Source organism: Acinonyx jubatus, chromosome B4, assembly GCF_027475565.1.
Source record: "Acinonyx jubatus isolate Ajub_Pintada_27869175 chromosome B4, VMU_Ajub_asm_v1.0, whole genome shotgun sequence".
Taxonomy (NCBI): Eukaryota; Metazoa; Chordata; class Mammalia; order Carnivora; family Felidae; genus Acinonyx; species Acinonyx jubatus.
The window spans coordinates 72,336,629-72,480,807 of record NC_069387.1 but is presented as its reverse complement, the minus strand read 5'-3'; the positions used below and the strand labels follow the sequence as shown (position 1 = coordinate 72,480,807).

Below are 144,179 nucleotides of genomic sequence, written 5' to 3'. Positions count from 1 at the left end.
TTTTTTAAAAGCAATATGCCTGTGCTTATTTTATGTACAGTAACAGAATAGGGAGGGAGAAGACAAAAGAATAGAGAAACTATACTATAGTCATCAGGAGGTAGTGGAACCAAATTGCAGTTTCTAATTGAGGATGTATTCTTGGTCTGTAAAAACAGTCCTGGAGTAAAGAAACAGGTTTCCTACTTAGGAGATGCCTCCTGTCTGCTGCTAGAACAAGTCAATGGTGTCTTCAGCCTCCATTTCCATCTGGACAAACGTCTCTGTTTCATTGATTGGCTACCATCAATTCAGAATCTAATACGTGTCGTCGAGAAACTGTCATTCAAAATTGGCTTTCGGTAGTTTATTGAGTTTACTAAGTGGTGTTTACCTCTTAACCCCAAATTGTACCACAGAACCATCCTGCCCCATCACCTTCAAATTAACATGAAGACAATCGAGAAGCCTAACCACAGGCATTCATGGAGCTTCCTTCCCCTTCCTTGGGTTCATAGCAAGACTCTAGGATTATAAATAGTGTCCAAATATGTATAAATGAAAGGGGAACATGGGGAGAGGACATCTTTCTCTTCCAGTGATTGTTACTTGTCCCTACCTTACCACTGAGATGACAACTATCTTTGTCCCCATGGTCCATACAGGGACAATGGCCCTCTCTCTGTGGCTTCCATAACCACAGCATTTGATTGTAAAGCAAATTATGACTCCATATTGCCCTGTAGCCCAGAAGATGCAAATCTGGTTCACAAATATTTTGGTGGCAAGCAAAGCTTTTATGGAAGAACAAACACAATAACAACAAATCCAAAAACAGAAGACAGTTTTGCATACCTTACTGTTATGCACATGCAACTCACTGTTGTGCATGTGCTTCCCCCCTCATTGCCCCTGAAGACATCTGACTTCCAGTCCTTGCTCTGAGGCTTTATCCCTGTCAGCTGTCCTGCTGATTCTCTGGGAGTCACCTCCAGGAATCAGAGCTTGGTCTCCTCTTCCCCTGGAAAGTGCAGACCTCTCTTATCTCCTTTTACAGCTAGGGAAACCCTCTTACTCTCAAGGAAGCTTCCTTTTTCTAGTCACTCCAGTTCTTCCTACATTCCATCCCCATTCTTCCACCTCATCCCAGAGACCACCATCACCGACCACCTCTGCATTTCTGTACATTGTTTTCCCCCTCTGTCTTCCATCCTGTCACATTTACTTCCCAAGGCAGTGGGATTTAATGCTGTCTTTCTCTTTGAATGAGAGGGAAAGAAAACAGTCATAAAGACCAGGAGAAAAACTTAATACTCCAAAATATGATTCCACTATGGCGCATAATTATTCCAGGTTCCTATACTGTAAGGTAACAAAGTAATTATTTCAGTCTCCTAGCTGAACTCAAATTATATCTAATAAGTTAAATGTACAAGCAATTTAAAAAGATAGAATACCTTGAAAATACACTTAAAATTCAGTCAGCCTTTCCTATTTGCCCACATCCATTTTTTTTTAACCTTCAGCAGATAAGACTCAGATTCTGCAGACCATAAATTTAAAAGGATGACCTTGGTTTAACATAAACTGAAACTCTCATAAGTCTCTCTGTATTCCCATCACCCCAAGTTTCCCCAAATGCTTCACCAGTATTTTATTTCCTAAATCAGTCTTCCCTTCCAAGGAAAAGTTCCATATCATTTTCAACTCCTCAAAGCACATTTCTTGACTTAACCTACCCTCCACCATTTATACAACTCGTAAATTACACCTTGGACATTCTTCTCAATGAACACTTTCTTCTGATTAATGAGATTAGTCACCGTTCCCATCCTGACCTCACTCCACCTAGACGTGCTGCTCCCCCCATTTGGAACACCCTTTAATGAATCTTCTGTTTTATTGTTAGTATTTATTTGCATTTTCAGCGCACCTGGGTGGCTCAGTTGGTTATGCATCTGACTCTTGCTTTCGGCTCAGGTCATGATCTCACAGTTTGTGAGATTGAGCCCTGCATCAGGTTCTGTGCCAACAGCATGGAGCTTGCTTGGAATTCTCTCTCTCCTTCTCTCTCTACCCCTCCCCCACTCTCTCTCTGTCTCAAAATAAGTAAACATTTGGGAAAAAAAGAGATTTATTTACATTCTCTGTAACTCTATCCACCCTAACATCGTGTCTCAGGAAGTGGAGGAGGGCACAGACCTAGGTTTAGTTTTCTGTGATCCTAGGCACTGGGACAGGCGGATGTAGCCCCAACAAAGGTTTCACATCTTGGCTACCCACTGTCTTCTGCACTAAGATAGCCTGGTTTTAAACAAAGATTGGGTTTTTAACAAAGAGTGAATCTTCCCAATAGTTGGGATGTCTTCATGGTTCCAGAAAGGATAACAAAATACCACATGACAACTTACATATGCAGATAAGATTCATTCAAAGAGTGACACCTGGGTGGCTCAGTGGGTTGAGCATGCTACTCTGGCTCTGGGTCTCTGGGTCCATGGGTTTGAGCCCCACATTGGGCTCTGTGCTGATGTCTCAGAGCCTGCTTGGGATTCTCTGTCTCCCCCTCTCTTTGCCCCTCCCCTGCTCATGTCCTGTCTCTCTGTCAAGAATAAATAAACATAAAAAAAAAAAAAGATTAATTCAAACAAAGTTGACCAGTTTTACCACAACGCACACCTTCATATTAGGCTCAGTCCCTCATTTCCTCTTTGCTTTAACTAAGATCTCTGCCTTGTCAGTCTCCATTACCAAGTTTAAATCATTTGCACTTTGGTCTGCTCAGCTAAAGCTTGTTTCTCTAGCTTGTCTCATGAGCAGGTGTGGCTAATTTGCTTCTAGCTGTTACTAAGTTCTTGAAAGTCATATCTTGACAAGAAGATTCCTTGCCATCACTCATTTTACAGCTAATTGGAAGCCTTTCATTCATGGCCAATTATAACAGTTAATTAAGCTTCAGTAAATTGATTTAAATTTTTTTAATGTTTATTTTTGAGAGAGAGAGAGAGAGAGAGAGAGAGTACAAGTGGGGAGGGGCAGAGAGAGGGGGACACAGAATCCAAAGCAGGCTACAGGCTCTGAGCTGTCAGCACTGAGCCCAACACGGGCATTGAACCCACAAACACGAGATCATGACCTGAGCCAAAGTCAGATGCTTAACCTATTGAGCCACCCAGGTGCCCCCAGTAAATTGACTTTTAAAAATCTTTTTCATAAGATGAAAAAGAATTATATTTAGTAAAAGACACAATTTTTCTTTCTCTTTTATTTTTTTGAGGTTGCAATTTTATTTTATTTTTTTAGTTTTTACTTAAATTTCAGTTAATTAACATACAGTGTAATATTACTCTCAGTTGTACAATATACTGATTCAACACTTACATACTGATGGCCAGCAGACACATGAAAAGATGTTCAACATTATTGATCATCAGGGAAATGCAAATCAATACTGCAATTAGCTATCAACTCAGAATGGCTAAAATCAACAATACAAGAAACGACAGGTGTTGGTGAGGATGTGGAGAAAGGGAAACCCTCTTGCACTATTAATGGGAATACAAACTGTGCAGATACTTTGGAAAAACAGTATGGAGTTTCCTCAAAAATTAAAAATATATTATCCTACTGGCAACAATTGCACTACTAGGTTATTTACCCAAAGAATACAAAAATACTAATTCAAAGGGGTATATGCACCCCAGTGTTCATAGGAGCATTATCTATAATAGCCAGATTATGAAAACAGCCCAAGTGTCCTTCGACCAATGAATGGATAAAGAAGATGTGGTATATACATATATAATGAAGTATAATTCAGCCATAAAAGAATAAAATCTTGCCATTCGCAATGATGTGGATGGAGCTCAGGAGTATTATGCTAAGCAAAATAAGTCAGTCAGAGAAAGACAAATACCATATGATTTCAATCATATATGGAATTTAAGGAACAAAACAAATGAGCAAAAGGGGGGAAAAAGAGAGAAGAGAGACAAACCAAGAAACAGTCTCTTCACTATGGAAAACAAACTGATGGCAGCCAGAGTGGAGGTGGGGGGCAAGGGGATGGGTGAAATAGAGGATGAGGATTATAGAAGTCTTTCTCTTTTTCAATAGTTTCATTTTATAAGTTGCTGTGATAAAGCAAAGTTACTCATTTTCTGAAATTGCAAAGAGCAATACTTTAAGTGATTCCATTTTGACCCTTCTCAGATGACTTATTCATTTAAATTCCACAAATGTTCACTGAAAACTAGCATGGAACCTGACCAAATATAAAAGATGTAGGTCCTAAACTCGATTGTTGATAACTCTGTAGGGCAGAAGATCACATACACAATTATAATCAAAGATGGAATCTACTAAAGAGTAGGGGAAAAAAAGAGCCCATGCTGCCGAGGTGGGACACTGGAGGAAAAGGTTCAGTCCAGCTGGGGAGGGGCTGATGGGTTAGGGAAGAAGGAGACAAAGGCAGAAGGAAGGGACAGAGAAGGCATTTCAGGTGGACAGAACGAAGTAGGCAAAAGAATGGGGGCCGGTGAGTAGACCTGCTCAGGGAGAGCTTGGGTGAGCTCAACCTTGGAAGAAGAGGAAGAATAGGGCTGGGAATGCAGCATGGGCCTCGGTCATGGATGGTGTGGTGCTCATGTCAATCAGTTTATACTGCGCTGCATCGTCTATATGGAGACAGTGGGAGTTTTTGAAAAAGAATATGATCAGGTCTGTGCTCAGAGAAGCTTGCTTTGATGATATAATTTTACGAAGTGGGAGTTTTAGCAGGGTTGGGCAAGCTATAGCCCGTGGGCCAAATCGAGCTTATTATATGTAAGAATGGCTTTTACATTTTTAAATGGTTGGAAAAAAGTCAAAGAAGAGCATTTTGTGATACCTGAAAATTATATGAAATTCAGGTTTCAACATCCATAAGTAAAGTGTCATAAGAACACAGCAACACTCACTCATTTTTGGATTATCCAGGATACTTTTCACCACAATGGCAGAATTGAGTCATTGCAACAGAGACCATCTGGTTCACAAAGCCCAAAATATTTACTATTTGGCTCTTTACAGAAAATATTTTCTCATTCCCTTGTCTAGAGCTCTAGTTTAAAGAAATCCAACTTTGGACAACCAGAAACTGCAGGGGGGAAATGTAAAACACACAGAACCCACACTAGTTTAGGCTTGATACCTAAATTTTGCTCTCCATTAAGACAGGACAAAGTATTTTCTTCTTTATCCTTCATTCATTCATTTATCGACTCACCCCACGCTAGCCAATTAGTAACAATTTGACTCTCCCAACTCCAAACACTGCTGTGGGAAAGAAGCAAATGAAAAATGCACGTTCAGGGTTGAAGAGGCACAGGCGAAGAAAGCCCTGCATTCCCTTACCCTTTGCCAAATAGAACTAAGTCCCAACTCTAGAGCTGGCTGTGTCCCCTTGGGAAAGCTACATAATTTCCCTTTATTCATTTCTCATCTCTAAATTGGGCTCATATAATCTCCACTTCCTGCCTCACAGAGAATGAGATAATACAGAGGATAGTATTCTGTACGTTTCACTCAACTAATATCGATCACCTACTATGTGCCAGGCAGTATTCCAGGCTCTGAGGCACGTGGGTAACAAAACAAAGATGCCTACTCATGGGGCCTGTCTTCAGTCTAATGAAAATGTTAGTCTCACCATCCTTTTTCCCCATCTATCCCTGTCCCTCTCCATTGGCAATTCCTATGCTATGGAAAATTGTTATAATTATACTTCATTGTAACAATTTTCTATTGAAGTTGCTATATGCTAAAGCCAATGGGCCGTTCTCTGACACAATAGCTTTTCCCCAGTTACCAGCTCTAAGGTGGGAATGAAACGGCTATAAATTACTGTTGACATGCAGAGCGGGGGAAGGAACTAGGCAGCCTTCTTATTCCTGGTAAGGATCAATCTAATTTGTCCAGATTTGTCCAAAGAGTTTAGTCATGGTGAATATAAATATTCTTTTCTAAACACAATTTTAAATTCTCTTGGCCAATATCAAATAGCTATGGAATGCTTTATAAAAATGGAGATGGATTCTCTGGGAATGATCCCAAAAGACATTTTCTGAGATTACAACACAAAAATAAGGCACCTAAACAGTCATATAGAAAGCATTTGAATGAAATTTACACACAAAAGATCACTTCTGTCAAAGTCTGCCTTTAGATGTATTCCAAATTCTCTATTTGAAGACTAGATTTATTTACTTCCTCGACTTACTTAAATATGAAAGTTTATCTTTTTTTTTTAAATGAGCCTAACTCATACCAGGTAGAAATTCATTTCAAAAATATCTTATGCCTTTGTCCAGTAAAGGTCTAGAGTAGCACCGTCCAGTAGAGTTTTCTGTGATGATTAAAACACAGTGAGGGGCGCCTGGGTGGCGCAGTCGGTTAAGCGTCCGACTTCAGCCAGGTCACGATCTCGCGGTCCGTGAGTTCGAGCCCAGCGTCAGGCTCTGGGCTGATGGCTCAGAGCCTGGAGCCTGTTTCCGATTCTGTGTCTCCCTCTCTCTCTGCCCCTCCCCCGTTCATGCTCTGTCTCTCTCTGTCCCAAATAAATAAATAAACGTTGAAAAAAAAAATTTTTTTTAAATACAGTGAAACCTTGGATTGTGAGTAACTTGTTCTGTGAGTGTTCTGCAAGACAAGCAAACATTTCTACTAAATTATAACTTGATAAACGAGCGATGTCTTGCAATATGAGTAGTATGTGATGCCAAACATCACATGATCACAACTGAGCCAATGGTTCTTGAAATTTGCTTCGATATACAAGTGCTTTGGATTACAAGGGTGTTTCAGGAACAAATTATGCTGGCAAACGAAGTGTTTACTGTATTCTAACTCTGTGCCACTAGCCACATGTATCTAATAAGCACTTAATATGGGTCTAGTATGACAGAAAAACTGAGTTTTAAATTCTATTTAATTTTAATTAATTTAATTGTAAAATTACATAACAACCTGTGGTCAGTGCTTGCCGTTTTGGGCACTGCAGATAGAAGGGCTTCTAGACTGTAAGAGCCACAGATTCTAATCCTCCCTGTTTAAATGTTAAGTGAGAGTCCACATTGCTACCACAGTGCTCACTGCCTCTTGAGAAAAGCAGAACCATCGAAAGACACGCAGAGGAATCTTCCTCTTCACTTTTGCACAGGGCAGAGGTTGAGAAGAGAGATGGAAATTCTGTGCTCATATTTTGCTCTATAGGGCCAAAGGGAAAAAGTGTTATAGATATCTATCCCCAAACCACCATTTTCCCATGAATCCTAGTATGTACTCTGTGAAATACAGAAAGAATGAAAAGATTCTCTCTGATGTGCTACAGATATAAACAATTTCTCATTTTGCCCAGATAGGAGAATTTCCTCCCAAATCCTTTTCTTACTCAAGTTGGAGTTTTATTCATTCATTGAACAGACATCAGTTAAGCACATTGACTGTGCTGCTGTATAGGTAATCAAGTTATTAAATGCTGCAATCACCTATACAAATCTAACGTTTACTGAGTTAGCCAGTAGGGCACAGAGATTGTTTTTGCCCCAAGGACGCTTCAAACCCTCTCTTGCCTGTTTTTCCTATCCCTGGTGCAAATATGGAACATATTCCACAACTTTTCGAGTCCCCTGCGGTCACAAGAGCAACGGCATTCAGTAGTTTTGAAAAGTGTCTTCCACTTTAACCTTGAAATGTCCATCTTTTATCCAATTTAAAGCCTCTGCCTCTCCCATCAAGGTCGGTCTGTGGCTGGGAAATCTGAGGGGTTAGGAGACACAGGTGGGCTTCTTCCTTACTCCTTCTAGCCTCCTACCTCCTCACCCATGCACTGGCTGCTGCTATGGGCCCCTCCAGGGTTGGAGCATATGGGAAAAGAGAGAAGTAATAGTGGGAATCTATTCTAACTATACTAGTAGACAGTCATAATCGGGTCTTAGTGCCCTGTGGGTATGTCAGATGCGTAATTGTGGACTCTTGTGAAGCAACCTTGCCTCTATCCAGTACCCCCACATCATCCCAAGTGGTCTCTTGCTTATAGCTCTTTCCTTTGGATAAAGATGCCTCCTTGGTGAACCACTGCCATTCTACCCTCAGCCCTCTGGTCCCCAGGATGTCGGGTCACGTTGGCCTCCAGACCATCCTCTTAGCCAGAATCCTTCTCAAGATGATCCAATAAGCCTCCTTTGGAAGGATTCACTCAGGCCCATGGTAATACTTCTGCACCTTTGCCCTTTCAAAAACAACTATCTCTTTGCTTCTAGGCAATTTCAGCCACAGTCTCTTCCCTCAGAACTTAAATATGTGAGGCTCTATGTCCTTCAGACTCTATGGGGCTCACATCAGTTTCTCCAAGTGGTTCTCTTAAAACCTCTCCTTTGACTCGAGGTAGGAGAGTGACACTTCACCCCTGAAGGGGGGTGACCTACACCCACAGCCCCTCCAAGGAAATGCAAACTCCCAGATTTCCAACCTCCCGATCACTTCTTAACATTCTATTATAAACTGTCAATAGATATCTTGTAGCAACTGGGTTGTAGCCACTTGGCATCGATCGATACTTTTCCAAATGAATTATTAAGTGACAAACAATGACCAGCAGTTTTTGATTCAACATGTGTATCGGCAAGGACGCTTTTAGTGGTAACCGGTGATGTGCTAGAAAATGTTTATCAACCACATTTCCAGGGGAGGAGAGAATAACCCTAATTTGCACCATTTGTCAATTCCTGAGTTTTAAATAGTCCCGTCGTGGCCAACACGATGTCACCGAATACAGAGTTGGGAAGAGATACACACTATCAGCTCTAGTGAGCCCACAGGAGCTGGTCCTAGCACTTGCTGTCCCTCCAGTAGAAGTAGCAAATCGAACTGGTTCACGCTATAAGGGATATATTGGCTTACACTACAGGAAATCTGAAGGATCGTGTAAGCGTTAGAGCCTGCTTATCTATGGGTTCATGGAACTCATGAAAGACCCAAGTTCTCTCTGGCTGTCTGTGCCTGCCAACAAAAAATGTTGGCTTGATTCTGAATCCTTGCTTTTGACTCTAGAACAGCCAACTCACTCTGAATCTTTTCTTGGTCGGAGCTTTGAAACTTCAACTTGGCATCAAAGACATTCTGAGTAGATGATTTTTCTTTAGACTTTAATGTCTCTCTTCTCTTCTTATTCTCAATATACAATTTTCAGGTGAAAGAAAAAGTTGTTTCAGATGATCTGTAAGGTCCTATCACCTTTTAAAGAGTTACAACTTGCTCCTATAACTTGTTTCCATCTATCCTGTTTCTTTGTACTCTTTTCCATGATGATCTCATCTTCTCACATGGCTTCACTGAATGTCATGTGTATGGTAGATAACTTGCAAATATGTCGCTCTAGCTCCGAAATCTCTTCATAATTCCAGTCTTTACATTTAAAAATGCCCAATCAACATCCTTTACAAGGGTATCCCAATGACTTCCAATTCAACCTATCTAATCTAAATAGATCAACTTTTCTTGTTCTTTCCAAGGAAACAAACAAAATAACCCAATACTTTTCCTGAAACTGTCAGTCACTGTTATAGGCACCACTCCAAGGTACATAAGTTGACTCATCTTTTGAGAATCAGGGATGATGCCCAGGTCAAAATCTGATTTAAGAACCCAGATGGCTGGTATTTTAATTCACTGAGAGAGGGAAGAGAGTGATGGTAAGGCAGGTGGAAAAGGAGTGGTGCACATGTGATGGGATTCGTTTGGGGTATACTACATTTAAAGGGTGATTGCGATGTTCAGGAGAGGGTGTCCGGGAAACAATTATACTTGCTGGTCTAGTACTGAGACGAGGGATCTGGGCTGGAGAGAAAGATGGACTTGGTGACACTGACGTGTTTGAGCACACTCAGGGGAGCAGGCAGGAGGAGGAAAGAAGAAAAACTAGGCTGGACGCTTGAGTGTGGCACTGAAGGGAAGGCAGGGAGAAAAAAAATCCTGAAAGATCAACTGAAAAGAAGCAGAGAAGTCTGAAGAAAGCCAGGAAGATGAAGTGTTATTGCAGTCAGAGAGAAGAATGTTCAAGGAAAAGTTGTCTAGAGAGTCTAGAGAGGGTCTAGAGAGTCAGACCCTGCTGAAATCCAACACAGGGTGAGAACTGAGAAGCATCTCTGGATCAGCAACAAAGAGCCTGTAGGAGCTTCCACACAGTGTTTTCAGGGGTGCGTTGGATGCAGCAGCCAGAACGTGGTGAGTGGGAAGTGAGGACGTGAATGACTATTTGAGAAAGGGTGTCAAAAAAAGTGACAACCTTTTGGGAGGCAGAATCAACAAATGCTCACTCATCATCTATTATATTATTACATGGCCAGACTGTGAAATAAAAACAAACGCGAAATAAATTCCAGTGCTTGCCGGCAGGGAAAATGTGAGAGAAGGCTGCATCTGAAATGCAGCCTGAAGTTCACTGGCATTCTCAGGGGTAGACGTGTGAAGGGAGTATCTAAAATACCAGAATGAACATGAGTAGGGGCATAACCACAGCAGATTAGGGTAGGCGTGAGGAGCTGGAGGGGATAGTCCAGTGTGCTTGGAGCTGAATTTTAGAAAAATGAGCTGAGATCAACCACAGCAGAGCAAAAAGAGGGAGACCAGGAAGTAGAACACTGGTTAGGACGATCCCTTCCACTGGAGCTTTTCATCGCCATTGCAACATCTTTAAGCCCATCTTCTTTGAAAAGCAATCACCACCACCATCACCATTACCATAACAACCCCTGCCTGCCACTGCACATTGTTCTCTCCCTGTCCCCTTCTTCTCTTTGCAAGAAAACAATTTAAAACACTTTCTACCCATGCATACTGACCTCCTTGGAGTCCCTTTGAGCCAGAATGTCAAGGTCCTACTATTCACTCCAAGCTACCTTTTAAGGGTTATCTCCAGGTTCTTTTCCAAGGAGGAAGGGAGAAAGGAAGGGGTGTGTGTGTGTGTGTGTGTGTGTGTGTGTGTAAGGTAGGCCTTTGTGTTGCTAACAAGCAGAACAATTCTCTTCATTCTCCTTGGCTTCTGCCCCTCCCTGCCACAGCCTTCCTCCCTCTGAGTCACTGGTCTTCCATCCTCTGTCAATCTTCCAGATATATTTTGGAACTTTGTTCAATGCTTGCCTACTTTCTGTTTTCTTTGCTGTTATAAATATGTATTCCTTTACAATGGGGTCTTGGAAGGACTCAATTTTATTTTTGAAAATAGTCTAAGAGAACAGATAGATAAAAAGAAGAAAAAGAAATTATTCTGCCAGATTCTTATTGACCCAGCTTAAACGAAGCTTAATTCCAAAGAGAAAATCCATCAAGTGATGGGTTACAGCATGCTAAGGTGTCCCTTCCTTAAGGCCTTTGCCTCACCCTCCCCTCTAATTGAATGCTCTAACCTTGCCTTGTTCCTTCTTCTCCTTCAGGACTCTGCTCTATGTCACATCCTCAGAGAGCCCTTTCTTAATGATCAGTCTACCCCTGCCCAGTCACTCTCCCATCACCTGTGTTTGTTGTCTTCAAAGCAATTACCACTGGTTGAAATGATCTTGCAGAGATCTTGCCTCTTGTTCATGGTGAAATCCCAAGAGCCTTAGAACAGTGCTTGACCCTCAGTAAATACATAAGAAATATTACCTCCATAATTTCTTTATTTGATGAGGTACATTCAGAACGCTTGTAGCTTTTATATCCAAAAGAAGCAATATCCTTTCCTTCTTTTCTGAAAAAATAGCAAAAAATGCGGCTTAAGTGGTTAATTCTAGGTCCTAATTATGGTATTGAAGTCTTGGAAAGATTCTATCATCATGCCACACTTCAATTCAAGGAATTTTTAGGAAACACCTAGTGAGGGTAAGTGTGGTAGAAGACACAGAGAGGTAAGTGACAGTCACTGAGTCCGGCTGAGCCACCTAACAGGGTTCCTTATGCCACATAGCATCTGGGTAAAATGTTCTAATCATCTCCAAGAGCCGCCACCCTCCTCTCCATCGCTTGACCACATAGCACTATTCAGTCAAGCTCATATATTAACCATTTATGTGTCTCTGTTGATTCCATACAGAGTACTCTCTTTCTCCATAATCACCTCCCAGCTGTCCTTTAAGCCCCAGCTCCAAATTCCTTTTTCCATGGGCCTTTCCCCAAATTCCACGTCTCCATTGTTATTCATCACCTTCAAACACGCAGAGTGTACAATCTGTTACAGAGCTTCAGCTCTGTATTGTTCACTTTTTCCTGTTGTAAATCCCGACTCCCCAGTGGATTATAAACTCCAAGAGGAGCTTATGGTGGGTGCTCCTTGAATGCTGATGGTCTGAGCACTACCTGAGTCTCCTGAAACAGATTTAAAGTTCAGAATCATGTTCATGCGGTAGAATGGAAAGAGATCCTGAAAACTCTTCCGACCCCTCAGTGTGTTCTCTGTATTTAAGAATCTCTTACAATTTGCCTCCCTCTCTCTTTTTATCTTATCTTTCCTTCCCTTCCCCTATGTTTATCTGGTTTGTTTCTTAAATTCCACATAGGAGTGAAATCATATATTTGTCTTTCTCTGACTGACTTATTTCACTTACCATAATATACTCTAGTTCCACCCACATTGTTGCAAATGGCAAGATTTCATTTTTTAAATCATTGAGTAGTAGTCCATTGTGTATATATATGTGTGTGTATATATATATGTGTATATACATGTATATATACACATATACGTATGTATGTATACACACACACACACACACACACCACATCTTCTTTATCTTCTTTATCCATTAATCAATCAATGGACATTTGGGCTCTTTCCATAATTTGGCTATTGTTGATACTACTGCTATAAACATTGAGGTGCATGTGCCCTTTCGAATCAGCATTTTTGTATCCTTTGGATAAATACCTAATAGTGCAATTTCCAGGTTGTAGGGTAGTTCTGTTTTTAACTTTTTGAGGAAGCTCCATAGTGTTTTCCAGAGTGGCTGCACCAGTTTGCAGCGTGGTTCCCCTTTCTCCGCATCCCCACCAACATCTGTTGTTTTCTGAGTTGTTAATGTTAGCCATTCTGACAGGTGTGAGGTGGCATCTCATTGTGATTTTGATTTGTATATCTCTGATGATGAGGTGATGTTGAGCATCTTTTCATGGGTCTGTTAGCCATCTGGATGTCTTCTTTGGAAAAGAGTCTATTCATGTCTTCTGCCCATTTCTTCACTGGATTATTTGTTTTTTGAGTGTTGAGTTTTATGAGTTCTTTATAGATTTGGGATACTAATCCTTTATCTGATAAAGGGTTGCTGAGGGGAGGTGGGTGGGGGATGGGCTAAATGGCTGATGGGCATTAAGGAGGGCACTTATTGGGAATGAGCACTGGGTGTTATATGTAAGTGATGAATCACTGGCTTCTACTCCTGAAGCCAAAACTACACTGTATGTTAACTAACTTGAATTTAAATACATAAATTTCAACAACAAAAAAAGAAAATCCTATTCTATTCTCCACCCAAGCTAACACATGCTTGCTGCCGTAGACACAAACACCTCTTACACTATTATAGACAAACATGTTATATTTGGGATGATGTGGTGTCTCCTTGTATTCTCCAACTCTTTCCTCTTCCCACCCTCCAACATCCTGGTCCATAACACCAGGATGATAGAATCCTTAGAAGGATTAAAGTGACAAGGTGGAGGGAGGGTGAGGAGGAAATGGGAGAGTTGGATATTTTTTTATTTAGAGAAATGTGGAAGGGTATTAATTTATCCATTCTTTGCTTGACTTCTGAAAAAAGATTTCAGTGGGAAAAGAAATGGGATTGCAATACCTCTTGTCTTTCACACTTTAAGCACTGAATCATGTGTGTATATGTGTGTGTGTATGTGTGTTTAGCAGTAGAAAAGAAAGGATTCCAAAGCCATTGGTGTCATGATGCCAAAATATCCAGATGAAGAATTCAATCAATTGTGCAGATGTTATAAATACATAATGCCAAGTATCCCAATCTGTGGAAACATCGACTGATTTTTTTTTTCATTAAAAAAAAAATATTTCAGCAGGGAACAGTTGCCGCCTGATTTGCCAAGCTCTTAAGAGCCAAAATGACAACACTTTCTATCCAAAGTTATCAGGTTGATGCTCTGGAAAGAGGTTTTGGTGTCTCAAAGATTTATCTTCTCTTCTTTTAGGGTACTCTTCAAGCAGGATTTTTTCTTTTTTACTTTTATTACATATTTAATTTAAGCAGAAGGGGAACACAAAAGATAGACAAAATGGACAAATCCTCAGAAATTGCTACAGAAAGAAACATTGTATTTTTTAAGCGGTATACATCAGAACAAAAAAACATTTTTTGGACGAGATTTAAACAGTCCTAAGGAAAACAACGTACGGAATACCATGAAGCGAGTTTTGTTGTGTTGACATATTAAGACTTCATAACGCAGCCTCTGTAAACTCTAGTCTAGTTCAGGAATGCTCTAAATTGGCCCAAACTATCCAGGTCCTCGAATACCTGACACCAGAGTACCATTTGGAATTTCGCACCAGGTAGATCCCACCTAGCTCCACACCCCTGCCAGGCTGGGTCACTGCCCAAACTGCAAGCCCTGTGGTCACGGTCTTCTTCCTTACTCCACCTCAAACTGCTCTTAGTTTCTTCTCTCCCTACCCAACCTCCCCACAGTCTCCTCCTATCCAAATCCTTGATTACTGGAGAAGAGGGGAGGCAAAGAACAAAGGCCCTTCACCCTCACTTTTGAAAAAGCTAAGGTCCTCTTCAGTCGTGTTACCATCCATGTTTATTTTCAGAAAATATTTTATTGTCACCATGATTAAATAGACAATCAAGTGTCGTTACTGTCATCCATAACTATCTTAACCAAGTTACCAGTTCACTCTGAAATTTTTTTTATTTTTGTCTTCCAAAAATTGAATCCTAAATATTTTTTAAAACCCCAGATTCTCAAGCTACTTTTCATACCTAAAACTATCTTTGAGATCACCCAGACAGCCCCCGAGAAATTATAAATATTGATTCTTTCACCGTATGAAAAGAGAGATGCTGGAAATAACTAGGTTTGTTTGACGAGTTCCACGGGGAGGGTTGTCAGACCAGGAGAGATATTCTTTCCCAGGTTAACTTTGTAGAAGGAAAATTTTATTAATATAAATTTATGAGAAATGGCCTGCTTTCTGGGAAATCCATGGTGATTTTTCAATATCTTCGCTGTCCACAACATATTTTAACCTTCATGGACAACATTGATCAAAACTCTAAGAAATAGTTGTGTTGGGTTTTCCTGTGTTTATCAGTCCGAGTATTGCTCTGCCTGATGACCTGATGAAGCCAGGCAACTACGGTGTTATCAGTCCTAATATCAGTTATTGTTTCAAATCTACTTGGCTGTAACCTTGTTCCTTTAATTTGGAGGTAGCACCTTTTAGGCCAGTTGCTCTCAACTGGGAACCTGCATCAGACTTAGGTATGGAGTGTTATAACAATACAACTGTTTACTCCTGAATCTCTCTCTTTTTTTTTTTTAATTTTTTTAAGTGTTTATTTATTTTTGAGAATGAGAGACAGAGCGTGATAGGGAGAGGGGCAGAGAGAGAGGGAGATAAAGAATCCGAAGCAGGCTCCAGGCTCCGAGCTATCAGCACATAGTCCAATGCAGAGCTTGAACTCACAAAGCCACAAGATCACAACCTGAGCCAGAGTCAGATGCTTAACCAACTGAACCACCCAGGCATCCCTAACTCAACCGCTTTACTTAGTATTCTTGGCACATGATAGCTCAGGATTATTATATATTATATCTTGAGGTTTTTTCCCCTCTATAAATATTATGTTTGTTTGTATAAATCGGATGTGATATTTATTGACTTCAGTAAAGATAGGCTTAGTTATTATACTTAGATATTTTATGTGAAAAAATGTTAATAACTTGATTGCCTTGGCGATATAACTTAGCCTAATCACAGAAGTGAGCTCCACCTTTCTCACTGGTCCTGGGGTCCTGGCCTCTCACTCAAGGGGAGGGGACTGTATAAAGCATGGAATCTTAGGGGCCAGCTTAGAATCCTGCCCTATTCCATTCATCAGTCCATCCTCATCAATATTTAAAGTAGCAGAAATCCTTCTTTTGTAATCTTTAATTTGCAGCCCAACTGGGAGTTTTAATTTTATTTATTTGGTATTTATTTGTTTTGGTAACTTCTTGTCATTGGAAGTTGGGAGAGGACTACAAGTGACATCAGGCTTGTCCCCTTTGTCTCCTAGACTTCTCTCTGCTTCTTGCTCTCTCTGCTGCTTCATCTCAGGCTCATTCACTGGCTCTTCTCTCTGTCTTATAAGGTGGATGTTCTCTGGGCTTCCATCCTCCTCCCTACTGTCTTCTCCCTGGATTTACTTTAATGGAATGGTTGCATCTGTTCCCAATTGCTTCAATCCCCATCCACATGCCAACACTGCTCACAATTTATATCTCCAGCCCAGTTATTTCTCCCTGTTTTAACCATAATTATTCTCAATTTCCTTGATTTAAATCAACTTGGTTACCATGTTTACATATCAGAGACAATAATCTGTACTTTTCATGACATTTATAAACCTTGATTTCCTTTAAACCCATTTTATGGTACTATTGATTTTCTTGATGAAACTTGACAGGGTTTTAATATATGTTAGCTCAGAAACTGGCAAGTGGGACAATTAGTACCTAAAAGCTGTATTGCAGATTCAAGGAGATCTTCATCATATTTAAAGTATTTTTGTAAATGGCAGTCAGGAAAGTCCGAATGGTTAGGATAGCTAAGTGACATTTGCAGAGGAAATATTTTATTCCAGGGAGCCTTTGTATTATCCCCTTTGAAAAAAGATTTAAAAGAATGTCTTTACTTTATTATTTTTTGGAGAGAAGGAGTGTGTGAGCCAGTGTAAGCAGAGGAGGGGCAGGGGGCGGGGGGAGAGAGAATCTTAAGCAGGCACCACACTCAGCACGGAGCCCCACTCCGGGCTTGATTCCACGACCCTGGGATCACGACCTGAGCTGAAATCAAGAGTCAGACGCTCAACCAACTGAGCCACCCAGGCCCCGGTCTCATTCTCAATATGGTATAGCAGGTGTTACCTGCCATATCATCAATCAAAAAGCCTGAAATAGGAGGTATTTTACAGGAACTTACTATCAACATCATCACTGTAACTACATTGTACATGGGTGCAATACATAAGAAAACATTTCTTCTGTTTTGAGAGAAGCGATAGATGTGGGGGAAGGAGGAACAGGTCAGAATGGAGGTAAAGAAGTAGAGAGGTAAGTGAAAATACCAAGCTGAGAGCATTGAAGGTGTCAAAGGAAAGGGGACGGGGGGTTCCTTCCTGCTGAAACCCTGTGCCTCACGCTTTAGGCACACTAGCACCCCTTCATTACTCGGCTGGACATGGGCACTGAAAGTCAGGAGGGACTTTAGCAGGCAGCCAGAAAATGCAGTGTCCGTAGCATTGGAATTTTCAAACTGTTTGGAAATAATTAGCAAATTGAGGAGAGGGAGGTAGGAAGAGACAGAGAGGCAGAGACGGAGAGAAATCAAGAGGGAGACATACTCAGAAAGAGGATCAGAGAACACTTTCCAGGCAAAGCCCCTAATAGAGTTACACAAGACAGGAATCTGGTTCGACGTTATGATTCCCGGAATTAGAAAACCACGGCCAATAAGGCCTTGTCATAATGAGTCAGTATAAAATGAACCAGAGGGAAAAAAAAAATCTGTCGATCTTCCCAGTGTGCATTAAGGGCAAGATTTTTGTCACCACATTTTGCCCAACATATTGAAAAAATGTTTAATAAAAAACTTTAGACGCTAAAAGCAATATTTCTGTCACATGTAAAACCGTTCAAAGCAGATAGACGAGACAGCGACATGATGCCATTTCCGAAACCCAAAGCATCCTTCAGACCCTAAGACCACCTTCACCAATGGAAGCTTCCACAAAGTTTGCTCTATGCAAGTCCCTCTAAGCTGGTCTGTAGTTTTGAAAATATGCTTGTTAGATCTAATGTGAACTGCTGCATCAGAAACATAGGAAATGAGTTATTATTCACACAAAAAAGTCCATGTTCGAGTGACATTCTTAAGAAACTTTGAATTATTCTTTTGAAACTGGAAGCATTCTGCTTTTCTCCCTTAAAACATATGCCAGTCGCTAAGTTGGTCAGCACTGGCCTTTTTTGCACAAAATAATGACAATAATGATAACAGCCATCATCTACTGAGCACTGATTTTGCGGCACGTATCGCTCTAACCGAAACTCTCGTATGAGATACGCTCTGTCGTTCACATGTGCAGGGCAGTTAATTCTCACAAAAGGCAATATGTTTGCTTTAGTGATTATCGATGATTCCATAGAGACATGGAAAGCAAGAGACAGAGAGGCTGAATGAGTTGCCTCGAGTTCCACAGTTGCCGGCGTCTGCTCAAGCTGCAACGTGCCTGCAATGCTCTCTTTCCGCGTCTCTGCCCACCAGCGTCCCACACCCCACCCTTACTCCCGTGCCCAGGAGAATGAATGAGCCCCTCTTCTGCCACCTTTCATCCCTGCAGCACAACTCTCTTTGTACTTCTGGTTTCCTCTAAGATAGCATCTAGTACCGCGCACAGCAGATGCTGTCCAGATGCTGCCTACAATTACTGAATAAACTCTGTACCTCCCACTAGATAGAACTTATTTCTCCTCAAACCTTCTACAACATTTAGCACGTCCCTTATACAGCTTCACTTTAACGTTTTTCATGCCAGTTTACTCTCTCATCTTGGTCCAGTCCCTTTCCACAATTTAGAAATTCCTGCACGTTAGGGGCCTTATGTGAGGTATAACACACAAAATCTGTGTACCAGGACGGCCCTGGGAAAATAGGTGCTGAAGTGAATGCCTGGAAACCACATCTACTCTTATCAGAGCATTCATATCCCTAAAGAGGTGTCTCTCTCAAAATCCATTCCTTAATTATATCCCCCAAGTCGGATTCTTAACAGCCCTGTGCTCTGCTTAGCTGGATAATTACATGAATGTGATAATTCTGGCCCTCTCCACCTTACACAAGAGCCACGCTATCAGATTCTATGAACAGAAGCATTTTGATAACTATGAATTATGTAGTAAACAGCTCATCGCAAGGAGGAAAACTGGGAGCCCCAGAAAGTACAGAGTGAGAACCTGGTCTGAGAAACTCACTCTTCTGATAACAAGAGGGTAATAAATGCATGAGACTAAGAATGGAGTAAGCCTGGACAAGATTGGACCCTGACAGGGGTAGGTAGATAGGGGTCGTCAAAGAGTGCGGCATCCAGGGGACTAAGGATCAGGAACAACTAGCTCCCCTCCTAGTCGGGAGCTGTGGGAAAACCCACAGTTGGCAATTCGGCCAAGGCAGAATGCACTTAGTATCTTCCAATTCTAGAGCTGCGGAACTGGGCAACAGGGCCTGCCCCAGCCAGGCAGGCGGGTGAGCTCACATGAATGCCTCTACTCTGCTAAGCTAGATACGCTCTGTCCCACAGAATTCCTTATGCTGTAGCTGAGTTGATCGTTTACTCTGTCCGTGTGCTGGGATGCAGGGTGAAAGCACAGGTTGAAAGGATAGAACATGATTGTTAATCTAAGGTGGTCTCAAAGGTTTGGCTTAATATGTTTTTTTTTTAATTTTTTTTAACGTTTTATTTATTTTTGAGACAGGGAGAGACAGAGCATGAACAGGGGAGGGTCAGAGAGAGGGAGACACAGAATCTGAAACAGGCTCCAGGCTCTGAGCGGTCAGCACAGAGCCCAACATGGGGCTCGAGCTCATGGTCTGCGAGATCATGACCTGAGCCGAAGTCGGCCACTTAACCGACTGAGCCACCCAGGCGCCCCTGGCTTAATATGTTTTTTAATGTTTCTTTATTTTTGAGAGAGAGGCTCAGAGTATGAGCGGGAAAGGGGCAGAGAGAGAGGGAGACACAGAATCCAAAACAGGCTCCAGGCTCTGAGCTGTCAGCACAGAGCCCGACACGGGGCTCGAACTCACGAACCGTGAGATCGTGACCTGAGCCGAAGTCGGACCCTTAACTGACTGGCCACACAGGCACCCCTCAGAGGTTTGGTTTAAAGAGGAGAATTCTACTGTCCTGTGGATCTTGGACTTGCAAGGTTCAGAGGAGATGAATGAGGTCAGCGTGGGTCCTGAGGCGTGGTTATCTTTAAAACAGCCCCTGGCAACACTGCTGAGCCAATTCCCCAGAACTGCCCTACAATACTCTCACTCTGTCTTACTTAACTTTTCCACCTGGCAGCTCCAGGCTTTGAGATGAGCCCACGAACTTTGTCCTCCTTTCTTTTTTCTTGGCTTCCTTCCAAAAGGCACCAGCTATTTATGGGGAGCGTTTTCCTGGTCATAAAACATATTGGCAGAATCGGCTTGGGGACAATTCTTATTTCTCTTGGGATATCTTTCTTGTAAGGTAGAACTACTGTCGTTGGATGATAAGGAAGTCTGTGAAAGGTCTAGATATATTGTGAGTAAGGAGCATTTCCAAGAGAGTTCCAAGTTAAAACTTAGCCTATATGGCAGTTTGGATTTCAGTTTAAGGTGGTCTTCAAAAGAAAAGAACGTGCCTTTACTCTGTAAAAAAATTTTTTAATGATTAGTTTTGAGAGAGAGAGAGAGACAGAGTGCAAATGGGGGAGAGACAGAGAGAGGAGACACAGGATCTGAAGCAGCTTCCGGCTCTGAGCTGTCAGCACAGAGCCCAATGCGGGACTCAAACCCATGAATTGCTAGATCATGACTTGAGCCGATGTCAGATGCTTAACTGACTGAGCCACCCGGGCACCCCTACTGTGTAAGATTTCTGACAGCCTGTGTCTATACGTCACATTGCTTTTGCAGCACTGTCAGTAAAAAACTGGATTAAAAGTAGTTTATTCCAATTAATACATACACGTGGTCTTAAAAACAAAGCTGTATCAAAACATCTCTAGTAAAAGTCAGCAGTTGGTTAACCCACCTCTCTTCATAACTACAACCCCCCAAATAACTTTCAATTTAACTGTTTCTTCTGGGTTTTCCCTTTGTGAGACAGAGAGTGAGTGAGGGAGGGGCACAGAGCGAGGGAGAGACAGAATCCCAAACAGGCTCCATACTGTCAGCGCAGAGCCCGACACAGGCTCAGGAACCGTGAGCTCACGAACTCATGAACCTTGAGATCATGACCGAAGCTGAAACCAAGAGTCAAATGCTTAACTGATTGAGCCACCCAGGTCCCCTTCTCTAGTACATTCCTAAGGATGCATAGGGTGGTTCTTTTTCTTAGTCCAAGCATATGTGAAAATGTCTTGCTCTCATACATGATTGATAGTTGGGCTGAGTATAGAACTTTTGACCTAAAGTCTTTTTTTTCCCCCTCAGATTTTGAAGACATTTATTCATGTAGATGTTCAAGGTGTTTAAACCTTCTCTAAGAATTGTATATAAAATAAAATATATATTTTATATACATAGTATATATATTCTGGGGTTCTTAAATTTCAAGATGGTTGGAAATGAATTTTTAAAAAATCCATTATTGAGAGTGGTCTGTGGGGTTTTCTAATCTGGAAACTCATGTCGCTCTCCCTCTCGCTCTCCCTCTTGCTCTCTTCCTCTCGAGGCTCCTCCTTCTAGCCATAGGAGTTTTTCCTGCTTTCCATACCCTCTGCTCTTTTTTTCTAGAAATCTTATTGTTGACAGCTTTGAGTTGCTCTCTTTGTTATCTTATTGGGTTACAACTCTTCATCTTTTATCTTACTTTCTGGGATAGTTTCTTTGATTTGGTTGTAATCATATTTGTATTTTCAAGCCTCTTTCTTTATTTCTCTATAGCAGTTTGGTCTGCTATGAAAATAATGGCCTGCAATATTTTCTCTTCTCTCTGAGGATACTAATAAAAAATGTTTTCTATATAATTTTTTTAAGTTGATTTCTTTTTTGAAAGAGAGAGAGAGAGAGAGAGAGAGAGAGAGGCAGGGGGCAGGGGAGAGAAGGAGAGAGAAAATCCCAAGCAGACTTTGTGGGGACAGCACAGAACCCAATGCAGGTCACGAACCATGAGATCATGACTTGAGCCAAAATCAAGAGTCAGTTGCTTAACCAACTGAACCACCCAGGGGCCCCCAAAATATTTTACCTTTTCTTTTATTGCTTGTATCTTTGCCATCCAAGTTCATTTTTTGTTTGTTTCATCAGTGTCTCTCAGGTTGGAGGCCCATAGGTGTTTGGTAATCTGTGGCTGTCCATTCACATTACTGTAACAGCTTTATTGAGAGATAATTTACACACCTCACAACTCACCCATTTAAAGTGAACACAGCAATGGTTTGCAGGTATAGTTTTGCAACTATCACCACCTAAACTTTAAATTTTTTTTTTTTAATGTTCATTTATTTTTGAGATAGAGAGAGACAGAGCATGAACGGGGGAGGGTCAGAGAGAGAGGGAGACACAGAATCTGAAACAGGCTCCAGGCTCTGAGCCATCAGCACAGAGCCTGATGCGGGGCTTGAACTCACAAACCGCGAGATCATGACCTGAGCCGAAGTCAGACGCTTAACCGACTGAGACACCCAGGCGCCCCAACCACCACCTAAACTTTAGAACATTTTCATCACCCCAAAAGGAAACCCCATACCCGTTAGTAGTCATTTCCCATTTCTCCTCAGTTGATCTTCTCTCCCCTGCTTCTTCTGACTCAGCTCTAGGAAACCACTCATTACTTTCCATTTCTACATATTTGCCCATTCTGGCCATTTCATAATGGGGACTGAACCATACAGTCTCTTGTGACTGACTTCTTTCACTTAAAATGTTTTCCAGGTTCCTCCATGTTGCAGCATGTATTCGTATTTCACTTTTTTAAATTGCCAAAAAATATTCCATTGTATGGATATGCCATATTTTGGTTATCCATTCATCCATTTATGGACATTTTCCCCACTTTCTGACCACGATGAATAAGGCTGGCGTGAACATTCATGTGCAAGTATTTATGTGGACACATGTTTTCATTTCTCTCGGGTTTACACCTAGGAGCGGAACTGCTGGATCATATAACTCTAAGTGAGAATTTTTAAGAAACTGCCCGAAACATTGCTGAAGTGCTTCACCATTTTACATTCCCACCAGCAGTGTATACAGGTGTCCATTTCCCTACATCCTCGCCAATAGTTGTGATTATCCATCCTTTTTATTATTGCCATGCTAGTGGGTATGGAGTGATGTCTTGGGGTTTTGATTTGCATTTCTCTAATAGCTAATGACATTGAACATCTATTCATGTACATATGGGCTATGTGTATATTTTCTTGGAAAAAATATGTCTCCTCAGATCCTTTGTCCATTTTTAATTGTGTTGTTGTTGTTGTTGTTGTTGTTGTCAGTGTGTTTTATACATCCCGGACACAAGTCCCTTATCAGATATATGATTTGCAAGTTTTTTCTCCCATTCTGTGGGCTATCTTTGCATTTTCTTGATAGTATCCTTTGAAGCACAGAAGGTTTTAATTTTAATGAAGTCCAATATATTTATTTTTTTTTCTTTTGTGTCTCGTGATTTTGGTGTCATCTCTAAGAAGGCATGGTCACAAAGATTTAATCCTATATTTTCTTCTATGGGTTTTACAGTTTTGGTCTTATATTTAGGTCTGTGATGCATTTTGAGGTGTTTGTTTGTTTTTTGGGTTTTTTTTTTTTTTTGTATATGGTGTTTAGAAGAAGTCAAGTTTCATCCTCTTGTGTGTGAGGATTCAATTGTCCCCACACTGTTTGCTGAAAAGACTTGTTTACCCATCTTTAAGAGTGAAACATTGGACGACTAATTGGAAATGCTATGAGGATGTGAGTAAGTTGCATGAGAGGGGCTAAGCACCTGGAAGGCTCTCCTCTAGGGTTACTGGGCAGTGAGCTGGCCTCTTCCTGGAGTTCCCTAAAAAGGTAGGATTCAAAGATGTGTCACTCTGTCCTCAACCCTGTACCTTCCCCCACTGCACCTGCTGCTTTGGTCCAGAACATCTCTTGCTTAATTTCTACAAAAAATTAGCCTGTGGTCACTTGGAAGTAGGTGATGGATGGGTGGGTAGGAGAAGGTTGACACCTGTCCAGTGTACGTTGGTGGAGATCCACCAGGGTTTAGTCACATCAAATGCAGATTTCCCTGGATTTTAACCTTTTGCTATTATCCACACCTTGGTGCCTGCAAGTCTTGAGACTTTTTATGAGTTTCAGTGGAGGAAATTGACTCATTCCTCATCAGTGGACCTTTCAGCAGGTATGTGAGTTTTGGCTTCATCCACTCTGCCAAGTCACTTGCCATGCCTCTTTTTAATTGTACCCTCTGAAAATCTATTGAAAGACTTCGCCTGCTGATGACTCATCTCCCTTTCTTGTTTTGGTCATTTATCATTTTAATGATGCTCTGGAGCAAAAGAAGATAACCAGGTGATAAATATGCCACGTTTAACAGGAAATTTCTCTTCACTTCTGACTGTGCACGGCTTTAAAAAGAACTGCATTTCAAATCAGAATATAGCTAATTTCAGTAGGAGAATCTGATTTTATAAATGTGAATTTACAGTTAAAAAGAGAGAGAGAGAGAATAATCTTTCTAAATTCAAGTCTATGGTCCATATTAGAGGCCATCCCATTGACAAATTTAAACTCCCTTGATGGCGGGCACCTTGTCTCGGTCTCCCCCAGGAAATTCTCCAAGCCAACCACAGAGTTTAATACATGGGGAACTTTCAATAAATCTTTTATAAAGGAATGGAAGAATTAATGAGCAGTCATATGATACTGATCAAAGTTGCCAATGACCATGAGTAGCCTCCTGGCAAATGGTAATATTTTTCTGCACTGACAGCGCTGATTTTGACTGATTTTTGCATCCTGACATGTGGGAAGTAGATGAAGTACATTAATTTCTCAACTGTAAGGTCCAAAGCTAAGCTGTATTTTACTCATATGCAAGTCAACACAGACTGATGAGGTAGAAAAATTTACTCCTAGTTCAACGAAATCTGACTTCAAAGCAAGTTAAACTTACTCTTAAATCAATCTTCCCACATTCTTCCCACCAACTCCAGAAGATGAAATGTCATTGCTCACCGATAGGACTTAAATTGAATTAATTAAATCCATCCATTTTGGTGATTATAAAATATAATCAAATTTATAACAGAATATTAGTATATTATCTTGCTGTTTCACAATTATCTTGAGATATAGGAGATGAAATGACTGTCTTTGGGGTGAGCTTTTGTTTCATTTTATTCTGAAAATTCTAAGATATGTAGATTCACACCACCTAGAAGTATTTGTTCTGAATTTAATATTTTTATTGTACAAGGTCACCAAGACACATGATAGTTATAAAGAAAGTAAGTTATTTGGAGTTGAGGAAGCAAAATATAGACAAACCATAATATATATGGTTATAACTTTATATGGTTTTACTCATCATATTTCACTCTACTTCAAGTTAATCTATTAGTAAACTCTGGAAATAGAAAATGCAAAATAGGAGATGTTGGTGATTTGACTTCTCAAAATGCTTAGCTTGCTGAGAAAGTTTCAGATAACTTTTAGGAATAGCACATCTAAATTAAGTTGGTTTCAACCCATTGCCTATGTCTTGGATTGTTGCCCAGCACTTTCTCTAGGGTTTCTGGAAGATGTTGTTTCTTGCCTTTTTAAAATAGTTGAGATATGATCAAGAAGAGTAGGTTTCCATTATTCTGAAAAAAATGTAGAAGCAAAGTGTTTTCCTCCCCAAAGTAGGGGGGAAAGTTGTTTGATCTCAGTCGTTCTACTTGATAATTACTATCTATTTTGTTCTCGGGTGTTTTTCCTTCTTTGTTTTGGCTTAAATCTCTTCATAACTAGTGACACTTACTGGTTTCCTTCATTATCATTCATTAGATAGTTTAAAAATTACATGAACAGGGGTGCCTGGTGTCTCAATTGGCTGAGCATCCCATTTAAACTCAGGTCATGATCTCACAGTCTGTGAGTTCAAGACCTGCATCTGGCTCTGTGCTAACAGCTCAGAGCCTGGAACCTGCTTCAGATTCTGGGTCTCCCTCTCTCTCTGCCCCATCTCCCACTCATGCTCTGTCTCTGCCTCTCAAAAATGAATAAGTGTTTAAAAAAATTAGAATAAATTACACGAACATCATTTTTTAAATCTCAAATAACAATTTGAAATGTCATTTACATTACTTAAACTATGGTTATATCAATATTTTACTGGTAGAATTAGATACTCAGCTTGGAGTTACAGAGAAGTAAATATGTTATTGTCATTTATATTTTTCTAAAGAGACTCTTTCACAGGCGCAAGCTTAATGAGTTCACTTTTAATTTTGTTCTGGAATCTTTCTGCATTCATAGGCAACTGCTGATGTTTCTTGTATTTCAAGTCCTCCTGTTTCTTAGAACCATTTTTACTATAAATTGAATGTTTTTATCCTCCCCAAATTCATATGTTTTAAACCTAATCCCCAATGTGATGGTATTTGGAGTTGGGGCCTTTGGGAGGTGGTTTTGTCATGAGGGCAGAGCCCTCATGCCTGGGATTAGTGCCCTTCTAAAGGGATCTCAGAGAGTTCCCTCACCAATTCTGTCACATGAGGTTCCAGGAAGAAGCTGTCAAGACCCAGGAAGCCTGTTCTCACTAGACACTGAGTGTGCCAGCACCTTGATCTTAGACTTCTCAGCCTACAGAGCTGTGAGAAATGAGTGTCTGTAATTTATAAGCCACCCAGTCTATGGAATTCTGTGACAGTAACCCCAACTGACGAAGACATATTTTATATTTTCTTGGTCTGTCTGTTTGAATAGCAATGAATGCTATCCTTTCTTAATTCTCGTATGTTCAATAATGCCTTGATTTTGCCTGTCCACTTAATTAATATTTGTCTGGGTGCAGAATTCTAAATCCAAACCTTCAGAATTTAGAAACCATTATTCCATTGCAACATGTGTAACATCTTTTGTTAACCTGATTCAAGTACTCTGTAGCTAGTAACTTTTGTCTGGAAGGCTTTTAAGTTTCTCTCTTTGTCCTGGAGTTCTAACATTTCACAAGTATGTATCTAAATACATTAATTGTTAATTATTCTCGACACTTAGTAGGGTCTTTCAAATCTTTCTTCAGCTCAGTACCTTTTTCTACTTTTGTTTCTCAATTATTTATTTCCTTTTATTCATCCTGTTTTCTCCTTTTGGAATTTTGATTAGGTGGCTATTGGACGTCCTAACAATCTGCTGTATCTCTTAACTTCTCTCCTACTTTTAAAATAGGCAATAGAGAATATTAGTTTAAGAGCAAAGTCTCCGGGGTCAGATTCCCTAGATTTTAATTTCAGCTCTGCTGCCCCAGTAGCTGTGTGACTGGGCATGTTACTTAACTTCTCTGTAAATAATAATAGTTCTCAGCTCAGAGAGTTGTTATAAAAATTAAATATGTGGGGCGACTGGGTGGCTCAGTCAGTTAAGCATCTGACTTCAGCTCAGGTCACGATCTCGCGGTCTGTGAGTTTGAGTCCTGCGTTGGGCTCTGGGCTGATGGCTCAGAGCCTGGAGCCTGCTTCCGATTCTGTGTCTCCCTCTCTCTCTGCCCCTTCCCCGTTCATGCTCTGTCTCTCTCTGTCTCAAAAATAAATAAAACTTAAAAAAAAAAAACAAATTAAATATGTAACAACTAAAGCACTTAGAACAGTCTGGCACATATTAAGTACTACTATTATTTCCCTCTTCATTGGCTCTTTGTCTGTATATTCTCAGAGTTCCTTGAATTTACCTTCTGTATTATCAACTTTTCTAGGTGTCCCTTTCATTATTCAGACCATTTATTTTTTTCATTCGAGCAACTGTATTTTTTCAAGTATTTATTTATTTTGAGAAGGGAGCATGCACACTTGTGAGCCAGTGGGGGAGGGGCAGAGAGAGAGGGAGAGAGAGAATCCCAAGCAGGCCCTGTGCTGTCAGTGTTGAACCTGACCTGGGACTTGATCCCATGAGCCTTGAGATCGCGACCTGAGCCGAAATCAAGAGTCAGATGCTTGACTGACTGAGCCACCCAGGTGCCCCCCTGGCCCTGAGCTGTTGTATTTTTAGGTGCAATAATATCTGTCCCGTTTTCTGATTGTTCCATTTTCATAGCAGCTTGTTCTCATTTTTGGTAGCAAAAACTTTAAGTTTTTATTTAAATTCCAGTTAGTTAATACGCAGTGTTATAATAGTTTCAGCTGTAAAATATAGTGATTCAACACCATAGAACACCCAGTGCTCAACACAAGTGCACTCCTTAATCGCCATCACCTGTCCCTCCCCAACCCCGCCTACATCCCCCAAACTCAATTTTAATATTAACTGTTTTTTGAAGTATAAGTTCTTTTTTGTTCATCAAGTTATCTCCTCTTTTCTAGAGTTAGTATTTCTTCTGTTCATCTTGGTCTTTCTCTTCTATGGTGTGGATTTTTTTTAAATGCCTGGTGACCCTTGATTTCCTTTTATTGTGTTTGGATGTTGGTAGACACACATACTGAGCTTGGGTTTCCTTTGTAGTTGTGTTTGATCTGGCTCTACCTCAGTCAGAGTCCAAACAGGAAAACAAAAGCACATTAAACATGGTAAACATTCACATAGATCAAAGTTAATACAGACATTTTTTACAAGAATTTTGGAAAGTCTGGAGGAGCAAAAGACAGTAGAGTCAAGTTACTTGAAGATTAATAACTATAGGAAACTGTGACCATCTCTGTTTTGAGGAGGCAAAACTTTACCCAAAGCTAGCTCAGATGTGCTGCTAAGGGTCCTGCTGTTGAAGCCCAGCTGTCTGAGCAGGAACCCGGTAATCTGATCTAAATATCCCCCCTGGGACTGGGGTCGGCAAATTTAAATGCCTACAGGGTTTGGTAAGCCTTGAAATATATGAAGCAGGTGGGCTGGTGGGCCTGAAACAGCGAGGGTGGTAGGAAATGCACACCCAGCCAAAAGGCATTTGCATTAAATTTTGCAAAATATTACGGCTATCTAATAAAACTGATTTTCGGCTAGATTCTATATCTGCCGGTTTCCACTCTCCCAACATATTTTAAATATTTACTTTACAGGACAACTTATTTTCAGGTTTACCAAAGGCCTAATAACGTACACCACAGAGAGTGAGTTTTACTATCATCTGTAGAGCTGGATATTAGCAATTGGTGTCCTATTACATTATTTTGTTAGATTCATATATCATAGTATGATTTGGGTCATATTGGTGAAAACATTCAGTTGGTTTTTTTGTTCAGCTCTTTTGAGGGTATAGGAAAACAATCCTGTTCCTTTTAATATTTTATAGTCTGCTTTTTGTAGCTCTGTCTGACAAACATGAGCTGGAGTATCATTACGTTTTGGATGCCTCCCAGATATGAATATCACTTTTCAGACCATAAAAGGAGTGACAGGATCCTTGGCAAATGGACTAGGGAGGACTGAACCTCAAAAGAACGGACTTTATGCTGACTGAAACAGTGGAGAAAAGGAAACAAGGAAAAGAAAAGTGGACCTGTCATACGGCCACCTGAATTTTCCCAGATATTATTAAGTTTATGGGGGAAAGACTCACACCAAGACCAAGCAATTACCTTCAACTCTAGGAGAAAGGAACCAAGGTGTTTTTGTGCCTTAATGCATGCCAGGCTCTGTACATTGTCATTTTGTTTTTGTCAAGTCAACCACACCTTTGAGCCCATGTTATGGACGGAAGCTTGAGGCTCAGAGAATTTAAGCACTTGACCAGTTAAACAACTATTAAGTGCCAGCTCTGCTATTTAAACATAAATCTGTTTGATTTCAACCCTTAGGTTCTTTCCTCTACACCATACTGTTTCTTTATGAAGTCAGAAGTTAGTAAGAGATTTCAGAAGACCGTGGGGAAACTCTCCACAAAGGAGCATTTTTGAGAGCTGTTTTCCCTTGACAATGTATTTTTTTTAATATTTTTTAATGTTTATTTTTGAGACAGAGGGACACAGAGCATGAACGGGGAGGGTCAGAGAGAGGGAGACACAGAATCTGAGGCAGGCTCCAGGCTCAGACCTGTCGGCACAGTGCCTGACGCGGGGCTCGAACTCACAGACGGTGAGATCACGACCTGAGCCGAAATCAGACGCTTAACCGACGGAGCCACCCAGGCGCCCCTTCCCTTGACAATGTATTGAGAAAGTGTTATAAATTTTAGACATTTTACTGGTTACTTTGCAAGCAGAGCAATAAATGAGTAAAATTATTCCAACTTCATATCTACTTAGATAGCTGTTGAGCCAACCAAGTCAGACGTTGGCGATGACCCGGCCATCTTTGCCCTGTTCCACAAATAGAGCAGTGATGACTCATGTGCACAGAGTTGGTAATAAACTCACTTGCTCACGCATGCACCCTGAGCTGTGGTCCCCAGTGACTTAACGGGTCTCTGAATGTTGACAGCCAGCCACATCTAAAATCGCAGCTAGGAATAGAAGGGAACTGAGAAATCAGATACTGTGCTCTACTTCCAGAACCCTCACCGCACATAATGGAAAAACCAGCACAGGCCTTCAATAGGTAGCTGAAAGACTGAATTCTGGGCTGGTGGAATTAACCAACCTGAAAGGTGATTGTTCAAGGGCCAACTGATCCTGTGACTTGAAGTAAGAGGCCCTGGAAAGCCTGGCAGTTCATGAACACTGTCTGGTCGTATTCCCTCTTAAAATCAACATGTTGATATGTTTCTGAGCATATAATGGGCACTGCCTAATACCCCTAATTGCCACTTAGTGTCAATCTTGGGCTTATTCTTTCTGTGTGCTTTATGATCCCTTAATTGGTTGATTAGACCAGCGCTGGCTGTGAAGGAGGTAAGTTAGTGTTGCCTTCTGTCTACTCTTGAGACTAGACGTCAATATCCACTACCCTGCGGAGGCCACACCTTGATTTTTCCTTTGCTGTATCTTGTTTTGAAATCAGACACACCTGGAAAGCCCTTTATGCTTGTTAATATTAACTCAGAAGGTCCTAAATAGCTTCCCAACGTCCTCTCTTGCCTCTAATCCAGGGGTCCTCAAACTTTGGCATGCACAGAATGCACCTGCTAGACTTGTTAAAACACAGACTGTAGTACCCCACCCCAGTCCCCAAATCTAGGTGGAAGCCCCAAAATATGCATTTCTAGCATGTTCCTAGGTTATGTTAATGCTACCAACCAGGGGGCCATTCTTTGCGCACCAACCAGGTACTTCAACTCTGCTCTGGAACACAAAGACCTAGCCTTGCAGAAACCCATCAGGAGACTCAAGGCTTTGTGAAAAGCAACGCTGAGGAAAAGCCAAACTCTGTTTCTCCCCCTAAGTGGGGGAAAGCCACAACGACCCTCTAATTCCGTGGTTCTCAAAGTGCAGCTCCCCAACCGGAAGTATTAGTGTCACCCAGGGACTTGCTAGGAATGCAAATTCTCAGGCCCCACCCCAGACCACTTGTGTCAGAAATTCTGGAGGTGCAGCCCCGCAATCTCTTTTAGGAGCTCCCCAGAGCTTGTCGTCTACAAGGCAGAGTGGCTTTTAATTGAATTTTTATTGTGGTAATTGTTTAAACAAACATGCAGTTGTAAGAAATATTGTGGGGAGATTTCTTGTACACTTTGCCCAGCTCCCCTGAAAAGTAACATTTTGCAAAATGATAGAATAGTGTCATAACGGAGGTTTTAACGTTGATACAATGCACCTCTTTTATTTGGAATTCAGCAGCTTTCCTTGTAGTAATGTGTGTGTGGTGGGCAGACACGAATGTGCATATTAAGTTCTATACGGTTTCATTACCTGTGTTTATTGGTGCATCAACCACCACAAACGAGTTCCAACACCATAAAGACCCTTCGGTTCGTCCTTTTTTTTTTTTAATTTTTTTTTTAATGTTTATTGATTTTTGAGACAGAGGATGAAAGGGGGAGGGTCAGAGAAAGAGGGAGACACAGAATCTGAAACAGGCCCCAGGCTCTGAGCCGTCAGCACAGGGCCCGACACGGGGCCCGAACTCACGGAACGCAAGATCATGACCTGAGCCGAAGTCGGCCGCTTAACCGACTTGAGCCACCCAGGTGCCCCTGTCCTTCTTTTTAAACTGTTCCCTCTAGCACAGCCTGCACCTTCCTGGTTCCTAACCCTTGGCAGTCTCTCTTCTGTTTTCCATTCCTAATGTTTGTCATTTCAAAAATGTTATATAAATGAAATCATACAGTATGTAACTTTTTAAGATTGGCTTTGTTTCACTCAGTATAATTAGCTGGAGGCTCATCCAAGTTGGGTGTATCAATAGTTCCTTTTTATTGCTGAGGAGTTTTTAGGGGGAGTACGTAAGACAGTTTGTTTAAACATTCCTGTTGAAGGACATCTAGACTGATTCCAATTTTTTGGCTATTACAAAGAAAATGGCTATGAACATCCACAGAGAGGTTTTTGTGTGAGCATAGGTTTTCATTTATTTGGGGATAAATATCGAAAAATATAATTGCTAGGTGGTATGTAGTTACATGTTTGGTTTTACGAGAAACTCCCAAACTACTTTTCAGAGTGGCTATACCAATTACATTTTTGCAGCAAAGTGTGAATGATCCAGTTTCTCCACATCCTCACCAGCATTTGGTGTTCTCACTATTTTTTGTTTTAGCCATTCTGATAGATGTGTAGTAATACCTCACCAGGGTTTGAACATACATTTCCCTAATGGCTAATGATCTTGAACCTCTTTCCATGTGCTTGTTTGCTATCTGGATATCCTCCCCAGTAGCATGACTGCTCACGTCTTTTGTCTATTTCTAACTGCATTATTTTTTGTTGTTGCTGTTTCTGCTGTCAAGTTTTAAGAATTCTTTACATATTCTAGATACAAATCCTGTGTTGGTTGTGTGGTTTGCAAAACTTTTTCCTCCAGTCTATAATTTCTCTCTTCTCCTCTTCACATACATTTTCGCAGAGCAAAAGGTTTTAATTTCAGTAAAGTCCGTTATCTCCTTTCATAGAAAAATTGTCCATAGTGAGGTTTTTTTTTTAAAGTTTTTTTTTAATGTTTATTTTTGGGAGAGAGGCGGGGGGCAGGGGCAGAGAGAGAGGGAGACACACAATCCAAAGCAGGCTTCAGGCTCCAAGCTGTTAGCACAGATCCCGACGTGGGGCTTGAACCCACAAACCGTGAGATCGTGACCTGAGCTGAAGCCACTTAACTGACTGAGCCACCCAGGCACCCCCTGGTGAGGTTTTTTTTTTTTTATATTGTGGTAAGATACACATAACATAGTGACCTTTCAAAACACCTTTCTACAGTGACCCTTTAAAACACAGATCAGATTATGTCGCTTCCCTGTTTAATACCTTTTAATGGTTACCTATTGTCCTTAGGATAAAGTTAAAGTCCCTAATTTGGAGTAAAGCCTTCAAGAGTGAGGCCACTCTTCTTTGCACCTCAGCCAAACAGAACTGCTTTTAGTTCCTCTAAGATATCTGGCTTTCTCTTTCTTTACTCCTCTGGGACCATATTCTCCTATCTTCTTCCCTTTACAAATTCAGGTTTTAGCTGCTATACTGTATATTTTACAGCACAAGCATCAATACTCTCAAAGCACTTCTCACATGGAGTAGTAAATGCACATTTTTCTACTTTCCCCATTTGCTAAGCTCCTTGAAGGCAAGAGCTATTTAGTCATTGCTGTCTTTCCTTTGCTTGTTGAAATGCCTGCCACACTATACGGCTAGACCTAAGTCACTAACCCCGGTGAAATACAGCCCTCCTCACAGGACCACCCCTCAGGAAAAGAAAACAAAATCTAACCCAAACATTAGCCCCAAACTCAACATCACCCTCATCCTATCTGATCAACTTTCAAGACGTTCTGAAGTTACAAAGCAGCTTTTATTATTGAGTGCTTGTGTGTGGCATGGTATTTTTTTTGGCAAAGTGTTTTATAATTAGCTTGTTGATTGTTTCTCAAAACCCTGAAGGAGAAATGTTCCCTTTCTGTCAGAGATCAGGGAACTGCGCCCAGAAAGATCAGAAAACTGCATCTAAAATCGTATGGCAAATCATTAGCCCTCACCACAAACTGGTTTTGTCTACTTGGCTTTGACCCTGATGTGTATTGGGGAAATCCATGGAAACCCAGGGAACACCCAGAGGGGGGTTATCCAATATAACTTTCTTTTTCAGGCCGTTGACAAAAATTGAATGATTATTTTAAATGTCTGTTGAGTGTACGAATCGAACAAACACGGACCTACTTTGTTATGTGAAATGAGTATTCCTGTTTAAAGAGGTAGGCTTATTATGAGTCCTGCTCCTCACTACCTTACTGAGTATTTTCTAGTTTATGGACTAGGTCCCGCAAATTAGTATAACCCTATACGATAGCTTCTATAATTAGTATTAGTATAACCCTAACCCTGTAGCTTCTATGACATTGGAAGCAGAGAAAAATCTTCACAATTGGCAGTAGTTAAGTCTCCTTATTTCGCACAATTTAATCTGGATGTCTTCTCTACTAGCTGAGTGGATTTAAAGATGGACTGGAGCCCTCCATAGCAAGCCCTCACAAAAGGAAGAAGAGCCCTCCTCAAACAGAGTGGTAATTCAGGAAGAAAATTCAGAAAGAAGGCTGACTAGCCCATCCCCCACACGATACCTTCTAGTATCTTCTAGAAGTTCTAAGCTAATATAGTTTGAAAGTCTACGTCTACACAGTCTCCCTTGGAGTGACTGTGTTTGGGCTGACTGCAGTAGTAGGCCTCCTTGTTAGACCAAGTCTTGATTGTTGTTGGATCACCATCCTTGTTGGACCACCATCCTTGCGTTCTTGCCAGAGGGACAAGATCTAAAGAACAGATCTGTCTCAAAGTATCACCCAAACCAGTGAGCCAAGTATAACAGCAGCCCCAGCCTGCCATGGGCTCAGGTCTTGGCCTGCATCTATCTCTCCGGGCAGGACCTGCTCATCTCTGGTTGATCTGCCCCAGGACTATTGCATCAGCAGCAGAAATTTACATCCAAAAGACATATTTTCTCCCCGATCCACTCAGAAATATTATAGGCTCAACGATTTTATCTTGATCATGAAGACAACGTTTAGCTGATCCTGAGATTCAAAACATTTTTGTAGTCTGGATTTAGTGACCAATATAAAACTGTTGTTCACTTATTTATTCAATATATACTTACTGAGTACTTCTTCTGCTCCAGGTGCTGTGTTTAGCACTGAGGCTAGAGCGGTCAAAGCTTACAGTCTTGCAGGGGCAGAGCCTAATATTAAACAGTCATACGAGAGCACACATACATCCTTTAAAGCCAGCCTATGTATGCAGCACTTATTCGTTATAATACCATTTATATCTAAACAAGTTTCCTTAAAGTACACACACAGCACATTATATAGTAAACACTCTATTGCAGTGCACTGCGGGTGCGTGTATTTCCCCCACGCTCAATGAGAGGCAGCTCAGCCGTTGGAGCATCAGCCACCAGACTGCAAAGACCCTCAGCCTGTCTGTTTCTCAGCAGAAACACCGGGCTGCCTACATCCACACAGAGCTGAACTCTGCCAACAACTCGCATGAGCTTGAAGTGGGTTCCTCCCCGGAGCTTCCAACACCTTTGACTTTATACTGGATCAGAAAACCAGTCAAACCTACAGGATTGCCACAGAACTGTGGGATAGTAATTAGTGTTGCTTTGAGATGCTGAGTTTATGATAATTTGTTACAGCAACATAAAACTAATAAAGGAGTAAGGGCGTGGACACGAATCAAGAAATGATTCCAGAATTGTAACTAGGTGTTGGTGGAATGGACCACACAACAGTATGAGAGAGACAAGAAATGGTCAGAGTCTATATATTTTGAAAGTAGAGCCCGAACGATCTACTGATGTGGTACATAATTGGGAGTGGTCGAGGGTGACTCCGGGCTTTTTGCCTGAGCAGTTGGAAGGATGAAGTCACCTGTAAATGGAGCAGTGTGCAAAGATAAATTTAGAGAGGTGGGGAGGCACTGCATTATGCACAACTTTCCTAGTTACGTTAAGAATTTTGAAAGAGAGTAGAGCCAAAAGTTCTCATCGCAAGGGGAAAATTTTCTTTGTTAACTGTTTGAGTTGATGGTAACTTACTACGGTAATCATTTTGCAATATGTGCACGTGAAGTCATTATGCTGTATGTTTAAACTTATCCGGCGTTGTATGTCAATTAGATCTCAAAAAAACTAAAAAAAAAGAACTTTTGGTGTTATCTTAAAAATAAAGGAAAGTTATTGAATACTTTTAAGGAGACAAAGATTACAATCAGATCTGCATTTTAAAAAGAGCACTCAGGAGCCCTACAGTGGAGAAACAGATGCAGTCAGGTACACCCACCCAATGTGAGTAGGTAACTTACACAGTTAGGAACAGCAGCAAAGCCAGGGTCCTCCAAGGTGAGAGCAAGGAGAGCCTCCCAGCTCATTGGAACAGAATTTCTCACACGTAAGTAAGAAGATGAGAGACTATTTCAAAAGGAAAAATCCTCAGAGGCAACCAAGATTTATTAAAACTATTTTAACTACAACATTCCTTAAATATGTAATAAAACTAGGCACAAACAATGCATAATCATAATTCTTATACCACTATAAAAGCAAATAAATCTACAAATTAAACACTGAGAAACATACCACTCAAACTTAGAACGTTAATACGCTATTGCAGAAGAAACTGCTTCGCAGAAACTCAACTGTCAGAGCTTGACTTAATAGTTGAAAGATGCAGTCTGTCTTTTTTTTTTTTTTTTTTTTTAGGCATCAACAATACAAAGGCAAACACCTGCTCTCAAGTGTGTTGTAAGAAATGATGTTACTAACATCAAAATTTTGCTTGCTAGTTCGAGAAAATCAGATGTCATAGCAGTCAACATTTTGCCACTGGACCACCTTCAAATGGCGTTTTTAATGAGGCACCACTTGATAGCTCTGTAAAGCTTACTTACTGGCGTCAAGATGAGATAGCATTGTAATATCTGTAACATTTTAGAAATTTTCATTAATATGACATTTAATAGTCTTGTTGAGCATTCACCATCATGTTTACCCCTCCACTCACTAACAATGAACTATTGAGAAGAAATACATATATAGAAGTGGAATTTGTGTAACACATCTGTTTACAACACCACACAGTTCCTTCCAATTTAGCCATGCCTATACGCAAAGAAAGGAAAACTACAAGGACTAGAAAGGAAGAAACAAATTATTTGCAAGTGAGGTGATTTTGTACAGAAACACCGCAAAAGATGCTTCAGAAAATTAGAAACAGCCAGAGAGATGGGGGGCCTGGGTGGCTCATTCGGTTGAGCGTCTGACTTCGGCTCAGGTCATGATCTCACGGTTTGTGAGTTCAAGGCCCACGTCGGGCTCTGTGCTGGCAGCTCAGAGCCTGGAGCCCGTTTCAGATTCTGTGTCTCCTCTCTCTGCCCCTCCCCCACTCACTCTCCGTTTTTCTCTCTCCTTCAAAAATAAATAAACATTCAAAAAAAAATTTTTAAGTGAAATAACCAGAGAGCTTTTATAGCAAAGTTGCTGCCAATAAATGTTGGCATGCATTTCACATGCCAGCAGCAGTTGAAAAATAAAATTAAACAGATACTTTTTAAAATAATATAGTTTTGGGTGCAATTGTAAATGGGATCGATTCCTTGATATCTCTTTCTGCTGCTTCATGATTGGTGTATAGAAGTGAACCGATTTCTGTACATTGATTTTATATCCGGTGACTTTGCTGAATTCAAGTATCGGTGCAAGCAGTTTTTTGGAGTCTTTTGGGTTTTCCATGTAGTATCATGTCATCTGCAAAGAGTGAAAGTTTGACTTCTTCCTTGACAATTTTTGTTGCCTGATGGCTGAGGCCAGAACTTCCAACACTATGGTAAACAACAGTGGTGAGAGTGGACATCCCTGTCGTGTTCCTGATCTTAGGGGGAAGCTCTCAGTTTTTCCCCATTGAGGATGATATTAGCTGTGGGCCTTTCATTTCGGCTTTATGATGTTAAGAAATGTTCCTTCTATCCCTACTTTCCTGAGGGTTTTTATCAAGAAAGGATGCTGTATTTTGTCAAATGCTTTTTTTGCATCTATTGAAAGAATCATATTGTTCTTATCCTCCTTTTATTAATGTGGTGTATCACATTGATTGATTTGTGAATATTGAACAAGTCCTACAGCCCAGGAATAAGTCCCACTTGATCATGGTAATTCTTTTAATGTACTGTTCAATTCTACTTGGAGGCATCACAGTTCCAGACTTTAAGCTGTATTACAAAGCTGTAATCATCAAGACAGTATGGTACTGGCATAAAAACAGACACAAAGATCAGTGAAACAGAACAGAGAATCCAGAAATGGACTCACAAATACATGGCCAACTAATCTTCAACAAAGCAGGAAAGAGTATCCAATGGAAAAAAGACAATCTCTTCAGCAAATGGTGTTGGGACAGGAATGCAGGACAGTGACATGCAGAAGAATAAAACCACTGTCTTATACCATACACAAAAATAATTTCAAAATGGATAAAAGGCCTAAACATGAGACAGGAAACCATCAAAGTCCTACAGAAGAAAACAGGCAGCAACCTCTTTGATCTCAGCCACAGGAACTTTTTTTTTAATTTTTTTTTAACGTTTATTTATTTTTGAGACAGAGAGAGACAGACCATGAACAGGGGAGGAGCAGAGAGAGAGGGAGACACAAAATCCGAAACAGGCTCCAGGCTCCGAGCTGTCAGCACAGAGCCCGACGCGGGGCTTGAACTCACGGACCGTGGGATCATGACCTGAGCCGAAGTCGGACGATTAACCGACCAAGCCACCCAGGCGCCCCAGGAACTTCTTACTAAACATGTCTCCAGAGGTAAGGGAAATAAAAGCAAAAATGAACTATTAGGACCTCATCAAGATAAAAAGCTTCTGTACAGCAAAGGAAGCAATCGACTAGCCAACATATGGAATAGAAGATATTTGCAAATGACATATCAGATAAAGGTTAGTATCCAAGATCTATAAAGAACTTACCAAACTCCTAGCACCCCCAAAACAAATAATCCAGTGAAGAAATGGGCAGAAGACATGAATAGACACTTTTCCAAGGAAGACATCCAGATGGCTAACAGACACATGAAAAGATGCTCAACATCACTCATCATCAGGGAAATATAAATCAAAACCACAATGAGGTACCACCTCACACGTGTCAGAATGGTTAAAATTAACAACTCAGGAAACAACAGATGTTGGTGAGGGTGTGGAGAAAGGGGAACCCTTTTGCACCTCTAGTGGGAATACAAACTGGTGCAGCCACTCTGGAAAACAGTATGGAGGTTTCTCAAAAAATTAACATAGACTACCCTACGACTAGCAACTGAACTATCCAAAGGATACAAAAATGCTGATTCTAGGGGCACATGAACCCCAATATTTATAGCACTATGAACAATAGCCAGGTTATGGAGGGATCCAAAATGTCCATCATCTGATGAATGGATAAAGAAGATGTGAAAAGCATCTTGTATTCCTGCCATTTGCAACAATGTGGATGCAACTAGAGGGTATTAAGCTAAGCCAAATTAGTCAGTCAGAGAAAGAGCTATCATATGATTTCACTTGTATGTGGAATTTGAGAAACAAAACAGACGAACATAGGGGAAGCGAAGGCAGAGGGAAGCAAACTGTAAGAAACTCTTAAACACAGAGAACAAACTGAGGGTTGCTGGAGGGGCGGTGGAGGGAAATGAGTTAAATGGGTGATGGGCATTAAGGAGGACACTTTTCAGGATGAGCACAGGGTGTCATATGTAAGAGATGACTCACTAGGTTCTACTCCTGAAGCCATGACGACACTCTGTGTTAACTAACTTGAATTTAAATAAAACACATAAAGAAGTATCTAATATCAAAAATGACATAACATAGGCCAGAACTTTCTGGATAAATGCATAAAATTTTACCGAATAATGTTTAAAGAGGCCTAAGAAAATGGAAAGATAAACGATGTTCATTGAGTGGAAAGTGCAATATTTAAAAAAGGTCAATTCTCTAAATTGATTCAGTGAAATACTAACCATATATCCACCATGTTTTTCTTTTTTGAAAATTAATAAGCTAATTATAAATTCTGCATAATGCAGAGAGCTGAGAATAACTAAGATACGTTTGAAGAAAAAAAAAGGTGAGATGACAGGTAGACATCGTTTACATAAGGTATTATCAAATTAAAGTACATAAGCACATAAAGTGTTGGTGCAGGCAGAGAAAAATAGACCAATAATACAAATTAGACTTCCCAAACAGATACATTAATATACAGGCTGTTGAAATAAGATTGGGGTAGTACTGCAGGTCAACAGGGAAATGATGATTTTTTTTTTCAATAAATCATCCTGGGAAATTGACGATCCTTTTAAAGAAAAACAAAATTGAGTGCATTTCTCACAACATAAATAAAAAATAATCAGGTAGATTAAAAATCTAAATGAGAAAGCCAAAATTATTAGGCTTTATAAATATAATAAAACAGACTATCTTTATGACTTCAAGGTCATAAATTCTAATATTAGTCATAAGTAAATAAAGGTCAACTGCAAACTGTAAATAAAAGTCGCCTTGTAAATATTGTATGAAGTGCATAAACCATGTAAGATGGTAAGATCGATGGACTTAATTACACAAAAGTTAAGAGCTTGTGTTCATCAAAAGACAGTGCACAGAGTAAAATGACAATCCACACACTGGGAGAGGATATTAACAAGCCATCAACAAGATGGGAGAGACTAGTGTTTTCTCTCGAGAAGGACCTACATAAAAGGAGATGTGATCATTACCAGCTCCAGGTCTTTGGGGAGGTAAGGTGTGAGCACTTCAGGAGATGCCTGTTTTGGATAACTGTGGCAACACTTGTCCATGCCAACTTCTGTTAATACAGAAAGGACTCTGGTGAGCACAAAAAGAAGCAGCCCCCAGGTTGCAAGGGAAATGATGTCACCTGGGGCTTATTTCAGCGAAGTGAAGGAGGTAGAGCAACTGTCCAGGAAAGAAGTTGAAGGTAAGAAAGATTGAGGCTTATGGTGCAGGACTTCTAGAGGTCCCAGGGGTGAGTGGAAGGGTAGGGAGAGGCTCAGGTTTCGGTTAACCGATAGGATATAGAAAACAGTATGGAAAGGAGGCCTCAGAAGATGGTAGGTGACCAGAAGATGTCTGCCTGCATTCACCTGGCCCCATAAACTCAATTAGGAGGTTTAACGGAGGAGGTAAGCGCCAAGATTTAGTAGGATTTGGCTGTGTCCTTGAAGTAAGCCCAGTGAGTATAGTGGGAGCCGGGTGCGATCTCACTGGCAGTGGCTGCTCCTGTGACCGTAGACCGGTTGGAAAAGATGCCCAGCCAGTGTGAAGCTGTAATCTGTCAGTGGAAGATGGAGTGGGGCCACCGGAGCCCCAGTGTATTCTCCCCAGGAATGGGTGTTGTCTTATGTATACTTTAAGGGTTCCCTCAGGTGCAAGCTGATAATTACTGTCTTCCTTTTCCTCTTTCCCACGATGAGATAAGCTTAACTTTTAAAATATCTCATTTAGGCTTTGGCAGCTGAGCCATTTAATCTTGAAGGTGGACATTTAAAAGTGTAAGTAAGCTAATGATTTACTTTGGGTCAGGAGACCGAGGCTTTAGATTAAATAGCAAATGTTGGCTAGTTCTGTTATTTGGGGAGGATATTATAAGAGGTCCTATGGTAACGCCAGATAATATAACAGAATGACTTAAAAAGAATTTTAGGGGTTCGTGGGTGGCTCAATTGGTTAAGCATTGGACTCTTAACTTCGGCTCAGGTCATGATCTCACGATTTGTGATATTGAGCCCTGCGACCGGCCCTGTGCTGACAGTACGGAGCCTGCTTAGAATTCTCTCCCTCTCTCTCCCTCTTTGCTCTCCCTCCCCTGCTCTTTCTCTCTCAAAAATAAAATTATATTAAAAGAATTCTATATTTTAAGAGGTGCATAATACTATGAAAAGGCTTATGGGTATAACTGGACACGTGGGTAGCCTTATTATACCAGCAAGGGTTTGTAGCTGTAAACAGGGCAATCCTTGAAGAATTCTGACAGAACAGAAACCCATGAAAAGGAGCACAGATCACTGGGGACCAACTGAAGGGATGAGGCAGAGCCCTGCACTTGCCAGCAGGGGGCAGCTTTTTCTTCTCCATGGAAAGGAATCCAGGAGCTCCCTGAGGCCTTGGGTGGGGAATCTGGTGCAGGGTGACAGAGCTAGAAAATGCCCCTGTTCCACGGGAGGGCTGGTCTCAGTGAGCCGTCACTGCCCCTTCTCCAAGCACTGCGGCCTGTGGGGGACAAGGCGAGCGTGGGCTCTGTCCACGCCACTGGCTCTCCTGCAGCTGCTGCAGCCAGAGAGGCGTCCCCCAAGTCTCTGTGGTCCCTGGATGGGGGCGTGTTGGAGACCCACGCATTCCTTCTGGCCCTCGCTCCAAAGGAGGTGAGGAAAGCAAGTGGCTGACCTACTCAGCTTTTGTAACAATCAGTGTCTGAGCCACCCGACCAAGACTCAAAGGTGAGGAACCTCTCAAACGCAGGAGAGGGGTTCCGACACTGGGCAACTGGCCACAACACTAACTTGTGACTGTTTCCTGTCCTTGTTGGCTTTTTAAACCTTTATTTGGATTTCACCCTGGCCTTCTACAGCACAGGTGACACGGAGCCTAAATGCAATAGGAGGCTCTGGAAATCAGTACGAAGTTAAGAGGATCGGCCCACGGATGAGTGGGGCCCTTCACTGGAAGGAGAAAGTATTTTGCAGGAAGTAGCGGTGCTTCAGGTCACTGATATGCCTTCTATTCACACGGAAGGAGGATGACAGTGTGACAGGAGGGGCTGGGAAACTGAGGTGTTAGTTTAAAATGAAATAAATAAATAATAATAATGAAAATTAAAAAAAATTTTTTAAATGAAAGAAATACAGGGGCGCCTGGGTGACACAGCCTGTTAAGTGGATTAAACATCAACTCTTCATTTTGGCTGAGGTCATGATCTCACGGTTGTGAGTCGAATCCCCTCATGGGGCTCTGTGCAGTCAGCAGATTGGGATTCAGTCCATCTCCTCTCTCTCTGCCCCTCCTCCCCTTTCTCTCAAAATAAATAAATAAACTTTAAAAAAAAATGAAAGAAATAGATATGATGAAGTTGAACTCGATATCCTATTTAAAAAAATTTTTTTATGGGGCACCTGGGTGGTTCAGTTGGTTAAGCGGCCGACTTCGGCTCAGGTCATGATTTCGCGGTCTATGAGTTCGAGCCCCGCGTCAGGCTCTGTGCTGACAGCTCAGAGCCTGGAGCCTGTTTCAGATTCTGTGTCTCCCTCTCTCTGACCCTCCTCTGTTCATGCTCTGTCTCTCTCTGTCTCAAAAATAAATAAACATTAAAAAAAATTTTTTTTTAATTTTTTTTTATGTTTATTTATTTTTGAGAGAGAGACAGAGACAGACAGAGCACGAGCAGGGGAGAGGCAGAGAGAAGGAGACAGAATCTGAAGCAGGCTCCAGGCTCTGAGCTGTCAGCACAGAGCCCAAGGCGGAGCTTGAACCCACGTACTGTGAGATCATGACTTGAGCCATGAGATCATGACCTCAGCCGAAGTTGGAGGCTTAACAGACTAAGCCATCCAGGCACCCCCCAATTTCTTACTTATTAACATTTGACCCTGTAATGTTATTATTGCTGCACACACATGTGGAGACTGCTACACATATACACATAGGTGTAGGAGCATATATACATATAAACGTATGTAACAGTATACCTAATGTAGATATGTACTAATATCCATCTTTGTAATTGTTTGCTCTTCACTTTGCTTTTGTTTTCTCACTTTGTTTCATATTGTGCCTCCTTCCTTTCTCTTTCCTCCCCGAGTACTATTGATCCGACCGGATACCATAAGCAACCGAATTTCAGCTGTAAGCCACATGCCTTGATCCTGGTTCAATTCAATTCAATGTAATAAACATGTATTATTTGCCTATTAGGTGAAACACATACAGATATTTTTTAAAATTCAGTGACATATCTTGTCTCTCCTTGTCTCCCTCCTTACAGCTCATAATAGATTGTTTTTACAGGAGATATCTATCCGGGGCAGCACAAAAAAATGAATGGAGGGAGGCAGGCAAGGTACATACAAAACAAATGAACCAGTTATCTAGAAACTATTAGTGAGATACTTCTCTTTGTCATACTCTGTTTTGTTATCCCTTAATATCTGAAGACACCCTGATTTTTGTACACCACTCACTAGCAAATTCGAAATACATTTGGAAATCACTACATAGAAGATAAAGCCTGTGGGTAAATTAAATAAAGCACTGCTTCCAGCAAGAGAAAAACCTAGGAGATGCCGGTTTTATTGCTAACTCTCTTCTTTAATATTCGGAAAATATATTCTTATAAAATAGTGAATGATACGAAGAAAGGTGCACAATAGATGAAAAATATGTTGTGGGGCCCTATAATTTGCAAGAATATAATTAAGCTGTTATTGTTTAAATATGCTAGGTAAAGCTGGAGTCAATTTATTGGTAATATACTTTTGAGGCTTAAGCAGGTGCCAATGCCCTGGGAAGCCAACGGTTCCGAGTTTGCCAAAGCCCAGTGGGGAGAGATGAAGGACTCTCGAGAATCTAATGAGGACACAGTTGTGTTGTTTTTAATCTAAAAATCTATCCTGTCACTTAGCGGTCCTGCAGACCCGGATTGGCTATTAGTACGGTCACTGTGAAGAGAAGATATTTCTGCAAAAGGAGATCGTTGCTGGCCATGTTAAAAAGAGAACGATGACTAACAGAGTCTAAAGAAAAGGGATTTGCTTTTTGAAAGCAAGTATGTGACACACATGGCCAGCTTAAAATCAAGTTCTGGCACTTGAATCTGGAAACCTTCAAAGCAAAAAGTATGCACAGTTCTGCTCTTGTTAACACGTTCCCCCCCACCCCTTTCCTGCAACACTTCTTCCTAATCTTCAGCAGGCTTTCCAGCCCCCTACCCAGCTCCGTCTCCTTTCTGAGCAAATGACCTTGGCTCCTACCCTTCAGTGAAAGCAGTAGCACTCAGGGCCCAACCCTCCCAGAGTCCCAACTTTTGCACTGACGTAAATAGGTGAGTAATTATTTGCTTAATGTCTGCACATCTCCCCTGCCCAGTGGCAAGCATCCTGAGATCAGGGATGGAGCCTGTTCACCAGTGTGGCCAGCACATGGTCCGCCTGGGGCTCAAAAGGTATCTGTTGAATGAATGCATGAGTGAATGAATGAATGAACACACTTCCTTCCCCCTCATTTATCAGTTTTTGTTTTAAAAACAAAAGTTGTGCTTTTTCCATAATACATCCTCGTGGTAAAAACCAAACCAAACCAAAACAAAACAAAACACGCCAGAATGGTACAGAATCAGACTGAAGAGAAGGCTGAAGTCACCCTCCTGGGGAAATTCCTCTGGCTCCCTCCCCACCTCCCCGCCAGCCTCAAAGCTCACCTTCCCCTGCACCCAGATTTCATCCTCTTGATGTGAGCTCCCCCAGGAAACCCTTCTCCTCCACGTGGACGTGGACGAGTCAGGGAGGGGGGCTTGGCAGGGCCTTTCCTCAGGGTGGCCAAGAGTTGCAACAGCTGAGGGTGAAGGCAAGTAGTGCGGCCAAGGGGAACAGTGGCCGGGCGCCAGGGAAGCTAAATCAGTCATCAGATCTTAAGGGTGAGAGCAGGCTAAAGAAAATAAGAGGCAAAGCAAAAGGTCAGGGCAATGCAGCAGGAGGTCAAGAATGTAAGTGCAAGTGGAGGCCAAGGGAGAGGGTCCAGGGCCATACAGATGAATGGAGGAGGGAGACCAAGAATGCATTTTCTTTTATTTTGGGGTGTACCACGGGGTTGAAGACGGCAGGCCTGGCATTCTGATGCCTCTTTAGAACTGCAACCTATTCATTATCCTCTCTTTCTCCAGGCCACTGTTTCCAATTCCTTTCTCAGGCTGTAATGATGCCACGCCTCCTCACCTAAAAACAAAATAAACAAAAAAACCCCTCTCTCAACCCTGCCTCCCCTTCAAACTGCCCCACCCGGTCTCTCCTCTGCCAATTCGGGACACATTTCTTGAAAGAATCTCCCTGCCTGTATTCCTCTCCGCCCACTCACCGCCCAGCTCAGTTGTTTCTGCCTCCTGCACCCCCGCTTTGCTGAAAACTGGGCTTTGCCAAAGTCATCCTTGACCTTCGTATGGCTATCATTAGATACAGAGAATGTGGTTTTGTTGCCATCCGAACTGCTCTTTGGAGCTCTGACCACCGCCTCCTCATTTGGCCTCTCTGACCTACCCCAGCCTCCCTGCCCCACCTCCCCACCCTACTCTCCTGGTTCCGCTTCTCTGTCTCTAGCTCATCCTTTCCTTTGTGAGGCTCTCCACTCATTTTTGTCTATAGCTGCCTATGGACATCAGGTAACACTGCGTAATAGACAGCCGGCTGTGGGTGTCGGCCCATCCTAGATCGGTTAACACGGTGAAGCTGCTCAAGCACCCGGCCTGGAAACGAAACCTCTTCTGCATTATTGTCCAGGATTGATTGCCCTCCACCAATTTTCAATCCTTTATTCCCACATCGGCTCGCCACCTCCTTTTTCTTACAAGAAAGCATTCTTTCCAGTCATTTTGTCATCTTATTATGGTTACCATTCACTGAGCATTTGCTATTAGGGTGTTTCACTCTCACTAATTGATGCATTAAGTTGTTTCTTTAGTCTGCAAATATTTACCTACTCTTACTATGGTACAGGCGCTGTGGATGTATCGTTTCTAGTGATTACAACTCACTTAGAAGATAGCATATTGTCGCTTGAGAGGCTGACACTGAGGCTAGCATTTGTCACTCCTGGCTGACGCCCCAAGAACACTCAAGAGGTACAACAGGAATTTGGATTCACAGCTCTTTACATTTCGCTAAGATACCAAAAATTAATAGTCTATCTCTCATCAAGCATCTTATGCCAGGAGCTTTTCTCTCCTTTATCTTATTATACAAGTGGTATCATTAGCTTATGGCCTGATGTTATTTTTGAAACACCTCATTTATTTTTTTTTAATTTTTAATGTTTATTTATATTTGACAAAGAGACAGACAGGGTGCAAGTGGGGGAGGGACAAAGAGGGAGAGTGGGAGACACAGAATCCGACCCAGGCTCCAGGCTCCAAGCTGTCAGCACAGAGCCTGACGCAGGGCTCGAACTCACGGACTTCAGATCATGACCTGAGACTAAGTCGGACGCGTAACCCACTGAGCCACCCGGGTGCCCCTTGATGTAATTTTTGAAACAGAGGAAGGAGAGATCATAGCAATGGACACCCTGACTGCCACAACATTATTATCGGCATTATCATGCTTGTTTCCGCATGGTCCCAATGAGGCTACCTATAAATCACATAGCTTGAGATTCACTTATTTATTCACGTCCTCACAGATCTTACAATATATTTGTAGGGGATGGAGAGGTGAGAAGATCAATTTTAATCAAATAAACAAGAGAGCATATTATTATAGCTAAGAAAAGTCCCAGGAGGAAAAGATACAAACAGATATTAAAGAAACTTGACTCGGATTGGGGGGGGTGGGGTCAGGGAAGTTTCCTAAGGACATAACATGTGAGTTGAGATCTAAGTGATAAACAGAAGTTAACCCCATAAATTGGTGAGTACTTCATAAGGAGGGAACAACAGCACCTGCAGAGGCTGTGGGTAGAAGAATAGGCATATTGCTCTCTCTCTCTTTTTTATGTTTATTTATTTCTGAGAGCTTGCGTGCTAGCAGGGGAGGGGGCAGAGAGAGTGGGGGGATGGGGATCCAAAGTGGCCTCTGTCCTGACAGCAGAGCCCATTGCCGGGATGGAACTCATGAGCTGTGAGATCATGACCTGAGCCAAAGTGGACACTTGACCAACTGAGCCACCCGGATGCCCCTAGGCATATTGCTTTCATGGCCTAGTTGCTGGGGCATAGAGTGAGGGTCACAGAAGAGGCTGAGAGGAGTAGCCTGGGCCGGACTACCCTGACCACGCAGCATTCTTTTTCATCTTAAGAATCAAAGTCCAGCAGGATGGGGTCTTACCAGATTTGTGTTCTGAAAATCTTCCTCTGGCTGCTGTGTGGAGAACCTGCTGGAGGCCCCAGGAAAGACAGAGGATAGTTGGGAAGCTATTGCTACAGTGAGAGCAGGAGATGACACCTTAGACTAGCATGGTGGTCACAGAGGAAGAGAGAAGTCCGTAAGTGTGATACCTATATTTGAGGAGGCAGAATCAGTAGGACGTGCTGACAGAGTTAGAGAAGTAACGAAGAATAAAGCGCCACAGTTATGTAGGTGTCCAAGATGCCTAATCGCATGAATGATGGTGCCATCCACTGAGATGGGGAAGAGCAGATGGAGGACATCACGGGTTTGCTGGGTTATGTTAAGATGGAAGGGTCTGTGGCACAACAAGGTGACCTCTGGATGTACAAGTCTGGAATTCCAAAGAGAGACCTGGGTTGAAGATAGGAAGTAAGGAGTCATCGGTGGAGGAATCAAGCCACGGTGTGCAGGAGACAGGCAGGAGGGGCTGCGGGATGAGAAAAGGTTAGGATGGAAACAGCCAGAATCCACCATCCAAAGGACTCACTTTCCCGTCATTTAAAAGAAAAACCTTCTCTGAAGAAACTTAGCTACTTCTTAAAATAAAATTTCTCTTAACCAAATTTTAAAACACTAACATAAGTAAGAAAGTTACAAAAAAGAAAGGAAGCCCTGCACCTATCTGGTCCCAAATGAATCCGTAATGTTTTATTTATTTAAAAAAAAAACCCCAAAGCATGCAAGATGTTGACATTTGTTTAAGTCGAACAATGGTTGCTTGTTATATGTCTCCATAATTTTCATATGAATGAAATATTCCATAATGAAACAAAAACTGTAACAGTGAAATTGTTCCAGGAAATAAAGCCGAAGCCAATAAAAATTCAGGCCAGAAATTAAATACAAGAAGGAGGTAAGGGAAAATAAAGGATTAGAGATATGGCCAAGAAGCCCCTTGGCCTCAGTAGGAAAGGTGTTGGCCTAACCCAAGAAGATGTGCCCTGAAAGATTCTGCTGATACGTGTGTAGGAATTTCCAACATTATAGAGACCATAACACATAAAATCTTGGTTCTGTTTACATTTCAGGATAATGGGAAGCAAGAAGTTGGCCAATACTATTTGTTTGGGCTGCACGTAAAAGTCATTAGTGTGTTTCATGAATAGATGGTACTTTTGTGAGCCCTGTGTATGCAAGAATATACTTAAAATTTGGAAGCGAACTACGTCTGAAATAAGACTAGTGATTTATAAGTGATCTCTAATCAGAAATGACTTTGGTCGTATGACAGGACAATGAACCACTGTCCCCCTCACCTATATCACCTACTACCACAACCACCACCATCTCCACTACCCCCAAGAAAAGGTAAGGGAGGATTGTAGAAGGATATCACCTTTAAAAACTTACTCTGGCCTTTATATTAAGGGATATATGGCTCAGTGATGAACCTCTTCTCACAGTACCTAAATGACTACAAACCCCATTGTTTTGGGAAACTATGCTTGAGAGATGTGGAGACAATTAGAAAAAGAAAGAGGCATAGCCGTAACTCTCAAGGGTGGTGTTATTTCAAAAGCAACTGGGTATGGAGTGCTGTGCCTAGTCCCGATTTTTCTACTGTACTCCATGTTGTCAACCCTACCTTGGACCATCCTGTTGGACTCGCGCCCATGGGGTGACTCTAGTAGTAAATAACTCAGACTTAGGAAAATGATTAATGATGACTGGGTCCCCTGAACTACCTGCTGGGGAAAGGGAAGGTCCCTAGGGTGAGGGCAATCACTGGAGTATTGAAGGGACAGCTGTACCATCGACATTTGAAGAAGGGAGCCCTCCTCCATGCTTCATGGGCCTGAGGTGGAAGATCTGTTACTCATCGTGTGATGGCTATGAAAGGTTTGATTTCTAGAGGAATCTTTTATTTCAAAAAATCACAGTTAGCATATAGTTATTTTCCCTTTATATGCTCTAGCTCCCTTTTACTTTCGCCAAGACTTCAGCAAAATCTGATTAGTCCACGTAACTGTGAGTAGTGACGTTGTAGCGGGGCAAAAGAGGACAGCCCCAAATGGAAGTGCTTCTTCACTTTTGGTAACGGGTTGAATAGTGTCCTCCAATAACTCATGCCCCCCTGGAGATTCATCATGTGATCTCATTTGGAGTAAACCTTTGCAGGTATACCTAAGGCAAAGATCTTTAGAGGAGATTACCCTGGATAAGGTGTGCCTTCAATCCAGTGACTAGTGTCCTTTATAACAGAGAGGAAGGAGGAAAACATACAGATGAAGAGAAACGCCTATGTGAAGACAGAGGCAGAGATTAGAGAGACCCATTAGCCAGGAACAGCAAGCATGGCCCGCAGGCCTCAGAAGCTAGGAGTGGGTGTGGAATTCATTCCAGAAGGAACCAACCCTGCTGAAACCTTGATGTGAGACCTCCAGGCTCCTGAACTGTGAAAGAGTAAATTGCTGCTGTTTTAAGCAACCTGCTTCAAGACCATTTGTTAGAACAGGCCTAACTACCTGCTCCACAAATGAAATTAAACTACCACACCTCCACAAATGCCCTGGCGAGGGTGGCAACATTTGTTTGAGAGTGACTGGGGTCCTTGAGTTTCAGGCTGTAAAGAGCAGGAAAGCAGGCAGCGGCCTGGGACCGAGAGCAGAGGACGACAGAGGAACCAGTGGAAAGTGAGCAGCCAAGGAGACTGCTTAGAATGGACATAAGTGAACTCCCCCCACTTGCCCACCATGCTGGAAGGAGGGGAGCCAAAGGGACCAGGGATACCTGATGCTTGATCTCTATCAGAATCCTCTTCAGGTACAGGAGTGTCCCTGATGTCCTCGACTCCTCCTCTCTTCTGACGACCTTCAGACTTCATGCACAGTGGGGCCATGCATCTCAATATGTCCACATTCGTGTCGTTCTGACGATTACAAATGATGTGGGCTAAAGCAAGCTTAAATTCCTATTAAGGTCACACAAAATGTCTTGGGTCTTGCCAGAGGATGAACTGTCAAGTGAAGCCCCGTTTTTCTCATTTAAAACAAAAAAACAGCTTTAAAAACAACAACAACAACAAAACAGCTTTATTGCGATAATTCACCTATCATGCAATTCACTTAAAGTGTACCATTTCATGGGTCTTAGGATACTCACACATTTGTGCAGCAATTACCACAATTTTAGAGCATTTTCATCCCTGCCAAAAGAAACCTCCCCACCATATCCGTAACCCCCACCCCCATCCACAGCTGTCCCCTCACCCTCGCTTTCTCTCTTTTCTGGTTGTGGATGGCCAAGCAAATAGCCCTGAGGGTAGGTGGCAGCCGCCCTTAAGAAGAAGGCAGCTTTAGCATAAAGCTCATACCGCAGGAGGCAACACGGAGACACAGAAAGCTTTTCAAATCAAAGGAGCCAATTATTTAAGCCAATCTGAATTGCATTTTCTGTCACTTGTATGTAGCTAAAAGCATCTTCACTGATATAATGACTAATGATGAAAAGGGACGAAACATAGTAAAAAAGACACAAGATTTGGATTTCTTGTTTGGCAACTCTTTTTTTTTTTTTTTTTTTTAAGTAGGCTTCACGCCCAGCGCGAGACCCAACGTGGGCCTTGAACTCATGACCCTGACATCAAGACTGAGCTGAGATCAAGAGTCAGATGCTTAACTGAGTCAGCCACCCAGGCGCCCTTGGCAACTATTTCTGATTGTCTGCCAAGGGCCGAGCACTTTATACGCATACTCTGGCCGCTTACTATCAATGTGACGTTAGGCGTTAGGTAAGACTCACCGGCTTCCCCGGCTCCAAAGGAAGGGATAATGGGAAGGGAGGGAATGGACTTAATTATTTTTAAAAGCCTCTTCTTGCTCTGTTGTGTAGACTTCATTTTAAAAATGAATAATATCACCCCTCAAACATTGTTAATTCAGTCATCCATTCGTTAACTGAAAATAATTGGAAATCTGCAATGTACTGAGATTAAAAGGATACATAAGACATGGTCCCTGATCCTAATGAGTCCATAGTTATTAGGGAGATAGATATGGAAGCAACTAACTGTAATGAGTGCCACGAGTGATATTAAAGATGGAGGTCACGAAGCATGGTGGCGTCTCCGAAGGGAATGCGGGTCAGGAAAGGTTGCAAAGAGTACTGCAGTACTCAGTACTCAGTACTCAGTACTGCAGATGAGTAACAAGTTTAGAGGCAGATGGTGGGAAAGACAGCAAGTTATTTTTATAGATGTAAATGATGTACATAATATGAATATATATTACACGAACATATCTAATATAAATATAGATAAGAGAGAGAATAGATTTAGAGAAAAGACTTAATTAAAAATGCAAATGTGAGAAAGTATTGGGAATCAATGACAGCAATAGGAACAGTAATATTAGAAAACCTAATGTTTACTGAGTATTTACTACATCAGGCACTATTTTATTCCATTTTAGGTACTGTCTTTTTCTCCCCTCACATAACCTCATGAAATACACCATCATTCCCCTAATTTTACTAAGGGAAGCACAGGGAAGTAAAGTCACTTGCTCAGTTAGAAAGTGGTGGCACCAGGCTACAAGCCCGGGGGGGCTACCCAGAACCACTGCAGTGCGCAGGTATTCACATAGGATTCTCCGAATGAAAGACAGGCAGACACCTAGGGGAAGATTCTTTTTAAAAGTTTTTTTAAATTATTATTATGTTTCTTTATTTTTGAGAGGCAGAGAAAGAAAGAGTGTGAGTGGGAGAGGGCCAGAGTGAGAGGGAGACACAGAATCCGAAGCAGGCTCCAGGCTCCGAGCTGTCAGCACAGAGCCCTACACGGGGCTCAAACCCACTAACCGCGAGATCATGACCTGAGCTGAAGTCGGACGCTTAACCAACTGAGCCACCCAGCCACTGAGCACCCCTGAAAGATTCTTTTTAAACTAATAAGGTGTATTTGACCCAAAAACCAACGAAGGAAGAGTAGTATTTAGAAATAGTTGGAATGTGATGGGGTAAATAATATTGAAAGGATAATATCAAAGGTATAGGCAGGAGATGATAGAGGCACTGATGAATTCTCCTGGTGCAATGTGCTGTGTGAGCCTCGTAACACGGGACCTGGAATATGGGACAATAGAGCTTTTATCTCATGAGGCAGCGTCAGAGCAGGGTGGACAACATGCAAAGTGCTTGCCCTGGTGCCCAGCACATAGGAAACAGCCAGTGAACAACTATAGGTTTATAGAAGTTCTTGCTACAGGATGCTTTTCAGTAAAATCAGCAGATTTAATGAGAGAATGTACAGAAAAAGCCCTTTGAGGAAAGATACAGTGCTCTTCAGAGACGGTTTCATTACTATGACTGATTAAGTGGCACTTACAAACTAGAAACCTTGTTTTCCACAGGTGTTCATTCACTTCATTTATCAACAGAAGCAAGTCTCTCTTTTGCAGTCATGAATTTTCTCCTTCTAACTTGGCAATCACTAATTGTAGCATCAAGATGTTTTCAGATGTAGCTCCATTGTCAAGTCACTAAGCAACTGATTAACTATACCTGAACTATTTTTTTTATTTAAAAATTTTTTTTAGTTTATTTAGTTTTGAGAGAGAGAGAGGGGGAGAGAAAGCAGGGGAGGGGCAGAGAGAGAGGGAGGCACAGAATTCAAAGCAGGCTGCAGGCCCTGAGCTGTCAGCACAGAGCCCGATGCGGGGCTCGAACTCATGAACCGTGAGGTCATGACCTGAGCCGAAGTCAGCACTTAACCGACTGAGCCACCCAGGCACCCCACATACCTGAACTATTTTAAATAAACCTGTCCGGTGAAGACACATTCTGGTAAGTGCCCCTCAAGGAGTAAGAAAAAAATATTCCTCTAAATTGAAACCCAAATTCTTACATTTTTGCAAAGAAATATTGTTCTGCGGGACTCTGGTCCGATGGGAGAGATTCCTCTGGGGTCTATGTTAACCTTGGTCTGTCAGCAAAACCACGCTGCCGTGAGTTTCCATCTTTCATGATTCTTTGAGACTCAGGTGTTATAGACTGAACGTGTTTCCCCAAAATTCATCTGTTGAAATCCTAACCCACAATGTGATGATAATCACCTTGATGATTATGACCTCATAAATGGAATTAGTGCCCTTATAAAAGGGACCCCAGATAGTTCACAAGCCCTATTTCTGCCTTAAGAGATCACACCGAGGAGTGGGCAGTCTGCGACCAGAAGAGGGGCCTCTGCTGGCACCTTGACCTCAGACTATAAATCTCAGAAATAAATTTCTAGTGTTCACAAGCCATCCAGGCTGCGGCACTTTGGTATAGAAGCCTGCATGAAGGCGTCAGGTTAGGACACCTCTCACTCCCTCCTCCCCCAGGTGACATTCAGGGTCTGGTTCTGGGCATACACCTTAAACTCAGCACGCCTTGGAACCTTGAGATGTTGCCAAAAAACCCTGTCATTTCTATTTTCACTTATGAAGAGCAGCTGCTTTATAGAGAGAATAAAGTTAATTTGCAAAACCCTTGCCCATTTTAATAACAAAAGGGAATGTAAAAAAGAACGTAGAGGACAGCACATAACTAAGTAGAAACAGATGGTAGTGAAAACAATGTCACTCTAGAGGAACTTAAAAAAATTTTTTTAATTATTTTGTTGGTAATTTGTGTTATGGAAATTAGAATGACAAAGTTTTTAATGTGAAATTAAGCAAAAAGACAAATTCACCCAATGTCTCTTTCTGCATGTCTAATACATAAAGTCATTAGACAGAACTTAACATCCTAAAAATTATGGTTTTTCATTCATAAATATTCGTAAATATTTATTGCCAATTTATCCTAAGATACAGTGTTGGATGTACCACCATATAAGCCTAAATTGAATAGAGGACAAATAATACTATCTGATATGATACAATGTACGACATGTAATGTAATACATAACATGTTATAGCATTTGTTACATAATGTATATTATGTTATTTACATGATATACACATATATACACACATATACATTTATACATATGTATTACATATTATATACATACGTACATATATATGTATATATGTGTAAATGCAATCTATCAAAGTAACAGAAGGAGCTGGTTCCTTTCTTTTAAAGTGCCCCAGTCACTTCCAAGTAGGTCCAAGGGGACACCTCACACGTTTCCACAGACCAATCACTGTGGTCTGCCTCAGTCAACATCCTGTTCCTCCTTTCCTCCCCTGGTACCCACCATAGGTGTTCAAGGAGCCATTTGGAAAGCTCAGAGGATATCCTGGCCCACATTCACAGTGTGGAATGAATACCAGTGTCTCTCAGGGCCCAGATTTGCAGGGGCAGTGGTGGAAAGAAGGGACTTCTCTGTTCTTCGGGCCCTGGGCAGGAACAGAGACCACACCAGCCCCCCTGTCCTCCTCCTCCTCTAGCTCAGCCTCTAGCCCTTAGGCCATAAAAGCCTTCCCTCCACACACATACATGTTAATGGCAGGAAATGGGACAAGGGTCAGGATAGGAGAAGGAGCTGGGACCTGGAAGCTTCCAGACTGATAAGCTGGAAGATAAGCTATCCTTATCAAACTATTCCAAAACATACAAGAGGAAGGAGAACTTACAAATTCATTCTGTGAGGCCAGCATTGCCCTGATACCAAAACCAGGTAAAGACACCACTAAAAGTGAGAACTGCAGGCCAATGTCCCTGATGAACATGGACACAACAATTCTCAACAACATACCAGCAAGCTGAATTCACCAATACGTAAAAAATATCATTCGCCATGATCAAGTGGGATTTATTCCCAGGATACAAGTGTGGTCCATTACCTGCAAATCAATCAGTGTGATGCATCATATCAATAAAAGAAAGAATAAGAACCATATGATCATTTCAACAGAGACAGAAAAAAGTATTTGATAAAGTACAACACCCATTCATGTAAAAACCCTCGACAAAGTAAGTTTAGAGGGAACATACCTCAACATAGTAAAGGCTATATATGAAAAACCTACAGCTAATCTCATCCTCAATGGGAAAACCTGAGAGCATTTCCTTTATGGTCAGGAACAAGGCAAAGATGTCCACCCTCCCCATTTTATTCAACGTAGTACTAGAAAGTCCTAGCCACAGCAATTAGCCAGTAAAAAGAAATAAAAGGCATCCAAATCAGTAAGGAAGAAGTAACACTCTCACTATTTGCAGGTGATATGATACTATATATAGAAAACCCCAAAGACTCCACCAAAAAATCGTTAGAACTGATACACGAATTCAGCAAAGTTGCAGGATACAAAATCAATGTACAGAAATCTGTTTCATTTCTATACACCAATAATGAAGCAGCAGAAAGGGAAATCAAGGAATCAATCCCAATTGCACAAAAATAAGATATTTAGGAATAATCCTAACCAAAGAAATGAAAGATCTATACTCTGAAAACTATAAGTCACTGATGAAAGAAACTGAAGGTGACACAAAGAAATGGAAAGACATTCCATGTTCATGGATTGGAAGAACAAATATTGTTAAAATGTCTCTACTACCCAAAGTGATCTTTGGTACACAATTAATGCAACCCCCGTCAAAATACCAACAGCATTTTTCACAAAGCTAGAACAAACAATCATAATGTTCGTATTTGGCTATCCCAAATAGGCAAAGCAATATTGAAAAAGAGAAGCAAAGCTGGGGGCATCACAATTCTGGATTTCAAGTAATAGTTACAAAGCTGTAATCATCAAAATAGCATGGCACTGGCACAAAAATTGACATATAGATCAATAGAACAGAATAGAAAATCCAGAAATAAACCCCTAATTATAGGGTCAATTAATCTGTGGCAAGCAAGAAAGAATAGCCAATGGGAAAAAGACAGTCTCTTCAACAAGTCATGTCGGAAAAAATGGTCAGCTACATGCAAAAGAACGAAACTGGACCACTTTCTTACACCATACACAAAAATAAATTTAAAATGGATAAAAGGCCTAAATGTGAGACCTGAAACCATAAAAATTCTAGAGGAGAACACAGGCAGCAATCTCTTTGATACCAGCCATAGCAACTTCTTACTAGATGTGTCCTGAGGCAAGGGAAGTAAAAGCAAAAAGAAACTTAAACTATTGGGACTACATCAAAATAAAAAACTTCGCACAGTGAAGGAGACTGTCAACAAAACTAAAAGGCAACCTATGGAATGGGAGAAGATATTTGCAAATGACATATCCAAAAAGGGTTAGTATCCAAAATATACAAAGAACTTATAAAACTCAACACACACACACACACACACACACACACACACACACAATCCAATTAAAAATGGGCAGAAGACACAAATAGACATTTTCCCAAAGAAGACATCCAGATGGCTAACAGACACATGAAAAGATGCTCAACATCATTCATCATCAGGGAAATGCAAATCAAAACTACAATGAGATACCACCTCACACCTGTCAGAATGGCTAAAACCAAGAACACAGGAAACAACAGGTGCTGGTGAGGATGTGGGGAAAGGGGAACTCTCTTTCACTGTCGGTAGGAATGCAAACTGGTACAGCCACTGTGGAAAAGAGAATGGAGGTTCCTCAAAAAGTTAAAAATAGAACTACCCTATAATCCAGCAATCACACTACTGGGCATTTACCCAAAGAATACAAAAATACTAATTCAAAGGGATACATGCACCCCTTTATTTATAGTATCAGCATTATTTACAATAGCCAAGGTATGGAAGCAGCCGAAGTATCCATCGATTGATGAATGGATAAGGAAGTTTATAACGTACATTCTATATATATACACATACATATATATATAGACATATATATATATACATATATATACATATATATATATTTAAGAAACAAAACAAACAAGCAAAGGGAAAAAATAAAGGAAAGACAAATTAAGAAACAGACTCTTGGGGTGACTAGGTGGCACAGTTGTTTAAGCATCCAACTCTTGCTTTCGGCTCAGGTCATGATCTCATAGTTCATGGGTTCGAACCCCACATCAGGCTCCGCACTGGCAGCACAGAGCCTGCTTGGGATTCTCTTTCCCTCTCTCTCCGCCTCTCCCCTGGTCTCTCTCTCTCACTCTCTCTCTCTCACTCTCTCTCAAAATAAATAAACAAACATTTAAAAAGAAGAAGAAAGAAACAGACTCTTAATTATAGAGAACAAACTTATGATCACCAGAGGGGAAATGGGTGGGATTAGGTGATGGGAATTAAAGAATAAAAAACAAAACACCCCACAAAACTCAGAACCTGGGATTGAGGTGTGACTTTGTCCTTTACACATTAAATATTGCAGAATATTGCAACACATCTTTCCTAACATACTACATGCTGCAATATGTCAACATAAGTTGAAGCAGAAATGCAGGGAATGACTGTAAATCTCACTTCCAAACTGACTTTACCATTTTTGTTTAAGGTGTAAAGGAACTCCTGTTTCTCTTTCTGTAAATGGAGGTACTCAATGTCCCATGTTTGGGGTTTGTTCCTTACTGACTCACTCAGATGCCCCCTCCAGTTTATAGTCAGACTTTTTATAAGAACCAGAACCTTTTTTCTTCGTGAACTCTTCGTGGCAAGTTGAACTAACAGACCCCTCCCTCTCCCGCCTCAATCATTAGCAGAGGGTCCTGTATCAAAAAGATTCCATCAGGCTAGATCATTCCTTCCAGACAGCAAAGGGAGAGGCCACTGACAACTAACGTACTATGAGGTTTACTGCAATGCGGCTGAATCAAAAGCACTGTATTGCGGGTGGGATGAGATTTTTTATTCTTCCTAAAGAATCAAGCAAAAGGAAAAGTAACTCTGGTCATCCCTAGGTGAGTAAAGCACGTCTCTGAGACGTGTTGATTCACAAGGGACCAAGAAACAGACCGGCCCGCCCATGGCTCTTACTGGCAGGGGGACAGAACTGGAATCAGAATCCCACATTATCTCATTTTGGAGAGAGGAGCTTGTCCGCCTCTGGAGAGGAGTCCTTCTCGCTACCCGAGATGGATCTGCCCCTCCGCTCTCTCAAGCGCACCAGTTCAAACGCGGGCATGGGCTTCGCATGGGCATACAAATATGGTAAAGTGACTACTGTCTTAGGAAACAAAAACTTTCCTCACACTCATCCTCAAGAGTCATTTCCTCATGGAAGTCTTTCCCTGCCCCCAGTGCAGTCTCTGTCGTTTTATATTTATTTGGGTCGCACGTTGAGTAAAACGTTTTCTCTTGCCAAATTATAAACTCCACAGGGATTATGTCTGTTTGGCTCACAGTTCTGTCCCTAGCACCCAGCACCAAGGGGGCACCAATAAATGTCCACTAAATCAGAAGATGAGCAGATACAGACAGGACTGGGTTTTCTGAGGGAGGAGACGGAGTCACCAGGATTGAATGGAGGGCTCTCTGTGCACAGGCAGAAGCCAGAGGGGAGGAGTGTCTCCAGTGAAGGCAGCAGTGGAGAAGCTTTGTGTCAGGGCCTTCCTCTGGACAGTCAAATTTGTCAAAACTTCAGCCTTCAAACTTCCACTTCGGAATACGCTTCTGAGATGTGCCTCACTCTTCAGAATTTAACATATCTACATAGTCCTGTGTTTGTGGCTGTTGAGTGCTGGCCAGGTAGGGCTGCCTCAAAGGGAAAGGCCCAGACCTCCTACTTTGCTGAGAGTCTCATCAGAGAACGGACTGGAAGGGCACTGCCCCACTGGGAAGAATGGAAGGAAGAACCCTCCCGTGGTCAGTGGCCTTACATGCAGTGACACAGAAGATGACCTCAATCTTGAGTCTTAATGTCCCATATAGGTCAGGAATATCCTCCTTCCAGAATGACATAAGATAGGTCCTCAGTAACACCAAATTTTAAGACCAATAATTTCCAAAGTCATCTTCATGGTGGTATTTTAATTGGAAATGCTTTTTGATAAAAGCCCATTCTTTCAGTAAATTATTACTCAACTTTTCAACTTCTCGAAAACAAAAACAAGGGAAGCATCAATGGATTTACCCCTCCGTTCATTTATTTATTCAGCAAATACATCTTGACAAAAACAGCTACAGAACTTACAGTCTCAAGAGGAACCGTGCAAACAACCTATTCTTCAATGAGAAAGAATGAAGCAATACTACAGCATTGGGATGGCCAGATGCTAGAGGCCAATGCAGAAATCAGCACATAATTCTGACCTCTTTCACACCATCTCTCTCTTTCATTTGAGCACCACAAGTTCAATGCTTTCATGGAACTTTGCAAGTTTTGTTTTATTTAAGATTCAGTCTTCTGAAAATTAGGAAGTAGATTAATAATAGTTTCCTGCCATCCATCTCTTCAGAAGGCAAATAGGACACTGGAGTTTTGTTGTGGAGACAAGGGAATAAAAGAACACCCACAAGCTATTCGTTTGTAGAATGTAGATCACACAGGACGCAAGGATCAAATAGTCTGCCCTTTTGTACTAGGGATGAGCAAACAGGCCCAGGGGAATAGAATAAAATTCTGGGGTAATTATAAGAATTCTTCACTGACAAATGATATGACTGTTACCAGCACTTTCCATTTGAAAAGGGGTATGTGGTGTGACGTAATTAAACTTTTTAAAATAATTCTATGAATAGGTACAAAGTGTTATCACCAATCACAGATGAGAAAACTGAAGGATAGAGAGGCTGGTAACTTGCCTAATTATCGTACAACTAATAACTAGTTATTAGCTAGTAAGTGTCAGAGCTGGAATTCAAACCTAGGGAATGTGGTTCCAGAAATCAGACACCAAGTGTTTGGGGTGCCTGGGTGGCTTAGTTGGTTAAGCGTCTGACTCTTGATTTGGGCCCAGGTCATGATCTCACTGTTTCATGAGTCTGAGTCCCACATCAGGCTCTGCACCAACAGCATGGAGGCTGTTTGGGATTCTCCCTCTCCCTCTCTCTCTCTCTCTCTCTCTCTCTCTCTGCCCCTCCTTCACTCTCTCTCTCAGAATAAACCTAAAAACAACAACAACAACAACAACAAGTGTTTAATTTCTTTAACTTCACATGTTCTGTCTCTTTTAAATTTGGAATTTGTGCATATATTTTTGTACATGTGTATATTGGACTTTTGTACATATATTTGTACATATAAATGTATTTAATGTGGTAAGTCTCATTAGACATGTCTGGGTTTTGGTGATAAGTCCTCTCATCTGATTTTCCCAGATAAAGCAAATACGAAGTGAAGACTGACATGACTAAGTTACTAACTCTTGGAGGAATGTCACAAAGGGTAAAATTTGCTTCTAGAGTAATTTGATATCATTTTCTCAAAGCTGTCATGCTACTGTGTTACCTGGCAACATCAAATCAATGTCGATCTCTGCTCAAACACCAGTTGTGCAAAACATGTCAGCATCGCTGGTAGCCTGGCAGATTTAATCATTGTCTCTCTGAGCACCAAAATTATAGTTGGACACCTAATCATCGTGCCTCTCGACTTTGGAGAAAAAAACAAACAGAAAAGATACAAATTATCATTAGGGACAAATAACAGGTGATTTTACTTAATAACTCTGAAATAGACAGTGTTTGTTACAATATGCAAATCACAGGGCATCCTTCATTCATTCTCTCACTCGTTCGACCTCTAGCGACCGAGTACCTAGGTGTCCAATGCAATGGAAATGCCATGAACACAGATAAGAATGAGGTTGGCTGCTGAGGAGCTCAAAGTCTAATGGGGCCAAATAATGTATTATGATCTATCTCTGGAGCCCAAATGAGGGCAAGTTTAATCATGGCACAGAATGAGGAGAGCTTTGGAGTCACGTATACCTGAGTCCTAATTCGGATTCTGCCTCTCGCAAGCCACTTAACTCAGACTCAGTCAGAGAGTTTTCTCATCTGAAAAGTGGGGATAAAAACATCCACCTCACAGGGTGGTTGTAAGTACTAAATGCCATGCCCAAACATGCTGGTTCTCTTTTTCTACCCTTCTTCAAACTCTATCCCACTCCCACCCCATGTCCCCAACCTACCAAGAAAAAAGAGAACTGGAGGAGTTGAGAAGGGTTTCATTCACTTAAGTGACGACATTGAACAGTGAGTAAAAGTGAAGTTGACAGGCAGAGCCAGTGGCAAGGGATTCCAGAAAGTGGGCATAGCGCACTCAAAAGCTCTAAGGCATGGAAAACCATGGTATTGGTGCTGGGGGGTGGGGGGCAGTAAGTAGTTTAGAATCAGGGCTGTGTAGACAGGTATAGTTGATTGGTGCTTTGAGTGTCAAGTTGGAAAAGGAAGGTGGTGTGTTTGGTAAATACAACTGGTTGGGTGTCCGCCTGTAATGCCATTTCCAAAGGCTGACTTCCCTGGGGCTGGGGTCGAATGCTGACCACACAATGCACAATTCTCTCTGAGCTGCCCATGTGCAAATATGGGCTCTGCTCTCCCTGTCACCTCCTGGATGGGACCTTGAGTCTGGTTCCCTAACATCCCAATATTGGCCACTAGGGTCTTCTAGGATCCTAGATCTAGTTTGATATTTCATTTTGAGATCCAGATGCTAGTTGTTTCATCAAGTGCGAAACTGAGATGGTAAGTGATCTATTCAGGTATCTTCTTCCTAGAGCCAGTAAGAAATAGTAGCTCATTTAGAGAGCATAACACTAAAAAGAAACTCAACCACAAATATAATTCCTGGTATTACTCAGTGTTTCACATAAATAAAATTCAAATTCATATAAAATAATGTCATTATAAAGACATTAGAATTTACAAAGGCTCATGCAATTATGCTAAAGAGAGCATTGCTTTTATAGTAATTATCTTAAAAATCATAATAGTTTTGCTAAGCATGCCATTTAGGGTTGACTACATTGTAGGCAGGAAAACAGTTATCAGTCTTAGAAAAGAAAATGCTCAGAAGTAAAGGGAGGTGAGCTGTGGGAGATATTGAATTTGAAGCCAGTGGTTCATATTCCAGTCTGTCAATTATTAGCTCTGTGTCTTTGGACAAATCACTTAAACTCATTTCCCTTTCTCACTGAATGGGGAAAATAATACTTAGCTTATTTTAGTATCAAGTGCCATAATATACATTAAGGTGCTTCATAACGTAAAGTCAGTTTAGAATCATAATAATTATTAATTGGAAAAACAATCCATATTAAAAGTCTACTATCAAAGAAAAAAGTTTATACGCGTCTACTAAAGTCACTGCTATCAAACTTCTCAACAATAGTCTATAAACCAAGGAAATTTAGAGTCTTGCCACGGGGTGTTTGGATAATAACTGTGTTCTATTTCCTTCCTCGGGCATTCATGTGTGCTAAAATTTGGCAATGGGTATACTCTGGATCATCAGACCTGAGAGATATTCCCCCCAAAGGGCTCTAGTCATGGAAAAATACTGCGTGCTCCATCCCAACCTAGAGAGACTGATTAAAACTTCTGAGGAATCCCACAAGAACTTTCACCACAATATTTTCCAAACTTATGGGAGCAGAGAACTCTGTTTTCAAGTATTAATTTTGGTTCAAAAGAATATATTTGGGGAGTATTTCCCCATATAGACTTTTCTTAAAAATGAAAGAATTCCCAACAAAACCAATAACATTCTTAGGTCAATATGATTTCAGAGCAGAGAGTTTCCATCGAGTGAGCTTTGTCCAAATGGTACTAAATGCTATCTGCCGTGTAAGTTTTTCTTGATTGCAAACATTTCATTTGTCTCCATCACTAGGTGAGTTTTTAGTGTTGTCTGCAAATAACAAGTCAGGAAAACAATGTGCCAAGAAATGTTCTCCATTTTTCAGGAGACTGAGTCACCAAGAACTTAAGTGACTTGGCCAAGGTCACATAGCTGGTAGGCGGTGGCTCTGAGATTTAAACCTAAGCTAAGTGCTCCAGAGCCAGTGAATGATTTGACGACAAATCAGAATGTGTTTTACACTGTGGTCCTGCAGGTGTATTCATGTCGCTGGCGAGGGCTGCTTCTCATTGTCTCCAAGACTGGTTGAGAACAGACCTCGGAAGATTGGCAGGAAGATTCAACAGAGCCGTCAATGGCTCAAGGTTTGGATTGTATCAGGGAAGATAAAGCGTTGTCAGTTGTCTCGTACCATCCAGAAGTCGCTTTGAGCTCTTCATAGACTCTGATGATGGACCGTAGCTACAAGAGACGACACACTTGGACCTTGTTCAGCACTGCACCGATTCACAGATGAAGGCAGCTCGTTTTACCTCAACCCACACCTGACATTAAGAGTTTATATAGGTGGCTAACCCATAGGACTCCAGCAAATTCGGCAATGAAACACCATTTTTTATCTTTTCTGTACTGAGATATGGATGCCAAGAACTGAATAAGAAGCAGTTCGTTACAAAGTCGAGCAGTGATACAAACTAGTATCTGCCTTACAATTGCGTGATGCCGTCTTCATCTGGTTGTCTCTGAAAAGGCCTGTCATTTTAGAAACCTTAGGCAGAGAGAAATGTACGTCCGTCTTGATCTCCCACTAACCCTCTCTCAAGCCTACCAATTTTGACAGTTCAGTAGCTTTACAAAATATGCTTATGTTTATTAAATAAGAATCAGCGGAAAGTGTGGTAGTAAAAAGATAATGTAGTTTCAACAAGTTTAAAGGGACCTGAAAATTATTCTGATGTATTCGAATTTCCCCGAATGGAAATTTCTTGTTATGACAAACTAAGGAGGTATACTAGGTGGGCGATCATCAGCTTTCATAAAACAAGGATTTTTCTAGATACTGATTTTTATGTATGTTTCGTGTCCAACACGGCAACCCCAGTGAAGGTATTTGCTGCATCATCCTTCTGTTGAATTTGCATTGTTGCGCGGTTTTAGTACAATTCGATGTGTCTGGCCAGGTCAGAAAGCAATTTGTGATGCCTCGTGAGTTTGCTGCACTGTGGAGTCAGATCGCCATTGGAGAATATCTTTTTCCCCAAAGAATGACACGAGTATGAAAATAAACACAGGGCTATGAACAAATGGGTTACAGAGGCCTTCTTTGAAATAAGAATTTTGCTTACCATCAGAAAATGGCTTTCACGTGAACGGTTTTCCTTGAAATGGCAGGTTAATGCCTTTAGTGAAGAGAATTAAAATTATAGTGCTATTTATCATATCCTAATTCCCTCTCCATACATACTGAGGGTTATGCTTAAATTGAAATCCCAGAAAAGAAATTGCCGCGAAGATCGCCACTCATAGTTAAATGCTACCAAGCTACCCCCGCTTCACTGATGCATGAAGGGGCTTTAATGGTGACTGACGGGTTTTTCATTTATACCCCTTCCTCCATTTCCCCCCCCTTTTACGTCAGGCTCAGGTTCGACATCCCCAGACCTGGAGGCAGTTTAGGGACACCTACCCGAAAGACTTTTTTCCTGACTTCGAAGGGAAAATCAACATGCATTTCTGCATGTAGGGCAGACTCAACAAATGCAACCTTGACTATTGAGGAGACTTCATTACAAAACCACAAACAACCAAACAACAACCTCGAAAACCCGAACTCACACCAAGGTATTCTCCGCTGTCGGGGACCCAGAGAGGAGGGAGCAGGGGCCGGCGGCTCCCAGGCTTCACTCTTTCGGGACAGCTGGACAACTCAGCCCACCTGGGAGGATGCTTCTGTTTACATCTCAGGTTGCCGCCTGGCGATTGGTGGCTGGGCTGGAAGGGAGGGTCCTCAGGAAAGGCGACACTGGGGATGCTGCCCCCTATCACATGATGGAAATTTCCACTCTTTAGAAAGGCGAAAAGAAAAGAAAGGAGGGTCTCTCAATCCACCCTTTTCCGATACTTCCCCCGGATCCCAATCGGCAGAAGTAGAAAACGACACAGGTGAGTGACACTTTTCTAATCTCTGCTAGACTTAGAGACTTGTCAGTGTGCGAACTGGTGGCTGGATCCCAGCCGGTGTTGGTGTGGGTGCGCGTGTGTGATTGCGCGCACAGGGACACGCACGCGTGTGTGGTCCGTTTGCTCAACCTTCTGGGGCTTAGGTTAGGCATTGCGGCTCTTCCTAACTTGTTTGTTGATTGACCCTAATTCTTCTTAGGTTTTCTAAAGGATCATGCTTTGGGTGGGTTATTGCAGGCTAATGACCGATTGACTAGAAATTAAGTAAACCAGGGCATACAGAGGTAAAGGGAACTAGCTGGGAAGGCTCGTGTGTGGCTCTCTTTGCAAGAGAGGTGGCGGTTCCAAGGTAGCCCATTCCCAGCAGGCGGGAGGGGTGGCTGGGGCTTGCCCCCCCCCCCCCCCCCGGATTTCCTAGGCCCTTGGGATTTCCAGTTGGGTGTCCAGCGACCGCCTTCCACAGCGGTGGCCCTGCCACCAGCCTCGCTCGAGTCGAGTCGGCTTGCGATCAGTGCTGGCAAGTGCTACCCAAGTCGCGGGGCCGGGGCCGGTGTCCTCAGGGCGGGGACATTGGGTGCTGCACCTAAAATAGACCCGTTGTCCCTGACAGCTGGACTGCCTGGGCCAGGCCAGCACGGTTCCCTTGGTGGGGGGCTGTGGCCCCAGGAGGAGTCCCGAGAGTGTCTCCTTGAGGGGAGGAGGAAGGCGAGAGCCTTGCTGGGTCTGGGGGCCCTGACTGCGGGCGGCAGCGGCGGGTTCGAACACTGAGGCCGAAGTTCCGACGGAGGTGTCCAGCGCCCGCTCCAGGGGACCGGGAAGCCCGGGGCGCACTGGAGAGAAGGGAGGAGAGGTGCAGAAACGCGGAGCGGGAAAGGCGAGTGGAATCGAGGGGACGTCGAGGGGACATCAGAGAGAGGGGTGAAGGCGAGAGGCGATAAGAGGCCAGAGCCCCGGAGAGCGTGAGGGTTGGAGGGAAAATGGAGAAAAGAGAATGAATGAGAAGAGCGAAGGGAGCGCACACGCAGGGAGCTCCTGGGGGTGACCTGGGAGCCTCGGAGTCCGGAGTCCGAGAGAGGAGAGAGGTGACCGCGGGGACGAGCGGGCTGTGTGCTGGGAGCGGCACGGGGAGTGGCTTTTCACAGGCAGTGGCACCGGTGGGCGCCGCGCCCCGGCCGCTGGCAGGGGTGGAGGTGCCGAGGCACGCGGTGCACCCCTCGGGGCCCCCAGCTTCTCTTAGCGATCCAGCAAGGACAGGTAGGGAGAACGCCCCTCCGGTGCCGTGAGCACCGGGAGATGCGTACCCGCCTGCTGACTTGGTCAGAGAAAGCGATAAACTAGGAAGCCCAGCCTGGGAGGCTTGGTGGCTGGTGTGCCAGGGTGGCACCGGGCAGTGACGGCGCAGTAGTTGCGTCCTTGAGAGACTCGGCGAGGACCTAGAGATCCCGAGCCTCAGTTCTAAGCCGAGTGTTTAGAGACCTGGTCCTGGTTTCACCAGAGGACGGAGTGTGTCTGGAAGTCAATTTCTCAGGGCAAAAGTGCATTTCTACCTGTCTCCGGGCATCTTACACCCTGAGAAAAGAGGCAAAGGGGTAGCTGTCGCCCTGAAGGTATAACCAGACCCTGGCCGCCCAGGCGCGTCCCACAGACACCTATTCGCCAGGGGCCCCTCCCCACTCCTCCCCCCACCCCCTGCTCCTGGGCCGGCTTTCTTTGTTATGCATTTGGGAGCGATGCAGCTTCTCACCCCTGGGGAAGGAAGGAGAGTTGGCCTGTTTCCCAGTTTATCGCTTTCTTATATTCGTATTTGCTTCCCGGCAGCGCAGACACGGTCATTATGACTGAATTGTCTTATGTTGTAAAAAGAACACCCTATGCCTGGATCACTATCTCCAGGGCCCGGTAGCTAGGGCTCTACTTTGGGTTTGGTTCAACTTCGGTTATAGCCTTTTATAGAACTTAATTTGGGGGTGAAGTGGGGGGGATAAGCCCCACTGCAAACAAGTCCCTAAGGAGTCATCGAGGTTGGTAGACTCTCACTTGGAACACAAGAAGTGTGTGTGCGTGCACGTGCGTGTGCACATGTGTAATGTAGCTTCGCAAATGCTAACACATGAAATCTACAGAAAATCCACAGTCTGGGTAGAAGTTTGTTAAGGACAGAGAAACAAGACTATGTGAACTTTGCCAAATTATTGAATGCCATGTGTTCAGAGACAGAAAGCTTTTATTGGGCTGATTCTGTCACAAAACACTAAAACGAAGGGAGACTGGTATAAGGGGACAAATGGTTTTCAAGGCTGCAGGGATGGGTGAGTATGTAATGCAAGGTGCTCCAAGGAGGCTAGTCTGTACTGGATTAGTGATGACAATGACTTACACATATATATCCATTATTATATTTATTCTGTTTTGCTTCTTTTATGTGAAGTCCTCATAACCACCTTAGGAAATAGACTCTATTATTATACTCATTTTACAGAGCAAGACTGGGACATATACAGTGCAGGGAACATAGAACCTCTTTGGAAGTCTTGTTTGGGCAATTACTTGTTCTTAAATCTAAACGAACAGTTCTCTTTCACTTTGGACTTTATCAGGGGCAGAACTGGACAGGTGCCTTTCAGGGACCCAAAGCTGGCTGTTTGGCCTGTTACAGACCAAACCGATGCTAAGAAAGCCAAGGCATGATCATACAGCTACAGACTGAATCTTCGCAGGCCCAGAACTAGATTTTTTCAATAAGTGACATTTGAGAAATGCATAGTATGCCTGTGGTTACCTGTCAGTTTATCAAATGCTGAGGACGAGCATGATAAATACAGCTGCTGTGGACTTTTGTGTTAAATGTTTTTCTTCTTTCATGTCATTGCCATTGTTTATTTCCTCATTGTTTTTTAGGCATCTATTTCTTTTTCTTCCCCCTTATCTTTTGTACTGACTTACTAATATTTTCTAACTATTGTTAAAAACAAAAAAACACCAAGAAGGGCTTAATTTAATTTTTACTCTCCAAAGCAATGACTTCTATGAAAAAAAAAATCAAAGGAATAATGGGGTTTATGGCTACTTATGTATTTTTGATATCTATCAAAATAGTACAGTTTGGTTTGTTTTTTTTTTTTTTTGAACGTGCTTCATGTATCACCTGAAGTTATCCTCCTTGCCACAACTGCCCTGGGGACATCTTGTAGGAAGGGTAAGGGGCGGAAGTAGGGGAGAGAGAAAGAAAGGAGAGGAGAACTCTGTTAAGACAGACTTTTATAGCTAAGTCCTTATGTTCCAAATGTGAATCACCTTTAATCTTCACACAGACTTCCATGGTATAGGTGTTTGTTATCTCCAGTTTACAGAGGAGGAAACTGAAGCTCATAGAAATGGAGGAAAGAGCCAAGGGTCACCCAGCTGGTAAGTGACAGTACTGGCATCAGAACTAAGTCCCTTCCGTGCCTGAGTTCCTGCCTCCATTTGAGCCAGCACAAAGAAAGAGGACTAGGAAAACCAAAACTTAAGGAAAAAAGAGGTTTAGAAAGATGTTGCACAATAGGGTAGGATATGCATGATGGGAGAAATGAACTGCCAATTCCCTTTTGTATGACTGCTAACCTTCTTCTGGTCCTCCTCCTATTTTTGTAATGACTTAATTCCATTCGTTCATTCCACAGTCACTGAGTATCATTACCTTCCAGTAACCCTGTTAAGGAGTTTCTTTTATCCCTGTTTCCCTAACACCTACCACAGTCCCGGGCAAATGTGCCCAAGAGATGTTTGTTGAATAAATGAATTAGTCTAGTCAAGGAAAGAATAAGCAAGCAAACAGTCACACTAACAGCATGTTGACGGCCAGGAAAAATTCAGATTGGAGTATGGCACCTCTGAAGCTGGCTTAGGGAGGGGGCCAGAGAACATTTCAAGACTAGGTAACACCTGAGCTAGGTTATGAAGTAGAAATAAAAGTTAGGCAGGCAAAGAAGTGAAGGAAGTGGGAGAAGATTCTCAACAGAGACCAGCCTGAAGGGAGAAAGCAGAAAGTGTGAGCCACTTAGGGAACTTAGAAGTTCAGTACTGGGAAGTGGAACATGTAAGGGAAGAGGCTGGGAGGGAGGAGTGTCCTGTGAGGTCCTCACTCATTCTGTCTGCAGGGGTCCCAAAGCTCTGCCTTGCCCTTGCATTTCAGAAGTGAACCGTCCTAACAAGGAACAAAATGACTGAATACAGGAATTGGCAACACATTTTATTATTTTATCATTTGATTATGGTCATATAATAGAGAATTATAATTTGTTAGACTCCTTATAATGTTAGGGTTTGAAACACTGTGCTCAAATGGGAAGACCAGACTTTGGTGTCCTCTGTATGGGAAAATCAATTATTTTTCTAGCTCTTGAGGGGATATTCCATTTTAACAAAGATACAATTTACACAATCACAAAAAACTATTTCCAAACAAATGCTTTTCTGTGTTTTTCTGACGGGGAGGGGTAGCTGGGGAGGATTTGTCTCCTTATTTTAGTTTTTAGTGGTTTTATTTATTTTACTGTGTTGCAGAAGAGTCTGGAAGGAAAAATGTATTAAAAAAAAAAAAAAACAAAGTGAGATAGGGAACGGAATGATGTCAACCTCCAACTCCAAAGTAGATGTTTATGCCAGTTTAGATTCTGGCTTTTGATAACAGATTTGGAGAATTTAACTCCCACAGTCTCTTGCTTCGTTAGGGATCTTTTATGCTAGTTTTTCATCCCAGGCTCAGAGGTCTGCCTGCCTCTTCACCATTTCCACACTTGTAAAATACTGTTACTCAAACTCTTCTTATTTGGAAGGGAATTCAAAGGGTAAATGAAATCTACAAATAATCCAAAATCTAATTTCAGTTAATACATTAAATCCTCGACTTTTTAGCATTATATCCCTGGGCAAATTTTTTTAATCTTTTTGAGCTTCTCTTCAACTACAAAATTGAGATCATAATAGCACCTACCTCATGGGATTGTTATGAGGATTAAATGAGTTAACACATGTAAAATGCTTAGACTAATGCCTGACTCATAGTGAGCACTCAATATGGGATTGCTATTATTGTTAATGTTATTTATTCTGCCACCCAAAGCATTATTTGAAATGCTAACAAATGTCTATATGTTCTTTGACCATGTGTTTTCCTCTGTCATAACTAAAATGAAGGAAGCAGAAGAGAGGAAATGAAAAAAGGATAAATAATACACAGGATGGTCCAGCCCAGAATAACATCATTCCCTGCATAATAAGATTGAAATGTTCCCTTATTTCCTGTTGGCTATTTGCCCCTATTTCTCCTGATAAATCTCATGTGTACCCGTCATCAAAATGAACATCATCTCCAATTCCCTTGTTTTCTCTCATTTTTGTCTCCATGGTGCCTCACACAGTGCCTGGCACAAACAAATACTCATGCATGTCTGCTGAAGAAAGGAAGGAAGGAAAACAGGGGAGGGGCAGGAAGAGAGGGAGACACAGAATTGGAAGCAGGCTCCAGGCTCTGAACTGTCAGCGCAGAGCCCGAAGCGGGGTTCGAACTCAGCAACCGTGAGATCATGACCTAAGCCAAAGTCGGCAGCTTAACTGACTGAGCCACCCAAGCACCTCAAAACAATTTATTCTTCAAGCAAGCATGTTTTCACTGAAATATTAAAGGCTTTTGCAAAGTGAATTTGTGCCTTACTGACCGTCAATGTAAATCTTTTTAAATAAATTACTTATTCAGTGTGCATTATTGCACACCATTAAGCATGCAGGCAGGGAATCAGGGCGTGTGGAAAGGAATCCCTGCTCCATCATACAGCTGGGCTTCCTGGATTCAGATCTTGGTTCTATCATCTGGATGTGCTAGCTTCCAGTTTGGCTCTCCCGCTTTCTACCTGAGTGGCCCAGATAGAGCTAGTTACTTAACCTCACGGCTTCATTCTCTTCCTCTATAAAATGAGGGAAACGTTTACTACTTCATAACGATTTCATGAGGATAAAACAATTATATGTGGCACATGGTGAAATTTAGGAGTGTTTGTTAAGCAGCTAAAGAGACTAGTTTTCGAATTCGATGTAATACTAATACCAGCCTTATAGAATTCGGGTGATGATACTGCACGGCACATTATAAATGGTAATGTTACCATTACTATTGCTATTATGGCAAATCCTTATTTCTGTGTTTCTGCTATGAGGAGTTGGGGCCCTGACGTGGCTTTTCCATTTTTTGGTCCATTGAAAATCATATTGATTCTGCCTTCTGTTTCAGGGTAACTTTTCCTCCCCACCCACCCTGTGTTTGTCCTGTCATTTTGCCTTGCGTCATTCATGCGCTTTTCACACTGCATACTCCTCAGGACAAGGACTTTGCTCTTTGTTTTGGCATAATTTTATACCACTGGGTACACTCATGGCACTATAAAAATGTTAAAGAAAAAAAAGAAAAAAAAAAGATGTAATCCCCCCAAGAGGCAACTTTGGCCATCAGCTGGTCGGGCCACCGCTGTGTCTGCAGTGTTGCTACTCAGAGTGTGGAGTGTGCTGTCCAGAGCATCTCTGGCAGTGGCCGGTGGCTTATGGGCGACGCGTGTCCTGCTCAGCCACCGCCCGTTTGCGCGCTGGGAGCATGAGCTGGGTCGCGGCGCCAGGGAGGACCGCAGGAGGCCACCACGTCAGGGACAGGCGCTGCTCACGACTTTGCCTGCTTTTGCTGAGACTTCACTAGAGAAACCAGGCGAGTGAGGGAGATGGACTTGGAAAGAGAAGTAGAAAAAAAAAAAACTGAAAAAGGAGGGGAGAGGGAGGGCAGCCCTTTCTGGTTTTTAAGGAAGGTTTCCTGCATGCGACATGGGGCTACCCATGCTATAGTCTTATTTTCTGGAATTTCTCCAAATGGGAGGAATGTGGTACATAGATGCCGAATGTTCTTATGAACTGTATGATCAAACTGATCTTGATTGTTAAAGTGGTCTAACTAAAAACATTCGTGTTTCCAACCTTGCTTCATGAATGCCTGAAAAGCAATCCTATGCTTCACAGCACGACATAAATGGAGCGATTTTATTATAGTCCAGAGAACACATTTCATCACTGTGTTACTCCTTTGTGGTTTTTGAAGCAATTCTTTAGAAACAGCACATTTAAAAAAAATCTGACACTTTCTGGCATGTGTCACGACACTGTATGTCATTATACTTGCTGTACAGAGGAGTCCATGCTGTTGGTGGACTTCCATACATTTAAGCTTCTTATTTTGAAGTCATTATAGAGTCACAGGAAGTTGTAAAGGTAGCACAGGGAGGCCCCATACACCTTTGACCCAGTTTCCTCCAATGGTTACATCTGACAACTTCCGGGCAATATCAAAACCAGGAAATCGATGTTGGTACAATATGTGTGTACAATATGTATAGTCTCCGTGTCATTTTATCATGTGGACAAATTTGTGCAGCCACCGCCAGAAACACCTAGAACTTCCATTACCCGGATGACCTCCCTTGTGCGACTCCTTTATAGCCATACTCACCTCCTTCTCCCTTTCCCTGACAATGAGATGTTTCCCATCTCCCTATTTTAATTGTTTTGAGAACGTTACATAAGCAGGATCCTAGGATATGTAATCTTTTTGCAGTTGATTTTTTTTTTTTCATTCAGCATACCATTCCTGAGATCTATTCAAGTTGTTGTGTCAATAGTTGGGTCCTTTTCGTTGTGAAGTAGTATTCCGGCTGCTTCACCATATTTGGTGGTGAGTTGTCTTCTTAAATGATAGCCTTGTCTAGAACGCCAGTTGGATTAAAGGGATACTGAGGGTACTTGGGGAAAGTGTGAGGACAAATTTGGATAAGTTTTTAACTTCAAAATGACATGTGTGTGTTACAGGGCAAAAGGATGTATAAACTACATTTTTATGTAAAACAGGGATGACTGGCCAACTGGAAAGGAGAAAAGGAATATGGCAGAAAAAAAACTATGAATTTAGACAATAAGATATAAAACATGGCACTTTTTAAGATTTCTACACCGATAGGATTATGTGTTCTGTGCCTTTAGCATTAGTTAGGATAACTCTGGTTTCTTGAAGCTAATTTTAAAAATGCTTCTGCAGTAGGGATTTCCCTGCCAGTCTGTGCTCAGTCCCATAGCTGATAACTCAGGGGGCATGGCTGGAAATGACTGAGTGGCTCTCCAGTTTGACAGGGGTCGCTGAGAGTCAAAATAGCATCTTTAGCCTCAGGGCATCTATCAAGGGTCCTGAGACTGTCAGCATTATACTCTTCTGGGCATTCACCCCATCTACCAGTGGGGGGAGCATCTCCCAGAGTTCACTTAAGTCAGGTGTTTTTGGTTTTTTGTTTTTGTTTTTTAATGTTTCTTTTATTTTTGACAGAGAGAGAGAGAGGGAGAGAGAAAGAGAGAATGAGAGAGCACAAGTGGGAGAGGGTCAGAGAGAGAGAGGGAGATACAATCCAAAGCAGGCTCCAGGCTCTGAACTGTCAGCACAGAGCCCGACGCTGGGCTTGAACCCACAAACTGTGAGATCATGACAAGAGCAGAAGTAGGACGTTGAACCACTGAGCCACCCAGGTTGCCCTCTAAGTCAGGTTTTGAAACAAGGATGTTCTTCTGCACCTGAACACCCAGAAGCATCGGGAACCTGGACTCCAACAGCTGTAACTAGCTCAGGGAAGTGCAGCACTTCTGAATAGTACTTAGAAGAGTTAGGCTTACACCACCCCCCCTTTAGTTGGCACCTAAAGTTCTCTCCCCCCACCCTGTCCTCCCCAAACAGTGGAGGGAACAAATTATCTACCAGCATCTGAAAGTATAAATACCCATTTGTGTTTTTAGAATTTCACACTTTTCACAGACATATTGTCATTTCACAAAATAACAGTCTAGAGCCCTGACTAGATCCAAGTCTAACTGAAGGCATCATGCTAAGTCACCAATTTAATGATTTCTGTTACCAGAAACATATTCCTCATTCCAAACTCTGCCAGAGGATAGAGGGTAGGTACAGGATGCTGGTTCCAAAGCATAAACATATATGGACTGTCACAGCTAAAATAATTTAGAACTCCTTTTATAGGCACATCTGCTCTCCTGAATCTTTCAAAATGGGACAGGATCTTTGTACCATCTATGTAATTTATTTTATTTTGTGTGAATGTTAGATACCTCACATCGCTTTGCAGGCTGTTCTGCTGGGTTACATCTCCTTTATGTGGACCCTAAGGTCCCACAGCCTGTGGTAGGACAGAATGCAGCCTAGCAATCTTGAGGGAGTGAACACTCTGCTGTAAGTCAGGAGACTGAACAAAAGGCTTGCTGAATTTTGTTCACCTCTCTTGCTATTATGCTATTACTTATTTTTTTTTAATTTTTTTTTAACGTTTATTTACTTTTGAGACCGAGAGAGACAGAGCATGAACGGGGGAGGGTCAGAGAGAGAGAGTGAGACACAGAATCTGAAGCAGGCTCCAGGCTCTGGGCTGTCAGCACAGACCCGACGCAGGGCTCGAACTCACGAGCCGTGAGATCATGACCTGAGCTGAAGCCGGACGCTTAACCGACTGAGCCACCCAGGTGCCCCGGTATTACTTATTTAACTAATGATGACAGTCATTCCAAGGGTGTGATGCGAAATGCAGACATAGGCTACGGTTCCCAACATTGCGGACTTTGGTTTTTTTAAGGGATAACTGAGGGGGTTTGTTTGTTTCTTAAACTCTTTCTTTAAAGTGAAAAAAAACCCAGAGCTTTTCTGAAAGAAAATAGAAATGCCTCATATACTATATCAGTGTAGACAAAACCCAAACAGCTGTACAATTACTTTTGAACAATTTTGTAATGCTAGAGCAGTATCCACACTTTACAGAATGACACCAAATATAATGGTTTACATTATTCTTTATACCAGAATTCCGTAAAGTTCAAACTCCTTAATGTGGCCGTCAAGGTCAACCTCAGCCAGACTCTACACAAACACTCCACGTGAGCTACAGTAGACTCCAATTGTCTTGGTATTACTGGGGCCAAACTTCTGATCCCATTTCTCCTGCCTGGAACCACCCTCCTCTCTCTGGAGTCATACCATTATTCCTCCATGAAACCTGTTCCATTTGTCCTAGTTCCCACGCTGAGCCCTCCAGTTCAGTTCCAGGTCTTGAAGACAGGTATCCTGTTATGAATAGTGTCCAACAAAAAAGTAGTTACCCAGTAGTGATGGAATGTTGTCAGGAGCTGGGCTCTGCAGTCAGATGTGGGGGGTGGGGGTGAGTCCCAGCTCAGTCACCTGTTCACCAGCTTTGGTCTCTGGGTAAATTACTCAGTCTTCTTGAGCTTCGGTTGCCTTACATGTAAAATGGGGATAATAATACTACCTATCTCAAAGGTTAGGGTATTACTGATTTGATACATGTAACATGCTTAGCATAGGGCTGGCTGTCATCGATATGATTACTAATGAGAACTTTAAAAATGAGATTTCAGACTTTACAAAATTAACAGGCTTATGGTCTGAGTGGAGGATGCAGACTAGAAAACTTGGTAGTTCAGGCTTCTCTGTGTCTCTCAACCCTACCTGCTGTCATAGGAAGGGACAGGGTCCCTTTATGCCTATCAAGGAAGGCAATCTCTAATCCCCACCCACTAAGATGGGACTCAAACAGAGTGAAGCAGAGAGATTCTTTCCTTCTTAGATCTAACATAAATATGTGCGGCTTGGCACCGATTTTATTTTTAGTAAGAAGTGATCAAATGATGAGTAAATTTCTATGACGGGAACAAATAGTAGATGTTGACTTCAAAGAGTAGTGAAAGTAGTCATCCATCCTCGAAGCTATTACCAATACAATCTGTAGCCTTAGAAAAGTGAAAAGTTCGATGAATTAACCAGTTGTTGAATCTGCATAATGCCAAATTAGTAGGTTTTCTGATATTCCCTTACAAACTGGTTGATATTTCACTGAAGCGTAGGTTCAGTCCAATCAAGGGCATAATCATTAGTGCACTCTGTGTTCACGGGTTTCTAAACAAACCCTTTTTGTGTCTTGAATTACAGATCTAAAAATGATGGGTTCAGACCACAGCATGCAATTACAAACAGAATGGGGATACTTTAAATAAATAGCAAAGTAGATTAGTTTGGGATGGGGGGGGAAGTCACATACAGATTCTGATTTTATCTTGTTCTTGGGGCCATACCTTAAATACTACTTTTCGCCAAGTGATAGACACTCTATGTGTACAAGTATTGCAAATAACAACCCCCCAACCCCGAAGATGTCCACAAAAATTTGGTGAGGTGCACATGTACACATGGATATTTATAAATTTCACAGGCGTAGAAGAGAAAAATTCTGTTCAAAAGTCTCATTTGTTGGGGTGCCTGTGTAGCTCAACCGGTTGAGCATCCAACTCTTGATTGATTTCAGCTAAGTCATGATCTCATGGTCTGTGAGATCAAGCCCCACCTAGCGATTCTGTCTCTCCCTCTCTCTCCCCACTTGCTCTCTCTCTCTCAAAAGAAATAAATATAAAAACAAGTTTCATTTGTTTAGCTAAGGAGATAGAAAAACTCTTACATAATTAGCGCAGTGTTCTGGTTCAGATGAAGTTATACCTGTCATGGATTGTCAATTTTCAAAAAATCAGAATACAGCAAGACCCATTTTAAAATTAGAATTTTACTCAACATGATTTAATCTTTTGTTGACGTCATCAATAATGGCAAAACTCAAAAATCCTAGGTAATAGGAATTTCTGGTTAGTTGAAGGAATTTAGAGTATCTTCTTTCTGCTTTCAACCTTTTGGTAGGAGTACCAAGAAAAACATATGGAAAAGTTCTAAACTAGGAAACGTAAACCTTTTTAATATGGTTTCTAATATATTCCGAAGTAGAATATAGACAATGACACTGCATCTTTGCAAAACTTCAACAGTTATTAATACTTGTCTGTCATATTTCATCCATACCCATATCTTTCCTCCCTGCTACCCTTACCACAACCATTACTACATTATTTCCAAGAGAATCCAAGTCACCAAATAATTTGATCCATACATGATTCAATATGTATCTCACAAAGATAAGTCTTGAAGAATAACCAAATCATCACACCTTAAATAAGCCATTTTTTTATTATTACCAAATTTCCAAGCAGTGTTCATATATGTCTGATTGTCTCTTTATTTTACCCCTAGTTTGTTTGAATCAGAATCGAAATGGGGTTCACACACTCTTTGGTTGATATGGATTAAAAGAGGTTTAAGAGACAGACATAAGTTCAGCCAATCCTCATCTCTTTTCTCACTTGCAATTTATTGGATGGTAAAACCAAGTCATTTGTCCTATGAAATTTCCCATACTCTGAATTTTGTTGATTTCCAAAACTTTTAAAATGTCATCCTCAAGTTTTAATAGTCTGCCTTCTTTAAATCTAACCCTCATAAAATTGCTTCTCTCTCTTTTAAAATGTTTATTTATTTTGAGAGAGAGAGAGAGAGAGTGAGCGGGGTGGGGGGGACAGAGAGAGGAGAGAGAGAATCCCAAGCAGCCTCCATAGCACCGTCAGCACTGAGCCCAACATAGGGCTCAAAATCATGAAGAATGAGATCATGACCTGAGCTGAAATCAAGAGTCAGATGCTCAACCAACTGAGCCACCCAGGCACCCCTAAATTGCTTCTCTTTTAAAGAAAAATTATACCTTGTCATTCTTTGCCTGTTTCTTTGAGGATCCTCCAGCCTACATTTTGCCTAATTTTGTCCAAATATCCTTCATTTTAATGCCTATGATTTACCTAACACTTCTTCCTGATAGAACCTGTCCAACCTGGAATGCCCTTAGGTCAGATTTCAAAATGTGTACTGGCCTCCTCACCCAGGTGCTTACTCAGCTTTCTCTGTATTGTCTCAAGACATCACCAGTAAACACTAGGTTGCTTTGAATTTAAAAAGCATGCCACATGACTGCTTTTTAAAAAGTCCTTTTTGATTATGACATATACAAGTATATTTACTAGGAAATTATGTATTTGGGATTTGCTTTAAAATCATAGGGGAGTAAGAGTGGTGGTTTGGATGTAGGAAGACTGCCACGGTTGATAACTGTTCAAGCTAGATAGTGCATCTGTGACGTTTCACTACATTATCCTATCGACATTTGTATAAATTTGAGGTTTTCCATAATAAATGACATATACTATATTACCCAAGCTAAATAATGAAACAGTTTAGGGGCCTGTGTTGTAAAACCTTTGCTAAAAATCATCAAAAAGATCATGCCTAAGGGGGCGCCTGGGTGGTTCAGTCAGTAAAGCGTTCAACTCTTGATATCCGCTCAGGTCATGATCTCACAGTCGTGATTTCAAGTCCTACATCAGGCTCATGCTGCACATGGAGCCTGCTTGGGATTCTCTCCCCCTTTGCCCTTCACCTCCTTTCTCTGTCTTTCTCTCTCTCTCTCAAAATAAATAACATTAAAAAAAATTGTGCCTAAGGAACATGCACTTGCTTATCCTATTCCGGAAGTCTGGTTTGCCTAAAAACAAATCAGTTTTAAAGTAAAATGAAATCATCATATAAGTAATATTTAAATAAAATGGGGACATGGTTTGGAATGATTTGAAACAGGACTCATGCAGAGGTGCTTCATAGGTTTTGTGGTCTGTCTTAAGACTCTGGTGTGGTAGAACTCACTGATGTGCCCCTGGAGCCTACTAATAGCTAACAAAAGACTCCCAGAAGAGGAGTGAACCAACCTATTTGATTATCCCATAAAAAAGATTCTAGGATAGATTATGAAGGTCACACTACCTCTCCCTGCTACTATGCTAGAGGAACGTGCAGGTCCTATTTTCCAAGGTGAAAAGTCAAACACAAACCTTTTCAAAAACCTATCAGCTTTTAACTTTAGTCGGATTTCTCTTTATTTTGTTCAATTGTTGAAAAGAGAATTTAGCACCTTATGCTTACATTAGTCATATATACTAGGAAATGCCTTTTAAAGGGCATATAGCCTTTATCAATAATTTTCTGTTAATTAAATGTAATACAAGTGAAATAATTTATGATGGCATTTATTATTTTTTTAAATTTACATCCAAGGGTAATTTTTAACTGTAATCAGCCATGCAACTACAAAACTCTCGTATATAGGGACCTGCTTCATTACATCTTTTCTGAAGTTGCATGAATTTAATCCCATACGGTATATACAAATTCCCAGTCAGTCCAGTTGAGAATAATTAAGGGAAAGAGTAAGAACTGAGGCTGAAAGTGGAAAGGAAAGGAAAACGGATGCACAGTAAGAAGAAATGCTTTTGTGTGAAGGCTTGGAACACATAAGTGGAACATAGGTCCGAGGGTAAGGCTTGCTGGGTTCTCACTTTGAGGGGAGGGAGCTACAAGCAGTGTGAAGGGGGGCTGGCAGTGTGTGTTCATGTCTCAGGTTAGAAATACCTGCTTCGAGAGACAGAGGAATAGGCTTCAGAAATATCTACTTCTCTAGGCCTAGTATGTTACTGAAAGGCTTCCAGAAGTTTCTCCATCTCAAGTGTCTGTGTTAATCCTGTTTCTGGGCCCACACTGAGAGATAGCAAGCAGGAGACGATGCCTCTAATCCGTAAGATCAGAAAGACATTAGACATTTTATTAGAATGAGGTCATACACTGAAAACGTACCCTGGTATATGTAGATTTATATACACCAAAGCAGTGGGAGTTTGCAATTGTTGGAACTCTGGGAGAGGCCCTAGAGACATTTTCATGAACAAAAGGTGACAAGTCTAAATTTAATTATCCTTATGATTACCAATTTAAAATATGCAATAATATCATTGGTAACACTTTTACTTTTATGAGTATAAAAATATTATACAGAGTCACACAGGCTTGGCTTGACCCTAATCCCAAACTATATCTTCTCTGTAAGCTATTAAGTTACCCGACCTGGAATTCTCCTGTCACAGACTAAGAATTTGATCCTCTCAGCGGGTGAGAGGTTATTCTGCACTCAGATCCCCCAATGCCTCTGAGCTGTTACTTCTTACATAGTCACTTTTTGAAACATTTTTAATCAGAATTGAAATAAAAAGCCAATCATAATTCATCCAGCAAAATTATTATTTATGTATCCATTTCTGAATTTGCAGATTTGTAAACATTTTAAGTTTGGCAAAAGATTTAGGAAAACACTTCAGTAGCCCATGTGAGTACATTTTTATTACTCCTTTATTCTCCACCAAAATTAGTTGAGAAAAATAAATTAGGGAGCACACTTTTGAGTAGGGAAAGGACAGAAATAGTCAAGTGGGATGGGCTTCAAATTCCACGGGACTTTGGTCACCAAATACACTAATTGAGGCCAAAAGAAGGCCCAGTCATTTGCCCATCAGCCATAAAACAAATAATTTTCTCACAATAAATAAAGAAATGTTTTACATTTGCTCCTTAGAAATTGTTTGGGGTTCTTTTTGGATTCTGTGGGTTTCACTTTTAATAAACTCAAACTTGTATAGAAACTATCAGACAAAATAAAAATAAGGCATATTTATATGTCATGCGTTTAATAAAATGATAGTCATTAGCCCAAACTCTTACACTGCTGTGGTTGTGTCCTCTTTGCCAGAGTCCCTATTATGCAGCCCAATCTACTAAACCTTTAAGATTCTTTTTGAGGAAAAAAAAAGTAATGAAAAGTACTTAGGAATATTCTAAGTATTTCTCAGTATTATCATGGTCTCCTATGAAAATATCACTGCATACATTTCCATTTTGCCAAATATCTAAACTATCTGTACATCTAACATACTTTTTTGAATGTTCCTTTAATAAAAAAAAAAAGCTCTCCTTATTGTAGAAACACATATAAGCTTTGTGTTGCAGTGGTTGCTATGACAAGTCTGTATATTTTATTAAATACCAGACCAGAGCAAACAGACGTTGCAACAGAGGTGGTGCTAGGGGCATCAAGACCTTGTCAGCATGTCTGTTATAAATATATATTTTTTCAGGGCTTCCTACATGTGAAATGTTAACTCTGTAACAAGTTAACACAAGACAACAAATGCTATTGCCCAAGTGGCTGAATGTTTTAAGGGGCCCTAAAATAGGAAAGAAAATGAAGCCATTTCTTCTGGAGATCTGTGAATATTATAAATAACAAAAGTTTGGAGACCATTCCTGAAATGGCCAGTAGGCCTAGAAATTCAACTTGCCAACTGGTTTTCAGCCAAGAATACCGACTAAAATTTTTCAATTGCCGTTTGTACATGACCATTATTCTTCTGAATCAAAAATAATCTCCTGCTTAAGAGTAGGTTCTCATAAAAATTTTAAGGACCTAGGCTATTTTATGTGGTTCACTGATTTAAAAATATACAACCACCACCAACAATAAATAATATTTATTTAGTCCTTACTGTATCTCAGGTCCTATTCTCAGCTCCTTACATGTTATTATCTTACTTGGGGAAACATAAAGCATACGTATGCCTTCTTTAATCAGTTACTGTTCTGTGCAAAAATAAGGAAGGAACTAAAAAATAAAAAGAGGTCTTAATTTACCCATCTACCTAAGACATAAAGTGAGGGCATCTCCATAAGATTCACAGAGTCAGAGGGGGAGACAGATGCCCTCTGAACACCAAGAACCCTTGAAAAACTGTTTTCTTCCCCCATCTAGTCAACGCAGGCATCCTCTCTTATGTATCAGTTGTGCCAATTATCCTCAAATGATTTCAGTGACCACAACATGGAATAACTGATGGTGGTTAGATGAGATAATGCAGTGCTTTAAAAGAAAATCCTTTCCTAAACATTTTAGGTGAAAATGCATGTGCCACAAAGCCATACGACCTCATCTTTTTCTGCATACTAAAAGTGAATCTGCTTATACACCTAAATATTCCTCTTGGGGATATCAAAACATCTGTGACCACGTATATAATAAAAACTGAGTGCTTTTATTTGCTGAAATCCCAGGAAAAAGAATAAACAGAGCCCTCAGTTTTTCACTCCAGCTGGAATGATTCAGCTTATTGAGGTCATCATGAGGAGATTTCTCTAAGACATCTGAAAATGTGTTTCATCTTTTTGCCACATATTTCTCAATCCTTATATTAGTGTAATAAAAATAAGTTGTGTCGGATATTTAAGAAATATTTAAATAATGTTTCTTGTGATCCAAAACCTGACCAGAACACACTGAGTACAATCCTAGGGAGTCTTTCAACAATTCACTCTGGCTTCCTCATTTTCTCTTCTGTTTCATTACGTAGCTCTTGCTCCTATTGTTTCTCTTCTTAAAGGGGCATTGGCAGTGACAATGGCGCATGGGAGTGATACAAACATTGTGTACTTAACAATTACCCCAGGAAAACCAGTGTATACATTGGGCTGTAACTAATTCAGCAGATTCGTTTTGTTATCTTACCACCAAATAGTGGGGCTGACTCTTTTTTTTTTTAACTAAGTTTACCTTTTACCTTAAAACTTTTTTTTTGTTTTTTTAAATGTTTATTTATTTTTGAAAGCAAGAGAGGCTGAGCATGAGCCCGGGAGAAGCAGAGAGCGAGGGAGGCAACAGAATCTGAGGCAGGCTCCAGGCTCTGAGCTGTCAGCACAGAGCCCAACACGGGTCTTGAACTCATGAACCGTGAGATCATGACCTGAGCCGAAGTTGGACGCTTAACCAACTGAGCCCCCCAGGTGCCTCCCTTATGACATTTAAACTGGGTTGTTGAGACCATGAATCTTAGTAGTCTGGGTAGGTACTACCATAATGACACCTAACGATGCCTAAAGACATCTATAGTCATGTAATAAATATACTTCAATATTACTGTTTTGGAGGACAACAGGGACTTGTTCATGTCAGTATATTCACACTGGTGTGAAAACAGCTCAATATGTCAGCAACTGGAAGAGCAACTGTCTGTTTTTTTTTTTTTTAATGTTTACTTATTTTTGAGAAAGAAAGGGGGGAGGGGCAGAGAAAGAGGGAGATAGAGGATCTGAAGTGGGCTCTGCGCTGACAGCCCGATGCGGGGCTCGAACTCACAAAGCATGAAATCATGCCCTGAGCTGAAGTCGGACCTTTAACTGACTAAGCCACCCAGGCGCCCAAAGAGCAGCTATCTGAAAGGGGAAGAGGTGGAAAGGAAGTAAAATACCAGCGTACACATCACCAACTTCCATCAGCAGCACACGGTTATTCACATTCATACCCATACCACCTAATGGGTAAAGAAAAAAAAAAAAAATCAACAACAACAAAAAAACCTGGTATGTTTCCCAAATAGTGTTAAGAATATTTTATAAGAACACTAAAGATTGTAATCAAATGTTATTTTTAATGTCTATAAAGCATTCTGTATGAAAACACCTGCAGGTATGCTTTCCCATTTCTAACAAAGACCGAATTAAACTGGAACTCATACAGGATTTGACAGCACAGTCTCAAAGACTTCAGTTCAAATTCTGAGCAGTTGTATCCAGGTTAGCCTCAAATTAACGAGAAGGAGCCTATGTGCCTGCTTGTAAGACTTGTTTGTGTTGAAGAGATGTAAAGATGGAAGTGATGGGGTCCTGTTTGATCAAGAAGCTGCCTCAGAGAGCCCTTCACGTTGCCTGCTTGCTTAGCCATGCACTGATTGATAATGATGAAAAGGTTCTTGCAGCTGAATCAAGTGACAATGATTGGATCAGAATTACAGCTGAGGAGAGTAGAAATTATAGTTGAGAATTCGTAGAAATTAGTATTAAAACTAATACTAGTATTAGTATTAAATAGGTATTAAAATTAGTAGTAGTATTAGAATTAGTAAAAATGCCCAGCAAGATCTCAAATCCCAGAGTATAAGCAAAATGTAGGTCACTTCCTTTGGCATTTGGAAAATGTGTTCTCGGTATATCTGTGGGTCTTCATGTTTTGTTGGTGTCACCAAAGAAATAAAAAATAAATAAATAACCCAAAGCCGAGCCAAGCCAACCCTCTCCCTCACCCAAATCTACCAGTACATTTACATGTTTAAACACTGGCTCTGAGGACAGGTTCAGGGGTAAATATGTACCATGGGGCTGTTCAGCTTCACAGGTTGGTTAATGTTAAACAAACACATATTGCAAATCATGTCTTATTACGAGGTTGTTTTCTGAGATTCCACGGGTCAGGGTCAAAACCTGCCATTTTCTAGCTTTTCGACAGGGCTAATCAATAGTGTAACAAGTGGAATAACGGTCTAATTAAACAGTGACAATACACTTCCAAAGCAAAGGTGTCGAAACTATTTTATGATCAATCAATTTTGCTAATGTCCTATTGCCCTTATAAACAGCAAAAAAGAAAAAAAACACATCTACCTTTTACATTTATAATGATTAAATATCCATTATCTCATTTACCTCTCACAGTAACCTGGGATAATGGTTTCTGTTAGACCAGTTTGAAAGAGAAAATTGAATTCCAGAATATTTACGTGACTTTATCTGCTTATTCAACAAAGATGTATTAAGTGGGTGATACTGGGTTTTGAAGTCAGAGACAATTCTTTAAAGACACAAATACATAATGTTTACCATGTGCCACTCTTGTAAATTCTCTACAAATATGAACTTAGTTATTCCTCATAACAGCGGTGTAAGGCAGGCACTATCATAACCTCCTCTTTACAGATGAAGGGCCTGAGGCAGGGAAGTGGCCAACTTGCCCCAAGTCCGACAGCTAATAAGTGACAGAAATTGGATTTAAATCCAGGCATTCAAGCCCCAGAATCTATACTAGTTGACCCTGTGCTATGCTGAATAAGGCACAGCATCTGCTCCCAAGGACTTTCAAAGTCTAAAAGGGCAGACATGTAGACAAACGTGTCAGTACAGTTCGTAGGAAGCAGAGGGCGCGGAGGAGGGATGGTTAACTCTAACTTGTCCAGAAGCTCTCAGCTGGCAGGCGGCAGAATGGGAATCAGATCCAAATCCATTAATTTGGACTCCAGAGTCCGTGTGCTCTCCATTCCATAGAGCAGGCCCATATTTGATAAAAGGGTTTAGAATGACAATAAGAAAGCAATGCACTCATAGGAACATAGCACATGAACCAAAGGATAAAGACCATGCTTCTCTAAATAGGAAAAAGAAAGCACTGTGGTTCCTAACAGATATAAGATACAGGTACACAGATCTCCCTCTCATCATCTGTGTAATACATACATGTATAATACATATAACACATAATTTAATATATATGTAGATACCAGCAGAACTCTCAAGTATATCAAATCAACTGCAAAATTCCTCAGTTATTCTAAGGCTTGCAGTCAGTCAGAAAAAAAAAACAACAACAACAGATATTCTACTCGAAAGTAGGAGAAAGGCCTAAAGACATGGAGACAGTGATGAGCATCATTCTGGGCATATAATAGATATTCAGTGATTACTAGCTGACTGATTGATTTACTGAAAACAAGCAAGAAAAAGAAAAAAGACTAGAGATGATGCATTCTGTTGCTCACCTTTTAACCTTGCTGAAAATTTTGATGAGAATTAGGTAAATTGAAACATTTAGAATCAGGATTTCATGTCAACATACCAATTTTATGATGAACAGGTCTCTATTGGACAACCATTCTGATATTTCTTTGACCACTGTATAAGCGTGGCTACCAACTATTTACATTTCTACGTTTTGTAGTCCAAGCAGTGGCAAAAAGAACTCCACAGGAAATAAATATTTGGCCAGTTTGTAGGTGTACTTCTAAGTGTATTTTTGGCACATAGTAGTTGTATTTGTAAGTGTATTTTTGGCACATAGTAGGTCCCCAATAAATGATAATGTGAAGTTCATTTGCTCTTCCCAATGGTCCTGTTATTATCCCAAGAATTATATACTTTTTATAAATGAGAAAATGAAGACCCAGAGAGTTTGCCAGTTTGTCGATAGTTCCCATAGCTAGTGAATGATGGAATTAGAACTTGAACCCAGATTTCCTGAATTGCAAATGTCAAGTGCTAGCATAACAAAGGAAGAAGAACTTGTTCAGCCATTCAGATCCTTTTGGGTGTCAAAAACTTTCTCCAGGTAGACTGCAAGGGATGAATAGGGATCCTTTCAAGACAAAAATGTGAAGCTCTTTTCAGGCCTCCTATGAAAAAACTAATGTTAAAAGTCTTATGCAAGATTCAAAGGAAGTGCCATCAGCTTTAAAACTTAAGAGCACAAGCACAATTATTTGAATCTATGTGATTATCTTATGCACATGTAAATATCAGATCACCCATAATTAAGAAGTATCAGTCTTTAAGCTGTTATTTATCATACTACTCTAGGTGCTATAAAAAGGAATTTGAATATAGATGCTTACAAATTAAGATACCAATATTACTGGATAAATTACTCATAATTATGCATCAATCTTTACTTCGATGTATTTTAAAATAATTAAGTTTAGATGTGTTGAACCTTAGATTCTAAATTTAAAAATAACCTTCAAATAACTAGGAAAGAATAGAAAGAGTCAAGATTTCTATAGTTAAAACTTCAATTTCTGTAAGACTTGTAATTAGCTCCTTTCTCGTGTATTTTACATGATATGGAGCAAAATACCTATAAACCTAAACTTTTCTGTTCTTAGCCAAATTATATGATAACAACCCTGATGGTCTAAACACAAAGCAGAGGCCCCAGCCCACCTGAACACTTTCTCCAAGAATGTAATGCAGGCAAGAATTGCCCCAGGCTACCCTAGTGGGGTGTGTGTGTTTCCTGTTTGCAATCTTTATTATCACAATATCTAACACATTTTCTTCACGTATCTGAAGTGTTCGCACTGTTTGGCTGCTCTTTTTTATAAGCTCATTTGAACAAAACAACAACAACAGAAAGACAAGGCACCCAAAGCCTAGTGAGATCCCACTTCCCACCTGCTACCTCTCCCATCGCTTGCCTCCCAGCTTGCTGCTTCTTGCCTCCTTTGCCTTTGCTCATGCTGTCCTTGCGCTGGTGGTCTGCTCCCCATCCCTCGGATCCTGGCCAGCTCCTGTTTATTCTTTTAGTCTGAGCCCAGCTGTCATCTCCAGGAAGTCCTGTCCATCTTTCTCAAACTGAGTTGGGTGCCACACTTATCCTTCCCCTCAGTTCTTACAGGCATCTCACCTACTACCTTACAGTGGCCTGACCTACATAAGCAGTGGATTCCCTTGAGAGTCCAGGGCTTCAGAGACTGGATCTTCATTTTTTATTGTCTCTATTGCCTTAGCCCCTCCCACAAAGTCTGGTTCATAGGTGTTCAATAGTGAGTGGGTAGATGAAGATAACTCCTTCCACTGTAATAGAAATTGACTATCTCACAGCATTATGCTAGAAATAGTGATGTCCATTTTTCTCCACAATATTTTGAGATCTATTAGCGTACCTCCTGCTGGTGGGGAAAAAGCAATCCTTCCTTTCAAACAAACTGGACATGTATAACTTTGTCTTGACTCTAAATAACTCATAAGTGCCCATTCAGAATCGAAGATTTTTCAAGAGGGTTGATTATTGCTGGTCAAGCACCCAAAATACCCTCACCAGAAACAGACATTTATCCGGGATAAAGAATTGTTACAAAACCTAGGAGAGGAACTCTTTATATTGTTTTTGTCTTTAATACACGTTTATTGTTTTTCTTATGGTGAAAGTAATCCATAATTTTTAAAGATTATTTGCAAATATTGACGAGAAAGAGATTATCCATGTTTCCCCAATTGGGAGATAACCACTATTCGTATTTTGATAGGTGTTCTTTCAGGCATTTTTCCTTTGAATCTGTTTGTGTACATATATGTAAGTTTAAAAACACAGGGATCATATTACCGTTAGATTTTGTGATTTGCTTTTAAAACCTATAGTTACAATTTTTGCATACCTTTATTATTCCTCAAATATTCTTTGAACACATGACTGGTAATTATTGCTTTATATTCTGGGAAGGCAGTTCTCTATAAAAGGACTAATGCATATAATATGAGCATTCGCTTTACCCCACCTTACCCTTGGCTCTGAGAAGAACAACTCAGGAACTATTGCATTTTAACATATCACAGGATCCATCAATTGAAATAATTACTACAATGTTTCCTGTTGCAACCTCATATATAAGTTCCAAAGAAAGGTTTTGGATGCACAGATTGAAATCATTGTCCTTAGCAGAGACTTTCATTAATTCAACATTTATACAGTGCCTATTATAACCCAAGCATAGGCTAAAATTAATCAAGGTTAAGCAAGCAAAAGAGATTGTTTACAACTAAATTGGCTGTCTAGACATACTTGAATCCATCCCCAAACCTCCTAAACCATCAGACTGAATGTCCCCCCTCTGCTGCTGTCCTGCTAAGTAAGGTCAAGACATTTACTTTACCTGAGTCAATTTTCCTATATTTAAAGAAAGATTGATGCTACCAACTTTACACCCAGCTTTCCAGGAATTATAATTCCTCATTCAAGCCACCCACAAAGTACAAAAAAACCCAGGTAGTCTTACTGCCGCTGGGCACTGGTAACCCTTGTAGCAGAGAGGATGAGTGTATCAGTCTGTAAGCCCCTGCAAAGAGCTCTGAGCCTGTGGCCCTGCCCTGGAGTTGCTGACAGCCCAGCAGGAGAGATGAACATTCCTGGCAGAAACCTGCACCTCATTTACGCACAGACCTGATGCAGGAAATCCTCCGTGAGAGACTCAGTTCCGTGAGAACTGTCATTGTCAACTGTGACAGATCTCACTCTGCTCAGATTCCTTTGAAAAACAGTTTGTGGTAGACATGCACACTTTATTTCAACATTGAGGGCAGCCTGACCATATCGCTTGTTAACAGGGACACTGGCAGTCAACTCAAGCTCCCATTGTGTTAATACTGCATTCTGTACAAAGAACTGAGATGAACAAGGTGATTTAGCTGGAAGTGTTGTTATCATTATAGTTCTACATCACCTTCCTTCCCAGGGCTGATTCCTCAAGCAGGCATTGTAAAGGGTAGGAATCATTCTTCAAAGCAAACTTTTAAAAGCTCTAATTTAGCATTTAGAATTTCGGCATATTATTTTAAATCGTAACCAGCCATAAGCCTCACAGACCTTGTTATCTTTTACCCCGACAGATCTGCTTAGGCAGAAGTTGGAATGAACTTTTGATACTGTTTTCTTTGCATCATTTCAATGTGGGATCAAAAAATAAAGATTGACAAGAATTTGAGTTGCTGAAAAGACAAATGGCAGAGAGCAAAAATAACAACATGAGCTGTCTTCTAACTAGATTTTTTGTTTTTTGTTTTTGTTTTTTGGGTTTTTTTTTTGTTTTTTTTATTTTTGTTTTTTGTTTGTTTCATTTTGTTTTTTGGTTTTTGTTTTTGTTTTTTGGTCAGCTGAGGCTAAAAGGAATCTTCTATTTAGGTCTGTGGCAAAGTCTCTTAAATTTGTCAACCTGCTCCAAACTTGTTTGCTAATTTTGCAACATAGTAGTTGACTATGCAAACATTTCCAAAACATTCCATTGTATAACTGTAAAGGTGCTGTAGGCTGGGTTGAAAAGAGGGGCAGGCCATCAACTAAGTAACTTTCTCAGAATGCATGGGTCATTGCATTTTTCTTGGTCAGGGAGTTTTTAGAGCAGAAAAGCAAGGTCTCTTCCAGGGGCCTGGGCTGGGAAGTCCTTTGAGGTCTCTTATTTGAGAGTGTTTCGAGTTTCTGAAGGTATCCCCAAATGAGGCTATTGAAAGTCATTTGTATTGTATGTGTGTTTAGGTGTTAATTTGCTAAATAGACACGTTGATAATGTACTACATTTAATAAGCCTGTTTTGGGCTTTAAGTAAATTTTTAAATATATTTGGAGCCTTAAAAAATGGAAGTGGCCTAAGATTCGATGGATATCTGACAGGCTGTGCTGAAGGAGGATTAGACAAACATTAATCTTTAGTTCTTTTTTTTTAAGTTTATTTATTTATTTTTCAGAGAGAGAGTGAGAGAGTGAGGAAGAGAGGGCCAGAGAGAGGGGGAGAGAGAGAACCCCAAGCAGGCTCCAAGCTGTCAGTGCAGAGCCCGATGTGGGGCTTGATCTCACAAACCATGAGATCATGACCTGAACCTAAATTAGGAGTCGGATGCTTAACAGACTGAGCCACCCAGGCGCCCCTTAATCTTTAGCTCTGTGTCTACAATTAACTTGGCATGTGGCTCTTTGGGGGTATTCCGTTTTATCTGCCTTTATTCTGTATTTTTTATTCTGTGAGTTGAGGTTAATAACTATAAAACCATAGAAAAAGACACCTACAGCAATACCTAAGCTTTCATCATTCTGCAAGTGATACAAAGACTATTGTAGCTCAAGTATATACACAGTCAACTCACCTTCGGGATCATAGAATTCTGTTATTTGAATTATTTAGGAAGATTTCTGTAACATTTCTGTACGGAATTTTTTTTCTTTCATTTTTTCTTGTGTCCATATTGAGAGATAAAATGAAGAATTTGGAGTGCCAAAGCATGACATCAAAAAAAAAAAAAAATCACAAATTCTCTTCAACACTGTAAGCCTGAAAATGAAAATCCAGAGGGTAAAAACTACATCAAAAAGAAATAATCAAGATCTTGTTTCTGACTGCAGTTGTCCTAGTGTCTATTTTTAAGAATGCCTTGTAAATCAGGTAGACATTTACCCACAATACGATAGGAAATAGTTGGATTAATGTAAGTGCCCATATTTGGAAGCACTAATATTGACTGTAGGATGATGGACATATAGTCTCGGGACTTGATCTACTTTATTAGATTTTGAGTTTATGAAGCTAAAGGCTGAAAATGATAAAAAAAAAAAAGTAACTTCTTGGAAAATAAGGCATCACAAAAAGAACGTAGTTCTTTCCTGCTCTAAAAGAGTGTCACTTTTTTAGCAAGGTTAAAAAGAAAGACCAGAAAAAGGTAGGTGACCTAAAGAGAAGTTAAAACAGGAGCAAAGAAAAGGAAGGGAATGCAGGTACAGACATGATACAAAATTATTAAAAATTAGGTAATTTGGTTTCTTCTTAGTCAATACTGTTTCTACCCTCTTCTGCCAGTTTGGCTATAATCAGATCATATTTCCAAGTATTATTTTGTCCCATGACTAAAATTAGAAATTTGGGTGCAGTTCTGATGAGAACAAGAGGTTATCTTTCTGTGTCATTGCAAAATGCCATGATGGTCTGGCTAAGGCATTTTTTTTAATTGTTGACTCATTTTGACTTGATCCAGCTGGAACTTTCTGAGGACAGCACTGAAAGTGGAAATTTTAAACAAAATAATCAGTGATTTTAAATATAAGCAAGAAAAGTTTTAATTCAATGTATAGGTAGGATCTGAACTTATTTTGAGCCAACAATTTTGTACTTTCAATAGATAACATATTAGGATATAAGCTCTAAGACCTTCTCTGTACTATCTGAAAATGATAGCTACAGATGGATGGATGAGGTGCCAAAATGGATGCGTTATCACCATGTATTCTCTTCCTGTATATAAAGAAAAATGAAGATTGTATTGCAAGTTTCTTGTTTTTCATAGGATAGTCACATAAAATTCATGGCATGTATGGTGAGCTAGTAAAAGTGATAAATCGGAACAGTAGTATAAGAAAGAGTCAAACCACCAGTGACCTTGGTTTAAATCCTTCCCATCTGCCTTTTCTTCTGCCATTATCCTCAGATAGGTAAATATCACCAAAGCCAAACTATCATTCAACCTCCTCACTGACCTCCATGTCCCTGCCTCCATCTCCTCCTTCTTCCTACCTGCCTCCCCTTCCTGCTGATTTTATGATTTTTTTTTTTTCAGAAGCCTTCAAGAGATCCTTATCATTAAAATTCTGAGCTTCTTTTACAGTCTGGACTATTCCATTCTATGTGGTTTTTTTTTTGGGTTTTTTTTGGTTTTTTTTGCCAGAACACGCTTTAGTCTGTTTACAGTTTTCACCCAGGATGCCTTTCCTTTTTCTTTCTACCTATTGGGATCTCATGTGGACTTTGAAGGTCCTCCTCAAAGTCCATGGGCTCCATAACTCCTTCTTGGATGGTTTCAGCCCCAGGGAACTCTTCATCTTCCGGAGTCCTGTGCAATTATGCTGACATTAACTGTGTTATAGTCTGGGAAGTCAGGTATCCCTTTATGTGGTCATATCTTATCCCTTGGGTCCCCTTTCTCCTTAACCCATGTACCAAGTCTCCTATATCTGCTCCTGGTAACACTTACATGAATTCCTTTTATGAAGGATCAGTTAAAGTGTTTGTCATCTTCTTGCCCAGACTTGCTTCATTTTTCACTACCCACAGACTTTTCATTGTATTCACTTTTTAAAGTCGGTACATATTCTGGTTCATTACCTCTTCCTAGAGTGGTACTGGAGCCAAGTCAGAGACTAAATGAATATGTTGCATTTGCCATGCTTTAAAAATCAAAAGAGCAAAGATCTATTACCAAATGTATATAAAATTACATCACGTATGATTTTAAGAAATATGTAGAACATGAAACTATAGCGTTAAGTCTGTTTTCCTGATGAAAGGCAAGTTACAATGAGTTTCATCAAAAGCAGACTATATGTTTTTCCATTAACTGAAATACCTAAACATGTCAAAAATTGAGGGAAGAAAATAGTCAAACAAGCTCCTAAGCTGTTTTAATTCAGCTAACTTTTATCAAATTAATTTTCATATGTATATATTTGAGTTTTAAGTCAGTGTTAGCAAAGTTTGTGATAAGAATTTTGCAATTAGAATAGATTCAGAAGAAATATAGACCTCTCTTATGTGTGTTTTTTATTTTAATCTGATATGCTAGTTTACTATAATTTAGCGCATTTGAAGAAGATCTGAATTATAAATGAAATCTAAACTAAAATTTTAAGGGAGGAAAACTTTAGTGATTTATACATTTATCTCTATCCTTTTTAATATGAAGATACCATGGAATGAAATTCACATATTAGATTTTTTTTCAGCTGACCCACTATGAAATGGAATGTTACTAGAATACAGATATTTAATCTTCTAACAATTAGTGCAGGTTTTTGCTTGTTTAATCTTATACTCATCTGGTAACTTTGCAAAAAGAAAAATCTTAAGTTGGAAAGATCACAGTTTAAACAATGGAAGTGCTTTGAAAAGGAATAGTCTTTAAATTTTTCTGAAGTTGAAGTTAATATATTTGTTATAATTTTTCCCTAGACCATAATAATTTTCACAAAAAAAACAAATCTACAGAGTGATTTTGAAAAATAAAGAACAAGCTAACTAAGACACAAATACAAGCCAAGATACCATATTAAAGTTAATAGACCAAATGGGCATATTTGAAAAGGAAATTAGAAAGGGGTGAATGGACATTTTACTTAAGCTGCTGCAGGGCACTAACTATTAAGAATTTCTTACTCAAAGAACAATGCTTAGTTGTGTTTTTATAGAAATAGAGAGCTGACCCATGTGTTGTAATCTAACATTTCTTCTGATTGGTCATCAGATTGTTCACTCATGTCATAAATATTTAAAAGGCAAAGAACCCTGAATTCTGGATTGATTTTTAATCTTTTTTTCACCTCACTCCCATATGTGTAATTGATACATTTTCATAACAGAACAAATTATATGCCAACACACTTTGACTTTCTCTAATTTGTGGAAAGCCAAATAGATTTCTTTGAAAAGGAGGAAATGTTCATTTAGAAGTTCTTTACAAACTCCAAACAGGGGTGCCTGGAGAACTTATTTGGTTGAGCGTCCAACTCTTGATTTCTGCTCAGATCATGATCTCAGGGTCGGAGGAGCCTGCTTAAGATTCTCTTTCTCTCTCTCCTTCTGCCCCTCTCTCCCACTCGTGTTCTCTCTAAACATTTTTTTTAAATAAAAAACTCCAAATAGCATTGTGCTTATTCAGCACAGTGCCTTTGGAATGGTAACAGTGGTAGACAGAGCTTACAATTTTCAATCTTGCGGTGCCTTAAGTAAGTTGGTGCCATTTGGAAGTGTCTGTCATTCTATAAAATTTCCCCCAAATAAGCCAGAAATTCAAATATATTTGAATATATATCCCCTATACCTAATATTTTCTATGCATTCTGATTATAATGCTTCAGTCAACAATCAGACTCCATAACTATTATTATTGTATTATTATGCTTTGGCTTCAGTTCATACACCTAGAAACATCAATTTTCCAAAAGCTTTATCAACCAACTTATATCATCTTCATACAGAATGAGAGCAGTCAAGATAAAACTTTCAGTAAATGAGTATTTTGCTGTATAAAAGCCAAAATTCTACAAACAAATAGAAATTGGTGTAACTGATGTTTAATCCAAATGTACAACAGTCAACTGAGTTAGCTGCCTCTTTTTTTTTTTTTTTTTTTTTTTTTGAGAGCTGACGCAAGTTGGACAGAGGGAGACGTTGGGGCAAGGTGGTGGTGGTCTGATTGGCCTGTCTCATTCACGCCCACTGGTCTTTAAATCATTGTCTAGAGCCCCAAAGGTTCATATAAGTCAACACTGTCGCAGGGGTCTGCCATTTCAAACAATTCCAGAAAGATCGCACAGGACTGGATAAATAATTAAGGTAAAGTTCTTTTTACATGAATAGTTGCAGTGTTAAGATAATGCTTCCCTTCTTCTTTTTATGGTGTTGATTATTTATTACAAATCAAGTGTTTGAAAATAGTACTTGGGCAATTCTTTTCTCATTTAAAAAAGATAAAATTGGAATTATTTACCCACATCTTGACTGCAGCTTTCTTTTGCAGATAATTTTAGGTTTGAGCATAAAATTAGGACAGTGGATAATAGAAAAGAGAAAAAAGGGTTAGGTAACAAGTATTTAGTTATTTACATCCCCTGGTTAACCACTGAGTAAAGAGTTGACATAATTTGTCTTAGTAAAATTATAAGGTTTTAGAAGTACATTCCAAATGCTATAACATTAAAGATTTTCCTTGTCTTGAAAACAAAAATGCCCACAAAAACCAATGAAAGGAGGAACATCCCATGACTGCAGCAGGTATCAATGACTAAGAGTTTGGGCTGCACCATTGGTAAATGCAAAAGACACAGTTGTGTTTTACCTTGCTTCTTATGTGTCCATTTTAATGAAGGAGTATTTTTAGAGCAAATTTACTAAAAGAAACTGGAAAAGTGAATAGAATATAAGAATATACATGAGAATAAGAATAGAAACATAGCTTTAGATTTTGAAGGACTAGAATCAATTAAAAATAAAGCTATATTCCTCAAATTTATCAATCAGATGGGGGGAAATTCTCCATGGATTTAAGTATCTGCATATTTTGGGTATCTTGCTGAACATAAAGTAAGGGTCTCACCTAAATTCCCAGGTGGTAGCAAAGAGTGTTTCCTAACTCATGGAAAAAAGTATTTAAACTGATGATATATATCACATTCATGGTCAGTTGGCTGAAAGTTTGATTTTTGACACACTGAAGAAATTTAGGTGTGTTTTCTAGAAAAGACTACCATTTATTTTATAGGCCAAGACCCTCCAGTTGTTCAGATTTATATTTAGGTGATGTTTTTGGATTTTCTTGAAAGTCTATTTTTCTACTCCTATGAAGTATATTAGTAAGATTTAAGTACTGAGAAATGCAGTTTTGAGGACTAAATTCTTGTGTTTTCTATAACCATGTTTTAATATGAGTTGCTTTAGAAAAAGTAAAATAAATTATTTTAAAAAAGTCCCTCTGAGGGTAATCTAGTATCTATTATAAAGCATGTTGACATCTTAGAATTTATTGTACCCACAATTCAGGTTCTGAAATATCATGCTTTAATACATGAAGCATACAGAATTCACTCTGATATATCATATGGGACAGATCTTTCTACATTTCTGGAAACTACTGTTTGAGGAAATAGGAACTGAAACTTATGCACGAATATAAGAGGCTTCTTCATGTTTAAGATGATAGAGAACCTCTGTTACCATCCAAGAACAGAGCTAGAAATGCTATTTTGCTTATAAAATATAAGAAAATAACATTTAACATGTTCAGATTTTATAAATTGTCCTTTATATGATTCAAATGACTGCTTTATGCTTATATCAGCAAGCATTTAATCTTCTTACAAAAGGAAAAGATCTCAACATAGGGTTATTTCTTTTAACTTTTCTAGTTCTCCCCAGGTACTATTTCTAAGCTATGGCTGAGTAGAGGAAAGGAATGGAAACGTTAAAATATTAGCACCAGCAATAGAAGTAGTCAAGTAAACAGTTTTGCTGCCATTGGCAGTTTCTTTTCTAAGAGGTACCTCAGACTGAATGATACCAAATGCTTTTGTGGAAGCTAATTTCTGTGAAAAATCATGCCACAGACTAACAAGCCATCTGACTGTCAATATGTGACCAGAAAGACACCGTTGGGGAAACTGTTTAAAAGAATCTAATATAAAGGTAATGTTAGATTGACTCCATTGTTAACGCTGTATTCATTTACCTAAGGTACATTTGGGGTGTGGATTTAAGTCCATTGCTTGGATGCAAAGATCATTTGGCTCTTAGAAGTTGTATGACCAGCTACTTCCCACTTGCTCAACCAAAGGGTAAATGAGATGTCAGGCTATCTGCTACCTAAACCTAGATTTCAGGGTAGATTCATCAGAACTTGGCATGAAAGACTAGACAGACTGGATGGTGGGAAATGCTCTGCCAGTGCTAGCTTCCTTTTCCCTTTCCCTTATCAGGTAAAATAAATGTTTACAGTCACTAGGAAAGGTCATAACTTTTGCCTCTTGACTCAAGGACAGTTTGGCTTCCCAGATTTGAGGTCTTTCTTTGACGTTGAACTACATAAGTAACACACAAGTTTGCTTTTCTGAGAATCTTCCAGCCTGCATTTTTTGGGCACCTATTCAAACAAGGCACAATGTTTAGTAACTAGAATTTGGATATAAGGAATCAGCTATGATGACATTTAAGATAGCACTTAATAAATGTGAAAAAACAAAGCCTTCTAATAGTAATAGTATCCTAAATACCTTCGTTTCCAGTTCTGATTTTGTATCTTCACGAATGAGTGAAGCAACAATGCAGATGACCACCCCCCCCCCCCGGAATGTTTAGTCCATTTCTGCAAGGTCTCTGTATCACAGAGAAACTTCCCTTCATTGAGGAGCAAAGCTAGACTACAGAAAGTTCTGTCAAACCAAATTTGATTTTTCTTTTAGAATAATTTTGAACATTCTTTGTGCCACGATGCTGTTCTTTCTCGTGATGACCAGAGGGAAACACTTCCATGCCACTTTGAAATATTAACCTGTAAAGGGGGAGCAAGAATGCATACTTGTAACTAGGAAGGAGAGCATATACGGTTGCAATGGCTTTAGGAGGATATGATACGAGGCACGGTGCCACATGTGCTGGGAATACGTAGGTTCCCCGCGCTGTTCCCACTTTCATGAAGCTCGCCACTTAGTGGAACAGACGGTTCTTTATCAAAGAATCACATAAAACGTAAGTGCAAAGTGTGATAAGTAGGTGAAGGAAAGGAGACCCTGCCACAAGAGCATATAACAGGGATCTGGTTTAGCTGGCAGGCCTCTCTGACCACATTTAAAGATTTCCAGATTCTTTTACCTTCGGGAGACACCTGGGTTTAAGAATGTGGGAAAGAACATTCCAGGTGGAAAGAACAGCATGTTAAAAGGTCCCGAGGTGGCAAGGAGAAATGAAAAAGGCCCAGGGAGTGAAGGGAGGTGCCGTTCAGTTTGGGCCTAAAGAGCAACACGTGTGTTCAAGTAGGCAGATCTCTGTAACGTAGTAGGAAATTTGACTTGATTCTAAAGAGTAATGAAAAAAATCGTTCTGTTTTTTTTTTTTTAATTTTGAAAGAAGGACTGATAGGACTTGGTGATAGATTGGACATGAATAGAAAGATTCAGGATAGAGAATGAGAGGTGTCAATACCTATAGCCAGATTCTTCCTGTGAGCAATTGGGTTAATGACAGTGCTGTGTACTGAGATGGGGGCAGGAGAATCTGTGTCTATGAACATTTTATTCTATTTTAATGTCACATATAATGTACCGTATATAGTATATTACATATATTATATTTTTCAATCAAGGTGTATGCCAACATCATTCTTTTCTGGTCTGCCCATGCAATGATTCATTGATTGTTTGAGAAGTAGCTATTTAGAGAAAAAGTGAAAATGTAAATTATGTTTTAATAGTTCAAAATCTGTTTTTTCTACTAAACAGTTCATCAGCTACAGCAATTCTGTCTTATTCGTGCTTTATCTTTCAGAGTTTCTGGCCCACATTTCATTCTCAATATTTGTTGAATGAATAAATACCATCTGTAAAATACTTCCACACTGAAGTATAATCATGTTAGTAAATTTTAATAATTATGCGCTGAGTGTTTCAAAGTATGTACTTTCTGCTACAGGCACATGATGCAGAACATTTAGTTTCTCATGTTCTAATTCTTTTTAAATTTCGCTCTTGGCTGTTTCCTTGAGTGGCCAGTCATACAATCTTTAGAGCTAAAGATATGAGATAGGAAGATGTGTTCCAGCTTTTATGAGAAGATATCCCTTCTCCAGGACCAAAATCAGGATTAGGGGCCAAAATCTTAAACCACTAATTCATACTTCATGGGCTATATTATGTCATCTTCAAAAGAGAATGTAATGATTTATATATGGTACAAACAGCATGAGATTAAGTCTCGATTCCCATATTTTTAAGGATACCTACCTTGCTTACATTTTTTCTGAGTTTGGAGAACTCTAAAGTCCTCTTTTATGAAAACTGTAGATATACATGTAAGATGCTATATATGTTGGCATGCTGGTAAAAATAGCAATTAAATTCTGATTATTAAAAGAAAGAACAGGAATTTACTACTACTCCGTGCCAAACTTTGATGAGCATGATATCTCCTAAATCCTGATAGCACTGCTTTGTGGTAAATAATATTACCCTCATTTTACATACGGGAAGACGGAAATGTCAGAAGTTAGTTAATTCGGCCAAGATTTATGCCCGGTTATATTTATCATCAGAGCCAGAGTTTCTGATCCTTGTTAATAGCTATGACGCTCTATAACAGTGTCGGCATGTGGTAAGCTGCCACATTTTATATACTTTTTTATATCAGGTTAGCTTAATATGAATAAAATCAGTGAGGTTCCTTTGAATAAATATGCAATGAAATGGAATTTAACTGAAGCCCCCAGGCCTACTGCCACATATATTCTGGGAACCCCCTAGAGGGGTTGACTAAAGCACAGAATACAGTGCATTCCAGGTACCGTGACTCAGCTGTGCAAACAGCCTGAGGCGGTAGAGAACCTGTTGAGTTCCTGCAACTGCACCAGGGCTAATGAAGCTAGAACACACTGAGGTGGGGAGGAGAGGGGACCAGAAAAGAGGGTGAACCCTGTAGAACCATGTTGAGAATTTAGATTTTCTCCTAAGAACAAGGGGAGGACAGGAAAGGGTTTTAAGCAAATAAATATGATCCAGGTTTTGTTTTTAAAAGGTCACTCTGGTTGTTGTGTGAAAAGCAAATTGCCAGAGAAGAGAGGCAAGAGAGGGTTCAAGGACAGGGATTAGGACTGTTACAGTTGACAGCAGAAGAAATGATGGTAGCTTGGACACGACCGATGGAGGCAGAAATAGAGAGTAGAAGACTAACTTGAGAAATACTCTGACTAGGTGTACAATCAACCAGACTTTATAAAGGACCGGATGTGGGGGGTAAGGTAGGAAAACTTTTAAGAGAAGACTCATGCTTCCGGTTTGAGTAACTTGATAAATGGTAACGATATTCTCTGGTTAGGAAACATCGGAAGAACAGGACACTGTTACAAGTTAGATTTGGGTCACATGGAATTTAAACTGCCTTTGAGATATCCAAGTATATACATCAGTTAGGACACTGGACATGTGCAGCTGGAGAGAAGAGAGGCCTGGATAAGGATGTCACTTGAGCAGTCCTTGGGATATGAAGTCTTGCGAGTAGATTGGAAGACTGGGGGGTTTAGGACCTAATGTTGAGAAATTGAAGCAACGAAGTGTTAAGCAAAATACTGTTTAAAAGAAAAAACCAAGAAGTTCCAAAAAATATCAGTGTCATTAATAAACACAAGTTTGGAAGCATTCTTCAAAGGCAGAGAGCAGATATTTTTCACTGGAAAAGTCTGTGAAAGAGAGAAGGAAGCCAGGGTAAACCAAGTTAAGTGGGCTTTTTTTCCCCAGAATAAGCCTGGCAGCAGCTCCAAGTTAAATCAACGTATATGAAGAGAAGGTGTGGATCACTGGCAACCACTGACCAGGGGGTCACCAAGGAACCTCAATCTGGACATTTTAGCCCATTTGGGCTGCCGCCTTCGCTCAAAGGATAAGGCTGTGATCTAGGGCCTTTACAGAAAACACTAGGGCCTCCACAGCATACAGAGAGGAGTTACAAGCAGGAATGGAAGCTCCATCCACGAGGAAAACACATGACAGCATTTTGCTCCCACAGAAACCTCTCCTAGAGTGCCCCCCGTGTCTGGGAGTGGGGTTCTCAGGGGATGCTCCATACACAGACATCTGCAGAGAAGCCACTTAAGGACCTACAAGAGAGCAACCCATCGATGAAACCTGCAAGATTTTTTTTTTTAATTTTTTTTCAACGTTTTTTATTTATTTTTGGGACAGAGAGAGACAGAGCATGAACGGGGGAGGGGCAGAGAGAGAGGGAGACACAGAATCGGAAACAGGCTCCAGGCTCCGAGCCATCAGCCCAGAGCCTGATGCGAGGCTCGAACTCACGGACCGTGAGATCGTGACCTGGCTGAAGTCGGACGCTTAACCGACTGCGCCACCCAGGCGCCCCAAAACCTGCAAGATTTAAGAGCAACCTCAAGTACTACCTAAGTTAACCCACGTCCCCTTCATTCACAAAGATAGACAACCTAAGGTCACTAAGAATTTAAGGAAAACCAGCAAGCAAGAGACGGACCAAGTTGAACAAACAGAATTAACTCCAGAAAAAAAAAAATACATAAATTTAAGGAGCAAAAGAAGCTTTTGAAAACTTCCAATCAATGTCCTTAGAAAGATTTGAGGAAATATTGCATCTGTAAAACAAACATAAAAAGATAGGATGAAAAAAAGAGGGAGAAGTTCAAAACCAAGTTATTATAAACTCAAAACATGACTGTGAAAAATAGTGGACAGGTCAAAAAGTAAAATAGGGGGCGCCTCGGTGGCTCAGTCGGTTGGGCATCTGACTGTGGCTCAGGTCATGATCTCACAGTTTGTGGGTTCGAGCCCTGCTATGGGCTCTGTGCTGACACCTTGGAGCCTGGAGCCTGCTTCAGATTCTGTGTCTCCTTCTCTCTCTGCCCCTTACCTACTTGCACTCTGTCTATCTGTCTCTCTCTCTCTCAAAATAAACATTAAAAAATTAAATTAAAAATAAATAAAATAGATATAGCTTAAAAGTAATGTGTGTTATACAATAGAATGCTACTCAGCCATAAAAAGAATGAAATCTTGTCATTTGCAAGGACATGGAGGGAGCTAGGGAGTATCATGCTAAGAGAAGTAAGTCAGTCAGAGAAAGTCATATGATTTCACTCATATGTGGAATTTAAGAAACAAAACAAACGAGCAAAGGAGGAAAAAGAAGAAAGCAAACCAAGAAACAGACTTAACTATAGAGAACAAACTGATGGTTATCAGAGCAGAAGTGGTGGGGGCATGGGTGAAACAGGTGATGGGGATGAAGGAGTGCACTTGTGATGAGCACCAGGTATTGTATGGAAGTGTTGAATCACTAAATTCTGCACCTGAAACTAATATTTACACTGTAGGTTAACTCACTGGAATTTAAATAAAAACTTAACAAAATAAACTGTTTTTCTACTTAATACTCCTTCAGACCAAGTCTGAGGGCAAAGCCAAGTCATTTTTCCAATGTGAAACAGCTCAGAAATTCTGTTTACAAACATGGACACACTGTAAGGGGAGTCAATCAAGGTGGATTCCAGCACAATGCAAAATGAACTGAAGAAAGAAGATAGAATGGTGTTCAGAGGACATTGGCAGCTGAGTGAGACCCCGAGTGTGGAGGAGGAGACCATTCAGAAAGTAACAGTGATGAAAAATTCGCTTTCAAAGTTTTAATCACAGAGGACTTCTGTATCATTTATTATGCTGTCAAATATACCACTGGTTCTTTGGAGCATAGTATGAACACAATCATAATGTTGTAAATGCCGATTGTTGGTTTTTAGTGTTCAAAACAACCTACAGAAAATTACGAGACTTAGTTGTTTTACAGAATAATATGAAAGTATTATGAATCTCAATATTATAAAAAGCATTTCATTAACCAGAACAATTAGAAGTGCGTGAGAGGATGGATAGAAAGAAGTACGCTAATTTCCTCATCTGTCATATGCACGAGTCTAGAATTGATAAACCATCTCAGAGGTTTTAGTGAATAATTTAGAAGGACTAACTTTATATAAAGAACTAAAAATAGAAACGGTCATTAATGATTCTTGCTCTCAAGCAAAACTGGTCTGTGTGATGGGTGAGAGACTTTTTTACTCATTTAATACAAGTTTCTATTTTTTTCTTTAACCATACGCATGTGTTCCATTCTTTGACTTTTATAGTTATAATTTTTCATTTGTTATTATACACACACACACACACACACACACACACACACACTACCTCATGTTCATGAATATATTCATTTTTATTCCTTCTACTTAAAATACATACACTATGTGTTGGTTTTTTTTCCTTAATCCTGAGAGCTACTATCTTTTTTTTGGTTCTGGACAATTCTCTGCCATTATGTCTTTCTATTTTGTTTCTCCCTGGCCTTACATGTTTCTCATATTAGGAGGGCTATTAGAATATGTTAAATTTCGGGGCACCTGGGTGGCTCAGTCAGTTGAGCGTCTGACTTCGGCTCAGGTCCTGATCTCACGGTCGGTGAGTTTGAGCCCCGCGTCGGGCTCTGTGCTGACAGCTCAGAACCTGGAGCCTGCTTCTGATTCTGTGTCTCCCTCTCTCTCTGACCCTCTCCCCGTTCATGTTCTGTCTCTCTCTGTCTCAAAAATAAATAAACGTTGAAAAAAAATTTTTAAAAAAGAATATGTTAAACTTCTTATTCTTGCTTCCCCCCACCATGTCTCTTAACTTTGTATTTGTCTTTCTTTACCTATTTGTGATATAATTTGAGTGATTTCCATGGACCTATCTTCCAGTTTCATGACTCTCCCTTCAGCTGAGTTCTCTTTATTTCAATGACTTTTTTTTTTTTTTTTTTTAGAATTCCTTTTCGGCTCTTTTTCAAATAAGCCTGATCTTTTACAATGTTCTTATTTTATGAATTTTCTTATTTTGAATCTTCCTATTACTTTTTATTATGTTGTAAAGTCTCTTTTAAGTTGCTTTGCCATCTCAGGGGCGCCTGGGTGGCTCAGTCAGTTAAGCATCCGACTTTCGGCTCAGGTCCTGATCTCACGGTCTGTGAGTTTGAGCCCCACATTGGGTTCTGTGCTGACAGCTCAGAGCCTGGAGCCTGCTTCAGATTCTGTGTCTCCTTCTCTCTCTGTCCCTTCCCTGCTCGTGCTCTGTCTCTCTTTCTCTCTCAAAAATAAACATGAAAAACAATTTTTTTAATTAAAAAAGAAATAAGTAAATTGCTTTGCCATCCCTAGTTACTTAAGTATGAATTTTATATCTCATGCTTACTGATGTTCTTCCTGAGTTTTCATGTGGCTTTTGTAATTTAGGGTTGTGAACTCGTCAAGTGTTCCTTCCACAGATGTGCTACTAGCGCACTGGATTGCAGAGGCATTTCCATGTGGTTGTTTTATATCTGTCAGGGGACTTGTGGATTTCATGAGTTCGAGCAATTTTTATGTTAGTTTCTGTGCTCAGGATTTTCTTACCAAACAGGTAGTGCACATTTGAGAACACCTTCCAAGAGTGATAGTATTTCTCCCACTATAACAGTTAAAGAATGGACTGATTCTAATAGTAAAAACTTAAGAAATTGTGTCAACAACATATGATGGATTCACAGTTTTTTGTTTTTTTTTTTAAACACAATGCCAGTCCACCCCTTTTTATGTTACTATGAAAATGAGGTAAAAAAAAAAAAGAAAAGAAAAGAAAAGTGCTGGGATTCAAAGCCTTAAAGGCAGAGTAGAACCTAAAAGCTGAGTCTCTTTGTTGTTAAAATGCATTTTAATTTTTATATGGATGTTGACTGATGCTTACTCAAAGATCTTGGCTTCATGATCCAAGTGCCTGGAAAGCAGCTCCCTTAGCATGATCCTCCTATCCTGTGTTGCCTGTTATCAAGCATTTTGGTGATGTTAATTCTTTCATGCCCAATTAGCAAATTCAAGCAGACCATTAGATTCTGCTTTGTTAGGTCTTTGTCAACAATTCACTTTTCCTTTCTTTTAAACCATGCAATTTGCTTACAAACAGAAAAGCTTCTTCAAGATCACAGCCAGGTGTTATTTTTTTTCTTCCCAAGTGAATAGTAAAACACTTGCCATGTTGATATACATAGGCACTCTATAAATATCTGCTGATTGAGCAATTTATTAATGATTTTCCTTCTTTTCTTTGATTTTCCCTTTTTTGTATTGGGTAAAGGAAACTTGCCAGACATATTTATATGACAGTTTCAGGAGTTTACTTTCTTTCCATGTTTTTATAGAGACCATACACAAAGTAGGTGATTCTATATTCATTTATCTAGTCAAAGAAAATTACAATGGTTTATTTTGTGTTCTGCTCACAGAACAGAGTGTTCTGAACATCAGCCCAAAGAGGAAGAACCTTAAGCTGAAGGTACAGCCTACTGTTTACACTGAAGGAGCTTGTGTGTGGACAAGAAGCGCTGACAGCTGAAATGGATCCCATGGAACTGAGAAATGTCAACATCGAACCTGATGATGAGAGCATCAGTGGAGAAAGTGTTCAAGATGGCTACACTGGGATGGGAAATTTAGAAAAGGCAGCAATGAGCAGGTATGGGGTTAAAGATGACCAGGTTCCATGGAAAAATGAGAGGTTTATGGATGTGAGAAACAATGTTTTTCAATTCATTACCTATATGAGAGATAACAATGACATCGATGTCAACACATCAACTTTCTGATCCTAAAGTATTCATTATTACATCATTATTCTGTGTCTCTGATTTAGACTGTGTGTGACTAATTCAGAATTGAAGTTATAGCATTCTTGTGTCATTAATATAGGATACTTCCAGTTATATTAGCCTACCATTTCTTTTACCTCTTGGACTGTTTTCTCTGATCCCTCTTCCTTTGACTGCCCCTTAAATGCTGCTGCATCTCCAGAATTTTGTAGGGATTCTTTGGTCATTAAAAGTGTCCTGTGAGCAAGCTCATTCACAACTATCACGGTCTCACCCACTGAACGCATGCCACGTCTTGGGCCTGTTAGACATCTCCACTTCCTTTCAGATCGTTATACCCAACTGTGTGCTACACATCTGTACGGGGTGTCTCACATGTCAGAATTGATACCATTCATCCTTCAAGACACAGCTCAAAGTCAGAACTCTTATGAAGTCCGGAGGTGGAAGTGACCACCTGCTCCTTTGTGTGCCCTCTCTCGTCATTATACTGCTACAACAGGCTAATGGCTTCTGTGGCCCCAGCACAAATCACACGGCCTGGAATGTGATAGGTGCACAATAGCCATTTGATAAAGTAAACTAACTCCTCACCATATGGTATATAACATGAATGATGCACGACTTAAGACACTTAGAAGGAAATTTTTGACCAAATCTCGGCCTGAGGTAGAGAATATCCTTAGACAAGGACAGCTCATTTCATTTCACAACATCCAGGAAAGGCCGCAGGAGGAAGCACTGTTCTTCCTCCATGGAGCCAGTGGAGTAAACTTTCGTGCTGTTGGACCAGAGAGGCCACAGACATGCAAATCGTGGTGTTTTCTAGGTTGAGCAACCCTTGAGAACGCATGATGTGGCAGAACACAGGGCTCTGGAGTCTGTAGAGTGGATATCTGAGTTTGGAGACGATATGTATCTTCCGGAAGCCTCAGTGAAAAATGCAGAATGACAAACCAGCACCTACCATTCTCGGGGTGAAGTGAATACCTGAAAGATCGCTGATACTCAGTAAACCTTGTTTCTTTGTCCTCCACTTTGTCACCCTTAGTAAACTGATCAACTCTGATGGCTCTTGTTTCTGAGAAAGATGAGCATAGATGTGATCTCTGCAGAGGTGGCCGAGCTGAAGGGAATGCCCTCCCGAGAACAGTCCTACAGGGTCATTCGATTTGGGCTCTGAAAGCCATAATGGAAAGAGCAGGAATGCTTTTGTTAAAACTGTATAGAGTGTTCTGGGCCACTTACAGTGCCTTAGCTTTTAACTCCTGACTCAAACATCATTTTGCAATTTTACAATCACTCTTAAAAGATGGTTTTGCTTACATTTGGTTTGGATTGTTCCCCTAAATATGTTTAATTTCCCAATTCATTTATTTGAAATAATTATACTTATGTTTTCAATACAGGCTGGGTTCAGTATCAAAACATTTAAGACGTTCAAAACATTTCTCATATATTTTATCCAATATTGTCATGTGTTATTATAATTCATCACATGCCAAAATAAAAACTTACAAACGACTCAAGAAAGAAACTCTTACTTACTTTTACATTTTACATTTTACAAACTACTCCTGGACTAAAGGATTCTAATGTATTGATTAAGGTAAAAAAAAAAAAAAAAAAAAAAAAAAAAAAAAAAGAATGTTGGCATTCCAGAGTTTAAATATAGATGACACTTTTGCTTTATAATCCTTAGGCCTGCTTTAGGCTCCATTTCATCTTATTGTCTGTTTCCAACTATGAGCCTTATGTACCAGTCTCCACGCAGCAAGTATATTAACTACCGACGATTAAAATAAAGCACCAAAAGGGAGCAGGGGGTTGCGGGGGTTAGTGTGGGGATGAAAGAAAGCAGCATCTGAGGGCACAACGCTCCCTATAAGAAATAGGAGGATGCCAGGAAATGTTCCTAACTTATGCACAGGAAGCATCTGGAAAAGCACATAAAGCTTAGTAATTTTGTCAGCCGGTCCTGCATACACTTTACGTTGTTCCACATTCTCAAAAAGGAACCTGGTTGTCCCTCTTGCTCGCAAGATATTTTCAGGATTAGCTTCTATTACAAAGGATAACTTGCACAGATCGCCTATAATTATTAGTCAAGCCTTTTGGAAACGTGGTGGTAGTAGATCTATATCCTCAAAACCCCTGGCAGACAACTGTGGGACCTGTACAGGAAGGCAATGTGCAGTTGCCAGCCTCTGCCCAAGTAGCCCACAATCACCACGGTGTTCACAGATCGTGACATTTTAAGGTCCTGCTTCCTTCCCGGCTCTTCCAATTTCATGGGTGTCTTTAATCCTTTTCTTCCTTTCTCATCGTCTAATAAGCCAAATGGATTTCCAGAGCAGTTAAAATCCTCACACTCAGACACAAAAACCAAACACGACACAGAGCTACCATTGAACTACATTCCAGCACGGGATAGGTGAATATACAGGTGGAGAAAAAAAAAAAAAAAAGGAAAAAATACCAGCTACAGGGCCCTGCCTGGGGCTGCAGGGCGCCATGGAAGATCCTAGACTTGGAGCCTAGTGGGTGTAGGCATGGTACTTCCCTTTTCTGAGCCATGGTCACCTCATCCTCAGAGTAGGGGCGTGAAAGTTCCTCTCACAGGGATATTCGAGCATCGACTGAGTTGAAGATCACAGGCCTAGGCCCTTAGCAAATATCTACTGAATTGAGAGAATCATCTGATTATGGTGGGGCAGGAGTTGAGAAAACTCAGTCACTGCTCCGGTACCCTCTCTTTGTGAGGGCCCTAAATGGAAACCGCATTAACTGTCATTCTCTTTCTTGCAGAGTTAATGTGGGAAGAAGAAATGTGGCTTAAAAAAAGATGCCAACTGAAAACATTTTCTCCTTTCCTAACTTCGTCTCTCCTTCCCAAACTACATTCATAAGTGGAGGGCAGTTGTTGGTCCGGGAGGACCACTGATATGAAGAGAAGGGGGGGAAGGAAGAGAAGGAAGAGAAGGGGGGAAAAGGTTTCAGCGCCTTGTTTTTCCTCCCTGATCCAGTTACTTAGGTCACCCGAAACAAATACAATTCAGAGCATTTACTTAGATGTTTTTACTTTATTTCTTTTTTTTATGTGCATTCAGTCAATTTACTAACGAAGATGCTGAAAGTCAGAAATTCCTGACAAATGGATTTTTGGGGGAAAAGAAGCTGGCAGATTACGATGATGAACATGTAAGTGAATCTCTGCTTTCAGGCAGTAAACAGGACTTGAGGGTGTCTGATCTACCTAGGTCTCTGTGGGAAAACAATGTGACTGAAATTTTCCAAGCCTTGATCAGCACATTCTCTGTTTATTCAGGCCCTTACTGGAATAAGGACTTGTTTTTCCTGTTCGCCATATGGCTACATAAATCATTTATGAAATTCATTTGTTTTTTGGAGAAATCATTCTAACCCAAATGTAGTCTGCAATCATACATGCTTTCCTTTCTTTATGTTACTCAGCCTGTATTTTTTATTTTTACTGAGATCCTTGCTAAAACCACGCATTCCATTCCATTGAAAATTACATGCTTTTACTGAAGTAACAGCTTTTGTTCACTGTGATTTTATCTTAGTCTTCAATTTTGAACCATAATCTCCTCCAGCAAAGATAATGTGAGAATAAGAATAATTTGAAAAAGGTCACCCTTTTGGCAAATATTTGCTTCAAACGTGCCCCTTTTTCTTTAAGCATCCTGGAACCACCTCCTTTGGAATGTCTTCATTCAACCTGAGTAATGCTATCATGGGAAGTGGGATCTTGGGCCTTTCCTACGCCATGGCCAACACGGGGATCATACTTTTTATGTAAGTATTTGGTTCAAAGCCCATGCACACCTGGTGTTCTTTCAGTTAACAACCTCAAGTCTGATCTTTGTGAACAATAATGCTCTGAGAAAGTATTAGCATATTCTTGGGCTTATAGACAGAACAGCAACCTGAGGAATGATCAGAGAATACTAATCCTGGTGCTTGTTCAACCAACTGCCCCTAACCAAATGGCAGAAAGTATATGTGCTCAACCACCCAGAGTGCTGGAACAGCCCTACCAGTCCATAGAAAACAATTCACAAAGTGATTCACCGTAAAAAGATCTTTCCCAGAAGCAGATCTGGCTTTATCACACTCTTAGGAAAGATCCCATTCCAATCCAGGCCTACAGATCCCTGCATGCTCCGATCTCTTCTTGTGCCCCATCCCCTACGCCCCCTAAATGCCTGATACGATGGGCACACTGGCCTTCTCTCCATCCCAGAAGTTGCCATATTCCTTCACACCACAGGGCCTTTGCACATGGTCCTGGTATCCTTTTCCCTTTCTTCCTCATCTAGTTAACTCCTCATAGCACATCTCCCCCTCCCCCTCATCGATACCTTCCCTGACTTCCATGACTGGGACAAACACTCCCCACAGTTTTAATATTTTAGTGCAGTTGTCTGATATATTTGGTTAGTGTCTATCTTCTTCCTTGCTAGACTATAATCTCCAGAGGATCGAGCCATTGTCTGTTTTCACCCACCAGATGTCTGTATCCCCAAGACCTAGCATAGTGCTTGGCATAGAAATATTTGCAGAGTAGCCAAAATGTATTCCTAGACCTATGTTCTTGGTCAAATGCTGCCTAAGGACAGCAGCGCCACATAGCTGACCTGGAGGATGGATATCACATCATCTATGACAGACGGCCACAGGTGTTTGTGTACCTTACGTACAGCCTGGTATTTTCCAAGACACAGTTGGCAGTAGTGAAATTCTTCACAGGAATAAAGTCTAATATTAGTCAGGCATCTGTGTGAATGCAGATTGCCACCCCTAATGCAATGCCAGGGTGTTAAATAACTGTCTAAGAATGCAATGCTTATATTATAAATATATGCTATTTATGTTTTGAACATCATTTGTGATTATCTAATCACACAGCTATTTGAGGGCTAAGGATCAGGCAGGACTATAAATATTTATATTGTGTTAGTGCTTTGGCCTGTTTTAGGTATAACATTTTTTAGCTGAATGGATTTTTAGGTCAACCACTCTTTATGTCATGTTTGAAATAAAGGGTTTTTTTTTTAATTCTCTGAATCTTAATGGCTTAGAGATGTGTTCGTATACATAGCCGTATATTTCTGTAATGTACGCTATCTCTAAGACTGCCTTCTCCTTAGTAATTACACATGCCATTACAATCAGAAGTTATCATCGCTTACTGATGAGCAGAAATAAGAAACTCTTCCCCCGATCTTAGGGCCCCAAGATTATTTTCAAGGAAGAAGAATATTCCACTTTTAAAACCGACAGCCTCGGGGCGCCTGGGTGGCGCAGTCGGTTAAGCGTCCGACTTCAGCTCAGGTCACGATCTCGCGGTCCGCGAGTTCGAGCTCCGCGTAGGGCTCTGGGCTGATGGCTCAGAGCCTGGAGCCTGCTTCCGATTCTGTGTCTCCCTCTCTCTCTGCCCCTCCCCTGTTCATGCTCTGTCTCTCTCTGTCTCAAAAATAAATAAAACGTTAAAAAAAAATTTAAAAATAAAATAAAATAAAATAAAACCAACAGCCTCATTTCAGGCCTAAACAACATTTAACAGATTAAGATGTCCAGAGCAATTAAACTGTTATACATGATGGGGTATGTTCTGTGTATCCAAGTGGCACAGACTGAATGCAGCCGTCTCCCTTAATTCTCAACAAGTGACACAGGATTTCATTGGTTTTACTTTTAGTATTTTTGGCCAAAGCAAGTATATGTCTAGAATACAGGGAATGCTCATTATTTTTCCAGGAACAAAATTATGCCATCTGAATCGCATCTTTAAAAACAGGGAAGTTCACAGGGCATATGGAAAATTTTACGAATAAGTCATTGATTACAGTTCCGGTAAACAGACTTTGTGGAAAGCAAGAGCACAATATAGCTAGTTAGAAACACTTGAAACTCGTGGCCCAAATGTACATTTGCAAAGTTGACTTCATCAGGAATTACCAAAGAATTAGATCAATTGTGGCAAAATGTTTATTGTTGTGTAAAATAAAGAATAAGGGTTTTTTGTTGTTGTTGTTGTTTTGTTCTTTAGGTTTTAGGTAAAGGTTAGTATTGTTCCTTTATTTATTATATAGGTGCTTCTATCCATGCTCTTATTTCTGCTTTCCAAATCTTGTTTTTGGAGAAACACTGATCACTGTATAAGAATCCCTATGTGCCTGTGGACACGTGGAGGAGGCTGAACCAGAAAGAATTCTTTCTGAACACATATAAAGGCATTTTCCTGCACCCTATACTTCCTTCTCTTTTTTTTCTATTTTACAGGCAATTGCCTGAGCTGTGGCTCACAAGTATCTTGCCATCTAACATGCAGGATCAGTGGTGGAGTTTAGACTCTGCATGCTTTGGTGACTGCATTTCTAGATTTTACATTAAAATATAGCCAGGCCGTCAAATAGCCCTTAAATTATAAATGTGGCTGAGACTATCACACACACCTGATGTACATATACCCATATGCTGAGTAAGTAGGCATAGTGTTTGCTAATTTTGCTGTACATTCAGCATCTAAGTTATAAACCAGATTCCACTAGTGGAAAGGTTAGGAACTTCTGGTGGTACGTTTTAGCACATAAAATATAGCAAATTCCCGTTGTGTGACAGGAAAGGGTATGTGTAGAGTTCTGAAAAGAATTTCTCAGCTTCCCCCTAATCCATATACTTTTGGAAGGTTAATGACTGAAAGGGCCCATGTGATAATTTATTATAATATCTAACATGAGTTGTGTCTTCTTTATTATAGACATTTATTTTCTACTCTCTATTCCCTTCCTAGAATCATGCTGCTTGCGGTAGCAATATTATCCCTGTACTCAGTTCACCTTTTATTAAAGACCGCCAAGGAAGGAGGTATGCTACCCCTTAAGTCCAAGACGTCCTATTTTGATTCTTGTTAAAGGTGTTTCAGTTGATAGCTCTAGAACTGGAGGATGATTTTAGTTAATTTCACATTGCATTTTCTCTGACCCCAATGACACGGCCTCTCAATGTTTTTAGTAATTTGGGCAGCTCAGGGAAGTGAAAGGCAACTGGCTCAGGTTTAAGCCAAATAGAGAAAAGGAGCCTTGATGGATGACAGAAATAACAGTTCTGACGTGCTGCACAGAGCTAAGATGAATGAAGCCATTGCTTCTTGTCTGGAGAACATGTAACATATTTGGCATTGGCTTTTGAGATTGCATCTTTTGGGTTTATAATTTCTGTGTGGTGTTTATGTACACATTTGAGACTCCAGTGTGCAATTATAGAAATATTTTAGTCATTAAAACAATCCTTTTAGGGGCGCCTGGGTGGCTCAGTCGGTTAAGCGTCTGACTCTTGATTTCAGCTCAGGTCATGGTCTCACGATTCATGAGATCGAGCCCTGTGCATGGAACCTGCTTAATATTCTCTCTCTCTCCTTCTGCCCCTCTTCCTCTCTCTCTCAAACAAACAAACAATCCTTTTAAAAAGTGTTTTATTTTTTATTATAGGGTCTTTAATTTATGAAAAACTAGGGGAAAAGGCATTTGGATGGCCTGGGAAAATCGGAGCTTTTGTTTCCATTACAATGCAGAACATTGGAGGTAAGGGCATATAGCTTTCCCTACCACTTACACTTTCGAGAGAATGTTCAATAAATAAGAAAACTCTTACAGCAATGAACAAGCACCTTAAATACAGAAAAACAGCTGCTTTACATTCAGAAATTTAAAAGACAAGAAGATTGTTAAGTAGATTTACTGTTCCTTAATCAAAAATAACAATATCTAAGAAAATATTATATAAGATCCCACCAAATGTATTCTAGAAGTATAGAACAAAACCTCTTGATATCAAATGCTATCATGGCCTTAATTTTACTTAAGAAAAATTAAAGCATTAGTGCTTATTTCATTGTTGGAACAGTTGAGGTTTCCTACGTATGATGGGGTTTATTTCGTCAAACTGAAAATTAAGTATCTGAGGGGTATATCCAAGTATGGGGTATCCTTCAGATAACCTGTACAGAACTAGCCCATTGGAGTGTGTCCCAAGAAACTGTGCCAAAGCAGAAATTCGGCTAGACATCAGAAGCATTATGGTAAAACCACAAATCCTTGGTTCTACAGATTCTTATAATTCCTACTAAATTATCATTTCCAGAGCCTAGAAATACGCATTCGTAATCGTGTTCCAGGTGATATGTTTGCCCACCAGCTTCACTGGTCCCGTGGAGTCTGTGACCCCCAGAAGGCATCCAGACCCATTTTCCTATGTCCTACTGTCTGTGTCCTCTTGCTTGGCCTGGAAGCTAGCATCACGCAGCAGCACTTCTTTCCTTGCCCCTCCTGTCCCCAAACCCGCCATTCTACTCTTTTCTTTCTTCTCTCAATGAATACCAGCAACACCCAGTTTCTGACGCCAGGAATCTTACCTATCATCCTAAACTTCTCCCTCTCTCCCTAACCCTGAATGTCCAAATACCACCTCCTGTCCAGTCTATTATCTTACCTGCCTTGTGAAGCTCTCCTCTCTTTCTAGTCTCTCCCCCATGGTTCAGGTGATCGTTGTTTCTGCTCAGATTCTTGAGTTAGCCTTCTAACCGGGCTTCCTGCCTTGAGTTTCTCCTGCTCTGATCTCCAGATCATGTGTTGCTTCTCACACACATAAAATTCTTTAGCATGCCCTCATTATTTTCAGGGTAGAGTTTAAACTCCTTGGTCTGACATAGAAGGGTCTTCGTCTGCCTATTTTTCTGATACCTTTCCTATCACCCCCATATCTACCTAGCTACCTAGCTTCTCTATGTCCTGTCATACCATAACAAACCATATTCAGTTCCCCTTTCGTAGCCTGCCACCCTAACACACACACACACACACACACACACACACACACACTCGTTCTGTTTGCTCCCATGACTTCTCCAGATTATTAGGTACTAGTTCCCCTGGGCTCCCTTGCGCCCCCATTTATATATATCTGATATGTTATTGTTTTTAAAAAATATTTTAAAACCATTGAGTAGAGAATAGACTTTTAGAGTCTGATGCACCCAAATGTGAGTCTGTTTCTGCCACTGTGACTTTACTCCAGTGAGTCTAATTTGTCCATCTATGAGAATGGGAGTATTATTCCATCTCACAAGGTCATTTTGAGGATGAAATCAGACAACATATGGCACATAATGAGGGTTCGGTACATCCTTTCCTCCCCAGTTCTCAGATTCAATGTCACTGGAGCCCTCCTGATTTTTTTTTAAATGGGCATAATTATAAGACAAATACATACTAACTGTGAAAAACTGGAACATGACATAAATACATACATTATAAAGAGATGTTTATATAAGTCACCCTTAGAAATAACTACTTCAGTAATTTCTCTATGCAAAATTTAATAAGTATATTGTTACTGTTAAAATGGATCATCTTATAACACGGATTTGCAGCTTCCTTTTTTCTTTACCTGACAATATGCCTTGAATGTATTTGCATATTCTTTTTAATGGCTTTGAATTTTCCATTGTACAAATGTACCATAATTGGTTTGCTGAATCCCTTATTGACATTGTAATAGTGAAAAACTGGAAACCATACAAACAATTGCTACAATAAATGTGTACAGCAATCTTGCAAGGAGGTAACCCTTCTTAATAAAATCACTGGAGGGGCGCCTGGGTCGCTTAGTTGGTTAAGCCTGAGTTCAAGCTCCTTATCGGGCTCTGTGCTGACACCTTGGAGCCTGGAGCCTGCTTCAGATTCTGTGTCTCCCTATCTGTCCCTCCCCTGCTTGCACTCTGTCTCTCTCTCAAAAATAAACATTAAAATGTTTTTTTCATTAAAAGAAAAATAATAAAGTCACTGGAGTTATCTAGGATTTCCCAAATTCAGCAATTCCTTTAGTAACCTTTATCCAATTCTAACTGCTCCTGCTAAAGGACAGTCGGTAAGCAGATGAATAAAATCCAGGCATACCTTCGTGATTTGTATTTATTTCTTTTCATATTTGTATATATTAAGATCACAGCTCCGGGTAGAATTTGGCAGGAATTCCAGGATTGTTTCATTCATTTTACTGGGTTTGGGCCACAAGCATAGAAGCTCCCCATCCCCACCAAATAGACTGCTTTACATTTGGTTCAAATTTTTAGCCTTTTCAAGACTTAAAACATCAAGCATTTCATAGTATCACCTCATAGCTGATCTAATTTATTTGTTTGAATAACTGAAATACCCTGACACATATCTGGCCCTAAACCCCAAGGGCTGGGGGACAACCACAACATCTGTGGCTCAAAGTGTAGCTACTAAGTAATGGAATAAACTATAAAATGGTCTCTCAAGATGCACACACATGAAGGAAGTATGGCTTTAAGGCGCTAACACAAAATTTCATATACCATTCCTGAAAATGCTCTCACTTTGGTTACTCTGTGTGATTAGTAGTTATTTTAGCCTAAGGGAAATCACTTGTATTTCTGTATTTAGCAATTCCACATTTAGAACATTTAACTTTCTCAATCCCCTGAAAAATTAACATTTACCACAGATGTTTCAACATTAGCAGAATAATGTTGACATTACCCAGACAGGTCTGGATCATTCTAAATTTTCGAAGACCAAACACATTAACAGTGGTGACATCACTGAAAGTCAGCAATTAATAGCTCTAAAATTGAATGGTACCTCACTGAGCCAGTTAATCAGAAATATCTCCTCTGTTTACGCACCATAAGATTTAGCTTTAGCCAAGGTCTTTGTAAAGATTAACCAAATAATATTTACAGAAGACACATCAGGTATTGTAAAAATCATTTCACTTCACAATAGAGGAGAAACACTGGCCTGGGGATCGGGGATCTTCTATTTTGGATGTGGTCTGTCGTTTTCAATCTGTGTGATCTTGGGTATGTCATCTAAGCTTTCAAACCTTTATGGCCTCAGCTGTGGAATGAAGATAACATACATCTTGCTGATTTACAAGGCTTTTCAGCTGATCAAATGGAGTGAAGTGCAGTACTAAACAACACAGGGAGTTATTATCACCATTATTACTTGTTTGAGGTTAAGTATTTTGAAACTACTAATAGCACAATTTGCAACCTAGAAATCTGCTTTACGTGTCTGTGAGCAAAACTTCACCAGAAGGATAGAGCACACACTTTTTTTTTTTTTTAGCAATGCAAAACCCGTCAGTTTTATTTTTAAGTTAATAAAATGTACTTTTATTTTTAAATGCTTTCAATGTTTATTTACTTTTGAAAGCGAGACAGAGTGTGAGCAGGGGAGGGGCAGAGATAGAGGCAGACACAGAATCTGAAGCAGGCTCCAGGCTCTGAGATGTCAGCACAGAGCTGGATGTGGGGCTCGAACCATGAACCATGAGATCATGACCTGAGCAGAAGCCAGATGCTTAACGGACTGAGCCACCCAGGTGCCCCAAAATGTATTTTATTTTTAATTTACTGGACCATGTGTCAAATTAGCATTCTACTTCACGGAGTGGATGGACTTAGAAAAGATGTTGCATAAATCCCTATAACTTTTGGCAAGATTATATGTTATGCATATGTATACATACATCTTTTTCCAGGGAGAGGGTTTATGGATTATATCAGATTTTCAGAACAGTACATGATCACACGTGGATCATTTGTCAAGATGCTCAAGAGCTTTTGCCACTTGGTATAATTTCTTATTTGGTCAAGAAGAGACTGGGATATAGAGAAGAGAAAATTCACTGACAAAAGTGGGAAAGCTATCATCTCTTTCATTCTTTTATCAATCCAGTCAGCCTCCAGTTTAGATAATTAGTGGTCTGAGGCTTTGGGTGCCCATCAGGGAGGTTACAGAGGACTAGACTAGCGCCCACCCGGGGAAGCCGGAGTGACATATAATCTACACAGCACCACCCTACAGTTCTGCCCTCTCTCCTCTGGCCGATGCCTGTTGTTGCCAGGCCCCTGCCCAAATGATGGACACAAAAACAGGCACACTTAGTACAGGCCATCATGACGTCTAACTGATGGAACAACTTTACTAAAAACCTCAGAGCTGGATTAAAAACAGAATCAGCATTGATACTGTCAGCAAAGGTCCATGTGCAAGAGCCAGAGGGCCAAATACCTATTTTTGAAAAGAACTCGAAAGCAGTACAAGATATACTGGGTGGCTTTTCTTTCTGTTCAGGGGATCAGATGCACATCTGACGGGAAGACTGAATGTCCCAAAGGCCAGGACTTCTCACAACTTGCCTGTGACTTTAGTGCTATGTGCACCACTAAGCTGTCACGTTTTCCATTTTAGCAATGTCAAGCTACCTCTTTATCATTAAATATGAGCTACCTGAAGTAATCAGAGCATTCATGGGACTTGAAGAAAATACTGGGTATGTCTTATGTTCTCTCTACAACATCCTTTGGCTGATTCTACTTGGTCTTTTCTGATCCTAATATTCTTGACGCTCTTTCCCTTGTAGAGAATGGTACCTCAATGGCAACTACCTCGTCATATTTGTGTCTGTTGGAATCATTCTTCCACTTTCTCTTCTTAAAAATTTAGGTAAAGTCACCTTTAGTTTTTATTTTCATTTCCTATTCCAATAGGTAAGTCAATTGTAGATACTGTATTCACCTTACAGAATTTCTCTGCTAACTTTTAGGTTACCTTGGTTACACCAGTGGATTTTCTCTTACCTGCATGGTGTTTTTTGTCAGTGTGGTAAGTGATTTATTGACATGATCCTTGTAGGTTGGTGAGCATGAGACACATAGTCCCTGAATTAGTGTCCTCATTTTTGTTCAAGCAATTCACTAGCATGAAATACTTCTTGCATCACAAGCCATTTTCTTATATTCTAATTTGGAATGAGAAAAGAACAGTCATGATTTTAAAAATAATTGAGTTAGAATGTCAAGGCCATTGCTAATAGTATGTTCTAAGCACACTGGATATATATTTGGACAAAAGGAACCCTTCAAGCAGTAACATGATAATGATCTAGTATTTAGAAAGGTGGAGGAAGACATGAAGAGTCCCAGAAATCAATGAGCTATAGAATTATTCATGTCTACATCAGTCAGCCATTTTCTCCTACACATTCCACCCATGAAAAGAGGGTAATCCCAGTGGAATTAAAGAAGAGATCTTTCTCCCCATTGCCCCCACTCCCTGCCAAAAAGGGAAACTTTTGTAATATCCTGGATGCCAAAATGTATACAGCATTTCCCCAAAAAAGGCAAAAGAAGATGGGAAATTTTTTGATAATCCATATTAATTTGAAGAAATAAAAGATATGAAATGTAGCAAGGAAATGATCATCTTTATCACAGAAGAATATGGATGATTCTTAGAAGAGATTCATGCAAAATACTGTCCTATTGATTCCCAGGGACAACCATCCTTCCAACTCTTTCCTTAGAGCAGAGGCTAGAGAGTCTCCATTGTCTATTAGCCTAAAGGACATCTTCAGCAGAGGCCCCTCACCACTACCCCATAAGCTATATAAATGGATTTTTGTTTCACTGTTCTCGTCAAAAAGCTGATTTTTTTTTTTTTAATGGCTGGGCCTAGGTGATTTACAAGAAATTCCAAATACCCTGCCCTCTGCCTGTTCTGGATCACAATGTTGGAAATCTGACATTCAACAATACACTTCCAGTGCACATGGTAATATTACCTAACAACTCTGAGATTAATGGCGTGAACTTCATGATGGATTACACCCACCAAAATCCTGCAGGGCTAGATGAGAACCAGGCCAAGGGCTCTCTTCATGGCAGTGGAGTAGAGTATGAAGCACACAGTGATGACAAGTGTCAACCCAAATACTTTGTGTTCAACTCCCGGGTAAGTGATGAGCCTACCAAAATGGCTGGGTCTTCATTTTATAAGCTGAGATGGCTTGGGATTGCCATCTGTGTTGAAAAGCTACACATACGTTGTTGTCTTTGTTTTTCAGACGGCCTACGCAATTCCCATCCTAGCATTTGCTTTTGTGTGCCACCCTGAGGTCCTTCCCATATACAGTGAACTTAAAGAGTAAGGCAGCCATCATTTTAACATTCTAACTTGTTTTGAAAATGTGCTCATATGTTCAGAGGTGCTTTATACAAAAGCATGGTTAATGGCTTTCTCTTCAGAGAAGGTTTGTGGTACATACCACTCATCAGTAATGTATTTTAACCAAAAAGGTATGAATTAGCCCCCTCCCTACACTACCGTATCTGCTTCCTTCTCTCCCATTTCTTCATCCTAATGGTCCACAAGAGGAATTTAGGTCAGGGGGAGGAAGAGCCAATGGCTAGAAGAATTTTGGCAGGAATGAGAAATTTGAATTTGAAATTTGCTAGGAATGATGTCACCTCAGCTATAAATGACCGCACCCATGAAGACCAAAAATTATGGCTAAGGTGACCTTGCAAAGCCATTGATGTCACTTGTGCTCTGTCTTTAACCCTTGTCTAGAAGACATTCACCACAGGGATGTGCCAAAACCTGGCCTTCATTGTCTTATCTGTACAATGGAGACAATGGCTAGACAATCTTGTTTCTTCTAGCTGAAATTCTAGGATTCGTTTGTAGTCTTTTCCCTTTGAGGCTGTTGACATCTACTTAGGTATGTAGTGTGTCTGAGCCCTCTAGCACTGCTTTCCCCTTTACCTTTAGAGAAAGGTGGCCTATAGTAATTCTCACTTTATTTAATCCGGATATCAGTAACCTCACTCTTTATTCTCAGTACATAGCAATATTTGCTTCACAAATTCTGATTTAACTTATAAAAAATTTGGGGAACACTTTCAATTATTTTCACTTTACTTGGAAAATCACATGCGGCATTTACTCTACACTTGACCTTAACCGAAGATCAAGAAGTGATAGCAGTTACTCCAGAAGCCCGGCAATTGACTTTAAGCAGCTGGGTGCCCTCCAGAATGGTTTCCAGGCACTTCTAGGCTCTCTTGTGGTCTGGACTCATGCAAGTTGTGCTTTGCTGATTCTAGTAGGTTTGTGTCCTCCCACATGAAATATGAATCCCATCTCACTATGAAGTATGAAAGCTTTCTACATTAGCAGACAGTTGGATCTTTGTGTTAATTACATTCTTGCGTACTCAGTAGACAAGTATATTTATCAACACAAAATAAACCAGTCTTCTTCTAGGAAAATAGTTGTCTCTAAGACTGACAAGAGTAGTAGTTAAGAAAAATGGAAACAAATCCCCCACAGCTCTCTAGGACAAGTTTAAAGAAGCTATGTTTCTGTATGAGATATGTGGTTTTATAATAGTACACAGGCATACATTCTTTCACTATTTTAGAAATTTTTTTACTAAAAAAATGATAATAAAAAAAAAACCACTGAGCTTTTTTTTTTTCATTTCAGTCGGTCCCGGAGGAAGATGCAAACAGTGTCAAATATTTCCATCACGGGAATGCTCATCATGTACCTGCTTGCTGCCCTCTTTGGTTACCTAACCTTCTATGGTAGGTCACTCTGTCAAAGTCATTCTCTTTGTGCAAATCCTAGTTGGACTGATCATTAACCCGGGTAGGTATAATTCTTTTAATTACCCTCTATAAGCAGCATGATCTATAGTCCATGTAGTCAACTAACATGCTATTTTAGCCTTGTCACTTGACCTAAGAAAATGGGACCTGAACCAGTCTAGCTAACAAGTTACAACAATTTGTGAATTCATACATGTTTGAATGAACAGCCCTCAAATCTACATTATTTTCCTTACGGGATAGATTATATTTCCTTGACTTTGACTTCTTAGGCCATCTCATGCTAGAAGCAATCACAGTGAATCCAATCGTATGTTGCAAAGCTTTCTTGGTGGAATAACTAACTACTAAGCAAATGGTAGGGAAAGTGCAAAGTCCTTGAGTTGGAACCTGCTTCTTGTTTACCAGTCAAGTGGGATCTGGGGGCTTGGAGCATTAGGTAAATTTTCTGGCTTATCCCATTCTATTCTGTTATAGTGAACAGTTTCCTGAGAAAAGACGACATGACAGAGTTCCACTCAATCTGGGAGTGCACTACCAAAACAAAAAAAGTTACTATGGACACATTGGATTATGCCTAAAACAATTTCTCTTTGGCATCTTAATGGACACAAAAGTAGGATTGTTATTGCACTCCACTGAAGCATAGCCTAATAGACAAATTTCAGGGACTTAAACATTGACCTGTTATCACTAATCAGTGTAATCAACATAAATAAACCTTTTGTTTAAACTTATCTTTTTAGTTGTTTTTTTCTTCTGATTCACTAAATTAAATTGATTACTAGACAAATTGTGGAGGAAAAGACTGGGGAGGGAGCACCATTTACTTGGGTTTTTTTTCTATTTGACTAATAGTTGGCTATTAACCAAGCATTCACTTTAGATTGGGCATTAACTGCTTGTTGGTTGTGAATTAATAAAAGTTAGATCAATACCACTGAAGGTATTTTTACCCCATTTTAGCTGATTTGGAGGGGCGTAGGGAGAAAAATCCAACTACATCTGATTCTATAAGCATCTCCACGTCATTTGTGTCTGGAATTCTGAGTGAATAAGCTTTCCAGGAGCATGGCATCTTAATCTTAGATCAGTATTCATTGGGAGACCCGGTTAAGATCATGCTAATTCATCCTTGAATGTTACTTATACTGATTCTAATGAATTTCATAAGATAAGCTTGAAAAATCCCCGGAAGTATCTGTATTGGTATGATGATAGAGTCATAATTATTGAACTTGAAAAAATATTAAAAATCATTTGTCATAAGGTTTCCATACTAGATTCAGAGAAGCTGCATCAAGGCTCACTTAGCAGGTGGGAATAGAGAGGGGAGTGGGCAGGATGTAAGGGACAGGCTGGTGGGGACTTGGACCTTTCATCCCCTTCAACCAGAGCACCTCAGCTTCCCGTCTCTTGTGAGGCTTCTGTACAAACTGAGATAGACTTATCACGAAGCAAATGAGCCAGAAAGGCATCTTCACAATTTTATTCTGGCTTCTTTAACTTCATAAGCTTCACTGGCCCCCTTGTCCATTTGAAGAAAGATCAACACAACTAATAAATAAGCTCAAAGATAGGATAAAAACAGGTGTCTAGATTCCCAGACCTGGCTGTTTTTTTCCGTTGTACTGTGTTCCCTTTGTAAAATGTTGCTTTTGGTAATCAATACTGACTTGGAAACACCAAACTGGACCCATTCTCTTCTTCTTTGTAGGAGAAGTTGAAGACGAATTACTTCATGCTTATAGCAAAGTATATACATTTGACACCCCTCTCCTCATGGTACGCCTGGCAGTCCTTGTGGCAGTGACACTAACTGTGCCCATTGTCCTGTTCCCAGTAAGTACCTGAAGCTTTGATGGAAGAATCCTGCTTAATCTCCTAGCTTAGATATGTTCCAATTTGACATGGATTTAATTATGTGAGTTTGCATTTGTAATGCCTGAAGACGTTATTTTCACACAGCATTTTGGAGCCATTTAAGATGGACAATTTAATACGTAGATTCAACAAATATTTTTTGATGTTAAACACCTTTTAAAAAGTCTTTATTTGGGGGGGAGAGAGAGAGAGGAGAGAGAGAGAGAGAGAGAGAATCCCAAGCAGATTCCATGCTACCAGCACAGAGCCCAATGCGGGGCTCGATCTCATGAACCATGACATTGTGACCTGAGCCAATATCAAAGGTCGGATGCTTAACTGACTGAGGCACCCAGGCGCCTCAAATGTTAAACACTTTGAAAATATAGGAGGAAAAATATAATCACAAAATTTCTATTTATTTTCCAACTTTATTGAGGTCAAAGTTTTTTGTTAAACTTCAATTCAAGAAGAAGATCTTGGGTTTCTATCTTGTGGATTAGTAGAAATGAGTAGGAGTTCATAGAACTTCTGGAACTTAAAAGGCAAAAACTACATTACTTTTCAATTTGTTGCATTTTCACCAGTTCTGAAGGTATTTAAATTTCCCCTACAGTTTTGTTGCAGTCACATTCAAATGTTGCCTTATTTAATCTGATTCCTTGAAGACCAATGAGAAGGGGAATTTTATTAAGTAAATTACTTACTAGAACTAAATCTCTTGAAAAATAGCTATATTTTCCACTGTATATCTTTTCTACTATCCCTAACACTGATACATGCCCTCGACTAGACTCATACTGGGATCACCCTTTCTTGGCATTTGCCTTTGGCATCACTTGTCCTGGGATCACAGAGCAGGGCTGGTTGAAGAGATTTGGGCTGCGTGAGTTAAAACCACCACCTATGGACAAACACAGGTCTGCATTCTCCTGCCAACTCTTCTCGTTTCATAAATACTCAATTTACTCATTCATTAAGGGGAGAAAATAAGCGACCTAGTAACCAGCACCATCCTGTACAGAATGTTCCATACAGGGCCCAGCATATAAGGACTACTCATATAATGACACTGTGGTCACTTTAAATGCAGCTTGTGTGCTGAAATATTTTTTAACACATTCCTTTTTCATGAGTGCATGAAATCAGATCCTTATTACTAGGAGGGCTAACATTTTACTCCTAAATAATATCTTGCCTCACATATGTCTGAAAGTATTTCAAATGACATGCATACAGCTTTAGCCTAAAATCAGCTCCATCATGGGTACCAGGCAGAAGACAGCTATTGACAGAAAGTGTACCATAAGGTAAAATTTCTAAGCAAACAGTGTCTCTGAGGAACCAAAGTTGAAAGCCCTTTTTGTGTGTAAAGAGCTAATTTTTGGCACACAGTAGGTATTCGCATCATTATCGAGTCAAAGCATTTTATAGAAGAAATTTGTTATGTGGCTCTGTATTGCTTTATTCATAAGCCCTAAATATAGCACTTTGAGGTCATGGTCTCAGGAGATTAATGGACTTGCCTGTGGTCATGCAGTTAGTCACAGTTGATTAATGCACCGCTCACAGAAGGACACTGATGGCTGAGGTCAAGATAAAGGAAGTGGAAGTCACACTGATGGTCATTTTACCTCAACATTTAAAATCCAGATCTCCCCATAGAAGTTCTTTCTCTTGTGACAGGGCACAGATATAAATTTGACCATCAGGAACAGTAGTGGTTTGGAAATGTCTCCCATTAGATGCCCCTTAGAATCAAAATGGATCATGGGAACCAAAATTTCAAAAAATAACTTATCCTTAAGTATTTGTACCCAACGTTAGCATTTACGAAACATGTTGCACATAATTCTGTCTTTGACCCTACAACATTATTACATGGAGATAATCTGCATAGGTGTCCACCTTCTCCCCTGGTTTAAAAGTCTTAAAGGTTAGGAATGGGCACAGTGACTGGTGCAGGAGAAGTTTGACAACAATCGCCCAGAAAAATGGTCTCCAAATGAATCTTGCCTTTTGAGATGTGTAAACTGCTTTTTCTAGCAATAGCATAAGCTGTTTGCCCTGCCAACATTTGCCACGAACTTTAGTTCGGGTCAGGAGCTGGGCTAAATGACTTAAGTGTCCATGGGTATGATGCAGAACATAAAAGTAAACATGGAGGACAAAAAAGTCTCCTCGTCCCAGTCAAACCCACAAGACTACCTTCAGACACTTTCTCCCTAAAGTGAGAGAAGTTATTAGTGATGTGTTTGTTTCTTATGATTTAGAGCCATGATTTCCAACATGTCAAACACTGAGCCATGCACAGCAGGGTTCTCCCGGTAGTTTTTTTGAATTAAGAAACTCTTGACCAATAAAGAAGTTTATTTACTTGGCTTTGATATCCCCATATACAAGTAATCAAAAACAAACAAAACCTAATCTGGATTAAAATCTCTCGATTTTAGGCATAATTGTATATTCTACTTCTTTCAACAGAGGATAATAGGCTCTTTTTCTTAGGAGCCCAAGAAGACACAATAAGGAAGGGTGTTGCTGTTATTGGTTGACTAGATGGATTTTCCTTTGATTACTCTATTTATTATCTTATTTTCTGCAGTTAGGCTAGTTTTTTCCATAATAAAAGACATATTGAGTGCAGAAATGATTATTGAACAGATGAATAAATGAAGTGAATTATTTTTTTACTAGTAGCTCAACATTTGTTTCTATTGTTGGGGGTGGGGGTTTTATGGGAGGGTAGTCTATTATGGGACTACACCTCCTTCCCAAAGACTATTAATTCCATTTTCAGCTTGTACTCCCCTTTATGCAGTAAAGTTCACCCATTAACATGAAAAACAGAAAACCAGATCATCCTAAGGAGTTTATCAAGAACACACAGACTCACATTCCATTTGCCATACCTTAAAAAAAAAAAAAAAAATCACATCTCAGATTTTCTAGCTACTTCTTTTATTCTGTGATGGTGAAATCATTTTTCCCCACATATGTTGCCATCAGATCCGTTTTGAATCATATGCAGATATAGGCATAGAAATATGGCAAATGTTGCTGTGAACTGGAATAGAGTAGTGGTCCACAGATATTTCCAACACTCCTACCCTAAGCAGTCTTACAAAATGAAACTGATTCGCTTCTAAACAATAAGATTGATTTTTTTTTAAGAGTTCAGACCTAAGGTTCCCACTTTTTACTCTGCCTCCCAGTGGGTCCCCGGATTAGAACATAGCACCTCCTATTCTGAATACTCTCTCTGGAAATAACAGATGTTTTCTCTAGAGCTGCAAAGGACCTTTCTGGAATCCTTCTGGGTCAGAGGGCATGGCTGTTGCTAAGGACTTCCCCACCCACAGCATCTGACCCACATTTCCAGGTTCTTATCAGTTTGTGTCAGTGGAGAAAAGGCACTTAGATAAGTGGAACAGCAGGCAGTGCTTTGTGGGTAACACGCCAGAGTTGCCTCAGTCCTGACATAGGTAAATAGAACTGTTCAGGACCTATTGATCCAGGCTCACCTCTCAAGGCAGCATTTTAACATAGAATGACCGGCAAGTTTTCTTCTATTCTTTTCCACCACCACGAGCCCCCTACTATCTCCCTGCTTGCCCTATGATCCTTTCTAGGAATGCTTTGGCAATTCTACATGCTTTCAGTTCTGTTTGGGATTTTGTTTTTCTTTATTTGCTGTCAGGAGCAAGCTTTCACCATTTATTCCAATGAGGATTCCTGTAAACCTTCTGTACTCTTACATCACCAAGCCAAACCTTAGTCTTTCTGGGAGCCATGAGACCTTAGGAAACCACATTCACATTCAGGGGAACTGCACTTAGAGGTTTACCTCTAACTCAGCTTATGGAATAGAGTATTCCTTTAACAAAAGACCGAAAACAAAAACAAAAACAAAAAAACAAAAAACAAAAAACAAAAAAACTCACATATAGAAGTCCTCTGCCTGGAAATAACCTGTATTCTACTTGTTTATTCTGTAAATTTCGCACTTTCAGACAAGTAAATCTTTAAGCCATAAGGATGTACCATGGAAAGCTTATGTTGAAGCCTAATAAGACTGGTTTGGACAATATCCAATAAGCATGGAGTGTGGATCATAATGTAGAATTAATGGACAGCTGGGGAAAATGTAATCAAGGCATTTGCTTTCTTCAGCCTACTTTTCAGAGCGAATTTCATAATTTTCACTAATCCAATTTTTAAAATCCTTTACAAAGTCACTCTTAAACCATTTCCAGAGACTATCTGGTTTGCCATTCTGGAAATGAAATTGCTTTTGAAACCTAAACAGATGGCTTTAATTTTGGTGGACCAGTATGAAAGGAATGTCACATTAGACACTACAAGCAATTCGGCTCAAAGTTTTCGCCGTTCATACATGTGTTTCAAAAATGTATTTTACATTTTTGCTTTTACATGAGTTCCCATCTCTCCACCAGTAAGAGACTTCAGAAGTAAAATTTTAGTGGAAAATCAATGCCAGCATTTCTAAAAATGTGAAGTCCGAGCTTAACTGGAGTGTTCCCTTATTGAAAAGCCAATAGAATAATGCCACTGAGTCAAAAGTGTCCTCTAAAAGATTCTAAAGATGAGAGTATTTTCTACTTTGTTAAGCTGTTCAAACATGCAGGGCATTCCCTCCACCCACAAGGATCTTTTTATTATCCAGTTATAGCACAGTAACTTGAAAGACTGCTACAAATGGAACCTCTCTTGACCCTTCACCTACTTATTGTAGCTGCTGAAATAGGGCTGAAGTCTGTCAAGGCTCCCGAAGGGTGGGAAGGGATTCATTCTGTTCAACTTAATTCAACATGTATTGTGTGCCTGCTGTGTGCAAGACACCAAACGAGAAACTCTGAGGAATGCTAAAATTACCAGGTCCTATTCTTTGCGTTTTGTGTGCATTTATAATCTGTAATTGGGAACGGAGGGCAAAAGGGCAAAAAGAAATACAAAGAGTATCATTTTAAAAAACATTATGTGGCAAAATAAGCATTATATACTAAATACGATGCCAAATTTTTAAAAAAAACCCAGATTTGGAAAAATCACAAAGAGTGCAAATCAATTCAGTGCTTGCCCTTAATACTTAATCCTGTTTGACAACACACGTTTAGAAATCAATAAGGGTTTTACTGTGTCCCTGAAGTCTTACCTGTTATTTTCTTTGAAATAACTTTTAAGAAAAAATTCTGAAAGCTGAGAAAGTGAGCACAAGGAAAATAACTATCTCAAAGAAATATCAGCATCAAGTCTGCACAACAATATCAACATACTTTTTTTCTTTAATGGTTAGTTTTGAGAGCGTGCAAGCAGAGGAGGGGCAGAAAGAGAGGGAGACAGAGGATCCAAAATGGGCTCTGCACTGACAGCAGAGAGCCTGATGCAGAGCTCAAACTCACAAGCTATGATGAGATCATGACCTGAGCTGAAGTCAGGGCTCAGGTGCCCCAATATCAACATACTTAATAACTGAACTGTACACTTAAAAATAGTTAAGATAGTTAACATTATGAATATTTTACCACATTAATGAAATTTTGAAAAACAAATCAGCATCAAGATCTTTTCTGGGAGAAAAAGGAAAAACACAAAGTGCTTTAGAGTGACAAGAATATTTGAAATAGTAGACGAAAATCAAAAACAAATTAGTAACCTTGCCTTTGAACTTTCTTGTTGCAGATTCGTACATCAGTGACCACACTCTTATTTCCCAAAAGACCCTTCAGTTGGATAAGACATTTCTTGATTGCAGCCATACTTCTTGCACTTAATAATGTTCTGGTCATCCTTGTACCCACTATAAAATATATCTTTGGATTCATAGGTAAGTTTGAGAAAGGCTTTTATTTAATCAGCTCAAGTGGATACCTCCTTAAGTGGCAGACAGGGAGCTGGTGGAGGGGAAGTCAAGGATCCCTGCTCCATCTTTGACTCATGGGATTCTTGTGAGCCCAGCCGAGCCACCTGGTCACCTCCCCTCCCTCCCAGGTGACTCTGGAAGTTAATCACAGGATCAGAAAATGTCAACAGTAAAAGCTACCTTATAGGTCATCTAGTCCAGCTGCCTTTTCTGACGGAAATGGAGCCCCACAGAAGTCAAGTCATATACAGTTCCCCACTTCCCCTCCATCCAAAAGTAGAACATTATATGAAATCTTTTGTAAGCCTTGATGGCATAAAGCTACGAAGAAACTACGATTCATTCATATGGAAGCATTTTTGAGCATCCCAGACACAAAAGATAACCGCTCTTGGACTCTTCTGATAACTTACGACACAATATTGCTAACAAATGCAGAAAATAAATCAACCTAAAACACAGATATTCACAACGGTTCAAAAGCCATGGCAACTTAATGCCGAGATGGAGTGTAGTCCCCAGGGAAGAGACCTGGAGACACCTCTCTCGCTGCTCAGGGGGCGCTGCCTCCATAATGTTCACTGCAAAACAAATTCTGGGCGCAACTTTCACCTTTTAATTTTTTTCCCCATAAAGACAGAAATCTTCTTTGGAGTTCTTTCAGTTAGGGAAGGTAGGTGCTAACATAGGTCCTTCCTAAAAGTGAAGTGGCATAACATGAACTTTGCAAAGTGGGGAATACCTGTATCTTGGACTATTGCAGGATTTGAATTTAGGTCTTAACTCTGCATCAAAAAGTAAGGAAGACACAGTCTACCTATAGGATGCTTTCTCGAGTCTGTCAGTATCAGCTGAGCATTGATGGCCATCTTTGGAGGTGGAGAAGGTTGGTCTTGTAAAGCAGATTTCCTTAACTGTGTGGCCCATTAATATAGTTTTCATCTGCTGATTTGAGGGATTACTCAAATTTTAAATACAATATAACATTTTTTGGATTAGGTGTCAGCAACTTGAAAAGTTGGAAGTGGATAAGAAGGATGCATGATGAGTTCAGCTTCCTTAGTATGTGTTTCTATTGTCAGTTTCCTATATAAATTTTTAAGTCAGCCTTTTTTTGTTTACTATATGTTATGCGTACTTAGGATACAACTATGATGTTAGGTATATTTTAATTTTCTTGATAAACATTTGAATAAGCAACCAAGACAAGTTTATAGTACTTTCAGTGCTAAGATTAGGGTAGCATTAAGACTTTTAAAGTGCATGACCTTGAGTCTCTGCCTTGCTGAGTAAGACATTGACCTGTCCTGTGTTTATCCCCTCAGGGGCTTCTTCTGCCACTATGCTGATCTTCATACTTCCAGCAGTGTTTTACCTTAAACTTGTCAAGAAAGAACCTCTTAGGTCACCACAAAAGGTTGGGGTAAGTAAGGCTTGCAATCTCCCCTGTTATAAGTTGCTCTTTAACTGAGAGTAAACCGAAAATATACAATTCAAAAAGATTGACCAAGAACTGAAAATCAGAGATGGGCTGGAACTTTAGTGGAGAGAAAGGAGGGTAGATCTCTGGTACTGAGATGATTCCAGGATTTCTTCCCGTCATAAATCAAGAATCTTGTGTTAAGTCCTTTCTACCCATCAAACACTAAGAGTTTTCCCACAGGCATATATGGATACCAGTTTCCACCACCAAGATTGTAGCACTATCCACAGGAAATTATGTGGGAAGGAATGAGGCTCCCTGACAGTGTTATGAAATAACTGAAACATTTTAGTCATATTTTTTAGGTTAGGAAGGCCAAAAGAAAAGATGCTGCCTGGTTTCCCCCCTCCATAGTACCTTGGAGTGGACTGAGATCCAGAACAAAACCATCGTTTTCCAGTTAACCTCTTTAGATATAAAATTTAATTTTATTAAGCGAGAGCATATTTCTTTTCCAAAATGATGTTATAGAAACACATGCCAGGGGCACCTGGGTGGCGCAGTCGGTTAAGCGTCCGACTTCAGCCAGGTCACGATCTCGCGGTCCGGGAGTTCGAGCCCCGCGTCAGGCTCTGGGCTGATGGCTCGGAGCCTGGAGCCTGTTTCCGATTCTGTGTCTCCCTCTCTTTCTGCCCCTCCCCCGTTCATGCTCTGTCTCTCTCTGTCCCAAAAATAAATAAACGTTGAAAGTGCTGCTGTAAACATTGGCATGATATTTAAAAAAAAAAAAAAAAAAAAAAAAAAAAAACGAAACACATGCCAGAGTGAATTGTTTTTCATTGTTTTTCTAATTATTTCTTTAATGTTTATTTTTGAGAGAGACAGAGACAGAGACAGAGCGTCAGCAGGGGAGGGGCAGAGAGAGAGGGAGACACACAATCTGAAGCAGGCTCCAGGCTCTGAGCTGTCAGCACAGAGCCCGACACAGGGGTCAAACCCACAAACTGCAAGATCATGACCTGAGCCAAAGTCAGATGCTCAACCCACTGAGCCACCCAGGCTCCCCTTGTTTTTCTAATTATCAAATAGTCATTGATAATATTCAAGTATATCTTCCATTTAAGGCTTAAAAACAGTGCCTCTTACTAAGTTATGCTGAATGTTGCCTGAGAGTCATTCACTCCTCAGGACTGTTCAGGGACTTCAGGACAGTTTGGTATCCAAAGCTCCTCCCAACATCTCCTCCCCACCCCCGCCCCCGAATTCCTAGCCTCTCCAGTCTATTTTGCTTGGACTTTTACAGAAGGGTGACCATGGCAAATTATTTATCCTGTTTGTGACCCATTCTGAGTTTGATGTAAAAATGAGTAAAATTGTCCCCTGATCCTTTCTAGTGAAAAACTTCACCTGTTGCTTCCTCATAGATTGAATGAGGTGGTTGATCCCAGTGATGATAATATATAAGGCCCCTTCTAGTGTTTTACACACACACACACACACACACACACACACACGTTTTTAAAGGAATATGTAACATAGATTAGGCTTTTGTTTTTATCTGTTGACTTTGAAAATTTAATCCTGTCCTATAGACTATAAATATGCCCTTCACCTAAAAGATTGTGAACACACTCAATGTCATTGTATCTTTTTCTGTCACTTGTTTTTTTTTAATGATTACAGAGTATTCCATCATTTTGATGTAACAAATCAACCATTTATCTATTTTGAAGACTTAGATTAAATCTCTCCACTGTATTCACCCTCTTTCCTCAACTTGGCTTCTAAATTCACTGAACTGCTAGGCATAGACATCTGAGCCATAAGAATAATACAATTCAATAAGCCAATCATATTGCTGTCTTGGGTAAACAATTTCTAAGAACAAACTGTGCTAAATATGGTTTCTGTGTTCCCTAACAAGCTCTCTGATTTACAGGCTTTAATTTTCCTTGTGGTTGGAATCATCTTCATGATTGGAAGCATGGCACTCATTATAATTGACTGGATTTACAACCCTCCAAATTCTAAGCATCACTAACCCAAAGAAAAATACCTTTTCTATTGGAAATGGTTGCAAATTATGCTGCAAAAGACATTTGAGTTCTATTGATTGGAATGTTATTCATAGGAAATAACGGGAAGATTCCAAAGATGTTTATAGTAACATCACCAGGCACCTGTGGAAGAAAAAAAAGCATCATTTTTGTCAAGAATGGCTGTTTATAGGTTTAAAACCTGCGGTGCACATTTCTACCCAGGTTTTCCTAAAACAGTGTGAGAGGATGCATTTTTGCTGTTGCACAAGCAGAATAAGGGTAGCTGCATGGAATGGTCATCAGATAATACCTTTTCCCCTCCCCCTCAAATTACCAAATATTTGTATTCTCAGAACATCCAACAAAAATGCCCTGGTGGCAAAGCTATCACCGCTTAATGCCTTCCCCCAATCCAGCACCAAATACTCTAGGTCTATTTAATAACAGAGGCAAAAGCCATGTCTTAGGAACTGTCCCTTTAAGGTACATGAATGATCAGACAGCCAGCTAGAACATCTTATTGTCAACAGTGAAGGAATATTTGCCCATTTGTTTGTGACACTGAATTAATGAATTCTTCATTCAATAGATTTTTGGTAAATGTTAAAGACATCTTATTAAACACAGGCATATCTCGTTTCTTGTGCTTTGTTGTGCTTAGCACTGAGGTTTTTTGCGGGTTTTTTTCCCTGTTGGTTTTTTGTTTGTTTGTTTCTTTGTTTGTTTGTTTGTTTGTTTACAAATTGGTTCATGACAACCTTGCGTGGAGCATCATTTTTCCAACAGCATTTGCTCACTTTGTGCCTCTGTCACATTTTGGTAATTCTCATAGTATTTCAAACTTTTTCATTATTATATTTGTTATGGTGATCTATGATCAGTGATTAAGACTTGCTGAAAGCTCAGATACGGTTAGCACTTTTTAGCAATTTTTTAATTAAGGTATGTACATTTTTTTAGACAATACTGTTGCACACTTAGTACACTATAGCATAAGCATAACTTTTATATACACTGGGAAGCCAAAAAATCTATCTGACTTGCTTTATTGTAATACTCGCTTTACTGTGATTGTCCGGAACCAAACCTGCAATATCTCCGAGGTATGCCTACATGTCTTATCAACTGTCCCTGAAAGGTACATACATGAAAGATCAGACACCAGTACACCTTACTGTCAACAGTAAAGGAATGTTTCGCCTCTTCTGTTTGGGACACTGGAGTGCCTTCTTCGTTCAATTTTTTTTATGTATAAATGTTAAAACATCTTCTAAACAGAGAGAGGGGCTTTAAATTATAGAGCAACAACAAAAATAATGCTTATTGCTCAACTGCCTGTTCTGGAAGCATTTGTTCTTCAATATTATTCCTAGTCCTCTTGTCACGCTTTTTTGTCACTGAACAATGCTCTCCCTCTCGTCTTCCATTGTCATTCACAATTTTTAGATAGACCACGATTCATGTGGAGCTACATTACCCAGTATTGTTTGATACATTTTTATTTGATAAACATTCAGTGCAGGAAACTGTGATTGCTATATGTGTATGTATATAATCTTATTCTGTAGTCATCAGAATTTTGATGTATGGTACATTTGATTTTTATTTTTTACATGTGTAGTTTTCTCTCTTCACAGTCAAAACGTTTATGTTATTGAGGGTGGGGGCAGGGAATTATGTTGATAAACTCAAAAATCCATTTGTATGTATCTGCCTATTGGGGATATTTTAAATTTGAAACCTAAGTTATATATAGTTCAGTAATGCTCTTCAATGTTTACAAAAACAACAATCATCTACAAGAAAATAAGTTCCTTGTTTGCAAATAATTGTCAGTACCAAAGTTGTTCTTCTAACTAAGCATGTCTAAAATAGGATTTAGTTCATTTTAGCTTGCACAGGAGTCTGACATTCATTTGCCATTTAATGCAATGTTGAATGGTTCTCCATAAAAGTGCTAACACACAGAGATGCAAACTGGTATTCTTGCTCCCTTCAACAACATGCTCACATAAAATGGATTTAAAAACTAGCACTTGCTGCCCAGAATTTCTAGACTTTGCCACTTCCTCCCCCCCTAAATCGGTAGGAAGAACATTTATTGTAGATTTTTATATTTTAGTCAAGCCAAGTATGAAATACAAGTATCGGCTAAGTATAATATTAAATCATATTTCAATAGGGTTTTTTGTATTGTGCCTTAAGAAAACGTACATTTGTTTTATATATTATTTTCTAGAGGCATAATACTGTCAAATGGTGCACTTTGTTATGGAAACTGAGCATTACTAGACACTATCATAACTTTGGAGTCACTATTATCGGAAAATACTTGCCAAATAGCATCTTCAAGATAGGTTTCTATTAACGGTCACCTAGAGAGTGTGTCAAAATAAGAAAATGGAAAAAGTTACCTCTGAGTGTTAAAGGTTTAATCTGAATGTATTTAAATATAAAGATGAAGACTGATTCAAAAATTGGGGAAGTATCCAATCTGTATTAGTCTGAATACTTTACCTTTGAAATTACGAACTTGAAAATATCAACGTCTGTAATTATACAGATATTCAAGAGCAATACTACAGTGCCAAATAATAAAGCACCATTTTTTTCTCATGGCAATTTTCAGGATTGGAGCTCACATAGACTGCAGGGCAGGCTTACATATGGTATCTTGTACTGGTTAATTTAACCCCATTTATAAACAGATGAAAGTTTTATTTTCTTATTTCATTTATAAGATGGTTCAATGTACTGGGAGGCTTTTTTTTATTACAGAAAGTGTATATTGGTATATAATAAATGAACTTTTCAAATGACTGATTTGATTTTCTTTCTACTGTTGAAGGCTATAAATTATTTGTACATGAGAAAAAATTTTTAAGTCTAAATATTGTCTTCTACTGGTATATGTTCCATTTCCATCGTTAGTCTTGACATAACTAAAATTTGTAGCTGTCAAAACATAGTTGCCATCTTATTTTGGTAAAATACACAGCTAATCGTGAAGTTTGTTTTAAGTTTTTATTTAAGTAATCTCTACACTCCTCACAAGGCTTGAACTCACAATCCTGAGATCAAGAGTCACACGCTCTTCCCACTGGAGAAGCCAGGCATCCCCTGAATCATTTTTATTTATGTCATCACATACATATCTCCTAGAATGAGTCTCTATATAGTTAATCAGGAGGAATTCATTTGTGATGGAAGAAGAATAAAAGAAATATGAAGATTAGTAAAATAGAGACATGGAAGGTTTGGAGAAGGGAAAGCAACACGGGAGTGCAGCAGATTGGGTAGAAATGGACAATTGCTGGGATATCAGGTCAAACGCTAAGTTGAGTGCTGGACTTTCTAAGAAACTTCCAAATAGTTCTCCAAGGTGTTTCCACCATTTTCATTTTCATCAAGAATATATACAAGCCCCAGTTGCTCTACAGCCTTGCCCACATTTGGCATTGTATTTTGTAGCCTTTCAAGCGGGTGTGGAATTATATTTTTTTTTAAGTTTACTTATTTTTGAGAGAGAGGATCCCAAGCAGTTCCATGCTGGTAGCACGGAGCCTGACACAGGACTCGAACTCACAAACCATGAGATCAGGACCTGAGCTGAAATCAAGAGTCATACCCTTAACTGACTGAGCCACCCAGGTGCCCCATGAAATGGTATCGCATTTCCATTTCCTTGCTGACTAGTGTTGGAAATTTTTCATGTGTTCACTGGCCACTCATGTTTCCTTTTGTGAAGTGCCTGCTCAAATCTTTTGTCCATTTTAAGAGTTAAGTTGTTTGTCTTTTTATTGTGGATTTGTCAGTTCTTTATATATTCTGGACACATGTCCTTTGTCAGATGGCAATGTATTTTCTCAGTCTAGGACAAGCCTACTCATTTACCTAAAGGTATCTTAATTATATCTTTCTGGGGCCATGTCTGTATAGCTTACTAGAATAATTCCTGTCTTACTAGAATAAAGTTAGTTAGGATGGTATTGTTATAATTAACATTTAGATTTTCAAATTTGGAGAGGAAGTCTTCTTCTCTTTTTCAGGCAGAGCATAATCTGTTTTCTTGCCTTCTATTATTGAATGTATACTAATGTAGTTTTTTTTTAATAGATAATTGACTAATTGCTAAGTCACTTTGACTCTAGGTTAGGAGACCCAGTACTACTGAGATAGACCCAGGACATCAAAAACCCTTCCTGGCTACTTGTAATCAAGTTCATTAGCTTTCTCAGTCCTTGTTACAGGCATATACAGATGAAACAGGAGAAATTACTTCATGTGCAGAAGCAGTCTGCAGGGCGTCTGCTTCTATGGCATGTGATGGTGTTTTCCCAAGAAAATATTGGGTACTAATTATCCAATAGACCATATTGAAGAAACTGATTGAAAAAAGAAAATTAGCTCAGACCCTTCCTTCACATCATACACCAAAAGTGGAAAAAGTCAGTAAGTAAGGCAAAAACCTAAGCAGCGACATTTTAGGAAGAACGACCTGACAGCTGCCCAGGAAAGTAAGACACAGTGGAGGAAATTACAAGGGCAATGATGGATCAGGGGACTATACAGTAGTGCATTAAAGAGCAATTTAGAAAACACCAGTTACTGGGGCGCCTGGGTGGCTCAGTCAGTTAAGTGACCAACTTCAGCTCAGGTCATGATCTTACGGTTGGTGAGTTTCAGCCCCGTATCAAGCTCGCTGCTGTCAGCACGGGAGCCCTCTTTGGATGCTCTGTCTCCCTCTCTCTGTCCTTCCCTACTTGTGTGCTCTCTTTCAAAAATAAATCAACATTAAAAAAAAAAAAATACCAGCCAGTATCAAATACAAACCAATATACCCTTAATGTATGAAGACATAAAAAAAACAAGGATGGGCACCCAGGTGGCTTAGTTAGCTAAGTGGCCTGACTCTTGGTTTCAGCTCAGGTCATGATCTCGTGGTTCATGAGTTCGAGCCTAGTATTGGTCTCCCCACTGACAGAGCAGAGCCTGCTTAGGATTTTCTCCCTCTCCCTTTCTTTCTGTTCCTCTGCCATGCTCTCTCTCTCAAAATAAACCTAAAAAAAAAAAAAAAAAAAAAGGAAACTAAGAATCTAATAGAACAATGGGCAATGGACATGAAATCACAGAAGAAAAATGGTGAATGAGTGTAAGTCATTTGACCTATGAGTCAAAAACAAGGAAAAACACAAATATAATTGTTTTGTCTGTCACATTACTAAAATAAGAAAAATTAATCCTTTGTGCTGGTGAGTGCGGGGAGTTGAACACTCATTCAATGGTGGTGGCAGAAATCCTGGCTTGGCTTATCTGGAAAGCGTGCTGGCAATGCTTAAAGATCCCTAAGGATGTTTGTAGTGGGCAGACAGACCCCAAAAGATCTAATCCCATGAGCCCTTAAAATCAGAGAACTTTCTTCAGCTGAAATCAGAAAGATTCAAAGCATGAGAGGGACCTCAAACTGCCACTGCTGCTTAAAGACAGAAGAGACCATGTGGAAACATAAGGAAATGAATTCTGCCAGCATCTTAAATGAGCCAAGAAAATGCTTCTCCTGAGTCTCCAAATAGAAGCCCAGGGCACCAATGCTTTGATTTGAAGTTTGTGAGACCCCCAAGCACAGAACTCTGCCTAGCTAGCCAGACTTCTGACCCACAGATCTAGCAGATAGTAAAATGAGGCTTGTTTTAAGTTGCTAAGTTTGTGACAATTTGTTACAGCAACAGGAAACTAGGAAATACAATAATGTTCGTGTCTTTGGATCCACTAACTCTTCTAAGAAGCTATTCTGAGGAAGAAATCAGAGAAGTGAATTGACTTCTGTCTACTAATGTATTCTTTCAACATATAATGGGCTACATTTTTGAAACACTCCAAAAGCCCAAAATTGTGGAATGATTTAATAAATTCTAGTAGCTTCACAGCCTGGAATAGGACATAGTCATTAAAAATGCTTTTGAATCATTACCAACAAAATGAGAAACTACGGTATAAAGTGAAAAAAAAAGAATGCATGCTTCATTATACCAATTGTACACATTAAAATGCATGGAATAGAATAGAAACAGGAAAACGGAAATAGACATGTGTGTTAAGAGTAGATATGATAGATAGCAAGATAAGTGAGGTTATTCTTCAACCTAGATTTCTGTTATTTTCTAAATTTTCTACAGAGACCATTCCTTTTACAGTTATGAAAACCTCAGAGAAACATTTTTTTGTCAATTTAGATTTTCTGGAAATAACTAAAACACGCTGCCAATTTTTATGTTTTCAGCTGAGTCTAAAGGCAGAATTGGAGAATACAATTCACGATTGGGGGAACAGTCACGGATGACTGAAGCAGAAGTAGAAAGGATGGGGCAGACCCTCACCAGAGGTGAGGCATGGGAAGGACATAAAGAAAACAGTATAGCATAGCCAGTAGGCCAGGATTTCAGTCCCAGATCCATGGTTTGGGAAAGTCATTCAATTTTACTGAGCTTCAGTTTTCTCATTTCTGTTGGTGTAATTTCTACATAATACAATTCCCAAGATGATTTAGCTTAGAGTCATAAGAGACTCTTAATGATAGAGAACAAACTGAGGGGTTTGGAGGGTAGGGGGGGTGGGCTAAGTGGGTGATGGGCATTAAGGAGGGCACTTGTTGGGATGCACACTGGGTGTTGTATATAGTGGATGAATCACTAAGTTCTACTCCTGAAACCAACACAATACTATGTGTTAACCAACTTGAATTTAAATAAAATCTTAGAAGAAAAAAAAAGTAAAACTAATTACATGTGTGTGTGTGTGTACATGTGTGTGTGTGTATATGTACATACATATGATCCCCAGGAGTCTCTAAGGGGAGTACCCAAGTCAAGCTTGGGGAGTGAAGGGTACTCCGATTTCTGGCATCAGATGCCTGTTAATCCTGGCAGTTGAATCCTAAAGGACACACTGAAGTTATCAGATAAAAGATGAGAAGCAGAACAGCACAGACAAAAAAAATGATTGCTCCCATTGACTCCCCACTCCACACAGACACATGTATGCATACACCTTCCACATACTCTGTATTAGATTCCTTTTGCTGCTATAACAAATTACCATAGTCTTAGTGACTTTAAAGAACACATTTTATCATCTTATAGGCGGCTCCAGCAGGGATCAGTAGAAGCCCCAGCAAAAATCATAAACCAAGCAGACCAAGTAAAACAAAGATTCTTAAAACTAAACTGATAAGCACTACAGCCACAAAGTAGGTCAAGACCTGGGTGTCAAATCTAAAGAGTGGCTGCCTGCTACAGTAAAAGATTTTAATAGAATGTTTGATACACAATTGAAAATCACCCACCACACCAAGAACCAAGAAAATTATAGCTTGAATAAGATGATGAACTGATGCCAACACAGAGATGAATCAGATGTTCAAATTACCTAGCAAGAATTTTTAATTGTTTTTAATGTTTGTTTTTGAGAGACAGAAAGACAGGGCATGAGCAGGGGAGGGGCAGAGAAAGAGAGGGAGACACAGAACCTGAAGCAGGCTCCAGGCTCGGAGCTGTCAGCACAGAGCCCAATGCGGGGCTGGAACTCATGAACCACAAAATCACGACCTGAGCCAAAGTCTGACGCTTAACCTACTGAGCCACCCGAGCAGCCCTCCTAACAAGAATTTTAAAGTAGCCATTCTAAAAATACTTCAATGTTAATTATAAATTCTCTTAAAACAAAAAAATAGAACATTCCAGCAAAAAAACTGAAGTCTATAAAAATAATTAGAAATTACAAATGGAAAAATATAACAGAAATTTAAAGAAAAATTCATGGGCGCCTGGGTGGCTCAGCCAGTTGGGAGTCTGACTTCCCCTCAGGTCATGATCTCGCAGTCTGAGTTCGAGGCCTGCGTTGGGCTCTGGGCTGACAGCTCAGAGCCTACAGCCTGATTCAGATTCTGCGTCTCCTTCTCTCTCTCTGCCCTTCCCCCCTTATGTTCTTTCTAGCTCTCAAAAGTGAATAAACATTTAAAAAAAATTCTTTTTAAATAAAGAAAAATTCGTTGGGTGTGCTCAGTAGAATGGAGATAGAGAATAGAATCAGCATACCTGAGTAAATATAAATAGAATTCATCCAATTTGAAAAAAAAAAAAAGAGGAAGGAGACTAGAAAAAGAAACAATAGAACAGAACTGGGCTATTGACCTCTGTGACAAAAAATGTCACATACATTTTTGTATTAACAGAGTCCCAGAACATTTGCATTATCAGAGTCCCAGAAAGAAAAGAGATAGATTAAAGCTAAAAGACAATTTGAAGAAATAATGGCTGAGGGACTTCCCAAATTTGGTGAGAGATGCCAAGCTATATACTTTAAAACCTCAGTGAATTCCCAAAAGGAAAATCCAAAGAAATCCACGCAAATACTTGTCAAATGCTTGAAAGCATCCTGAGAGGAACACGTTACCTATAGGGGAACACTTATTTAAGGTCTGAGGATTTCTTATCAAAACACGTGGAGGTCACAAAGAACTGGCACATTTTCAAGTGCTGACAGAAAAGAAGTTTCAACGTAAACTCTGTATCAAGCAAAACTAGCTTTCAGGAAGCAAGGGGAAACAGCATTCTCAGAAAAAGGAAAATTAAGTGAATGGCCTAGCCGTATAGATGCAGCAAAGAATGTTCTTCAAACCGAAAATACGGGATAAAAAAAGAAATATTAGAGAATTAGAAAAGAGCAGAGGAAAGACCAGAAATATGGATACATGCAGTAGACCATTCTTTTCTTCACAAGCTTCATCAATAATTTTTGCTTCAATCAGAAAACGTATCATCTAATACTCAAGGCAATGATTTTTTAAGTGGAGAATGCAAAAGAGACTTAAACAGAAATGAGGTTTTCACAATTTGCTGCTGGTGGCAAAATGTTACCAGTAGACTGTGATAAGTCACTCATGTATGCTACAATAGCCAGAGCAGCCGCTATAAGAACTATACAAAGATTCACTCAGAAACACCATAAGTAAAGGTGAATTTCTCAAAAATATTTCAGTAATCCACTGGAAGCCAAGAAAAGAGAAACAGGAATGAGAATCAGAAAGAAAAAAAAAATAAAGACAATAAAATGGCACACTTAAGCAATAACAACAAATGCCTTAAATGTAAGTGGTTGAAGTACATTAATCAAAAAAAAAAAAAAGTTAAAAGAATGAATAGGGGCACCTGGGTGGCTCAGTCAGTTAAGCAGAGGACTCTTGATTTTGGCTCAGATCATGATTTCACAGCTTGTGAGATCAAGCCCCATGTCAGGCTCTACACTGATGGCACGGAGCCTGCTTAGGATTCATTCATTCTCTCTCTCTCTCTCTCTCTCTCTCTCTCTCTCTCTCTCTGCCTCTCCCCTGCTCATGAGCTCTCAAGACAGGTAAATAACCTTAAGACACATAATAAATGAGTAAAAATCATGACCCAACTACATGCTAAGAAACTCACTTCTAATTCATTGACACAGGTAAGTTGGAAGTAAAAAGGAGTAAAAAGATACACATTAAAAAAAAAAAAAATCACCCAGGAAAGTAGGCATGGCTATATTCATGTGATAAAATAGACTTCAAAGAAAAGTTATTAGAGACAAAAAGGTGTTCCTTTGCCTCTGCCACGTACATAATAAAAAGATCGATCCAGCAGGAAGACCTACCAATCCTAAATTTGTACACACACACCAAAGAGCAGAGCCTCAAAATACATGAAGTGAAAACTGACCAGAGAAAGATGAATCTACAATTATAGATGCAGACTTCCCCACCCATCTCTCAGAAACCGATAGAACTACTACACAGAAAATCAGCAAAGATATAGAAAATCCAAACAATATAATCAAAAGGTTCTGATGCACACAGAACACTCCACCAGCAGCAGCACACTGCAGTTTTATTTCCCCAAAGTATGCATGAAACATTTACCAACAGATCGTATCCTGGGTCATAAAACAAACCCTCAAATTAAAGAGAAGTGATATCACACAGAGTGCATTTTCTGACCATGATGGAATCAACTAGCAACTACTAGCAGAAAGGTATGGAAGTCAAATAACACTTCTGTATAATCTTTGGGTCAAAGTATCAAAGGAAACTTAAGTACATAGAACTGAATAAAAATTAAAAGAAACATATCAAAATATGTAGGATGCATCTAAGGTGGTGCTGAGAGAAATTTGTAGTGCTAAGTTATATTAGAAATGAAGGGAGGTCTCAAATCTCTAAGTTCCCATGGTAAAAACCTAGAAAGAGAACAAAATAAACCAAATGGAAGCGAAAGGAATTTACTTAAAATTTTTTTTAATCTTTATTTTTGAGAGAGAGAGAGAGACAGAGAGGGAGAGAGAGAGAGAGAAAGAGAACGCACAGGGGAGGGGTAGAGAGAGAGGGAGACACAGAATCTGAAACAGGCTCCAGGCTCTGAGCTGTCAGCACAGAGCCCAAACAACTGAGCCACCTAGGCATCCCAGAAGGAAGTTAATAAACATAAATTAAACCAAAAACAGGAAAATAAGGAAAAAAGAAAAAAGTGAAACAAAAGCGGGCTCTTTGGAAAACTCCAAGTTGATAATCCTCTAGCAAGACTGATGAAGATTTTTTAAAATTTTTTTTAACCTTTTTATTTATTTTTGAGACAGAGAGAGACAGAGCATGAATGGGGGAGAGTCAGAGAGAGAGAGGGAGACACAGAATCTGAAACAGGCTCCAGGCTCCGAGCTGTCAGCACAGAGCCCAATGCGGGGCTCGAACTCACGGACCGCGAGATCACGACCTGAGCCGAAGTCAGGCGCTTAACCGACTGAGCCACCCAGGTGCCCCAAGACTGATGAAGATTTAAGAAAAGCAAGCATTAAGTCTCAGTTGGCATTTTTCCTCTTCTATTGGTACATGAAATAATGGTGCATCTTAATGTAAGAATATCTTTAATACTTTCTGTGAAGGAAAAAAAAAACCAACAACCTTATTAACATTCTTTGATGCAAAGAGATGGGTTCAGTTTCCACCCCCCCCCCCCCATCTGGAG

General features: G+C 40.2%; 1 protein-coding gene and 1 long non-coding RNA gene across 3 annotated transcripts; one reads left to right on the top strand and one right to left on the bottom strand.

The window, feature by feature from the left end:
- Nucleotides 1-43,674: 43,674 nt before the first annotated feature.
- LOC113592955 (uncharacterized) lies at nt 43,675-54,360 on the bottom strand. The gene is made up of 3 exons (XR_003412950.2): nt 54,226-54,360; nt 51,114-51,339; nt 43,675-46,220 (listed from the first exon to the last, which is right to left on the bottom strand). It is a non-coding gene; the product is annotated as an uncharacterized LOC113592955 (long non-coding RNA).
- Nucleotides 54,361-66,044: 11,684 nt separating this feature from the next.
- On the top strand, nt 66,045-135,954 carry SLC38A4 (solute carrier family 38 member 4). Of its 2 annotated transcripts, none has more exons than XM_027035964.2 (16): nt 66,045-66,178; nt 106,046-106,275; nt 109,519-109,609; nt 110,112-110,227; nt 113,229-113,302; nt 113,926-114,018; nt 118,723-118,804; nt 118,895-118,977; nt 119,078-119,136; nt 119,989-120,264; nt 120,377-120,456; nt 121,801-121,901; nt 123,643-123,767; nt 129,492-129,636; nt 130,998-131,095; nt 133,035-135,954. In XM_027035964.2, the coding sequence occupies exons 2-16, from the start codon at nt 106,157-106,159 to the stop codon at nt 133,134-133,136; spliced, it is 1,644 nt and encodes a 547-aa protein (XP_026891765.1). In that variant the 5' UTR covers nt 66,045-66,178; nt 106,046-106,156; the 3' UTR covers nt 133,137-135,954. The 2 variants fall into 2 exon arrangements, with proteins under 2 accessions (XP_026891765.1, XP_026891764.1); XM_027035963.2 differs by lacking the exon at nt 66,045-66,178 and adding an exon at nt 95,658-95,812.
- Nucleotides 135,955-144,179: the final 8,225 nt, after the last annotated feature.

Coding starts and splice junctions, on each gene's coding strand:
- SLC38A4 (XM_027035964.2), top strand. CDS start 106,157: ATGGATCCCATGGAACTGAGAAATGTCAACATCGAACCTGATGATGAG. Junction 114,019..118,722: donor TACAATGCAGAACATTGGAG/GTAAGGGCATAT, acceptor TTTCCATTTTAG/CAATGTCAAGCTACCTCTTT. Junction 119,137..119,988: donor TGGTGTTTTTTGTCAGTGTG/GTAAGTGATTTA, acceptor GGCTGGGCCTAG/GTGATTTACAAGAAATTCCA.